At 40.0% G+C, this 110,348-nt stretch overlaps 2 protein-coding genes across 9 annotated transcripts in view; both read right to left on the bottom strand.

The window, feature by feature from the left end:
- The window catches only part of LOC116045660 (hepatocyte growth factor), a 17,486-nt gene extending 2,571 nt beyond the window's left edge, over window positions 1-14,915 (bottom strand). Inside the window, exons 1-16 of one of the 2 annotated variants that reach the window (XM_031293432.2) lie at window positions 14,741-14,915; window positions 13,175-13,334; window positions 12,760-12,872; window positions 12,027-12,141; window positions 10,154-10,317; window positions 8,615-8,735; window positions 7,455-7,573; window positions 5,469-5,634; window positions 5,252-5,385; window positions 4,319-4,412; window positions 2,981-3,111; window positions 1,993-2,022; window positions 1,400-1,505; window positions 788-862; window positions 391-540; window positions 182-288 (exon numbers count right to left, since the gene is read on the bottom strand). In XM_031293432.2, the coding sequence (XP_031149292.1) occupies window positions 182-288; window positions 391-540; window positions 788-862; window positions 1,400-1,505; window positions 1,993-2,022; window positions 2,981-3,111; window positions 4,319-4,412; window positions 5,252-5,385; window positions 5,469-5,634; window positions 7,455-7,573; window positions 8,615-8,735; window positions 10,154-10,317; window positions 12,027-12,141; window positions 12,760-12,872; window positions 13,175-13,334; window positions 14,741-14,789 (1,834 nt within the window). In that variant the 5' untranslated portion in view covers window positions 14,790-14,915. The remainder of the gene's footprint in view (window positions 1-181; window positions 289-390; window positions 541-787; window positions 863-1,399; window positions 1,506-1,992; window positions 2,023-2,980; window positions 3,112-4,318; window positions 4,413-5,251; window positions 5,386-5,468; window positions 5,635-7,454; window positions 7,574-8,614; window positions 8,736-10,153; window positions 10,318-12,026; window positions 12,142-12,759; window positions 12,873-13,174; window positions 13,335-14,740) is intronic. The other variant, XM_031293433.2, reaches the window with a different exon arrangement.
- Window positions 14,916-38,357: 23,442 nt separating this feature from the next.
- On the bottom strand, window positions 38,358-106,227 carry LOC116045663 (voltage-dependent calcium channel subunit alpha-2/delta-1). Of its 7 annotated transcripts, XM_031293441.2 has the most exons (42): window positions 105,947-106,226; window positions 92,678-92,759; window positions 92,362-92,478; window positions 81,199-81,258; window positions 80,564-80,599; window positions 79,545-79,674; window positions 71,737-71,868; window positions 70,715-70,784; window positions 70,163-70,213; window positions 69,849-69,948; window positions 66,029-66,187; window positions 65,154-65,258; window positions 64,389-64,467; window positions 63,184-63,233; window positions 63,003-63,092; window positions 62,252-62,326; window positions 62,067-62,147; window positions 61,640-61,714; window positions 59,070-59,129; window positions 56,064-56,120; window positions 55,260-55,331; window positions 54,477-54,538; window positions 53,938-54,014; window positions 52,998-53,009; window positions 51,667-51,675; window positions 51,284-51,344; window positions 51,099-51,190; window positions 49,925-50,006; window positions 49,323-49,385; window positions 48,623-48,726; window positions 47,983-48,072; window positions 47,814-47,881; window positions 47,665-47,703; window positions 47,460-47,531; window positions 45,896-46,048; window positions 45,536-45,588; window positions 45,064-45,119; window positions 44,366-44,495; window positions 43,516-43,628; window positions 42,596-42,678; window positions 42,192-42,271; window positions 38,358-40,446 (listed from the first exon to the last, which is right to left on the bottom strand). In XM_031293441.2, exons 1-42 carry the CDS (start codon window positions 106,033-106,035, stop codon window positions 40,410-40,412), a joined length of 3,306 nt encoding a protein of 1,101 aa, XP_031149301.1. In that variant the 5' UTR covers window positions 106,036-106,226; the 3' UTR covers window positions 38,358-40,409. The 7 variants fall into 7 exon arrangements, with proteins under 7 accessions (XP_031149301.1, XP_031149305.1, XP_031149306.1 ...); XM_031293445.1 differs by lacking the exon at window positions 52,998-53,009 and having other exon boundaries at window positions 105,947-106,227; XM_031293446.2 differs by lacking the exon at window positions 59,070-59,129 and having other exon boundaries at window positions 56,064-56,135.
- Between the last annotated feature and the right edge of the window lie 4,121 nt (window positions 106,228-110,348).

Here is a 110,348-nt window from a genome sequence, read left to right as displayed (position 1 = left end):
TATGGCTTAAGCTAGACAGTAACCAATTATTTGAGAGAGGACTGTGCAACAATATACTCTGGCACCTCCAGAATCTATAAAATAACCCAGGACTGCTGCAGTAGAAATGCAATATTTATGTATTATAGTGCAGACCTGGAGAGTAGATACAGCAGCTGTAGTGAATATAGAATATCAGTACCTTTGGTCTCCCCCCATCCATACATTTTACATATTGTTCCCTCTGGGATGGAGCACCCAGCCACGGGTAGCTGAAGTGTATGGACGTTGTCTGCAGGAAGAGCAGGCCTAGACGTAGTGTAATGAACACAGAAAGTACAAAGCACGATTAACATCACACACACAAAAGTATATCAATATATCTTTGAGATTATTTTTCCAGGAACTCACTTAGACAGTCTTATGAGTGCTAAACTGGAGCCCTCAGGACCACATATCACATGAGCTATGTTCACTTCCTGTCTCCTGGACCAGTCAGGAGCACCCTCTTGAATATCTGAGACTCCCAGCCACACCCGATACTCACTTAGGTCTGGAACACTGAAGACAGAGTTAATACTTAATAAAAATATTCCATATTTATTACTCTCTACAAACTCAGACTAACCAGGACAGACATGAGCGAGTGAAGAGAGTCAGTTAGGTACTTAATAAAGGGAAATACATACTGAACAAATAAATCTTACATTTAATACACTGAGGGTAAAAAAAGCAAAATGCACTCACAGTTCAAGGTTCAAACGAAAGGAAAGAAATGACATTAACAGACAGCGAGCATTGAAGTTACCATGAGGAGAAGCACTGTCTGTCAGTGAGTACCCAGTCATCTCGTATTAGTGAACCCCCACACCAGTGCTGTGACCTGAAAAAAGCACAAGACACAAATAAGACATCAAGGAAAGCTGTGAAATACCGTAAACAAGTCAAGAAGTTACAGAAATCCAGTTGTTCCCCAAGTATGTCAAATTTGAGGAGAGGAACATCCAGTAGTACAATAAAAACTTAGCAATACAATGTTAGTCCATATGATCTCTATATAATATCTAAAATAACTAAAACATCCAGTGAATGTGGGCTTTGGACAACTCAAAATTCATCTTTAGAACAGGTAATTGGCTTCTTACAATTAGGTGAGTTCTACTGCTCTTTGAAGCTACTGATGAATAAATAAATGTTTGGAATGAAGGAAGCTACTCTATCTAAAAATATTTGCCGCACGTGTTTCTATCTAGGCATGGTGGGAGGGCCTCTGAAACAGCATTTTAACCCTCCACAGAAAACAAAGAGAAAAACTATTCCACTGAATTGTGTTATGAATTCAAAGGTGGTCTGGGTAGGATGACCTACTGTTCTTCAGTGGTAGAGGAAAATGTGTAGAATATGAAATGCACCGCCATACCCTCTCTGTATGCTGACCATCCAGCTGCCGTCTGATATGCCCACCGGACCTCCTCCCACGATCCTTGTTCTTTTATGGATAAAACACACCACAATGGACAGCTCACCTGGAAAAGCAGAGAGACACAAACACACACAAATAGTTATATATATCTCATGTCATATAATACGCATATTATTTAAGACATAAATATGCATTCACAGGCACAGACATACTGTAGTTAGTGGTGAAATATTGTTTACACTGTCACAATAGGAGAGGCACTTGAGCTGCCTAATGATCCGCCATAATCATCATTATATATGAACATAACCAGGCCATTAATTACGGTCATTATTGAAAATGTTCATATAACACATGGGTGTCATTTAAAAACTCTATATGTCAAGAGATTGAGGGGTTCATCCTCTGTTCTTGAGTTATTATGTTCAGAAGAGAAACAGAAGCCACCATGACAACATAATATCCTGCATTCTGTACCTTAATAGCTGGACATAAAAAGGAGGTTTTGAAAACACCACTACTTGCCTAGGCTATCAAATACAGATCAGCAGCTGAGCCACAGGCAAACACAGACAGACATAGACACTCACCCAGTGGAATGGTGTTCTGCAAAGCCTCACCTGCAGAAAGAAGAGGAGACAAACAAGGGATCAGGGAGTATTAACCGATGCAAGATAAGAGGCCACCTCACACAGTGGTGCATACATAACGGTGACCACCAGGACACTTTTGTTTGTCTGCCATGACACGGTCAGCATTGTTTTTGAATCTGGAGGGCTTTAATTGAATGTAACAAGCCTTAACGGACCATGCCACAGTATGTGTTCTTTAATTCCACACCGACAATTGGTTTTCATTCATTTCTGTACAATCTGAATCCATCAATTTAAACATCAAAGTTCCACTAATTTGTTGTCAACGTCATATTATTCTTGCATGTTTATGCAGTTTAAATGACTGTATTGAATGTATTTTGTCCACGCAATATTAGTGGAACTTTGAACAGATGTCTAACAGTAGACAGCATATATTAAAATGTCTTAAACACAGCAGCACTGTTTGCTAAATTAATAGCTGTGATGTAGACGCACACACACACACACACACACACACACACACACACACACACACACACACACACACACACACACACACACACACACACACACACACAGTCATGATGCCTCTGGCTCTTGGTCCATGTGGAAATAGTTAGAAGAAGCCCTCCCCTGTCTTCCTGATGAGTTGTGAATCTCCTCTGACACACACTGACCTGCGAGTGTAGACAGATCTACACACTGCAAATAAAGTGTGTGTGTGTGTGTGTGTGTGTGTGTGTGTGTGTGTGTGTGTATGTGTGTGTGTGTGTGTGTGTATGTAAGTGTGTGTAAGTGTGTGTAAGTGTGTAAGTAAGACAGACAACCAGACAGAGTGCAAACACATCTACACTAGCTCTTAGACCAAGAAGAATGAAAAACTTTCACAATTTCACACAGTCTCACAGATTGTTTTCCCCTAACTGTGTGCCTCTATGTGTGAATGTGTGTGGCTTGTATGTACACACTCTTGTCCACTCACATGGTTTTACATTGCAGTAGTCCCAGGGAATGGCAGTATTGTTGGTGTAACACCAGGGACCATGTTTGTCTTTATCAGGGTTTCTGCAGTAGCTTCCCTCCAGGCCAGCCATCAGCATGCCCCTTTCGCCACTGGACAAACACACACACAAAAGATCCAATAACTTATCTTTCATCAACGTTCCATAAGCCCAAAAGACAATTTTCAAAACAAAAGGAATTTTTTTTCCCCCTTTAAGCAGATAATCCCGCTGTTGATGAAAGTTAAAGGATTTGCTAGTGATTTATAACCATTAGTAAAAGCTGAACAAATTTTGCCAGATAGGATCTGGACAGTCAAACTACACAGCTGTGTAGGCGCTGTCCCTCTGGACAAGATAAGGAGGTGATTTGCAGAGGAATTACTCACTGTGACAGTATGCACCCACCTACACTCACACATCTAATACATGCTCATGCAGACATATCCCACACATCAGGGTATTTTCGTAAGAATTTTAAAACCACGAACAGAACTCTTTCCCACAATGAATTCCTTGACCGATAAGGTGGACAATTGTTAAGGAAAAGGGAGACATAGGAGAGGGATACTGGGTACCAAATCACAGTAATCCAGAGTGTGTTGTGTTTCTAGCAGCTAGCATAACAGCCAGCTCTCACTGGGACTCCCTAACCCTGACTTTTGACCCTTGGGCAGGAGCCAAGCAGTGGAGCTGACTGGCTTTGAAGTGTTGCTACAAAGGAGAGGTTCGGGGTCAAAGCTGAGGAGTGAAGTGTATATCCCCCAGCCAAGTTATCACTCTGAGTCATTCCTGCTGAGTTAGGTCATCTTCAAGGAAACAATTCTCTAGTCGTTAGGAGATGCTGGAGAGGCCAGTCACGGCACCCGCAGGAGCCGTTTTCTCCTCTGAGGAACAAGAGGTCTGACTTGATCCGCTAACAACAATAAGAAGTAACTAGAGGTCAATAATAGAGCACCTCCCCACACTAACCACCACGTCTCAGGTTTGCACACATGGTTCTCGAAAACACAGACACATTTCCCTGCACGCTGAGGCTGTCATGCACAAGTCATTTCTCAAGAATTATTCCACCTGTTGAATGCATCAAATTAGCAAATTTTCTGCTGATAATGATTTCCTTTGATCACATTGAGCTTTTTTTTAAAAAAAAAAAAAAAACTACACTATGTTAGACTACCTGTGTGACCTCTTGATGTCTGTTTTAGGCAGAATCGCTTGTCTGCAGTATAGTGATGGTGCAGGTCTGTTTTGCACATCATTGGAGGAGTTTGGAAAAGTTATTAGGTTAGAAAGTAGCAGGGATCCAGTGGGCTGACCTGTTGTTGTGGTCTCTCCAGGGAGCACAAGGCAGGTTTGATCTAGTCCTTGACTGCTCTCCTTGGTAGTTCTCTCCAAAGCCTTTGTAGCAGTCTGTATTTGCACAAAAGATTAGACAGTCATACTTCATGTCTGTATGAACAAACAGCTTTGAACAAAAAACATGCATAACAGGCAGTGCTCAACATCCCAAAACCACAACAATAGTTTTAGTTTTTGTGCAGTCTTTGTATTGTTGTACTACAAACTATTAAAAAAAAACAAAAAACGAGTAAATTATACGCAGAATAATAAAAACAACCCTGAGTTTCTGAGATATCGTGGTTGTCATTGGATCTAGAATATACAGAGCTGGGAACACAAAAAAAAGTCGTCCACAATGATGCCTAGAAAAACAGTCATAAAAAAGGATTTGAAGCTGTCTGTCACTCTGCATCTCATTTCTATATGGGAACGTATTCAACACTCAAGGGTAGACCACAACACAACCTCAAAGGGGGTTTATATTCCCAATGCAAGGGCACATACTCTAAACGACACGTCCCTAAGATCCCTTGGGAAATTTGCACTTGTGTACTCAGCCATAGATCTACATCTTTTACTTCCAAATCTCTTGCTACCCCAGAAAGACTCCCATTCAGCAATAATCCTTCCACTCCATCTTTCACTGTCCAGTGAGACCTGACAATCCTGAGCTGCTGTCAGAGTTTGTTTATTTGAGGCGAGGTGGTCAGTCCTTCCCACAGTCCTATAGGGCTATAGTACCCCGCAGGGACGGAGAATACGTGGTTACAAGCCAATGTCACAGGGTCTCATGTGAACTCGTCTACAAAATATAAAAATGTAGGCTATTTCTCTGCTTGGGATGTAATGAAGATTTCAGCTTTCTCATTGCTGTTTTGAGTGTGAAATAAAGCTGTTGAGTCTCTCACCACTGACAGGCTTGTTTTGGGAGCCGCACTGGGGGATGTTGGTGCAGAACATTGTGCGGACTCTTGGGTCCGTAGTGAAGCACCACGGGAATTCTTGGCCATCTGGATTCCGACAGTAGTTTTCTCTCAGGTCTCTGGAAAACACAGAGCAAGTCATTCTGTAATCTGATTGGATATACATGCATGCAGGTGGGTGAGTAAGTAGTGTATGACTCACTTGCAGGGGTAGGCTTGAGGTATGAATGTGTGGTTATGGGGATACTGAGAGTCCCAGCGTTGACAGATGAGTCCGTTGGGCATCACGTCTACTGTCCCTCTATAACCCTCTCCTCTGCCCTGGTAACACTCGGTTGTTTCCACCACATTACTTTTAGGAGATGTTTCTGTGAATGTGCAAAATATATGAAGGGGTGGGTGACCGGTCAAGGTAACATACAGCATGTTTATATTCACCCAAATTACTTGTGCGAATATCCAGATGAAGGAAATAGTTTGAATAAGCGTTGAACAACATAAGAGCAAGGTGGACTTCAGATGAACTGTGGCACTGCACTGAAACCTTGATGAACGATAGATTATAGAATAATACCCTGCAAGTATAGCACACCACACATGTTTCTATCTGCCTGCCCTTCTTTTGTTATTTCTCCCACTCACACACAAAATGTAGGAACAGAGTTCCCAACTCTGTTCGTAAAAATCACAAAATGCTGAATTTTGTCTCCCAACTGTTAACACCAATGGTCCAGACTGTAACAATTTGCTCCAGTCCAGAGTGATGCCCAAATGAATTGTCCAAAACATTTCTAGCATGTCCGCACCCTTGGGTTATAAAGTGTTTACATGAGAATGGCAAATACTTCCCTTTATCCGGTTATAATCAAGGTATTGTAGAACAAGTACGAACAATTACAAGCAATGATGAATACTAAATCATTTAGCACTGAGGAAGTGAACTGAGAGTGTGACAGTGCTTTTGACATGATGGATAGCTAAACAGCCTCAATGTCTTGGCCACCTGCTTTCCACAAAACAGCTCACTCTATGGGTTTAAAATACTCACAGTATAATGAGGCTAATATGGCCAAAATAAAAAAAGGCAGGAAATCTTATCTGCTCTACTTTTCTTTATAGAAGGGCTGCTCATTACACAATGAACACAAGTTCATTAGCCTGAACAATGTGCGTCATTGTATCCAACAATGTGCAAAGCTGCAGATCTTCAAGACTCTAAAACAGACATTTTCTGTCCATACAATATGTCTAAAAATAGATATGCACTAGTTGTGACAGTAAACAAAAGAGCAGGTCTTGACAAAAGAACACTTTGTCTCTCTCCTCTCTGCCTTGTTTTGATTAAGACTAACTGGGTCGTAAACTTGGTCTGTTCCCAACAAACTCCCATATCAGAGAGAGAGACAGAGAGAGAGAGAGTGGGGGAACAGTGAATCACTGGGTCCACATGGAGGAGTGCCATCTAGTAAACATGGTGCCAGGAGTGCTGATGATTCTAACAGGCAAACAGGCCAGTCACAGACCCAGGAGAAAGAAGCTAAGCCCAACAATAACACCAGCGCTCTCTCTGTTTTATGTTCTTGAGGACCACAGTGGTGTTCTCAGTGATTATAGGTCAACTACAGTAAGAGTGTGCATTATTTGCTGATGTTCTACTAAGTATAGACACCCAAAACACAAAGTCAGACGTGCACCTAACTCTTACACACCAATTACACTGCTTACGCTAAGTGAGATGTAATGAAAGCAATCTGTGTGTATTGTGTGCGACCCTCGTGTTGTGTCTGTATGTGTAACAGGAGGTTAATGTGGAGAAGTAACTGAGCCCAGTGCAGTTTGACCACCACACATAAGAGCTGGCATAGAACAATAAACAGCAGTCCAGTGGCGCAGGGGAAAAATAAACATTCTGGCTATTAAGGAAGACATAACAGAGAGTCAAACCAAAGAGTGTGTGTGTGTGTGTGTGTGTGTGTGTGTGTGTGTGTGTGTGTGTGTCTTCCATAGTATAAGCCAATGAGAGTGAGAGGAGTGGCAAAATGGAAGGTACAGGAAGTTGTACATTTTGGTGCCGTCAGTTACACTTCATTGGGCCGTACAGAACACACCCACGCACAGACATGCATAGACTTCCACTTAACATGCATGACATTCAACCACGCACAAACAAACATGTATTCATGCTTACCACAAACTTTGATGTTGCAGTACTCCCAGTGCGTGTTTGGGTCCGTGGTAAAGCACCAGGGTCTATGGCGTCCGTCTGGGTTCCTACAATAGTTATCATCCAGGCCCTTGTCAGGGTACCTAATACAAAACATGCAGTACAACAACCTTAGTGTATAGACAAAAGCGATATAAGAGTAAAAAGAAAAGCACAAAACAACTAACATAGTGTTGCATCACCCTTAGCACAATCATATTTAAATTTTCTTCCAAATTCCTTAGGAGAACTGTGTAGAAGTGGAGAGATAATTCACTCTTGCACGCAACTGAAGCATTAATAACTGGAATAGTGCAAGGACTCCATCTGTGAATCTGTTCAGAGCTCAGGGGAGTGAGGAGGATAATAAGCTGCACCACTACAGGTGTTCTACAGTAAGCCATCCCAAATTCCAACATCCCTTCAAGCCTCCAGCCTCCAGGCGTGCAGTATCAGGCTGTGGGACCCTCTCATTACATTAGTGCTATGAGCAGTCTGGGACCTCGTTTACACAAACACTGGGATGATTAAGGATGTGTTAACGAGTCCCCACTAATCCAGACCACCTGCCATCCAACTTGCTGGAACACTCTCCTGACACAGAGGCACACAGCAGACATACACAAACAAGGATCATGTAAGGAATACTAATACAGACTAAAATATATGGCCTCCCTATAATAGGTATAAGCTTATCTCATAGCTGGACACCAGTCTGCTTCTTAATCTATTGAGAGCTTAAAGGAATTTGGGCCAATTAAGTGAGAATGTAGAGTATTCCCAGCATACTGTAGTGCTGCTAAAAACATACAATTACACACTGGATTCTGATGGCATTCCTTCAGGGAAAGGCACACTGGCTGACTCCAAATCACTCCTGAGTTAGTGCACCACAACCATAGGAAATGATTATGTGAACGTGTTATTACATCAAGCATTCTCATGCTTTTTTGCTATAAAATGATGTGTGTCCATGTGTGTGGGCCTAAGTGTGATCGAGCATGCACAATTTAGTGTGATGCTGAGTGATGCAGATGTATGTGTGTGTGTGTGTGTGTGTGCGTGTGTGTGTGTGTGTGTGTGTGTGTGGGTGTGTGTGTGTGTGTGTGTGTGTGTGTGTGTGTGTGTGTGTGTGTGTGTGTTACCTCTTGGGGTGGTACAGGTGTTTGTGTGGATCATCCAGGTCCCAGCGCTGGCATTCCTTTCCACTTTCTGTGTGGTCCATGGGTCCTCTGTAATCTTCCCCATTACAGTTCACACACTCAACTATGCAGCAAAGAAACGCACAGACACACAGACAGACACACACACACACACACACACACACACACACACACACACAACCACAAACATTAACACAAAGAGCAACAACTTAGAGAAACACAAAATCAAAAATTCACTTAAAAAAAAGAATCTCCCAAAATATTTAGAGCATGGAATGAAAGTAAATCATGATACTTTTAGTAATATAGCTGTGAGTTGACAAAGCAATACACATTTTAAGTCATGATATTTTGCTATATCTCCGTTAAGTTCACACGTTATGCACGTACACTTAATGTATGGACGCACATATTATGTATCACACTAACTGCAATGTTCTCTTTGATGTAGAGAAGGCATCATGTTTTGCATGGTGACTAGTACACACTGTCAGTGTAAACAACAGAGAGCGATTCAGATTAGAAACAGATGGTTATGAGTCCACTGCTGTCATGACACTTGTAATACCACTAGCTGCATGAGTATGTGTTTGCACACGTCATGTTTACGTGACTGTGTGTATGTTTCCTATTAGGACAAGCTAATTTGGAGAAACCCTTCCAGTCATTATTTTCTGAATGAACGCAGGCTCTCTATCAAAATAAAAAGTAATTATCTCTGTTGTACAACTTGTGATAACCCAGTGGGACACCATATGTGAGTTGGAGAGCAAGAAGGATTCCCATACTGTCTTATCGAGCCACAGCCTGGTTCCTCATTAAGGTGATCCAGTGTCATACATGCAGAGGAAACAACCTCTCTGACAGCATGACTCCCCAGGGATTAGATAACAGAGGTCATTATCATCCCTTTCTTCAGGGAGACACCAGTGCCTGACAGTAATATTGTGTGATATAACATAGAGGCTGAAACATTGGTGGGAAAGTGTTTTTCTTTCATCACAAGTTTTACTTTTACAGACCTATAACTCAAACTCAGCAGTTACCTTCTACGTGTGCCACAGGGATGGATGAAATAGCTAACAATTTATCTATAGGAGACGACAGGGGATTAAGATCCTCTAACATTCCAACACCATCTTCTTTAGGTACAAACCATTTACAAAAGCTGAACCTGATGGAATGGAGAGGACAGCATAAACTGAACCACACACCTGGAAACGGCTGCAGCTGGCCTCAGCAAATAAATGTCTGTGCCCCATACACATATACACACACATATAAAGTAGAGCACAGTTAGAGCCAGCGTTGCTTAGTCCAAGGCATTATGTGATTGCCTACTTTGCTGCAGCTCATTTAAGACTATCAAGCCTCAATTGGTGAGGCAATTTGCAACGTGGAATGGGCATTACAGTATTTAAGATAAATGTCTGCTAAGATACACACAGACATATACATGTGTGTGTGTGTGTGTGTGTGTGTGTGTGTGTGTGTGTGTGTGTGTGTGTGTGTGTGGCCTACCCTGTGAACACTGTGGTATGCCACACTCCTGGTGTCTGAGGTGTGGCCGAGGGTCGGTGGTAAAGCACCATGGGCCAACAGTGGAGTTGTCTGGGTTGCGACAAAAGTTTTCTCTGAGGTCCTTCTTCCTGAACCTCTTAGACATGAATCTGTTAGGAGCAGAGCTGCAGTTACACAAACAGGCATATGTACTCTATCAAGACCGATTGCCAAATATTTCACTGTCATACAGAGCAACTTCTTTTTGAAAAACACCCAAGGTCACAATTTCTGTTGTCGTTTTATATATCTCTTTGACAGAATGATGAATCCTCTACTAATTTATGAGACAGCTGCTGCTTCACTCTGAGGGCCGAAACCTGCCTGTAAACATGAGCAGTGAAAATTAGAAAGTAATTGATGGCAAAGCTAAAGGGTTAAACCATTGATGACATGATGTTATTAATGAGAGGAATCACATTAATATGTTGAAGCAATGTTAGTTTTCCATGAGGCAGGTTCTGTGTAAACACACAAATGACTCATACCTTCTACATCAGGCAAGCACATGGCTGTGGTCACCAGTTGCGATGTTAGACAAAGTGTAGTCTTTGAGTCAGGCTGTGTTTTTTCACATAATGATGAAAAGATAACGTTCTGAAGCAGTCTTTCTGTCTGCCTTAATGACAGGTACAGAAACGAGAAGGTCTTTGCTGGGCAATCATAAATGAGGAGGAACCTTTCACGGATAAGAATGCAATTTGTTCTTGTGTGTGTGTGTGTATGTGTGTGTGAGAGAGAGAGTTTCCCATGCCTGTAAGCTAACTGATAAAACATACAAAGCGCCTGGGTTTAATTACCCGATCTACAGAGACATTAATAGCAGTCTGATAAAGCAGGTTCACTGGAGGTACAAACGTATACTGCCCTCTTTGATTCGTCTGCTGCAGCGATATCTCACTACAAAGCCTTTCAAAGTCATTTAATACCTCTATGTAGAGGGGAGTGAAGAAGGAAGGAGGTAGCATGTAGTTCAAATATAATAAGACAAGGTGTATGTGTTGTTTCTGTGGTTCTCTGATGGTTATTAAAATATCTGGCAAGTGATAAACTTTGTTCTTATTGTACTTGTATTTTCTCCTCAGTTCTCCTGACTTTTTTTCTAACGTTGTCCTCCCTTGACACAAAATATTGCAGTATTTTTTTATTTTAACAAAGCTGATGGGATGTGTCATATTGTCATGTTTCAGAAACCTAAACTACATCTACATTCGACTGAATATGAGACTGAAAACTTTGTTAGATATTTTGTAAAGAATAAATTCAGTTATCTTGTTTCTTACCAGTTAATTACTAAAGATCAGTGCTCATTTAACTTCCATAATCCTACAGAAGGAATTGCTTCACTTGAATCCTTCTTCTTTAAATTCCACTTAATTGGCCCTTTTTTCTATTGGGAGCTACATTGCATCAGAAAGTATGCCTGCATATTGAACAATTAGCTTTATCTGGGAATTTAGCAGGGGGGTGTGCCTAAAGCTTAACCAGAGGCTGCATATTAGATATGATCCTAATCCCAGTAAAACACACACACACACACACACACACACACACACACACACACACACACACCTAGATAAACAGTAGGGCCATAGCAGGAAATGATCTGTGACTCTGTAACGCGTTACAATGAGGTCAGTTCTGATGAATGACTGCTCCCAGGAGCCTAATCAACCTCTAATATATCATACTCATATATACACACAGACACTTACAGACTAGCCCCTAGCTACTAGCTAATTGCATCACTAACATACCACCAACACTAACACTAAGAAGCAGCTTTAACACTACTTTGTTTGACATTGTGGTAAAAAGTTCATCAGATTCTTACTTGTGTTCATGAGGTATAGGAGAGGCCCAGGCCTGGCACAGGATGCCGCTCACCGTCACCGTCCTCCGCCCCCTGTAGCTCTGACCTGTACCCACAATGCACTCCCTCACATAGTCTAAACGAGAGACAGAGAGAGTAAGGATGAGGAGAGACAGAGAGACAAGATTACAGCAAAAGAGAGTGTGTGAGTGGGATGAGCCAACAAACTGATCACAGTGTTGTGTACACAGAGCCAGTATGGATGATGAAGAAAACAGACAGAAGGATATGTTCAGCTAAAATGCAGAGCTTCACAAAGACGCCAAAAGCCGAATCTGTTTTCCTAATCTTCTGCAAAACATTTGGATCCAGTAAAATAGGTTACACAGCTTGCAAGATCACTGTTGTGGTCAGTCAGAGTCAAGTTGGGTGGGGGTTTCCATCGTTTACACAAACTTAATGACAGAAAATGAACCATAATGTGCTGCGACACAATAAACACGACAATGGTCTTCGCCCTTCCTTGTCTTGCTCATGAGAGATTACAAAGCTACAATCACTCTGAAAATAGGTATTCACAGTTCAGGGTTATAAAACATATATGCATACAAAAAGCATGCATATATAACAACAACAAGGAGTATGCTGCTGATTAGAAGTGAGACTACATGTAGGGACATTTTTTTTCAGATGGAAATGTCTGGTGACTTTAGTATCAGCTGGTTGAATGAAAAGTTGGAACAGTTGAGGGCACCTTTCTTTTGATAGAGTTGGTAGTTGAAGTCCTGTTGGCTCTGAGCTCCTGGTGTGTTCCTGTCGAACGACAGCCACTGGCATTTCCTGTTTTTATGATCATAGAGGAATGCTCTAGAGAATAAGAAGGACAGGAAAGGACCAAGAAAGAACAAGGGAAGAGTGAAGTACATAATGTCAGGGCAATTAACACAGCTGTGACATGAGTATGTAAAGCAGCTAGGAGGCCTACAGTGAACCAGACAGGCAGCATTATACATGTGGAATGCGTTATTCCACCTCACCTCAGGAACCACCACTTTGCTCTTTGTGTGTATTGACAGCCATTCATTCACAGTGTGAGTGAGTTACTTTACCAAGTTACATCAAAAGAAAACCCTGCAGTTAAAAGGATGAAGCCATAAGAGCAGACATACCTGCAGCTGAAGGGGAGTCGTCTGTTGCGGCTGCAGGCTTTGGCACACTTGGCCATGCTCAGCTTCTTGCTTTTGGTCAGGTGGGAGGAATCGGGAGACACGACAACCAGCTGTATACCATCAGTCTTCTGGTAGTCCTGGAGCGCATTTCTTTTGCCCTCTGATAGACAATCACATAACATGACCATTCAGCAGTATTTATGTCTAGTTTGCCATCATCACAAGGCCTATGGCTCTGATGAGAATGTTTACTAGCCTCACCATTGCAACAGTCTGCCTACTTTATGGATTGTTTTATTTAACCTTCATCCCTACTATGCTCTCATATAATGAACATTGAATTGCACTTGAAAGGTAAACAAGCTTAATAAGGCCTATTATTATTATTGTTATTATTATGAATAATTAACATTCACACCAACCAACACACAAGCAAACCCTTCTCTGTGGTCTTGGAAGCAGTGTGGATAATCTGCTAATGAGCCCAGCTAGACTGAGAACACTGTGCAACAGCAAACAATGTGTGAATTAGTCTGATTTAACTGTTATGAATCTGCAGGACCTAATAGGATGCGCAGTCATTTATCACTGCCCCTAATGAAACCAAGGCTGACGCACGCACGCACGCGCGCGCGCACACACACACACACACACACACACACACACACACACACACACACACACACACACACAGTGGGGAAGCGGGGTTGTGTCTGTATGTTGCTTCATTTGTTGGCAGGTTCTCTTTGCAAAATCAGAGAGCCAGTTAGACATTTACATTAATCATGAAAAGCTGCCCGACAATCTTTCGATTCTTGGAATCACGTAAGCAACATGAAGACATCAGAGCTTCAGATTCAGTATTTGGGTGTTTGGGGATGCGGTGAACAACCTGAGGATCGCGGAGGCATATCATGTTAGTCCGATCCTCAACTTGAGTTCACCGTCTCGTTTCTCTGCCTGAGTGCTGGAGCAATGAGCCGCAAAAACGCACTCTGTCAGGACAACAGGATGACTCAAGCACTTATTTGATTTTAATATAGGTCATTTTTTGGGACAATGGGTTGTAGGTATTGGTTCACTTTATCGTAGAATGTATTTATCTCGTGATCCATTCAGATAATGTCTTAATGCGGTGCAATGCGCTCTGGCACGGAGCGGTTGCAATAATAGCCTACTACAGCAAGAGTTTAGATTAAAAAGCCTCTGCTAGATCGTCATTAATGATAAAAAACATCGTTTTCATATTTCTTCCAGGAATTCGCCAACTTAAGAAATGTTCTCATGACTAAGAATCACTTTTACTACTCTATCTTGTTAGAATTAGATCCGAAAATAACTGAAATAGGCATATCACAATTAACAAAACACTAGGCTACACATAATAAAGACAATATAGGGATTGTAGCGATATTCGGCTACAACATAACATAATAAAGTTATATGAATAGGTCTAAAGCATTGGTTAAATGTCTGTTTACACGGAGCGCAAACCAACGCGTTGTGACACCAGCTCCAGCCCAGTGGCAGACGTACGGGAGCAAAATGCTTTTATCCAAAACTTACCCGAACAAGAAATGAAAATGAGTCCGAAAATGAGCTTGTAAATCCACATCGCCGCTTCAAAGAACAAAAGTTTCAGAAACAAATCGGCAAATGCTGCTTGCTGTGCTGTCAGTCTACGACCAGGAGATGTTGCTTCCACCACTGCACAGATGATGCGTCTCCTCTCTAAGTACTTCCTCGCCTCCCTCCTCTCCCTCCCTCTCCGTGCGTGCGTGTGTATGATTTTATCTCTCGCTCCCTCTCTCGCCTTTTTCTCTCTCTCTTTTCAATTAAGTGTCTTTATTGGCCTGAATGTGACACACACTATTGACATGTATGATCTTTACGTCACTGTGTATGTTTATGCGTTTGTGTGTGTGTGTGTGTGTGTGTGTGTGTGTGTGTGTGTGTGTGTCATTAGGCTACTGTGTTACTATAACTTGCCACTCCATACCAAAATACTTTACAAAAACAAAATATATTACATTATAAGCAGATTGTGGTCTTTTCTCTCTTAATTTCTTTGTCTAACCTTTTCCTCCGCCTTAATTTCTTCCTATCTATACTATTCAAACCCTACAGAAAACCTATACAACAGCATGCTGTACAAATTTATTTATAAGGCCTCCTCACAATGTACATACATATATATATATATATATATATATATATATATATATATATATATATATATAGTTCTTCAATGAATTAACAGATATGCATAAAACACAAAAACTTCTGACAGAGGGGCACACTATAAATCTCTGTACAAAAACTGGAGGAATATAATAATAATTGTATTTATTCAACAGATTGTGTCCATCCCTCCCTGTCACACAGCAGCATCCCACTCAATCATCACACAGTGTGCACAATGAAACAGATATTGGCAGGCACTTGTCAGTGTCGGGAAACTCAGTGGGGATGTAAAAGAGGAGGGGGAGGAGTGTGTGGCAATGTTTATGCTACTTTACTTCTTCCCCCTTGTCACAGATAAGAAGTGAAGTTGGGGGGGGTGAGGACAAGACATCCCAATCCATCTCCTGAGTGTCATCTCTATTTTCAGCAATGACAGCATGAGATAGGAGATGTGACACTTAGCTGGCCTTAGCATTTTCTTTAAACATCTCTGATGCAGCAGTCATCAAACAGCGCTCCTGTCCTCCAGTGACAGTCCGATGGGGTGCACACTAAATAAAAAAATCCCATTAGTTATCACAGCGCAGATTGGCACTTAATGCATTGTGGGGATTCCCGGTATTTTCTTTAAACAGAGGAATATATGGATAAATATGTTGGAGGAGACATCTCTATCTCCTCTCTGGTTCAATGAGTAATGCTGCTGTGGCTTCCTGAAAGGACCACAGAGTCATTCGCAATAATAAACAATCAGCCATGAGTCAGATACTTTCACTGGAGTGGAGCACAAGCCTCTCTCTCTCTCTCTCTCTCTCTCTCTCTCTCTCTCTCTCTCTCTCTACCTTCCTTTACGTACATACGCATGCAACGCAACCACACACACTGTCTCTTGCAGAAAAACATGTATTCAGACCCTCTTTCTTCTGTCTTATTCAAAAACACGCATGCTCATACATAATGAGCAGCAGATGAGGGCTCCAACCTTCACCAGTTTGAGCCCTCATCACCACAATCTCATTACTGACTCTCCTAGCAAGAATCCAGTGGGTGTTTTTTCTGAGTCTGAGAGCCACAGCTTCTGCTAAAAGATGGAAATTAGAGAGACCCAGTAGCCCACTACTCGCTCAACCACTCAAGTCCTACTCCTCACATCTGTGGCTAGTTATTGCCAGAAACTTCATATCTTCATGCAGCTTGTAATTGAGGGAGGAAGTTCTGTGAGAGATGGAGATGATATGGAGAATGAAGAAGTTGATACAGAGAGAGTGTAGATGAAGAGCAATGTAAGTAAAATGGATGGACTGTTGCAGGGAGGCACAATACAGACCAGTGTGCTGAAGGCTGGGCTGTCTGAGTGCATATTTGGGGAGTGCGTGGCGTATTAATAGACTTCCTGCAGATTTGTTTGGAAGTTTTTTGTGCATTGAGTCATGTGATGTATACTGTTATTTCTCTGTGCATGTGTATGTATGCATCCACATGTGTTTTCATCTGCAGCAAATTAGTTAGACCTCCTTGTGACCTCTAATCGTTGCAGCCTCTCATCCAGATGTTAGCCATATGACCTTTGGAGTGTGATGTACAATTGAAAGAAGGGATGACAGCGATAGGGGACAGAAGAGTGTGATCATTTGAGTGATACGGGAGAGATAAGGAAAGTGGAAAGGGACTCAGATTCAGGAAGTGTGGGAGTGAGAAACAAAAGCCATTTAGGTGTGTGTGTGTGTGTGTGTGTGTGTGTGTGTATGTGTGTGTGGATTTGTTGGGGTTAGTGATGACAGTGGTAGGACTAGATGCTGTAAACACAGTTACTCTGTCAAGAGGTCCTCCTTTAAACAAACACACACTTCCTGTTGTCAGTGCATGCGATTGTAGTCACTGCTCGTAATTGAGATGTGCTGACATTTACGGCTAACAAAAATAAACTACGCACACGCACTATCTGTCCACACAAACAGTTAAAAATGTGGCTTCTCGGATAAAACGTGTTTAAAAAAAAAAAAAGAAGACTGTTTGGTTTTCTTTTAGCCCGGTTGTCTGCCTTCATGTCACATTTCCATTTGATTTTCCAGAATGGTGAAAAAGGGCTGGAGAGTACAAAACTGGAGTTTTAACACATCAGTTTATTTTCATTCACATTATAGCAGACTCAGTCACCAACACATCACCAAAAATAGCTTTAAAGAGGATCAGAGGACTCTAACAGATATACAGCAAAACACGCAATGTGCCATTGATTTTTCTTCACTCTCTAACAGAGAACTGCTTTTGTCAGTGTCACTGACATACTGAAACTTTGTCTAACAATCACAGAAAGTAGAACACAAAGATTTAGTAATGACTCATGATGTGCTGAATCATTCAATACTGAACAAAGTGGTCATGTCTGCAGATGTGTTTTAAATTTGTTTCGCATTGCACTGGGTTTTCACAGGCAGCTTCTATAGCGTCAAAGCAGAGCGGTTCATTTCATTCCCTATGAGAACAGTGGTATAACGAAATAACGTTCTAAGTGCCCGGATCAGCTCCCTCAGAGAGATTGAGGGAGGGAAGGAGCACCCCCCCTATTTGAATATAAGAAATGGAAATAAAAATAAACAGATGTAGCATTATTAAAATAAGTTTCCTGAAATAAATAAATGTTTACTTATGAAATGAAAGTCCCCTGAAATAAATAAATGTGTACTTATGAAATTACCCAGCGTTAGACTGCAACTTTTTAAACTCAAACTTTAACAAGATAATTGATAATTGAGTCTTAAGACACACTAACCATTTCAACTCAACAGAACATATCCGGTTCACAGGCCACAGTCCTTATTCAGCCTTTTGTCTGTACCTCCTCCTGTGTTTATGGGTGTTGATGTGAACGTTTGAGGCAGAACCTTGGAACAATTCATCAACAACATGGCCTGGTGAGTTTGTATATCCACACAAGCCATAACTGTTTAAATGACACATCCTTTAGCATGGTACACATGAAGTCACATCAACCTCCCACACGCACTCTATTGTGCTGGCCCTTTGACAGTAAATGTCAGTCACTCAAAAGCACCCAACACTGAAACAAACTGGAAAACACACACAAATAGGTCATGTTTACATACCCAAGCTATGTTGTAAAGGAGGGTATTATTTTGTACTATTGTCTATCTTTCAAATACAATTTTTTATTTTTGAAACAACCTTCCTGAACACAGTGGTTTAACCTATACTACCCCTTGGGACCTGGTCATTAGAGCTTAAAATCTGATCAGAATTACTCAAAATAACATCTGTTCCACACAATGAATTGAACTCCATCCAGTGTAACCACCATACAGTAAAGTGTTTGAACATTTTACATTTTTTCTCAACTACCACACGGACACAAAATACAGCCAAGTTAAGAAACCAAACACTGCCTGAGGACAAGTCGAAAAGGGGAGAGGGGGTCTAAAAATAGTGCCCAAACCTGTGTTCCCTCATTTCTTACACATCTGCTAACAGTCAGCTTGTCTTGTCTGCTGCTTACTGCTAATTTACCCCCGCATGACTTAGAACTGAGACACACAGGGGAGGGAGGGTGGTTGGTAAAATTAGAAAAGAACAGAGGGGGAAAAACTGCTCTGGGGCAGCAGGTACATTTCATCCCACATGTGTCGGTGTCAGACCTCATACATGTAATTAACATGTTGATAGTGAACACGGCGTAGGGCAAGCGGGACAGTGTGCAGCCTGGTCTAGAGCCCACCTGAGTGATTCGCCAGGCACTCACACAGGTAACTCGATGCATGACAACGAACAAACATGTTCTGTGGGGTCTTTCGGATCCAGCTGCAAAAGTTTTACCAGTCCACCCACTCATAGTGGAGGGCCGGCACAGCAAAGATGCCGCCCTCCTCTCTCTCTCTCTCTCTCTCTCTCTCTCTCTGTAGATCTATCTTGTTTCCATGTTTATCTAATTTTCTCTTTTGGGAGCAGTCTTGTGAGTACATTTTTGTCGCACATGAAAAAAAAAACAAGACAAACAAGCACTAGTTTCTGGCCCAAGTATCTTTTTTTTATAGCTGAATAATGTCTTTATTAATCAATCAATCAATCAATCAATCAATCAATCAATCAATCAACCAATTTGTATAGCACCTAACCAGTAGGTTAGTGCAATTCAAAGTGCTTTACAGATGACTCACACACTGATATTTACGTTAATTAATATTTTTGTAATACTAATTCAGCAATAAGCCATTACGAGCAACAACATTTGAGTTGAGATTTAGTTGTTGTCAAAGCTTTGGCTGGCGTAATCTTATTCCAGTATAACTTTATCTTTGGAGCCAGCAATTTAACTTGATGAATTATTGTAGTGAAATATCTCGACATCTACTAGAAGGACAGCGACAAAGTTGGGACATTCATTATCCCAAGATGATGAATCTCAATAACTTTGGGGATCCTCTGACTTTTCCTCTAGCACGACCATCATCATCATCATCATCATCATCATCATCATCATCATCATCTTCATTGCTGATCCCATGAAGAGAATGACAAATACTCTTTAACCTTGGTGAATGTGCGTGCCCCCCACAAATCGAACACCTCATGTTACCAGTTAATGTATGTTAGGCGCCACTCTAAACACAGACAAAATCCACAAATCAATCCCCAATCTGGGCTGGAATGGAATGTGTCCCGTGGAAACTGTTCACCTGGACAGAGTTTTCCAGTGTTACGCCTGCTAATCACACAGAGCACACACACTCAGACCCACGTGCAGCATGTTTACAATCTGAGACGAGAGGAGAGAGAAAAACCAAGGTAGTGAGAACAAACAAGTGTGTGGTCATGTTTATGTGTTTGGAAAAAAACCTGTGGCATTTCCTGATAATCCATGCCAAGTGTGTGTTTGGTGTTCTTTCCAACCCTCAGTTTGTCTAACACCAATCTTTCTTGCTCTCCCCATTTTGCAAATATAATTTAAGGGTTTCTTTGGCTTACTTTGTTGCCAGATTGAGTGGGGGTTTGTAAGGTGCCAAAAAATTTGAACAATTGCAGGAAAATATCTGAAGCCTATTTAGGTTCCTTTTCTGTGATTAAGAACTTATTTGACGCCATCTGTATTTTCCTTTTGCGGCAAACAAAACCCATTAAGAGTTCCATAATGGTTAGCAAAAACATTACGATTTATCTACAAATACTTTTTGATCCAAGTCTGGGGAGAAAGAGTGTGTCTCATACAGGAAAACCCACTGTAGATCAGCCAGGGAGCAGTCACTGGCAATACTGAAAGACTTTAATGCACAGTAAAGAATTGGTTTAGGTTTTTTACGGAATGTCAGAGCTACACCGCAGAACCTCAGTGAACCTGATGCCCTTGCCCGGCTGTCTTTTATGGTGATGGAAAAACGGTGACCTCTTTGTTGCTACTTACAGGAAGTGTGTACACTTATTTAAGTATTAGAAAAAGAACAAATGGTGCCAATTAAAAATCTTGCAGCTAGTGTAAACCACACTATATTTACCAGATTGAGGGAAGTTTATACTGACTAGGGTTGATTGGCCTGGGGTGTCATGACCCAGAGGCTGCTGAGAGTGTTGGGACTAAATTTAGGGCTAATGGTGCAATCAAAGTGTCCTTAATCTGCAATACTGTTCCAAAAATAGCCTTCACTGGTAAAACTACGCAGATGGATGTTACTATATTACTATCAAATGAACTTTAGAGGGGTTTATAATGACATGCTGATCCTTGGAGTTCCAGTCACAGGTCATGTTGTTGATGCAGCATCAACCTCATGTGTCACTTCCTGCAATTAGTGGAAAAAACTCAAAAAGCCGCTCTCCGACTTTAACTTCCAGCTTTGAGGGCTTTATATTAGGTGGAATGTTCTGTCTTGGGGAACATAACACTAATGGTGTTCTGCAGAAATGCATGTGTTGGATCAGTGGGTAAACAGAAGCCCATGTGCAGAAAAAAACATCAGGACATCATGTGTTTGAAAAGTGGGACTTTTTCATTGTTCTGTTTTACATCACAACAGTGGAACAGTTGCATCAACATCTTGATTGAAGTCAGAATGGAGTTTTCCAATCAGACAAGTTTTAAACAAAGCCCCAATTTAATACAGTTATCTAAACCATGTATTTGGATAGAAAAATGAGGGTGAACCAAAAGTCCATTAATCATCATGTGCACGTTTGCTATACTGTAAGTACTGTACTGTATGATACATCAAAGGTACACCAGAAAATAAAATGTTTGACAGATAAGGTAATTATTTTAATGTTTAACTTTATTTTCTCCCTAAACAAAATGGTTTAAATACCATGGTAAAAATATGGACTTGTTTTGTGTTTGGCCAGCGGTCTAAGACACATGCCATAACTGCAATCCCACGGATTGATTCTGGCCTGCAAGCTTTATTGCATTTCCCCCCCCCCCCCCCCCCTTGTTCTTTTACCATGACTCCAATCACACTTGACTGTCAACTGTCCAGTAAAGGGAAAATAAGAAGACAGAAAAGAACAGAGAAAAATGGGAAGCTGTTGAATGTCCTAAATTGAGTCAGTTAAGCCGTGATTAGCACAGTCACTTTGGTCCCTTATGTCAGCATTGAAGTTGCTAAGTTGTCGCAATTAAAGTGATCCATGCCATGAGCTACAACAATAAAAAACAAATGCAATCATTCTCTTATTGTGGGTTTTTGACTTTGACTATTCCAAATTCCAAATTGAAAAGAGATGTAGAACTTGCTTTTCCTGCGTCTGTAACTTCTTAAGCCAGGCATGTTAAAGGGTATGACCTCGTCCCCATTTACAAGAGTATCCTGTTACAACCTCCCTTCTAAATAGTGCTATATAGCACACATACGAAGACCTCCCAGTCTGACACATTTCCAAGAAAAACAAACGCCTTTATACTCTCCACTTCAATTGTGGCCATTGATTCTTAGATTACCATCAGATAAACACAAATACCATCAAGTTACAGTTTTTTACAATCACTTTGGCACAAATATCAGAACCTTGACGTCATTTTTCAAATCTCTAGACACAAAACTCACAACCAATGATCAAAATGCACATTTTTCAAAACTCTAACACTTTTTTCAATTGCTTGGATACAATACACATAAACCAAAGATCATTTGTTCATTTAACAAAGATCACCTATTCAATATGACACAACTTAACATCAAAGTACTACTCTTTCAAAAGGCAATTCACACATTACATTTCAGATGATTGTCTATTCATTTCATTACAATGATCTAACTATCAATCGATACAACTACTCAAAATGATAAGTAACTGTTGCATTACTCTTACTGCATAGTTGTATGGAAACAGACAAACAATATTCCATGTTTAGATCATGAAAGTTTCAAGATTCAAGAGATTCATTGTCACCAGTTAGCGTGGAGCATGAACCAATTAGACTACATTATCTATGGATGTAATATTTCATCATCCTTCTTTACTGTAATGTACTACTGTTTACCATACACTGTTTCTATGGTCCCATGTACCACCTTTACTTTAATGCACTACTGTTTATCAGACACTGTTTCTATGGTCCCATGTACCACTTTTCAGACTATTTACAGTATTGACAGCACTGCACTATATGGATGCAGGCCCTTGGAATTGCTTGTCCAATTCTGCCAACTCGTTACTGATGATTGAGATATATAATTTATATATACTATATATATATATATATATATATACTATATATATATATATATATATATATATATATATATATATATATATATATATATATATATATATACTGCTATATACTGCTCAGTGGCCAACAGATCAGACTGTGGTTGTACTGGGCAGCTTCCAGGTACAAATGTGGAACTGTGTCAATGTGATAGGTTGTCGTTGCAAATGAGAATTTGTTCTCAATCGACTTACCTGGATAAATAAAGATTTAATATATAATATATATATATATATTAGGGCTGTCAATCGATTAAAAAAATAATCTAATTAATTACAGACTCTGTGATTAATTAATCAAAATTAATCGCATACATAATTAACGGTGCCTGAACCGATACTTTTTAAGAAAGTAAAAAAAGAAAAGAAAGCAAAGGGTACTAAACAACAGTTGGTGACATTAAAGAACGGCTTGTTTATTGCTAAGGCCATATGGTCAAAATTATATGATTTAATAATAATGTATAACAATGACTTATTTCACTAGTAAATTGCTGTTGAACGACAAAAACAACCACCAAGGACATTTACAATAACTTCAAATGCACCATGAAGCTGTAGTTTACCAGTTTCATTGAACGCACCGTCTGTGTTGTTTTTCCGACGGCAGCTCGGCAGCTGCAGATTGTTACATCCCGCTGTTGAGTCACAGTCCTCTACAGTAAAACACAGTCAAACCAAAGAATTTCTAATATGGGAAGAAGTTCCACTCTCTCGTTACTTCCGGCTTCTGAACTGGTTGCAGTTCCACCAGAGTTCCATATAGGGGGCGCTCACAGGCCAGTGCAGAATGAATGGGACTCTATGGAGCTATACCCCTCAAAATCCACTTTTCTCAGGATATAATTTTTTGTCTAGTAATTTGAATGTTGCATTTGAAAGGAGAGGCTAAGAAAATACACACTGCTGGGTGTTAGATTTTTTTAAAGTGGCTTTTTTGTTCTAAAAAGCCTTTTAAAATGTCAATGACGTCATACACATATACGGCCAGAGATTCTGCTTTACGGCAAGCTCTGAGTCGCTTCCTTTTTTCTCTCGAGGCATCGACAACACAGCTGACAGGTTAGACTCTCCCTGTCAATACACGTGCTAGAAAGAGGTTTGCTAATGTTTTAAAGACCACGCCGAAATATTCACTCTGGCATTCTGGTTCTGCTTCGGATGCCGTCAAGCGGGATCTCCGATCGTAATCTGTCCTTCACTGACCAATCAGCATTCATTAGCAGAATGCTAGCGTGTTATGGGCAACAACGACTCAACCTGTAACAAATCGAAAGGGCATAAGTACTCGTTCATTCAACTTTCGACCTATAATCCATGTTGAACTTGAAAAAACTACAATCAAATCTGAGATTTCTCAACGACAATCAGGCGAAAGAGACAAATTTAGCCGTCTAGCTCCATAGGGTCCCATTCATTTTGCACTGGACCGTGATCACCCCCAGTGGAACTCTGGTGGAACTGCAACCAAAGTAGGTACAATGGGGCTTAATAGGGAGTGGAACGGCTTTCCGTAGACGGGCTTTGGTCAAACGTTACACCGTTCAGCGTTAGCTGTCAGCATTGTAACCGTGTTTAATCCAGCTACTAGCTAGCGGTAGGCTAACGTTAGCTGCTGTCGAGTATAGTGTTAACTAGCGGTGTTTGTGTTGCCTGTCGTCTGTTTCAGAGCACCAGAGAGAAGATTTCGGTAGCTAGGGTTGGCAGGAAGAAGATTTTTACAAGTAAATGTTCCAATTAATGATCCAGGCAGCACATTCTCGTCTCCCTCCTTCATTTTACAGTCCAATGGTGGCTAGAACGGCTCCGCGTCAAACGTCAATATGGAATGGATTAATCTGCGTTAATCTGCGTTATTTTTTTTAACGCGTTATTTTTTCTCAGATTAATTAATCGAAATTAACGCGTTATTTTGACAGACCTAATATATATATATATATTATATACTCGTACCACATTGGTCTGTAGTATTCTCTCTACTACTGCAGTACTTTTACAGGGATGTATTTATATGTAGTACCATAATGAAACATGTATCACCTATTTTGTACTACAATATTTAATGATTGTACGAACAATGACACAGTGAAACTATGGGTAGCTTGTTTGTGGGTGATCTAAAGTAACGTTTCAATGGTATTTCACTATAAATTAGTTTTTTGAACCAATGATTGTGCAAGTGCAATATTTCTTTAAAGATATGAATGCACAATGCAATGTTTTGAACATTGGACAGCCTGTGTTACAAGTGATGATCGTTTTGAGTTTTGTGTCTAGAGTTTTGAAAAATGACATCAAGGTTCTGAAATTAGTAGCAAAGTGATTGTAAAAAACTATAAGCACTTGTAATGTGCAACTGTATCTGTAGTGTTAGCATCTGGCTTTCTACTGCTGCTCTGAGCAGGAGATGGCTGAGTTGTCTCTGTCAATAATGTTGCCAGAGGCGTCACAAAATAAGAAACATGGATAAGACCTCAGTCAGAGCTCACTGGGACAAACGTGTGTGTGTGTGTGTGTGTGTGTGTGTGTGTGTGTGTGTGTGTGTGTGTGTGTGTGTGTGCGTGCGTGCGTGCGTGCGTGCGTGCGTGCTTGCGAGTTTGTATACTCCAGGCTGGAGGAGGAAGAGCTCAGCAAACAGGAAATAACTAATTCATGGATTATTAAAAAAGAGCAATTACAGGGTAGATATTCTCCAGGGTGGCCATTTCTAATGTATATTAATGTGTGTATGTAGTATATGCATGTTCATTTGTGTTTTTATGCTGACATGAATTGTTTTAAATAAGAGGTAACTTAACAACCCCCTGAATATTTTGTTTTTGCCGACTGCCATTGGTTTAACATCTCACCTTCCTGCAGTGACGTAGAAGTGTACTTTAGGGTGTGTTAGTACTCTGTGACATTACTGTTTGTTGGCCTTTAATAATGGCATAAACATAACAATAAGAAAAAAAAGGAAGTTAAATTTATTTGATAATTTATTTAAAAAAAAAAAAATTAGGGCTGTCAGCATTAACGCGTTAATCGCGATGCGATTAAGGACCGAGCATAACTCGTTAATTTTTTTTAATCGCATGCCACCATTTATTAATTTATTTTCACTTCACTCGGCTTTGCATCGTGCCTAACAGGCTACTATTTTGACCCTTTGCTGCACTTTGCCATACTTCCTCGTAACACTTCCTGCTGCTGCAGGCATGATGGAGAAAGACAGCAGCAACGCAATTCTGAATGGCGCTTTTTATTTTCCAAAATTCCTGGACGTGTCGAAAGCCATGTGCATATTGTGTAAAGCTGAATTAAAATATCACTGAAGCACGTCAAGCTTGAGATACCACCTACGAGCTAAGCATAGTAGTACAGTTAACGTGACTCAGGTTGATGCTAGCGGGCTCAGGCAAAGCACTATTTTGAAGAGTGCTACTTGCCGACCTGTGGATGAAACCAAATCCAAAAAAATGACTACCGCTCTTGTCACATCCCGTCCCCACTCTTATTGTGTTTTCTGTTTGTTTCATGGACTTCCTGTTTTATTTTGAAATGTACTGTCTGTCTCTATACCAGTTCACTTGTCTTCCTGTCTTTGTTTCCCGCCTTTTGTGATTACCTGTCTCCGCCCTAATGTGATTCACCTGTGTGTTGTTGTCTTCCCATCTCCGGTGTATATATACTCAACTTGTGTCACTTACCCTTTGCCAGATTGTTGTAGCTTCTCGTGTGTCTCTCTTTCCAGCGTTTCCTTGTGTATGTATCCAGTGTTACCAGACCTACCGCTTGTATTCCTGACCACGTCTTCTGCCTGTTGTTTCTGTACCGTTGCCTGCGTTGTTCGTCGAACAATAAATCCTCTTACCTTTTACCTCTGTATCCTGGGGACAGTAGTTTCACGCATGTATGCCTGTACGACACGGAAAAAGCAGCCCAAATGGAACTGCTGCAAAGTGATGCAAGGTGATCACTGGACATCAGTGAGTAATCAAAATTATTTAGGAGTTATTGCACACTATATTGACTCTAGATTCAAATGTGTGACTAGATTCACACATTTTTCTTTTGTTTACAGTAAATAAATCAATAATAAACAAATACAAACCTTAAAATCAAGTTCATAAAGTCACTTTCTTTGCATTCATTTGATTCTCAATCAAGATACACTGGTAAAAACTACTTTCCATTGTTAATATGTTATTAAAAAACAGTTCTGAAATGCAAAATAATAGAATTTTAATCATGTGATAAAACATGCGATTAATCGTGATTAACTATAGAAATTCAGCGATTAATCGCGATTTAAAAAAAAAAAAAAAAGTTTGATAATTCAACAGTTCCCTAAGGGAACACATGTAAATACAATACAGGAAAGAAATAATTTTGGCTGTAAATCATTCAAACAAATAATTAGTTACATTTTACAAAGGTAAAACCAGTGGTGGAATGTAACAGCTTTAGTTACTAGTGTTGCATTGAGTATTTTTACTTTTAAACTACTGAATGCTAAGCTCTTTGACAATATGTGCATCTTATCAACTTAAGTTTTTACTCACTTGGGCTTCACAGTAGAGTGCAGGCCATCTTTATTTAAATTCAGCAATGAGAGGAGCTGAATTCACAATTTCTTCACACCTGAGTGCAAAGGTGCGCTGCATGAGTTGATGGACAATAATCATGTCCCTTTCTATCAACGCTGCATGAGTTGATGGACAATAATCATGTCCCTTTCTATCAACGCTGCATGAGTTGATGGACAATAATCATGTCCCTTTCTATCAACGCTGCATGAGTTGATGGACAATAATCATGTCCCTTTCTATCAACGTCTTCTTGAACTGCTCCACCATCTCAAGCCTCTGGGTCTCTTGTGTGTCCTTATTTTCACCTTGGGGATAATTGGGAAGGAAGTTGATTTCCCCTATTCTGGGTCTTTTGATGTTGGCCTTGGATGCTACACCCTCTGGATAGGTCCTGCTGCGCTTTCCCGCATTCACAGCCACAACCTTTATGCCAGCCCTGCTCAGTGTTGTCCTGTAGTTGCCCATCTTGAAGTGCAGGCTGTTCTTCCAACCTCCAACATACCCTGTTTCTGAACCTTGCTCTGCGGCCTTGATTATATTTTTAGTACTAGGATATGCTATGCTTATATATTTCAGCAGCCATTCTTTACAGTGTTTTTGATCCCTCGTCAAGCTTACAGTTTTCCCCTCTTTCACAAAGGCAGAGTTGCCCTCTCTTAATTAAAGCAAACTCCACCTTGTATGAGAGTGTTGGAATAACAAAGATCTTTGGCCATCGGCAAAAGCGCTCTGGTGAATCTGTGTTATCAGACAGTAATATTGTGTCGTCTGTGCTGGTTGAACTCAGATCCAGTTCAACAAATCTATCTTAATGTTTGCCTTGGATGGTAGGTCGTCAATGTTGACAAAATTGCAGAGGGCACTGTCAAACTCTTGGTCTTGAAACTGAAGATGAAAGTCATAGGCTAGGTTCAACTTATTTTTGATCTCTAATATGAGTGCATTTACAGTCTCAGGACGAGAGGGCAAAATAAGCCTCTCAGCTTTAACATCATCAAGGATGACCCTTAGTTTCAGGACATCTGTCGCTTCCATTTACACTGTGTTAAGGAAACCTGTAATATGAAACAGACAGAGCTACTCCAGGTGCTGCTGCTATGTTTTTCACTAGCCTCCTAGACCACCCACACATTATCTATCTGAAGCTTAATATACCATACAGCGTGACATTGATAGCAATATAAACGTCAGATTCTCTCAATCATAGTATGGTATAATTGGGATAGCCCAGTCCAAAGTGTATTCTAATTATTACTCAGAGACAAATAACCACCTCATTGCATGTATTTACCTTTGTGATGACACATGGGTCAAAGTGGGAAATAGACATTACCTTTAATTATGTTGTCCAGTCTGCCCATGAAGGTGATTACTGGTGTTCCAGACAGATCTTTAGCCTCTCAGGTCACTGGGAAACAGGCTGGGGATGTGCTGCTCTGTTACTCAGACACTGGAATGAAATGTTTAGTTGTTAGAATTAGCTTACTTGAAACCCTGTAGGCAAACAGTGGCATTTGGTCAGTTAGCTTACATACATATTTCACTTTATGGCCCTTGCTTTTATGATCCGTTAGCTCATACGACTGCAAATGCTGAATATACCAGGCCTCAACCTTTCAGTAGAAAGTCATTTCCGATAAGTAATGTTTCTGATCTCTTTAAACTCAGGCAAGGCATCATGTGCCCCAGTGCAAACAAGCATGCCCACCACATAAGTTGTGCCTTCAATGGTTACCTGTTTTGTGCCATATACATGGTGCTGTCTGTTATGCTAGATATTAATGCATTTATATCAGTAGGCAATGACTCAACAAAGAAAGACTCCACTTTTGAAGTCTGTACTGATGGCTTGAAAAATCTTTGTGATGATAAATCGAATGTCATGTTTTGGTGTCTCTCTGCCAAAGTTTAACATATTTTTGTAGTTATGACTATCACGAGCAACTGTCTTGAAGACTTTGTGCTTCGCCTCAAATCGCATGGTCCACAGATGCCCCAGAGGACCAAAGCACTTAATGAGATGAGGATAATGCTCAATTGAATGATGCTTTGGTCGTAATCGTAAGTTGGGAAAGACTTCCTGAAGCAGCTGCTTGTGATCGGAAATCTTACAGTCCATGTACTGAATGGTATCATCTGTGAAAGTATGACACATAGCAAGCTCAGCTATGTCTTTTACAGGGTATATGCAGAAATCCTGGAGGTAAATTCAAAACCTTTTAATACCATTTTTAATACCTTCTCAGTATTTTTTAAAACCAACACGCCATTGAGTTGCAGGTTTATACGGCAACACGTTTCTAACCATTAAACAGAGTTTGAGATTTATAAAACTACATTCTCTTGGCCAATAGAACAATGCAGCTAGGGAAAGTCAACAGAATAGATTGAGACTCACTGACTTTGGAAACATCTTGCATTTACTCCACCTTTAGAATAAAATGAATAGATGAAATAAAATGATAAATTAAAGCAGTTCAAAGAAACAAGCATTCACTGATGCCATTATAACCAACTAAAACTAAGTGAACCTTCTTCTGTATGTACAGACACCTTATGCACAAATGAGTACACATGGAAAATATTCCATGAGGCAAGTGAAATACAAGAAAACAGTAGTGCTGCAGCTATCGATTATTTTAGTAATTGAGTATTCTACCAATTATTTCATCAATTAATCGAGTAATCAGATAAGAAATACTTTTGCTTTACAGTAAACAGCAATAGCAAATATACAAAAGAGAGGTTTCCTTTTTTCGAAAAAGAAACCTTTTTTATTGCCTAAATTGCATACAATAACAGGGATAGATGCTAATATTTTTAAGCACGGGCTGCATAGGCCACCCCCTTATTCTGTTGGCAAAAATACATTTTTGGTGGCCCAAATGTAAAAAAAACCTTCCTCTTCTTGCCTCTGGCTCTTTGCACTGGATATGCAAAAGAGCTGTTCACTAAGCCCAGGTAAATGTGACTGTACAAAGCTTACAGCAGGCTATTCAACTACACTGTTCAGGGGGACACATTTTAAGAAGGCTAATACTGAGTGAGGAGAAAGAATAAAGAAGGCAGACATCACCGGTGACGTCCTTCATGTGCATATTAAGAAGCCATGCTGGGGGGAGGGGCTGGTTTGTCTCCGGCAGCAGCTATGTTTACAGAAATTTCAAGATTAGTAGCAAACTAATAAACAGTTAGATTACAAACTGGAAGCTTTCATTTAGCTTGTTTCTAAAACATTGCTATTTGCAGAGTAGCATGCTGTAGGCTAGTTGTGTAAAACAGCGCGGTGGACGAGACGAGAGCAGCAGACGTTAGTTAGCCTACCTTGTGTCGGGTTTGTTCCATTCTGTCGTTTTCTCCTGCCTGTCTCTTCTCTTAACCCCTCACTATATTTACTGTCTTCCTTCATTTTGTAATCTGCACCGTCAGTCCCACCCTTCAATAGCATTTATTGGCCAGGCGTCCATGCTTACGCAAGGTAATGTAACCCCATTGGTACAGGTCCTATCCCCTGACCAATCGGCTTAACCACTCGAGGTCAATGCCTAACCCCAACCAATCGGGCTGCTTCGTAGGGCGGGACTTGGCGTAAATTTGCATGCGGCAATGGATGTAATATCACACGAACTTTACAAGATCAACTTAAATAGACATAATAAAACAAATGAACAACTCATAGTTTGCAAAAAAATTATTAAAAAAATGAATACCTTGTAAAATGGCGATTAATACCATTTAATACCTTTTAATGGCCTTCATTTTTACTAATTTGATTTACTACCTTTTAATACTTTTTAAAACCCCACGGACACCCTGTTTTAAGTCCATTAGCACCTTCAAGAATTTGTCCCCTTCAGGGACTCTGAAGCCAATGAGAACAGGTAGCAGTCTAAGCAGAACGTGGTTCTCATGCCCATTCCTGACAATTGTTCCTCGACTGGCAAAACTTTGAGGAATCGGGTGAGGGCGGTTAACCTTATCAGAATGTTGGAAGGGAAAAGACAGTATGGCCCTATTCAGCTCTTCCAAAGTAAAATATTTCCTTGCAATCAAACCTTTCAAAGAATGTACAACTCGACAGGAACCACACCTTCAAACAGGTCATGCAGGATGTCAGGTGGAAATCCTGTGATAGGATGGAAATAAGAGAGATGGTCAGAGAGAACACAACTTTGTTTTACACCGTAATTCTCTTCGTCATTGTGCTGCATTTCTCTAAACGAGGTTATCATGCAGATTTTTGGTTCTCATCTCAAAACTACCAGTTACTGCATTTTATGTTTGCATTTCTGTCTGGGTGGCGAGACAAAATCTGCAGAAAGTAGTAGCCTTGAAACTCTCACTGAGACCAGCTAGCCCGTGGGCAGCAAGGTTATCAGCTGCAACAGAGTAGACTGTGCCTTTGAGACAGTAACCAAAAGTCTCAATGTAGACACCCACTTCTTCAAGAGTTGTTAGGTCACTCAAGAGAGGCGCGAAAACCTTTTCATATCCAAAGTGCAGTACATCATTTGAATTGCACAAAAAGGCCAGTTGAGAAGAGTGGAGGGCTGACCAATACTTTACTGGCAGGTTAGCTAATGTCCAATAAACTGCACATACTTTGTGTATTTTTTTTTTTTTTTACATTCCTAGAGGATTTGCAATTTCAAAATTATCAGCATAAAGAATTGATCATTTCTGACCCTCATCTGAGAGAAGCATATTTTCCTGGAAGTAGGAGCTATCACAGTATGAGGAATACTGTCCAGGCAACTGTGAAGTGGTTTCTTGGACTTTCTCAAGTACATCTCTTTTTTTCAACAACAGCTGCAAAGATGAGCGATAAGAATAGGCATATACATAAAGGTACGCTGTGACGATTCAATAAGGTACTCTACAGGCTTAGCAAACGGAAACTTATGTTCATAATATATTTTTCTCCTCTTTGCTGTTGACAGTGGTCCTTCAGATGTAACAGATTTATACAAAATATTACTCTCTGAAACTGCCTGGACAATCTCACTAACAAGTGTGTCAGTAAGAGGGCAGTTGTGTTTTTCCAGTATCTTGGATATTACGTAATTTTGACGTCACGATGGCGCGCGGCACCTTGGATGCGTCTAGTGTAAAATAGCCTTGATGCGCGACCTCGGCTCGCGCGCTATAAATTTGGGTGCACCGGCAAGATCTACGTCATTTTTACGTCACAATGGCGCGCGCCAGGTTGGGAACGGCCAGTATAATTAACCTTTAACAGACTGCCCTTACAGTTCGGCATGCATGTGAACTGCAGATTATTGCAAATGTAATCATATTAGTGTGAAATACAGTTTAAGTGCTGCTGTTAAGTGAACGGGCCTCAGCAGAGAGGCATGTGTGATGCCTGAAAAACCCTGAATAAATACCGGTAATAACTTCATAATAGAGCTGGGCGATATGGAGAAAATCAAATATCACAATACTTTTGACCAAATACATCGATGACGATAGTGTGGCGATATTGTAGGGTTGACTATTGGTGCTTTCACAAAAATATTTACATAATTATATTTTTTACAAATAATCACCAATAATGTGGCTACAATGACTACATGGGTAAATGCAAAATAATAAAACAGAAAATCTGGTAAGTTCAGAAAATGACATCACTTTACTGTAATGCAGACAACACTTGTATTATTACGATGGTACAATATCCAAAATGTAAGACAATACCTAGCCTCATATATCGATGTAGATATAATATTGATATATTGCCTAGCCCTACTTCATAATACTAACCATTAAACTCCAGATCGACGAGAGAGAGAGAGAGAGAGAGAGAGAGAGAGAGAGAGAGAGAGAGAGAGAGAGAGAGAGAGAGAGAGAGAGAGAGAGAGAGAGAGAGAGAGAGAGAGAGAGAGAGAGAGAGAGAGAGAGAGAGAGAGAGAGAGAGAGAGAGAGAGAGAGAGAGAGAGAGAGAGAGAGAGAGAGAGAGAGAAAAATGTATAGGAAACACTGGATATTCTCTGAAAACTGGTTCTGACAGTGAAAACAATTGATCTGACTGAACCACAAAAGCAGGAAGTGGTGCAAGCTAATGCTAATGTTTGAACAACTCAGTAAGGAAACGTTAGATTAGCTGTAATGTTACCTTAAAGTTAGAATTCAAACAGCAGGACAAACAGAATGCAAACCATCAACGTTAATAAAATAACTGAACAATGTTACCTCTCACATGGAAGACAAGAGTGTCCCATCACCCGTGGGAAATAAATTATGTCAGCAACAAGAAACACACAGACAGCACGCTGGTGCAGGCAGTGCAGGGGGTTGTTGCGAGCTTCTACGTCAAGTGCAGAGTGCAAAGGGATACGAACTGGTCACGTCCTCTCTGTTTAGATCAAAGTGATGTCGAGATAAACTGTTCACTGAGCAGAATGCATCAAACTTGCCCAAATAGGGAGTTTAGGTCTGCAACTAACTGATAAAACCGATAAATCTGCAGATTTTATTATCGATTTATTTTCTGGTCTAAAGACATCAGGAAGTTTCCGAGAGTCCAAAGCGATAGTCCTACCAACACTCCAAAACCAAAACAAATATTGAATTTACTAATGAGTCAAGCAAAAGCAACACATTCTCACATAGAAACTTAAAACATAAAATGATAATCAGTTTTACTTGCAAATGTACTTAACACGCTCTTATGAAAATAGCTTGTATATGACTAACATCAAATATTTACGCTTAAGGGGATCATAAGGAATCATTGGGATTATGATATATGATTTATAAAATGAAATTTAAATGGAAAAATCCTAAACCACACTTGGCAGCAGGGCTTACATTTTTGTAATGATGATATGAAGTAAACTTAGAGAATAGCCTAAATTAATAGAACAAACTTGGAATCATATTACCATACTTAAAATATCCCACAAAGTTAGGGGCACTTAAACCAGTTATTAGTTCAACAATTCATTTTTGAGTGAAGTTAAATGTATGTGTATGAGTCACTCCAAATTCTGGGGAGGATAAAGTTATGTTAACCCTCTGAAACCCAAGCCATTTTTGAGCATTTTGTTCTCCTGTCACATTATTACTCACTCATTTTTCACTATCTGCAAGTTTTGCATCTCAAATTAATATGGTTTGTTTACTTGTCTAAAATGTTTTTACTTACAATCTTAGATGGCTTAAAGTTGTGATAATGAATGATGCAAGTTCATTTTCATAATTTGTGCTTTTGTTTTTTCATGCAGCTCTACCGTGAATTCCACAGGATCACCAATCAAAATCTACCATTTTCCTTCTATGCTGCACTTGACAAATACACCCCTCAGCTGCTGAAGCTCTATAAAAAGAGGAAGACATGAAGTTTTGGTGAGAAGATGGAAGAAGTTTTGATGGCATTTGAGGAACAGGTAAACTATTTTTAAAGCATGAATGCATTACATTTATGTTGAATGTGAACAGAACAGCAGATCCTAATAGTCATGCCTTGTCTTTGTGCAACAGGACAAGAACAACATTACTGCAGCTAGGACAGCAGCCCTGGCCGGCCTACCACTGTACCTAAAGGAGGATTCGTCAGAGGTTTTCAAAACTTGCAAGGTACTTTTGTATTCTTCTTTTCCCGTTTCCATAGCCAAAATCACCATAAACCTGGTGGTTTTATTTTGAAATCCATTTTATTTTGTAAAGTACCCGGCCACCCTGGACATAAAGACAAATTTAACAGATTATCTGATCCCAAATTTGGAACACAAGTTAAAAGTAAAAAAAAAAAAAATAAACATCATAGACCTCCTACTCATTTCTTTTTGTATGTTGTTTGTGCTTTTCTAAACTCAAAGCTTCTACATTAAGTCCAGATCCTCAAATATCGATAGTTAAAAAAAAAAACTTTAAGATGATCAGTTTATCAGTAATTCTGAACTAAACATTGGTAAGTAAAGACCCAGATTAGAACTCTCCACTTTTTATATGGAAGGTTAAGAGGGTATGAATCCACTTAAATAATCTTGCATCTTTTGTCATAGGATCAAGTACAGTAAAACACCAAATTGTTGAAATAATACATGGAACTATGGCACAGCATCTTTTTGGTCAAGCTTACACCTTGGCCTTTTTTGACATTGCTTCTACCTGCATCTAAAACTGCAACTGAAACCAGTGGTGTAATGATGTTTTCTTTTACATCATTAGGCTTTTTGTAACTTAATGATTTAGTTACAGTTAAATTCACACACACTAAACATGTATCTCTTTTTCAGGATGATTTGGAGGCAATCCAGGAGAGAGCAGTGGCTCTTTTGGCAGCGCTCAATGAAGAGGAGGTGCCTGCAGGAATGCCCTTCGAAACTCACCATCAATCATCCTCGAAGATCAGGTTGTAATGACTCACAGATCTTGGACAGATTCACTGGTGATTTTGTTTGTCTCTCCATTTGAGCTATCTGGAGAAGCTAAGTGGCTTCTTTGAATTCATCCAGGTTGTCCTCTTAACCCTTGATGATGGGAGAAAGCAGCTTAAACCTAAGTTACAGGCCTTGAAATGAGCTAGAATAAAGGTGTCACCAGCTTCTGTTGTTAAAAGGGCAGCAGTAATCTGAAAATGATCCATTGGCTTGCATGCCAAAAACTTTTTGATTTTTGGGTTGAAACAGCCACTTGTCTACAACAACTGGGTCAACTGGGTTAGTTGGCTATTTCAGATGTAGTGAGAAACACAAGCACAAATGAATAGTGTTGTAATGCTTTCAGTTTAAAGGTATTTTTGTGCCAGTACAAAAATTATGTACCATTATTGAACAATCAATATTTGACATTTTTACACTACAGAGTGTTTAATGAGTCTAGCTGTGTGTACTGATGTCATAATCTTAGTATTAAAACTTACTTCACACATACAACAAATATACTGTCAAAAGTTTCTCTAAATTTCCTTTAACTGTTGTGAGGTTAATTTCTATTTCTTGTGTTGCCTCACAAATTACAAATTGTTAATTGGTACAACAACTTTGCCAGAACAGTGTAATACAGTTGTTTGAAACATTGTGAGATGGTGTACTGTCATCACTGAGCTAAAATAACTATGATTTTTTTGTTGAACAATCTTGAATTGCAACTTTTTGTTAATGGATATTTCAAACTTTGTAATTTGAAACATATTAGTACAGTATACAGTAGCACACTTGATGTGACATGAACAAACAATACAGTTACAAATAATTAAATAAAACAAATAAACTTGAACCCTATCAAATTATTTGTAACTGTAGATTGATAGATAGATAGATAGATAGATAGATAGATAGATAGATAGATAGATAGATAGATTTTTATTGATCCCAAAAAATCTGCACTGTTTCTGCATTAAATCATGGGAATAACAATATGCAACTCTTATTTTCATAGTTTTTCCAACATATACACTTTCTTACTTTTGAGAGCTGTGGACATTAAATTGTGTTAACATTGATATGTTATATATTTAGTCATGAGTAATCAGCATTCAACTAAATAAATAGTTTAAGTTGTGTCAGTCATGTGTGTTTCTATTATGTCAATGCAACTTAAAAGGTTTAAAGCAGCCATATTATGCTCATTTTCAGGTTCATAATTGTATTTTAAGGTTGTACCAGAATAGGTTTACGTGGTTTAATTTTCAAAAAACACCATATTTTTGTTGTACTGCACCACTCTCTCTCACTGCTGCAGCTCCTCTTTTCAGCTGGTCTCTGTTTTAGCTACAGAGTGAGACCTCTTTTTTTCTTCTTCTTCTTCTTCTGTACTATCTTTGATTGCACTCGCACATGTGCAGTAGCTCAGATGTAGATCATGTCAGCTAGCTAGCTCCATAGACAGTAAAAGAAAGGCTGTTTCTACAACTTCGGTCAGTTACAAGGCAGGATTAGCTGGGAGACTTCTAAATGAGGGCGCACATGTAAGTAGTTCGTGGTGAATTTGTGTGTTGTAGCAGTGCTTTGCTATTGAGAACGAGGTAGCATGCTAGCGTTAGCATTAGGGTTAGCATGCTAACGCTACGAGCTAATGGTTGCGGTTAGCCTGCTCGTTTCGGCTTGTGACGTAGAAAGCCGTGCCGATTTTGAACAGCTCACCCAGAGACTGAAGGCAGGACACAATCAGAAACCGTATCTCACTCTAAACAGCATGGGTGGATTTTTTTCAAAGTTTGTATGTGTGTGGAAGCACCAGAGACACAACATAACACCCCAAATCCCAGAAAAAGTGATTTTTTTCATAATATGGGCACTTTAAGGCAATCGGTTTCCTTAAATGAGTAGCCATAACAGAGTGTAAAGTTGTCACACCTGAAACGTTACAATTTGCTTAAGTGGAAATGAACTGAGTTAATAAAACTTAAGTGGTAATATTTGTGTAAAGAAGATGGATTTAAGTTTGTCTTACTTAAATTAGATAAAATAAATGAACATGGTTGTATTAAGTTTGGAGAAATACAACATTTGAGTGAAAAAGAATGTATAGGTTTAAGTTCAATTAACTGAATGGAATTGATACTAATAACTTTATTTACCTACGTTACCTTAACAATAAGTACTTGAGTTACTTAGACACAAATCAAATACTTCTTTATGCTTAAATTGTTTGAGTTAATAAACTTAAATGGTTCAAGGAAATTGGTTTCCTCAAAGAGCCAAAGCAACTGGCCAGATGTGATAATAAAAACATCTTACATAAAGACATAAAAACATAAACAAAGCATCTCAGGTCATAACAATACAACACTTTTATTGTGAATATATTATATTTACACAATAATCAACACCATATTATAAACGTTTTTCTTTTCTTTCATTTTCTCTTTTATACAGTAAATAGTATTAGTGTACAAATGTATACAAAATGTATTCAGGCTAGTCAAGTTCCACAAAAGAGTAATTCATGTACAGTATTAAAGCACAATCAGATATCAGAGGGGCACACACATGCCTGCACATAGACACGGGACCCCCTTGGTAAAACACAAGTTAACACGCGACTTTGATAGACAGGCATAACCTGAACACTCAACAAGGTCACCATGAAGGCGAGGTGGAGAGAACTCAACAAACTCAACAAACTTTTTAAAATAGCTAAAAAAAGAGGAAAAATTAAACACTTAAGTGTGATTTGTATGACTTATGGTAATGTAAGGCAATGCAAAATTACCACTGGTAGTAGTATATTCTCAAAGTTCTCTCCAACAGGCCCTAATGCTGACCATAGGCATAGACAGCGTTCAAACACAGAACAAGCTCATCCCATGACATTGCAGCGTTTCGACACTGAGCCCTCAGCGTCTGCTTCACAGCACTAAAACAAAGAGGAAACAAGCAAAAGGAGGAGAACAGCAAGAAGAAGAATACAAAGAAACAGTCATTTTGATTTGCTGATCTCATTCACAAGTCATCTTGGCGATCCAGAAAGGGAACAGAAACAGGACTAAAAGAGAGGTGTTGGAACGCAAAGCTCAAGTCTGGTTTAGGTTTGTTTTGACCATGGAGGAACATGATATTCCTCTACTACAATCAAAATCACTGGTTGTTTCTACTGATGTCTTGACCAAATAAATTAGAATAACTGCAGCAGTTTTGGCCTAATTCAAAACATATTACTACTACCCGCTCTGCTATACTGCAGAAAGTATTAGCATACACGCATACAGTACATGGTAAGAATACAACTCTGATTCATTGTTTCATTCAGATAACTACTATGTAGGCACTGGGAATTTGATGCATCAAATTGAAGACAACCAAAGCTGTCAGACCAAGTACAAACATATTTGAAATTGTAATATCCTAATAGATTTTGATTCACATGATGTCACTTATTTCTGAGCGAGGTATCTAAGCTATCCATCTAGCTATCTAGCTAATGTTGTAACTTTAATACTGGAGTACATCCACATGTGAGGAATCACTTAAAATAAACTAGCCTGAAGATTCTCTGTAGTAGGTTTGTATCTGTGGTCCTTGGTACTGTGTAAGCTTTGGTGTCAGAGTACTGGTGTTGTCTTTAGCTCTGTACTGAGCACATGCTGCTACAATACAACACCTAGCTTGTCATGTAATGCTAGTTGATTTTGAGTACAAAAGATTTAAATAGATAGGTACAGTACATTTAAAAAACATTTAAACAAAGGGGATATTCTTCTTAGTTGCACTGGTTGGCAAAAATAAACAATCATTACAGCATAATGATTCATACGCAATAAGTATAATAAGCAACAAACAATATCGACAACTACACAAATCAATGCTGTCAGTGAACATACAGTCTTTGAATGATATTTAGTTGGCATAGTGGGACTCTTCAACCTCCGCTTAATAAATCAGAGAAACAAATGAGGCAGAATTAAAGGGTTTGGTTAGCTCTTACTCTTGCACCATAAGAGAGTATAAAGGAGTATATCATGGAACTGAGTGCAGCTGAGCACAGTAAATGTGTCTCTATTTTTGAAGATGACAAGGAGGAAATGAATGAGCAACCTTTGGCACTGGAAAATGGAAATGCTCATACTGTCATCAGAAAACGAAATGTCTTGTTGCAAATACTTTGCATACAACCTGGATGGCATAACTGGAGTGTCTTCTGGCCTCTTGTTTGATGAGATGATGATCAGTGTGTAAGTGTATGAGTGTGTGTGTGTGTGTTTGTTTGTGTGTGTTTGTGTATGTGTGTGTGTGTCTATGTGTAGGGTCATGAGTGTTGTAAAGATGTGACAAGCCACAGCAGCAGTAGTTGGAGCCCAAGCATTGGCCAAAGACACGGGCTTAGGCAGGTCCCACCTCCACAGTCAGAATCATCCTCCTGTTGGACAAATCAGTTGTCAATCAATCGGATAAACTACATCCAGTAGCTCTACTACGACTACCACCATTATCGCTACTTTTGCTACTAACAATAATGAGCAGTTCATGATTGTATTGTATCTTATCCTATGGTATTCTATCATATCCTGTTGTGTTATATAATTTACCTAAGCCTACCTGTCATTTTAAGGCACAGTTCTACATTTTGAGGAAACATGCTTATTCACTTTCTTGCCAAGAGTTAGATGAGAAGATTGATATTGATCTAACTCTTGACAGGAAAGAAAATTAATTTAAATTTGAATCCTCTGCTGCAGTTATAGAGGTATTCAGGACCTCATTCTGCTATTCATATATGTGTGTGTATGTGCATGCCCCTGCCTATGACAGTGTGTGGCTTTTTTTTCGTATTTGATGGGAGTATTCAGGATATCCGTGCATGCCAAAGGCCTAGGGGAAGGAGGTGGGAGCCTTCTGTATTCAAAGGGCAGGAAAGCCACATGGAGCTTCCTCTGTTTACTCCAGTTACAAAATGGACTGGACTCAGACTGTCTTCCTATGAGGAGCTGAGCCAAAAGTAAAGGGACAGATGGAAAGAGGAAAAGGGACGCGGCCTACTTTTACTCTGTTCATCTACTTCCTCAGCCATTCCTCCCCTTGCCTTCGCTTCCAAGTACAGCCTCTCCACAATATAAACATGCAGGCACATGAATAAATGTCCCGTTATGTGTGTGATCTACGCCTTTAGAACACAATGAAAGGCTGAGTTCTCAAAGATATGGGAAATAATTTTTCCAAATATTTTGACGTCTTGTAAACTGTTCAAAGTTGGGTGGTGATGCAATGAGCTCACACAGGAGTTATCCACCTTCCTCCTTTGTTTTAATGATTTACCTCAAATGGTACAATACATGAACTTCCATCCAATCTCTGCAAGGGAATCTACTTACATGTAAACACATCTGCTACTGTATCAGGTCTAAATATTGCATTGCAATCCCTAAAACCCGAAGACTTCTCAGTTTGAGGCAAAATACATCAAAATGTACTTACATATTTGGTTGACAACGCATTTAACAGTGCTAAATAAAAGGATTATGGTTGCAGGTATATTTATACATAGTTTTGTGCTGCTATTATTGATTGGTGGTGGTGTAATGCTATATTAAATTGATGTAACACTTTTAATGTAACTGCCAAGATTCAATCTGCTCTCCATCCAAACTGAAAAAAACTAAAGAAAAACAAGAAGCCAAAGAAAAATGTAGCATTCTGTTAGGGATATAAGCATGCAACAAAGAAATGAATACCAGCTGCTTGTTATTACAGTGGGTTGTTCACTTAATTCTAGTGGGCCATTTCCATCTCAAATTATTTTAATGTGTATGAAAAAAATGGTAAAATGCATAGAAATAATGTGTAAATGTAAAAAAAATCGATGTGTTTGAGAGAGTTATTCAGGTGAATCAGTCTGAATAAACAAACATAACATCATCATTTTTTAGGTTGGTAAGAGTCTGTTGTTACTTGGATGGGGGGTGCTTGAATGTTCGTAAAATTAGTTAAATGAGTAATGATGACCCAGCAAATTTAAAAGAAATATTAATAAATAAATAAAATGTACATTACATTAAACAAACCATTGTAGTGCCTGATTTACCCTTGCCAAGCACATTGCGATGGCCGGAAAAAAAAAAATCCTTGTGTTAATAAGTCTGCATGGAGCTGTGTGAGGACACTGACCCTGAACTCAGCGCCAGAAACAATAAGAGAGGTGTGGGGCTCAATGTAGAACCTCTGCTGATTGGACACAAGGGCTCATCCTACCAGACAAGAGCAGCAGCCATTGGGATGCAGAATAATAAAACAAAAATGACAGATGATGAGTGAAAAGGTCATTCAAAGCAAAATAAATAAAAACAATTTAGTGACAATTGCATGCAAAATTCATGAAATAAAAATAGTGAATATAAAAAAAATAAACTGAATGAATAAATAAAGTAGTTAAAGATCAAGCAGTGCTTCGAATCTCTGCAGAACGCTGATGAAAACCAGACAGAATTGACAGAGGCCAACTGTGAAGCCTCACTAATAGAGCTGTTTCCAGCAATGTTCTCTGCACGGAGGCATGTGTGGTTGTCTCTTACGTTTTCATTGTTGTCGAAACACACGTCCGGCCCTTTGCGGTATCTGGGATTCTGAGCCAGTTCGCATGGATCTGGACCTTCAGCTGCACAGACACTCTCAGGAAAAAGTGATTTACTTTCAACAGTGCACATTTAATACTTTAAACAGCAACTATTAAATGATGTGCTGGCTTAATTTGCCTGCCAAAAAGCCTTATGTAGTTATAATTCATCAGCTTTGCCTGGCGATGCCCTGATTTCTTTTCTTTTTTTACTTATCTTCTATTAACATCTAAGAGAGATCAAATTAAAGGAATTCAGAAAGGCAGTCCTAGAAATAATTATACATGATACTTGTGGTCAAGCAGATTGCAATGCTGTATTCTTATGAAGACATTTAAATGAATCTTCATCATTAAACCATGCATGCCGTATGTTCAGTATGTGTGTATATATAGTGTGCTACAGCAGCATGTGTCATGCGCATATATGTTAGTGATTGAGCGGGTTGAGTGGTGTCCTTATTAGCAACTGGAGGCCCTTGTTGTGACCCTATGGTAGTGACCTCTGATGATGACATCTGTATTGTAAGAAGCTACACATCTGTCAAACAGATCCTGAGTATATATATACTGTACATGTATATAAACACACTTCTGCTCTTAACCTTAAATCATCCTGATGGCAGCATGCAGCCCAGATGAATTAAAACTACGACATCTAATCTGGGAGTAATGTGAGACAAGCTTTCATATGCTGTGCATCTGGTTTACTGTTCACCCGTGAACATTCAGGAGGGACCTACTGCAAACTCCTTAGGTGTGTGTCCTTGTATTGAGATTTTAAAGCCCCCCTGTCATAAGCGTGATGGATGGAGGGCTGGAGAGTAAAAAGGAAGTGTAACTCTATGTTCGATTTTTATGAGTTGAGTGAAAGGATACAGGGTTGTTCAGCCTGTCGAAGCGGCCTTGGGTCACACGACAAACACGTTGCCTTGGCATCAGTGATCAGGAACACTAGGTTGGTGTTTGGCAGCTTCTCGGCACGATACATCCTAGAAAGCACACATAGCCATAAGAACAAACTGGTAAACAGTGTATACAGTATTCATACACTAATATACCTGTGGTGTAAGGATATCATGCATCTCCAATTTACATGCAATAACAATCTACAATATATTACATTTGCATATATAGTATACAGTATATACTGCATGCACACAGGTATATGTGCAGTTGTGCACATATATACACATTCATACCTCTTCTCTCCTCTTGGGATTGAGTCTTTATGGTGGTCATGAAAGTTTCTGTGTCTACAGTCGTTAACATCGGGGGGTAAAGCACCAGACACGTGGGACACTAATTATAGCCATATTTAACCCCAACTGACAAAAACGCAGGTTAAAGCAAAGTGGATGTGCAGTGGTCCGTGAATGTGTGTATTAGTGAGTTTGAAGTATAGCCAGAGAGCTAAGGAAGAAAAACAGATAAAAGAGCTTTTGTGCTTCCCTCTGCAATTCCGGTCACTGACAGATCAAGGTAATCTGTGTCTGGTCAGAACTCATCAGAAAACAGCTGCCTGAAATCAGGCTGGAAAACAGAAAAAGGCCAGGAAACGAACAGTATTCTGGACCCATCCCTGCAGACCATTAAACACAAGCATGTCCAGGAAGAGAGGTGGAAAATCCTAAATAAAGTAAACCTTTTGCAGTATGAGTGGACAGAGCCATGGGAATGGAAGCACATGCAGATTTGTACACATATGAAGAAACACCCATACCCATACCTGGAACAGTTTCCACAGTCCAGGACACCTGAGTAGGATCTTTCATCATTGTCAAAGAAGTACTGAGTCTGCTCTGTGATGCAGCTTTCCTTAAACATGGCATCTGGTATGTCATCATCTGCTGACTCCGCTGGAAAAAAGAGACAAGTTTAATAAAGAAAAACACACTGGGAAGGATTAGTGAGAAAGCAGTGGAATTAAAATCTTTCAAATGAAAGCAATAGGTTGCCCAATATTGTTTTCTCAATTAAATAAGGCTGATGGTTACAATGAATGAATGAATGATTTTTTTATTTCCGTGTCTGCCTGCTTACACGACCTATCCATTATAGGATTAATCAGACACATTTTAAATAAACACTTTCCTAGTGCTGAGACTAACAAAATATATACATAAAGGTTACAGGTATAAAACAAAACAAACAAACAAACAAACAAACAGATAATACAGGTAGGGTATTAACATAAAGTTAACATTTCAACATAAAACCCTTTCAGACCAAAATAAATTATAGTAGAAGTTAGGGCTGCACAATATATCGTGTTATGTTTTTTTTTGTGTGTTTATTTTTTAAATTAATTTTTTATATCATCGTCGAAAATATCAACTGGCGCACCAAACACATTGCGAAAGCTGCGACACACTGCAACATTTTTACACAATCACATTTTACACAATCACAGCTTTTGTTGCTCACCTGCCTCTAGAAGGTTGGGGAACATGAGACCAAAGAAGAGCTGCTGGAGTATCGACCTAGACACAGAATGGAAAACAAAACAAAAATGATTCACATGAATGAGTCAATAGGCCATCTTTAACTTATTTACATACAACAACATAACACTGTTTAATAACAGCCACACATCTGTTCAAGGCCAGAGTCTCTGGTGATGAGAATGTCAAGGAAAGTATCATTCATCAGTCATTCTAACTTAAAAAGCTGGTTGTATTGCAGTTGGACAGTCATAAAGATATTTATGCAGTATAATGTTGTGTAACTGCCCTTGTCCTACACTGACCCAGCCAGCTGCATCCCCCAACACCAACAAGCCCACTCTCATACAAACTTCTACCCTAAAGTACAAATGTACTCCCACTCTAAAACGCACATGCAAACAAACACAAAAAGTGCAAGACACAAAACACAAACACACAACCTGTACACTCACCAGGCAGCACTGGAGGCCCACCAGCCAATACTGAGCAGGTCTGCAATGGTAGGCTGGACAGGTAAAAAGTCATGTAGAGTAAATTCCAAAATGAGGCAAATAGTAATGGTAAAAAATACAATTGAGTTAGGAACCCTAATTTCTTTCATTTGGCCATTTTTATATTACTATTAGAAATCTAAAAATCAAAAAAACAAATGTATAGCAATCACAATATTTGAAACTATAAGAATCAAGAGTCAACAGTTTTGCCCTACCAGCATGTAGTATAAAGACAACATTACTGCCTAAATGTGTAAATGATAGTTATATGAAAGAGAGTGACTGCTGTCTGACAGCTTGTGTGAGTGAGTATCTAACCACATAGACGGAGCGGGGTCCTGCTGCGGCCTTGCTGTCTTTCTCTGGGTCGCAGACAGACTGGTAGTCATAGGTCTTGTTGAAGGAGTACAGGGAGGTGTTGACCAGGTTGATCATCAGCACAGGGTCCACCTCGCCAAAGAACTGACCTATCTAGACGAGTTCACACACACACACACACACACACACACACACACACACACACACACACACAAACAAAAACAACAGTCAATAAAAGCAGTGTAAGACTGCTTGTACAAACAGGAAATACAGCTGTGTACTATCTCCTCTGAAGGGGCTTTGTAGTCTTAGCCATTCACCGCTTCGCATCAGTGCACTGAAAATTTACATTTATCTGCTTAGCCAATTAGGATGAGCCCATTCAAAGGTTCTGTGGCAGCCCAGATAAACAGACGGCAGTCAACCTGTCACTCTTCCACTTTGCTTCTACAGTACTGCCATGCCCTTTCAACCTCTGATAAAGCAGTCTGCATAGGTGGAGCGTGGCAGTGTGCTCCAGTGTCACTGTTACATGTGTTGATGTTATTTTGCTGTCAGTGTCACAGCAGGTTTTGAGCAACAGTGGTTAGACTTTGCTCGCTGAACCAAAAGACCAGTTTAAAGGTGAAGCCTCTGTAACATCGAATGAAGGTTGCATATTTATAATCCTATGATTACAGTCAGAACAAGTAACTCTGTAATTTCATAAGTAGCTGAACACCTGTTGGATGACCAATCGGGTGATTGGTCTTTTGGTCTTTTTTTTATAGTAGCATCCTTCATTGGGATGAAGAAGCATATATATCACTGATAAAAGGGCTCTAGAACTATGGTTACTATACGTAACTGTTGTTCTACAACGGCACAAAGACAGTCAAAAAAGTCAGCATGATCCCAACGGACACCAAATGTATCACAAGATGTGAAAAAGAGATAGGAGGGTGCTTATTCTAATGCTGACGACCATGAACTGTATGCCAGACATTGTGATGGTAGAATGGATCAAAGACAGCAGATGTCCTGTCTTTACTGACATGTAATGTTTCCAGACCCACTGCATGTCCTACTACTAATACACAGGGGCCTATAGCAGCCTGAAAGGAGTGGAGTTAACACAGCAGAGCTGACTTCTTGCATACACAGGGGACTCTACTATAGCGTCCATGATTGACTAAAACCCATCAGAACCTTCCCTTTGATCCTCCTCCAGTGGCTAGTGCTTTCCTGTCCTGGAGACATGAATGTACTGCTGTCCTACAGAAGCTTTCAAACAGCTCACAGGCTATTCTCATAACTGAGTTATAAGCCATTTATCTGATCTCTATATGAGATTGATGGATCCCTGGGACAAAGAGGAGCTAGGTATGTAGAAAGTAGTGAAACGTAAGAAATATGAATGTTGGCAAAGTCTTTGATTTCAACTTTTCTGACTACATGTACATATGTGACTACATATGCTTTATTGTGTGATGGTTTAACGTACTGATCATCTGGAGAAAGACAGCCGATGAGTGAAGGATACATGGTCATGATAACGTAAAGAAAACAGTTGCCAGTAACTCACCAGAGAGATATACTCATCCTGGTTGGACATGAGAAGAAATCCCCCATCATCCAGGATCACACAGTCTACATGCTGTAGGGCAAAAAGATAAAAAGTTATATAGTGTGTAGTTTCTGTCTCCCCCATGAGGAATTCTAAGTAATGACAACAAAACTGTCGGCGCATCCACATGATACAAGCCTTCCATGATCACGCATTGCTGTACCTTGTCATTCCTCAGACAGCCACAGATCTCATCCTTGCACTAAAAGGTAAAACAAAATGAGCCAGACAAGAAATTAGTATTGTACACCAATAGATAGACGTGTCACAGATTGTATATACAACACAATGAAACTTATTTACACGACTTACATTCAGTTTCATTGTAGCATTCATGAAACTGTTCATCCAGAATGAAATATTGAGTTTCACTCCCACCACTACAGAACAAACCACAAAACAGGCAGATGCACAACTATTGAGTGTTTTCATTTGTGTTGCATCACAAGAAGCAATCAATCCTTGGATTAGCAAGACTGACCAGCTGGTTTGAGCGTGACTTCGTCAATCGTGATGTCCACTGCTTTGCTCACTAGAATACCTGAGTCAGAAACAGGGTCCCTGCTTTCTGCTGCAATTGAGAAGGGATAATCAAAGAAAAGGGAGAAAAAAATGAATGATGGCAGTTTAACTTAAATCATGTCCAAAAAATCTTGGCAGAGAACATTTCAGGATGGCAATCACAGTAAAATGGGAATAATCGCTATCCATTGTGGGAAATTCCATACATTTTTAGCTGCTCGTAATTTATGTGAGTGGAGTGGAGACTGTGAGGCCTGTACATGTGTTAATCCAGTCAAGTGTAGCTGAAAGCGCAGCTACATTACACTGACGTTTGCCTGTCCTGATGTCTGTTAGAGAGATCAGTGGAGATAACAGGAAGTATACAGGGTGGGAGGGAGGGAGGGAGGGGATGAGTGTTGAAAGACACTGCGGGAAAAGGAGAAGGATAAAGAGAGTGATATCAGAGGCCTAAGAGTGTGATCTTTGACCATAGGATTGGGATCACGTCCAAAGGCAGAGAGCAGTATGGGCTCAGTGCCAGACCACACTGAAGATCCTCATACATACAAAAGTGCACACTCACACACATATATATTTGAACCTTTCAGAAAACTTACGGTTGAAAGACGGAGCTGTGAAAATATAAATTTCATTGTCCAGGGTCCTTTTGTAGAAGCTGGACTCATATGTCTCAGGATTCTCAGTCCACTCTTCCCCAGCACTGAAAACATTAATATAGTCACATAATAATTTACAGTAAATGGACCATTATATCCATAAAACACCAAATACGTTTGAGCTATCTGGACAATTTATATTTTAATCTATAGCCAAATGTTAGTTATTGGAGTAAGAATCACAACCAATGCACTTGATATATGTCAAGGCCATGATCCAGTAAAAGCAATATCTGATTGTATTTCATGTTTTATAGGATTCATTCATCTTTAGTTGGAATATTTTCTGACCAAGTGGAGCCCCCAAATTTAGTTCAGACAAAAGTAGCAGCAAGGAAATTGAAGAAAATGAGCTGCGTTTGGCTGCTGGATGTGTGGATTTGACCCATGTCCTGTACTGGCTTGGCAAGCTCTGGGAGTTCAGCTGAAAGTGTCTAATCCTCTATGTTCTGGAAAACAACCCAGTGGCGCAGGTGAGTAAAGCAGCCAAAAACGCTCAACCTAAGAGCATTACAGTCTGTATCCATTTTCATCTCACACATTTACACCACCAGACATTTGGACAAAGCTTGCCGTGCTGTTTCGCAACGCCAGCGCTAACGCTAGAAGTGAAACTGAGTAGAGAGAAGGGAGAGAGTACCTTCTTGGATAGACTCTTGTGATTCCTCCATCTGTGGCTACAAACCTGGCCACTATCCCATCCCTGAGAACATGGAAACAACAGCTATCAGAGCCAATCACACTGACGAATATTAATATATAGTATAGTATAGTATTTGTGATCTGTGAGACCAAGCTGCAGACATGACACAAATTGTTTTATGTACACATTCGCTTGCCTATATATGTCCTAATGTTAAACAGATACCCTGCAGTGTGTAAGTGTGTGTTCAGATTATTTCAGACAAGTGGGCAAACCATGAAAGAAAACACAATGATGTAATTATTTTATTTTCCGCTGAAAACAGCATGTCTTGGCAGAACTTAGTACAGTTGGGTGTGATATGCATTTTGTGCTTTGCTTTCATCATGTTTCACTAGTGATCAAAGAGTAGAGTTGAAATAAATACAATTCTGGCTTGGTTAGTCAGTAAATTGTGCATGAAATAAGCATCAGCTATGCCAGTACAGAGCAATAGTGTGCACATGCAACAGAGGTTTCCTTATAGAAAGACATACTTATTTTTAACAAGCACAGATACATATTGCAAGGTAAAAAGAGCAAAAAGTTTTGGTACTCACACTGTCTGCTCGTTCCAAAGTTTAACCAGTTCAGCTGTCAGACCTGCATCCAGGATTAGTCGATTCACCAGGGAAACATTACCTGTGGATTAAAGACAAGATACATTTTACATATTGCGGACATTACAGCACCATAGTAACAGTGCAGGGGAAATACAGCAATGGAAGCAAGGCCAGCCTATTGTGAACAAATCTTGGCAGGGAAGAAGAATATGTTATGCTTTTGGCTCGCACAATAGTCACTACTGATGTACCACTGAGCGATACTCTTAGTCCAGCATTTTTTTCAGCAGATCTGTTTCACTGTTTAGCAGTAAGAATACTGAAGAGACAAGTGATGTAGTGTCTCAAGGCGAAAGTCAGGCGCAAAAATAGGTGTGTTCAGCAAAAACCTCTCCCCGGATAAATGAGGGATACATCATTGATCTCATGTCACTTGTTAGGAAATCATCCAACAGGTAGACATGTTATCGTAGGTCTTCTAGACTCTGAGTGACTATTAGACCGTCAGACAGCAGGAATTACTTTGTGAAGGATTGGCTGTTCCAGCTTTAGGAGAGAGATGATGCCATGGTATTGAGTTTGAACCCCATTGACAAGAAAAATTACGTTTGAAAGAAATGTAAGCACACAGTTTCAAGACAGCTTCCCCGAGTGTTGTTTAAATCATGTCTATAACTTTCTTTCTTCCGTCTTTTTATAAAGACTTAAGACTCAAGAACCTTGACCTTTGGTTAAAATGGATCAAGGATACCAAGATCCATTAGCTGGATGATGGTGCTAAGCGAAGGAGATCCATTAGATGATGACAAATCAAACATCATGAGTCAGTGAGTAGCATGACAACATCAGGCTTCTAGGAAACTCAGTCGATGGAGCTGATGTCACTCTGCTTAGACCATACTAATCTAATGACCAAAGTAATGCTCTGACCATCGTGATATCAGAGTGGAAAATCCCGCAGTGACTAATGGTAACACATACCATGCACGTATACATTCACACAAACACCATCTCTCATTATTGAAAATGGCGATGCGACACACTGTATATTGATTTCGGTGACATTGTGTGGGTCAGTGGTATTATAATACTCATATGAATACAAACAGGGCAGCAGACTGACATCACAACCTGTGCAAATGTGTCAAGTGAAAAACATTGCATGACTCACATGCTTCTGGAGTGTTCCTATCAATGTACTGGCTGAAGTCGAGGAGAAACTGGGTGTTGTTGAGTGACAACTTCAGCTCTTTGCAGTATGCCCTGAAGGAACAGTATTGATCAGTTTCAATATCAGCCCTTTGTTTGTTCCTGTACAGTGAAAGCAGGTTGTACGACAGTGTTGGGATTTCTCACCTTGGAGCGATGTAGGTGTAACCAAACTCATCAAACTTTTCCTGCTGTATGGTTTCCATGGCTTTAAAAAAAAAAGACTTAGTTTAGGTTGATAAGATTGTGAATATTAGATTAGGTCCTTAAAAGTGTGATCTCTATTTATGAAATGATTTAAAAGCACTGGTATTTGTGCTGTGAGATGACTACATGAATCCAGGAACACTTGACAAATAGATGGTCATATCACATGTTAGGAAATGGACACAGTAGTGAACACACGTGCTTACACACACGCAAAGACACATACAATATTGGACAGATATGAGGTGATGGATTAAGGTACAGAGTGTGGATGGAGGTGCAGTGGGGGGGCATGAAAGAATAACTGAGTGAAAAACACTTGCCTTCTTGCCCTGTAGTGACCCCAGAGAGACAGAGATGAGGAGAGGAGACAGTAGGGAAGACAAAGGGTTATACAAATGCATTCATCATTTAACGTCATAAAACAATATGCTGCAGTGAAAGAAGAGTAGCTATAATAGACAAACTTCACATAGATTAGGTGCACTTTCAAGAAATGCAGAGCAGGAAATGATCGAATGGGGGACTGCAGCATGGGCTTTCTATGGGGACAACATGTAAACACACAGTAGTAATAAAGAAAATTCCTTCCACTCTATGCTTTGTCTGCCCTGCCTCTGGATTTCATTTAAAATAGTGTCTGGTAATTCTTATCTCATAAATGACATGACAGGCATGGATGGCCATCATTCACTAGTCTCTTAAAATGAAGACATTTTGGACATTGCCTTTAAAATATATGAAGTCGTGTGGTGCAGTCTGCTAAAAAAATTACTGAGCGCTGAGTTTCCTCGGGGTCATGGAAATCTGGTGCAGGATGAAACAATGTCCTTCACATAAAACATAACGGGCAGATTCATTTTCCCTCTGTCTCTATAGACTGGGCAGGGTGTCTCTATGTCCAATTGCTTTCCACACCATACATTATTTCTCTTCTTTCTTGCTTTTTACTTCTCTGTCACCATCTCTTCAACCCCAGTATTAGGTCATTTATTCAATGCATGCAGCATTTCTGCTACATAGATGCAAAAAAATATATCCATCATACCCTTGACTAGAGACTCTCCATAAATGTATTAGGAGGACAAGTGGCTGCAGGAGCACCTACTGCAGGAACGTGGTATGATGGATTGAGGTATTGGTGGTCTGGCTCCAGTGTGAAACTCTATATGACTGTACAGAGTCCCAAACTCCCTATCGGAGTAGTCTGTGGCAGCAAGGCATGGTGTGTTACTTGCTTTAACAGGCCTGTAAACGTTCTGGCAGTCTTTATGGCACAGTGACAGACTTGTTATGGCAGAGAGGGAGTGATACAGAGGCCGATATACTCAGTCAAAATCTCATCTGTTGGAATAACTGCACCATTAGCCGTTTATGCATTGTGGTGTCACATCAAAGTTATGAAAAATCCACTAAAGCCAGATGGTTATGTGCTGATTCCGTTGTTTTTTTCTTCATATTATATCCCTTGATCAAAGCGACTATTCACCCATGCATCTAAAAAATCATAATAAAGCATTTATACTTCAGAGTCCATCCATCCATCTATTCATCCATCCATATGTAATCATGCACATATATAGAAGACAAACATGCTTATGCAGTGTAAGCGCATCACATGGCAAGAGGAAGACACAGGATAAGGAGTACTTGCCCCAAGAAGAAGCTGTACGATTCCAGTGTGAAAGCAGGACAGGGGAGAATAACTTGGATCAGAATCAAAATGCAAAGAATTGTACAAAGAGTGACGGTTGCACAGTATGTGTGTATATGAAAGAGTTTTGTCCTTGTGATTATTAGCTATGTTCTGAGCTGTTAGGAGAAGCAGCCAGAGTGTGTCATACAGCGAGACAGCCTTGAGAGCACAAACACAGCAAAAAAAATAAGCCAAAGTAAAATAAAAATGAGCGGAGGGGAGAGGGATAGTAGGGGGAATAAAGAGAACGAGGTGAGGACAGGTTTACAGATAGAGAGAGAGACAGGAAAACAGAGACAGAAAGAGAAAATGATCCAGAGTAAAGTCTGACTATTTGTGTAGTCTGTAACCCCATGAAACATATAGGAAAGAAAAGACAGACTTAATGAGAGGGAGATAAAAAGATGTAATTGACCACTGAAACATTGCGTAAAGGGTGGAGTGCAAAAGAAGGGAAAAAAAGTTTGGTAGGAGACGTGATAATGAGCAGAGTGAGGAGGTGAGGGAGGTTTCGTCTTCTCCTAAGCCAGAACGAGGGCCAGAAGAGGGGAAATGAAGAAGAGAAGAGCAAAATGTAGACAAGATCAAAAGAGTTAGTTCTTGAGCAGGGTGTGGGAGAAGAAAAGCATGTGGATGAGTGTGTGTGGGAGTGCGGGGCGACTGACCAGTGGGTTACACTACAAAAGAAATGCACCGTGGGGATCCGCTGATCTGAGCAGCAAATACAAAGGAGTGGTTGTGGTTCCAGCTAGGAGCGAGTTATACAAAGCAAGAGGAGATACTCAAGAGTACGGACCAAAGAAAGTATACACGGGAGTTGGTTGTGAGGCACCAGCTAAATTAAATCTGATTGATTTGTTTGCACGCTGTTTATCATGAGGGTGTATGCTATACTTACACATAGCTTTTTTCATGTTGTCCCCCAGTTTAGCTTGAATGAAGTGTTCACTGTATGGAGGCAGAGCAAGAGCCAGGCTGCAGAAAAGACAATCAGTCACACTGATGATGGCATTCAGTGGTTGGAGGTTATTTGAGTGAGTAATTTGTTTTAGGAAGCTGAAACTAAAAGGTCATTCAAGGCATGACAATGTTTTTCAAAATGCTCTTTGAAGTGCTTTTACATACCCATTAGCATGTGGTTATAGGGAATTTATATCAATCGAGGGAAACAATACACAGCTAATTAGGTTAACATGTCTTTCAAGACAAGCACGCTTTTCTGCATGTTCAGTTAAAAGCAAAAAACAATCTCCTAAATGTACTTCCCATTAACCAAGCAGAGCCTACTGTTAGAAACAAGACAGTGACCCCTGTTGGCTTACGTAGTGTCCTCCATCAGCTGGAGTGCTCTCAGTAGTTAGTGGCAGTGAATTGTCTTACATAGAGACAGCTCAGTGAACCATAAAGAAATATTACAAAATTGCTGAGATGGCTCACCTGTAATCTGTTCCATTGACCGGGGCAAACGTGTAGGTCCTGACTCCTCTATCGATGTACCTCTGCCAAAGATGATATGCACAGGAACTGGCACTCAGAATTGCTTTGTAATGGTGATGTATGAAGTAGTGCTCATTTTTGTATTGTTTATTGTTCAAAAAACATATGAAGACATAATCTTTTTTTTTTATTTAAAAAAAATGCAAATATGTGAAAACATTTGTATAAAATCCAGGTAAAAATGAGATTATAAAAAGACAATTTTCAACTCAAACAAGGAAGTCTGGCACATACATGGGCAACTCCTTTGTTTTTTATCTGTTAATTACTGCAAACAACAGTGAACAATGTATTATTGTAGGAAACATGACATCTATGAATATGTGGGTGCATAAAATACAAGTGGAAAGTATAAGCTTTGCATTTTCTTTTTTAAATGTCTGTGAAAAAAAATCTGATACTACATATTCAAACAAACTGCTGCTTCATTATGTTAATGAAATAGCGGAATTACTTATAGTGCTGACAACATTTTATTTATATACTGTAACAGATGTTTTTTCCTTTGTGCAATGGAAAATACTGCACTGAAAATATATTGTTATTCAGCCCCAGTTTGTCGATTTTACAATGTCTGAGAACATCTCTGCAGCATTACTACAGAATATGAAGCTTCATAGCATAGCATGATGAGAAACCTCTACAAAAGCATCCAAACAACTTTAAAGTTCCCCAACATACTCCTGTGTAACATGTTAAGCACTTCCCAGTATTTTCTCTTACCTCATCCTGAGTTTTAACCAGAGTGTTAATGGTGCGTTCGCCTGTCTCACCATCGATCATCATTCTTCTGATCTATAGGGAGAGACGAAGAAACAGACAGTACACATGTAGTTCAAGCCTTACTGGACCTGATTCACTGAGTATCAGCTGATTTGAAAACATTCTGTCTCCTAACCTCATGCTAACGAGTTAGGGACACTAAGTAAATCACTTGCAGCGACTGGTCATGATAGCTTTATGAGGAGGTACCTAAATATCTGCCTGGATGTATATCCACCTCTGTACCTTTGAGTGTGTATGTGTGTGTGTGTGTGTGTGTGTGTGTGTGTGTGTGTGTGTGTATGTGTGTGTGTGCGTGCGTGCGTGCGTGTGTATGTGTGTGTGGGCTTGTTTAACTATATTCGTGGGGTCCAAAAACCGGGAGTCCAGTATACTTGTGGGGTCCCGACAGCTTTGTGGAGCCAAAATGCTGGACCTCACAAGTTTAAAGGGCTGTTTGAGGGTTAAGACTTGGTTGTAGGATTATGTATATAATTAGGTTATGGTTAGGGTGAGGGTAAGGGTTAAGGTTAGGCATTTAGTTGTAATGGTTAAGGTTATGGGTTAGGGAATGCATTATGTCAATGACAGGTCCCCACAAAGATAGTACCACAAACCTGTGTGTGTGTGTGTGTGTGTGTGTGTGTGTGTGCGTGCGTGCGTGCGTGCGTGCGTGCGTGTGTGTGTGTGTGTGTGTGTGTGTGTGTGTGTGTGTGTGTGTGTGTGTGTATGGCGGGCAGATTTCTATGTATCTGCACACTCTACCTCCACTTTGATGTCATTCTCCAGCTCAGCATCCAGGAAGTCTAGGGTAACAGGTTCCTGGAATTTAGGATTCTGTGGAAAGGATAATATTTCAGTCTGAAGTGTGACAATTTAAGAATCCTACACACAAAGAAACCTAATGACAGACTTACAGTATTGATGTGAACAAGAACCCTTTACTTTAGGCTTATCCTGAGTCATTTGGCTGAAAGAAAAGTTGATTATGTAATAACCTACTTTCATATAACTTTATCTAAAGTCTGCTGAGTTGGAAGAGTAAAATGTCATAAAATTAAGTGGACCATTTTACAATTGTTATTCAGAGACTGGTTCTTACTATGGCAATCAGCCACAGAGAGGACAATATTGCTGCATCTCCATACTGTCACCGAATAGAATAATATATAGTCAACTTTAATTATTAGAGCCACAATGTTCTTTTGTATTCAATTCAGGAGCAATGCCAATCATTTACACAAACACATGAATCCAATCAAATCCATGGTATAAAAAATAAAGGGTACCATGTGGCAGCATTTTGACAACATATCTGTGACACCAGAGACAGCTGAATCAGATTTGATACAAAGTGACACTGGACCCTATTAATGTCCCCTCTTAAAAACCCTATACGTCTGAGTGGCTTTATGGTGGTATAAAATGGTAGTAGTAATCTAGTGCTTCTCTATAAAACAGCAGTACATGGAATCTGATCCCAGTCTGTCCTCCACAGCGTTTGTTCACTCCATGACCCAAAATGTGGGGTGATGCGGTGAGAGCATATTAGTGTTTTGTGTAGTTTCTTGTTTTTTATCTTGACCTGCAGTAAGTCCACAAATCCACAAATATGCATTTCAACTTTAAAGGAAGGAAGATAATTAGTAATAGACATTTAATGTAAAAATACAATAAAGTGTGAATCAGTACATGGACAAGAAGAGCAAAATGCAAAATACTCAAGCAATTAAAAAGCATGAGTTGGGTTCCTTACTTTTGATGGTACAGACAGTTAAATGAAATGAAGCAGCAAAGGAAGATGAAGCATCTCAACATGAAAATGAGAAAAGAAAAAATAAAAGATCAAGAGGTACAACACTGGGCGGTGCTAAATGAAACATCAAACATACACAAGAAAAACAGGAGAGAATATTAAAAGAGCAACATTGGAAACACTGGATGGTGTGAACAGCAAAGTGTGAAAGATCAAATGAGAAATAATGAGTAAGAAGAGAAGAACAACAAGATTAAAAACAAAGAATGAGAGAGTGAGAGAATACTGTATGTCAGCGAAAGATTAGTTGAGGTGAGCTCCGGTGTGAGATCAAAATGAAAACGCTACTGCAACTGGGGATATTTGTGTAATGAATATGAAATATGTACACACATAATCAAATACAGAAAGTGCCACTGCTGCGAAAGAGAGAGAGAGACAAGGGAAATGTTCAAAGGGCCGAAGGTCATCATCACTATTCAATGAGACAGTGAGTGATTGACAGGCAGTCCTCTCAGCCTTACACACACACGGACACACGCACATCACACGCAGGGACACACGCACAGACACACGCACGGACACACAGTACAAAGGGTTGATGCGAAAAAAATAACAATGCTACAAGGCAAAAGGACAAGATTTTGGTATCACAAGCGTTCTGGTTTCCATTTGTAGTCCGAGTAGTATTGACCAATCATGTTTGAGCAGGCTTTGTTTGCATGTAGGTAAACAGTTCATATGAATGCGGATATCTGTTTATAGAGATTAGTCACCCCTTAACTCCAGCTTGATTCTCGCGTCTCAAGTTTCTAATTGGACCTGGCCCACGGAAGAGAGGCTAAATCGTCATCAGAGCGATGTGTTCTGAGATTAGTGATATCAGCTACAACGCATGATCTCAATACAATCTGGTAACAACCCTGTCCTCTTTCAACTAGTGATAAGAAGACAGGTTCCTTTTAGTAACCCAGTTTTTGTCGTTCACCTGCCACTAGCGAACCAACTATTGCACAACTCTTTTGGTTAACCTACAACCCCCCCTTTCCTCCGGCGGTGAGATGTGCTCAAGCAGAGAGTTCGCTTGTTCCACAAACTCTCTTTGCTTTTTTAGTCCACTGTAATAAATAAACAACTCCGTGACATGCCACAATTATATAAACATGAGCAAAATAGAGGTCAACCTGACGCAGACGTTTGGCTCAGTGTGTCTCTCAGTCTCAGTGTCTTCACAGCTCAGTTTGTGTTTGTATTCGTGAATGACTCGTTCACTCCTGCTAGCGAATCGAGGTAACTCGTTCCTCTTTAAGATTTATTCAAAAAGAACGATTTGTTTGTGAATCTAACATCACATCTTCACATTGTATTTTCAGTTGTACCCACATATGCAAGCTGCACTTCTAAAATCACAGTGCAACAAGGAATGTGAACATGGAAATAAGCGAAAGCTAAGCTAAAATAGCCAACACCTGTAGAACTATAGCATAACAACTTTTGTGGAAAATAGTGGAAAAGCTGTTGATTTGACAAAAAAGTTGTAAACCTGCAAAACTAAAACTCAAAACAAGTACTTTTTTTAGGTTAGTCAAATCTTTTGTATTAAATTAAACAACCATTTCTGTTTTAATTATGATTAATTATTTTGTTAAATTAGTTAATGCTGAATCATCCAGTGTCCATTAATATCATTTAGGTATGAGGTGACTATAAACTTAATTTCTCTCACACAAATGCATTTGCACAATTACAAAACATACCTACGCTTTTGTAAAATGTTTCCATGACCAGAGCGATCATTACAAGCAAAAGAATTATGTACCAATACTTCAGTTTGGGGAAATTCAGACATAGGGTTTTAGATCACATAATATATGACAATATCTAGCAAAATGTAATTATTAATGACTGCTACTAAATATTGAAAAAACTATCTATGGGACTACAACACAGAAAACTCTACAGTGCTACGTTTAGGAACTTATTCTGCAATCTACATTACTTCTACTTTGTCTCACCTCATGAAAAGTGACAGCATACTTATTATTTAGCCTGAGCTTCCTGTTACGAATTCTTTCCTAGGAAAGTTATAAAAAAGATACACAGTGATGCATTTTGGTGTATCAAAAATGTCACTGTGGGGGTTTCAAAGTCTGTCAAAAACAAACATACATTGTATCACTCCCCGGTGCAACTTAGTAACCATTTTGAGAAGTTCTTCATACACAAACGCACGCACGCACACACGCACACACACACACACACACACACACACACACACACACACACACACACACACACACACACACACACACACACACAAACACACACACACACACACACACAGAGCTTTGACCAGCGTTACATGTTTCACTCTGGGTGAAAAGATTGTGAGGGGACAAAAAAGAAGAGAGAAATTCCTGTTATTCAAGAGAGAGAGAGAGAGAGAGAGAGAGAGAGAGAGAAAGAAAGAATATGCTGCTATGCAATATTTCTTACCACTGCATTAAAAAGGTAAACCAGAAGGACGTAAACATATAGACATTTATATATATCCTGCATGCCTATTTGCCATAAACTACTTAACAATACCAACACCTTACTTTTAGTAACATCTCTTTTCATTTAACTACCAAGAGCATAGTTGTAGTTATACAGTATATTACAGTAATACTTGGTTTACAGTAATGTGCTTTGACAGCATACGAATGACCATGGCAACAAAGGTAAACCCTGAATTATAATAATTGGATCCATAAGTGTTTGTCTTGATGAATTAGATTGTGGAGGGTTGTGGATTGATCGATGGGATGTAAGTATGACCCCCTAAGGATCCACTGTTTCAGAACCAGGAAGGGGCCGCTCTGAACATCATGACCCCAAACACAGAACTCAGTCCTGGGCAGCACATGGCCACTGTGCAGCCTGTCAGAACCTGCGTGCCCTGGGGTGAAGGTGGGTTTGAACCTCTTGTGGGGTCATGGCTAAATTTTACCGGGTCGTATAATAGTACCTGCCATTGGCTATCCAATGTGCCCTCGAGGCATTTGAGCAGCGTCCATTGGTGACACCCCTTTGGAAATGAACTGTCAATGAACCTTTCCCAGACCCACTCTCAGTTACAACTGAGAAGGGTCTGGTGTCAACCAGGCTAGAATATTGCCTTTATATTTCAACTTTGAGCCTTGTTGTAAACATACTTAAAATTGTTATAAAAACAAAAATGCTTAATAAATTGAATTGGTAAAAGTAAGTTAGTACAGTAAAGGCTCCACTACAAAAACATCTTACTCTTTTTATCTTACAAAACTTAATACAGTAAATAAGAAAATACAAACAGCAGTAGCATAATATATATGGGAATATATAATGCTACTGCTGTTTGTATTTTCTTATTTACTGTATGGTGGAGCATATTAAATTATATTCTGGGGTGTACTACTTTCACTTTAAAACACAATGGCTCTCATTTATGAAACGTGCGTACGACCAAAAACAGGCGTAGGATGGGCGTACGCCGATTCCTACGCAAAGCAAGGGATTTATCAATTTGAACGTGAGATAAAATCTCACGTCTGGTCTGAACTTGTGTACGCAAGTTTTCGAGTCAGTGTGGACTTGCGGTGCAGCATATAATCAGTTTAACAGGAGAAGGAGAAGTCATCAGTTGATCACTTATCAGCAATGGCAGATCTGGCTCTTTTAAAAGACCTCTATTCACCGGTACAACAGTGCACACGTACGCGCACGGGCCACGGTGGAGCGCCCCATCGGATTGATTAAGGGCAGATGGCTCATGGTCTTGCATCAGCGGGGGGACCCTACTACACGATGCCCAGAGAGCAGTGTCCATCACAGCCCCAACTGGGGCAATACGAATGAGACAGGATATTATTCCTCGCTTTTAAAAGGTATAGTGTTATGTTTGGCATGACAGCCTACTCAATACAGGAAACATGACGATGCACAACATTTTTATTTATTCTTCAGGTTTTCGTTTCTCTTTTAAAGTGTCGTTAATGGCCACAAGTGAACGATTTATTTCTGCTATTGACCGAGTTATTTCGGCTTGTTTTTCTAGCCCCTCTGCTGTCAGGAGACAGGGTTGGGGTGGTGGTTTAAATTAACGTTTAATGAATCACACGTGAAGCCTGTCGTAAGAGGATTTCTGCGCTCATATCTGCGCTGGTTTCTACGTAGGGGTTGATAAATGAGGGCCATTAGCTCTACTATATGCTACACAGCCTCTCTTCATCCTTAATTCTTAAACATATATGCCAGTTCGCTGCCAAGTCTAAATATCTATTTTATCTCACATGGTAATGAGTGACCTTCTAGCCGACATCTGAGGACTGATAATATGAAGTAATACTCTAACTGGGGAATTAATTCTTTTATGAAGATTGATGAAGTGCCGGCACATGGAAAAGTTTGAAAAGAACCTTCACCATCTGCTAGCCTGCATATTATTCACACAGCGCAAGCAGTTATTGTGTAACCATGTGGAATAGCCAGATATGTAATGCAATGCTTCAAGACATGGACCTGCTGAGCCACATGAAGTGATGCATAGGGCTAGATGCCATACCTTTGGCTGGAGATTGGGGTGCAGCAGGACGTATCCATTGGGATCAATGGCAAAGTAGTATCCATTTGGACCAATCTGAAGCAAAAAATGACAGAGGAGAGGGAAATTAAATATTTGTGTCCAGAAAACCAAATGGTGACTGTACATATTATGTAGAGTGTAATGGAAAAACAACTGGTAATGGCTGTTTAAAGAGGGGGCCTCAGTTGTCCCCAAAAACAGGAGTAAAACATGCAACATAGGGGCTGTAATTAACGACAAGGACATTTTTTATTTGCGATGATTCTATATAGAAGCTCGAAAAGAACAACGCATCTAATGCAATCACATCACTCACACATTGCAACAGAGGGAAAAGTCTCAAGAGTTTTGGTTTGATAAATGTATTTGTCGCATGCATGTGATCACATATGGGTGTTAAACTCACTGTGAAGCGTGGTGTGAGCTTCTTGATGTCATCCAGAGACACGTCAATCCCCATCACGCCAAGAATCAACTGATTCTGGTGCTGAGAGACAGTATGAGAGAAAAGAAAATGAGGAAACCTTTATTCATCAGGACCTGCTACTACTGTCTCCACTCATCATGTGTTCAAGCATTTATTTACTGCACCTCGCCATTCCTGTCATCTTTGGTCTTCGTTTTATTGAAGACAGGTAGTGTCCCAGTGATGACCAGACCCAGTTGCTGATGGAGAGACAAGCAAACACACTATTCAACTCAGGAACTTTATCACATTACAATTAACATGGCAGGAACAATATTTCTGTAATTGTGAATAGGGCTGCACAATATATTGTTTTCGTCATCACGATATCAACTGGTGCAATAAAAACATTGCGAAAGGCTGTGACATATCGCGAAAGACACTATGAGATTTTGTGTTCGTTGAAAGAAAATATCAGTAGAAAACTGCACTTTAAAATGTAACTGTCATTCTTTTTTTTGTGGTGCCTTTTATACTCAATTCAATGTTCACTTTGTTCAATAAAATAATGTTGGAAATAATTTCCTTTCATTTGTTTTAAATTCAACAAGCAATTTGTAGTATTTTAGCAGGATACTGAAAGCAGAACTGTGCACATTTAATATCTGTTTATTTATCGCAAGTTATATCGTTATCGCGATGTAACAATGTCATCGCACATCACATATTTTCCTCATATTACTACATTACATGTCATTTAGCTGACGCTTTTATCCAAAGTGACAATTGCTATATATGTCAGAGGTTGCACGCCTCTGGAGCAACTAGGGGTTAAGTGTCTTGCTTGTGGGAATCAAACCCAAATCTCCCACCTCAAAGGCATGCGCCAACCCCCATATCATGCAGTAGAAATATAGGACACAAAAAGTGTCATACCAAAGCATCAAGGTAAACATTAGTCCACTGGACTTGTTTGGCCTGCTTGTCTGCCAAAACCATTGGTCTGCCTAGGACATCCAGGTACTCCTAAATTGGACAAACAACACATTTTCCAAATGAATGCTTTCATGAAGGTTAACACTTAATAAATGTGACAAACAATATATCATGGTCTAACCTGTGTGTTTATTCTGATGGCTCCGATGGAAGGAATCTCATAGAAGTAACCTGGATAAATGATCAGACACAATCATTTAACCAAAACTTAAAGGAACACGCCGACTTATTGGGACTTCAGCTTATTCACGTATCCCCCAGAGTTAGATAAGTCCATACATACCCTTCTCATCTCCGTGCGTGTCGTGACTGTGTCTGGGCCTAATTTAGCACAGATCCTGGAGGTAACCAGCTCCAACTAGCCTACTGCTCCCAATAAGTGACAAAATAACGCCAACATGTTCCTATTTACATGTTGTGATTTGTATAGTCACAGCGTCTACAAATAACAAGGTCACATGAGACACAGCCATCTTCTAACCGTATACAAACTGGGAACTATATTCTCAGAAGGCGAAGCACTGCTACTTGGGCTCGCAACACACGAGAAGCCCCGTGGTGAGGAGCAGAGAGTAACAACGGTGCTTTTCAGGTGTTGCGCTAATCACTCCACCCAAAGCTTCGCCTTCTGAGAATATAGTTCCCAGTTTGTATACGGTTAGAAGATGGCTGTGTCTCATATGACCTTGTTATTTGTACACGCTGTGACTATACAAATCACAACATGTAAATAGGAAAATGTTGCCGTTATTTTGTCACTTATTGGGAGCAGTAGGCTAGATGGAGCCGGTTACCTCCAGGATCTGTGCTAAACTGGGTGGGTGCGCCAGACAGAGTTACAACACGCACGGAGATGAGAAGGGTATGTATGGACTTATCTAACTCTGGGGGATACGGTGAATAAGCTAAAGTCCCAATAAATCGGCGTGTTTCTTTAATGCCACGATCACACATAGCAACAGGAGGAAATAGACGGCAACTGCACATCACAAAAACCTCAAGTGGTCTACTGCATTATGACACATGACACACAACAAAGTAAATTAGCATCCAGACTTTTTGCTTCAGTGTTGTGTAAGGAATTATTTACTGTTTCACGTATAAAGAAAGTCTATCCAGTTGCATTGAGGTTCTTTGCATTGAGTTGCCCATGAAGGTTCTTTTATTTCTAAAATGATGTTACTTATCACTTCACCACCCGTTTTCTTTAAAAAAATCGCTACCAAAATCTAGTCTTCTGTTTAGTACAACCTAATCTAATGCAAGGATTGTAATGAACTAATCACAATATTCAGTATGGATGTGTGTGAATAATCTGTGATATACCTTTGTTGGAACAGGCCATCCACTGAATGGGTCCTTTATCATAGTTGTGCTGTCCTACTGAGAAGGTGAAGATCCTCACCTGATGCACAAGATTCAGTTCAACCATATTTATCATAACATAACCTCTTATAATGTAAAGCATATTCTTTATCATGTTGGTCAGTTAACTGATATGCTTTTGTCATTCCTCTTCATTAAATGTACTGTAAATCTTTAATTTAATTGATGATTGTCTTGTCTTACAATGTTATTATATTCAACAGACAGGTCCATTTACTGTAAATGTATTCAATTATGATTCACATAAAAATATAAAAAAACTATATAGAAAACAATCTATTTCCTTACACAATATTCTAACATGTTTTAACATATTGTGGTGCCCTAATAATATTTCAGATCAATTCGAATTAATATTCACACGATTTTCAGTCTAAAAAAAGCATGTTCAACTGTATGTGCTGTTTTGACGGTGAAGTTGAAATATGTGTGCAACCTGCTCACATGTGTGGGTGTTCATGTTCATAAGTGTGACTGCGAGTAGGTCTTTACACAATATGCAGAAAAACTCATCTTCCGTTTGCATAAACCTTTGGGTAGGAAGGATATGCACACGGAAGTCTCGACCCAAAGGGAGCTCCAAAAAGCTGAGTCTAATAAAAACTACAACAAGAGCAAATTCACATAGATAAAAGCAAACAATTCACAGTGCGGTATCATACTCTCCAGTCTGTGTGTGTGTGTGTGTGTGTGTCACCGGTGTACCTTTTTGTCAGCATTGTACTTCTCCAGTATGGCCTGAGCTCTTTCCTCTCCTCCGTCAGTAAACAGCATGATGATCTTGTTGCAGTTTGCTCTACTCACATTGGTCTATTTAAAAAAAAGAAAAGTGAAGATTTTGTAATTAATAATTTATTTATACCCAGGTAGTGGCCAGGTTTTCACTTATCAATACCCAATGTATCTAAAAAAATAATGATTCACAGCAATATTTTACTGTGAACATGCATGGTCCCTAGAGGATAAAGCCAATAATATTTGCTGACCTCCAGACCTTTGCTTTTTTATCTTGAACACATTCACCCTCTCAAGGAATACAACCTTTCAATTTGGATGAGCCAATGTTCTTTCTTCTAGTGCCTCCCTTGTTTGTTCAATCCAAAACAATTAAACTTTGGGGTGTTATGAATGTTGCAGATCTTAGGAACTGCTGACAAAGGCCTCAGATTTGTTAACAGTTCTTATCAAACCATAACATAATGTAATGAATACACATATCTTAATGTATCAGTATAATTGTGCGGAAGACCAAGTTCAGAGTTTATAAAAAATATTAGTCTTAGCAGTTTTGTTATATAACTCAACGTGAGGATAGTGCTTTGCCATTCCAGCGTTGTCATGCATCTGTAACAATATATGTTTCCTTCCTTGTCTGGACAGTTGAGTTGAGGTAACATTTCCAACCAGCAGATGGCAGTGAGAGACAATGCTCTGCTGCTGCTGTAAATATGGAGGCATCAGACATAACATTCATTCAAAACTTGTTATAAGCCTCTCATCTTCTTAGTTACACTTCAGTAAGACAAAATGACATCTTTGTCTATGTCTTTTTAAACAAAAAGAGTTCAAAAAAATCTTACTGTTGAGAGCTGCTCAAAAGCAAACTCAAAGCCCTTTGTGTAGTTTGTAATTCCTTTAGCTGTGATGTTCTGAACAGCATCCTTCAGCAGCTTCTTGTTCCTCACATTGGCTTGAACCAGATGGTCGAAACACGCCGTCTTCTTCACCCTGGTGTTAAACTGGGAAAAAGAGGCAAGGAGTTACGACCTACAAAGTAATCATACAATTACAACATATGTGAAAAACAATACAAATGCAGTGCACACACACACACACACACACACACACACACACACACACACACACACAAACACACACACACACACACACACACACACACACACACACACACACACACACACACACACACACACACACACACACACACACACACACACACACAAACACTTCCACCTGGCCTTGGCTGTTATCAGGCAGTGGTAAACAGACACATTCATCAAGCCGCACTAATTGCTTCACATCCTTGGAGCTCAAAGATTTGGTACCCATGGAAACAAGATTCTGCTATATAAGAACAAGGTTAGGCAGTAACACCATCTTTTTTTAAAGGTGAGACCTTCTCATTTCCACCCCACAGCACACATATGCACACACACTGCACCCAACATGAACCAAACGCTAGTCTCCTTCTGTACTGAACTGTGCTCCAAGTGTAACTGGTGGTCCATATTTTCATTGTTAAATACTGTATGAGTATGTGATATAAGTGTGTGTGTGTGTGTGTGTGTGTGTGTGTGTGTGTGTGTGTGTGTGTGTGTGTGTTGTCAATGAGCCTGACAGCATTGAAGTTAATTTTAGATTGACAATAAAATACATACACATCTCCACTGAACTGAAAGGCAATACCACAGCGGCTGGGGTTTGACAAAAAGACTGAATCAAGGCGACAGCACATAAACACTGGAAACACGCACGCAAACACAATGGAAGTTCACATAATTGCCCCATAGAGCAGGAAGGGACCGTTTATCACATAATCTATTAAAAGGAGAAGTGAGGAAGGTGAGGACATAAAAATAGAAGGGGGAGGGTGTGACTACAGGATTTAGAAGCAGTTAAGTGAGATGGTGTTTCTCTTATAAAAAACAATGAGCTCACATAGTGTATGTGAGGCATCAATCATAGGCTGATTAGAACTATTTTTGTTTTACCTTTTATACATTCTAGGGTAATTACTAAAACACACATTCTTGCTTTGTAAGATAGTGTTATTGGCTTGCACAAAATGTGAATACAATCTTCTACGAATTCCACTGTTCCCTTGTGATCCTATTACAACAGCTCTTGTGTGTTGTTGTGATATGTCTAAGACATGTATAATGTGTAGTGCACAGCGCGGAGTTATACGTGAATAAGTCGTCATGTGATGCCTGTACCGGTGTTGAGACACTAAAGTAAAGATTCAGTTCTACTCTACGCTGTCTGCATTGTATGCAATACTTTGTGTGTGTGTTATGGTGCAGGCCATAGGAATGGATTAGTGATGACCCAAGAGAGAAGGCTAATCTTCAAGCCCTAATCCCGCTGGACTGTCTGCTACTCTGGTTTGGTACTCTGGCTTGCCCACTGTACTGACACTGGCTAACAGTACTGACACTGGCTAACATGGCTGAACAGGCTGGATGAAAGTGACGGGGGCTCAGTGAGGTGGGAGGGTGAGGGAAAGTGAGAACACAAGTGCGAAAAATAAATAAATAGAGAGGATGAGGGCAGAAAGGGAAAGAATGAGCAGAAAGGAACAGCCATCAGCATTCTCCTGACCTACCGCAGCTGTTGAGGAAGTGTGTGAGCATCTTCCATGACCAAATGCCAATTTAGTCCCTGGGCTACTGTTACTGAGCAGAAATGTATGGGTAATATCAGAGATTAATGATTTAGTGTCAGGTTACATCACCCTCAGGGCCAGACATAGGGCGCTGAGTGTGTGTGTGTGTGTGTGTGTGTGTGTGTGTGTGTGTGTGTGTGTGTGTTTCTGTGAGTAAGTGAGTCATTGACAGAAAGTAACAGATAAAAAGAGAGAAGGTGACAGAGAGAAAGAATATTGAGTTTTGGCAAATCAATTAAGGATGATTCTGGTTTATTATAACTTATTGTCTTATTTTTGTAGCTTTGGAAATCCTTCCTACTGGTAATAATAACATTGTACTCACCATGTTACATTTCTGGGATCTGAAAATGTGCCAACACTGTTAACAAAGAGTTCCAAGATGGAACTAGAATCAAAAGCGATCACTTGATCATACAGGTTGTAAAAAGACATCCCAGGATCAATTTTGACCTAATGTACTTGCCGTAGTTGTGCAAACCTAGTTTTATTGTGCAGTAACGGATTAGTACCAACATTTCAGGTGCACTCGCTTAAAAAAGTGGTTTGGATAATATGGCTAAACTGTTGGCATGAGCAAAACCTATGTGATAGTTTGACTGCTCATGTTTTTTACTCTGTTGAACTTCATTGCAGCAAGGTCTACGTATTCCCAGATTTCATAAATTACTTTGGTAACGACAATGTTACTGTAAACCATCATTACACTAAATCATCCTTTAGTGCTTTCAAGACATCCATGGGTGCCTTGCATCGTCCTCGGACCACTGACAGAAGTGGGTGTGATGCAGTTTTAGAGGATAGTAGGAAAACAATTTAAAAACAAAGTTCTAAGTCAAAACCGAGTTGGACTCTTTGATCTAATCTCTCTCATTCTGTCTCACTTTCTAAGACACACACAGATGAACACCAACACACACACTGGGCTCCCCGACAGATTCCGATAATTGCAAATCTTTGCAGAATCACAAGTTCGCCGTGAAACTGAATACATTGTGTTCAAGACAAAGGGTCCCCAGAGAGAGGAAACAGAGTCTGATTGGCTGTCTGTGTGCGAGGAGAAAGAAGACAGCTTCAATCTCTATAAAGACACATCTCAATAAACACCTCCACAGGAACCCATCTAAGCATCACACGGCCTTCTGATTGGCTCTTTCTGAGTGTAATCACAAGCCTGGAAGGCCTAGAATAAATTGTCAAAGAATGAAAAGGTGGAGGGGGAGAAATATGGAAGTGATTGTTTGGTGAGAAAACTAAAAATGAAGGGAAAAAAGTGGAGGGAGTAAAGGGAAGAAAGTTGGGGTATTGTACATAGAAGAGGAGGAGCATACAGTGTATGGGGATCATTCATTGACATAAAGAGATATACCTGGAGCTATACTGTATGGTAAAATGCTGAGAGGAATTGCATGACTCAATGATGAAAGGAAAGAGTGATGGAGAGATCAAGAGGGTGATGAATGAGTGTTTCCTGGGGTTCACTCCTGTCAGAGGTGTGGCTTTAATTCCTTAGAAGCGGGAATGTGCACACACACACAAGCATACACGCGCGCACACGCACGCACGCACGCACACACACACACACACACACACACACACACACACACAAACACACGTAAGGAGGTTGGGCGGTGACATGTAGTGCAGTTTTAATCCTGTACACCAAATAGACCAGTGGGTATTTCATTAAAGGTCTGTTTCAGGGTGGCCAGACCTGAGAGAAATCCATATTTCATTACACTTCATCCATCTCTCTGTCTCCCTTGTGTTGTGTATGTGTGTGTATGTATGGGGATGTGTAGTTTATGTGTATGGACATGTGCACAATGTCTTCATGTGTGTATCTCCACTCAAATGTACATAAGCTTATTCATGTGCACGCTCTGAATCTGTGTGTGACTCTGCCCCTTTTCTCAGCATGCAACGCACTCCCCGCCGCCTCGCACAAACAGACCACCCAACATTCTGCAAGTGATGGGTTTAATAATACTCACATAAACTACGTTGACATAGTCGTCATCAGACAGAGTCTCCAGCATCTCACTAACGGAGGTCCTGATCAGTTTGAGAGTCAAGCCAGACACACTCCCGCTTCTGCAACAACAACAAAATACCCGACAGCTTCTTGCTGCAATCTGTCTGCTCGGTTCTTGTACTGTGATATTTGACTCAATATAATTAGAAATGCTTCTGCCTTGGGAAATGCATTACATTATGAGGCAAATCTAAGAAGGCATGTATTATAATCAGGGGAAATCATGACTGATGTGAGGAGGTTATGGCTCAATGAGGTTATAAGGTAACTCACGCATCCACAAGGATTAGCATATCTTTGGGTGAGGCAGCTCCTTGAATGTACCTAGATGGACATTAATGAATGAAAAACAAACTGGTCTGAGACACACATACACACACACACTCTGAGCTGTTTGCAAATATGTTGAAGGCCAAAAAGGTATAATTTATAACAATTTACTTTGAACACAATATTACTTTAATACTTTGAGTCATATGAGATTTACATATATTTAGGACTAGGGAATATTGCCGAAATGAATATTACAAAGTTAATAAGAATACTTTTCAGATATTGATAGATATTATGATATATATATATATTGGGATTATATTGTCACAATGCAATTACACTGAAAGCAAATAGACAATAATGTTTAATTATCACCCAGCTTTCATATAAAGCCATATTTATTCATAGGATCCTACAACCAAACAACCATACAAGCAAAGTAAACAATTATATATAAACCTGAATATGTACAATATGAAATGTTAGGCTTGAATTCTGACCAACATTAAATAAATGTTATGCTTATTGTAGTTTTTCTGGCAGTTTTCTTACCATGGCCTCCTGCGGACATCATACAGGTCAATTTTACTTGGGGTCTTGCGAGCATCCATCCAGGGAGAAGCTTTGCAGAGAAGATTAGATATGTGTTATATTCCGATTTCTGACACCTCTGTCAGACGAAAGTGTGTATCTGCAAATATCTGGCAATATGCAGTGTCATATTCAGCCCAACAGGATCTAGTTGCTGTCAGTCATATTTGAAGTATATAAAAAAAGCTTACATTTTTGCCGTAATGACAGTTGGCTTGTTGGATGGAATCCCACATTTTGACACTATCTACATTATGACATATTTTATGCTCTGTAAAATTGTTCTTCGAGAGATAAACAGCAGGGGAATATTCATCTATTCATCTGAGATGCAAAGCACAAGAGCACTGGATTCACTTACTTTGACACTAATCAGCTGCTTTCTATGTGTATGCTATTAGTGAGGAGCACAATGAAAACAAGCCAGTAAGAGAGTGTGTGGCTGCCTATCATGCATGATAAGAGGTACAAAATGGAACAAAGAGCAATAAATTCAGGGCCAGTGAAAATTCATGAATATTAGACATAAACTGTTCCCATAAAGCTATATAGTGTCTATGATGACAGGGAATCTCATGAATAGAAATAGCTTGGCAGAGAAAACACTCACGATAGCGACCAGCACTACACTAATGCAGTTAATGATATGGCACCACATATAAAATTAATGTAAATTGAAATATGGGGATTATTTATTGAGTTTATTTGTTCAGTGATGTGTGAACAAAAGCAAACTCATGAGTATGTTCCCTGGCTGTTTGTAGTTATGATTCAAAGCCAGATGCTGCATCTTATTGTAGGTCAACCAAATAATAATTGGCTGATAAGTGCACCTCAGCTCACCTTTGATATGGAAGGAAAACACACACACACACACACACACACAAACACACAAACAATTTAGGAGGCTAAATAATCTACCAGGTTTTTTTGTCAATGTTAAATGTCAGGCAAAGACAATCACTTTTTTTTTTTTTTTTTACCTGGATAGTAGCGAGCCAGGCCCGTAGCGCTACCATACACCTGCCAGAGAAGGGTCGGGTCATCCTCTCTGTTCTTTCTAAACACGTCCTCCAGTGCCTCCGACCAGTTCAGTTCATTCAGCACAATGGTGGCTAGAAATCCACACACATACACAAACACATAGATTTCAAATAACAGCATAAATACTAGAAAGACAGACATACTGGCACAAAGAATACATTATTGTAATCAGATTTTTTGTGCATGTCTGTGTGTGTATTCTGAAATAATGATCCATCGACATAGCGATCCAAGTGAGCAGGCCAGTGTAGACTGTCCAAGACATGTGGACATCTCAGATTAACACATTCATTAAGATTCACACACACAGGCCAACTCAGTGTCTGCCCACTCGCCCAGCATGATGTATGAACAAATATTAGGCCAGCACATCCAGCCAGTCCCGGTATTTAGTAACAGCTACTGAGGAGTGGTTTTCTGGCAAAAATGGGTTTGCAGTGAACTTTATTTAATTTTACCTGAAATACTCGATAACCGGTGTGTGTGTGTGTGTGTGTGTGTGTGTGTGTGTGTGTGTGTGTGTGTGTGTGTGTGTGTTTGTATGTGTGTTTGCAAGCATGTGATTGAGTGTGTGTTGTGAAGGCAACAGGCATTATGGATGTAATGACACAGCTGTGACACAACACATCCTGCCCTAACTCTATATTTGCTCTGTCTGTCTCTCTATTGCTCTTCTTTTTTCCTTCATTCCTTCCTTTCTCTTTTTTATACTATTATAGTACTGCACATATGCTCTGTACATCTATATGTGTGTGTGTGTGTGTGTGTGTGTGTGTGTGTGTGTGTGTGTGTGTGCATGCATGCGTGTGTTTGTGTGTGTGTGTGTGTGTGTGCATGTGTAAGCGTGCATGTGTGTGAGATAGATTGGTATCCTGTATTGAGTGTGACGTGGCTCATTGATGTGCAAAGCAAACACTGTTCATTTGCATGCATACCTCTAGAGGGGAGAGTTAATGAAGCCTTGGTTGCCAGGAGTGCATGTTTTTTATTATAGAAAGAGAGAGACAGAGAGAGACAGAGAGAGAGAGAGAGAGTATGCAGTGTGTGTGTGTGTGTGTGTGTGTGTGTGTGTGTGTGTGTGTGTGTGTGTGTGTGTGTGCTCAGTAATGTATTTCCCTCATTAAGGGTAGAATTTTAAAAGGGAAAGGGATAGAAATACCACAGCCCTTGTTAGATAATGAGAAATTTACAAAATTTGTCATTTTTGAGTGAAGTGAACTGATAATGACAAAGAGTTTGGTAGATAGCTATCAATACACAGGCCTGCTCATAGCTCTTTAGATAGCAAATAGCAAATAGCTGGATAGTTAGATACACATGCAGAGGATATACACATACATACACCTCTATGCAAACAAACCAAAATACAGTCCTAAAAAAGCAACCAAAACATCTAACCTAGTGATAATATCCTGCTTTTTAATGTTTCCATTGGTTTTGAGTACTCCTGAGTTAGTATAATTTTTAATAAGCTAAACTCCACTGCTGCTTCATAAGTGATACAGTATCCTCTAGTTGCCCATATTGCCACTGACACTAATGAATTCCCTGGCTGCATTTTGCATGGCTTTGATGTCACACTGAATCTGCACCCTATAATGACTTCATCTCAACGGGATATCAGGGGTGCAATAAACTTCACTAACATAACATGGATTAGTTTATTTTGAACATTAAAGAGTACATTATTTCTCACTGCTTTAAACAAGGTAGTCCATCCCTACACTCATCATATACTTTATGTCTAGAAAAGAATGCTAACTCCACTAAAGAAAAACTCACTTTGATACAGTACTGTGTTTCATCCCGTTGTGGGTTCAATAGCGTGTCAGTTACTAGATCATCAACATGTCATACACGTTTAAAGGAATAGCTTGACATTTTGGGAAATACCTTTTTCTGGAGAGTTAGATGAGATACCACTCTTATGTCTGTACACAAACTCGAGACAGCGCCTGTTAGCTTAGCTTAGCACAAAGACTGTAAACAGGGGGAAACAGGTAGCCTGGCTCTGTCCAAACATAACAAAATCCGCCAGACAGCACCTATTAAATTCACAGTTAATATGTTATATGTTGTTTGTTTAATGTTTACAAAGACTGAAGTTTAACCTGACTGTGATGGGAAGATCACAATGGGAAACCAAAGAGGAGTGGAGCCTGGGCAGGGTGATGTTGCAGGCAAGGCAGTGGCGTTTATAAAAGTTTTATAAATGGTATCCACAGCACTGTGGAATAAGGTCTGGCTACACCACAGATATATTCTATAATAGGAGAAAAAACGCTACGGGTTGTTTGGATTTTATTTTAAACCAATAACATTTGTCTTGGGCGGCGCTAAGTTCCAGAAGTAGCGATGGTGCCTCTGCAAAATGGTCTCAGGAAGGAACTTCTTTTGGTGGAACATTTGCACCCCGCAAAAGAAAACGACACGTAAAATATTAAATGAAGTTAACTGTTCACATAATACAGTAACGTGAGCTATAAATTACCTAAATGCAACCATAAACCTCCATAAACACATATACTACGCACATACACATAAATGTAATTTGCTCTTACCAGTGTATCGCTGTTATGACCTTACTTCGTCCATAGCAATCGCGGCCAAATGCCGTAAACATAGTCCATCTTTACAATGGTTCACCAAAAGAACAGGCCTGCCTTATTGCACTTTTTAGAAACTTTCTAGCGTGTGGCTTGCTAGCTCGAAGGTTGTTGTTTCCCGTATAGAAGAGATTTTGAAAACCGCAACACACAGAGAGCAGAAGCGGAGGTGCGTTGATCCAGACTATAAAAATTGTAACTATTTGGGAATTAACATACTGTATCAGCCTGAATAAAATACTATAATATTTATTCTGTGAATTTGAAAAACTGGGGATCTTGCTACATCACATAAAGGTCATTATGCATTTAATACTCTTTGTATCTGTCTATCTCTTTTCCTGTCTCTCTCAGTTGAGTGAATGTTGCTGTATTTTTTGTCCACTGTTTTGTTCTGTTCTTCTGAAAAAGAAAAACATCATGCTATCCTGATGTTAATCATATATACTCCTCACAATGTTGTCATATAGATTAAAATGAAATTAAATGTTGTTTTTTTAACTAGCCCTGGAGTATCATATAAATTGTATGCATACATTTTCAGCAAAAGCAACACCATTTCCTTTTCTTCTCTGTCACACGTGACCATGTCCTTCACTGGACAAAACAGATCTTTCTGTCAACCGAACGTCTGCTTCCTAACCTACACTCGTCTCACACACGTGACATGCTGCTGCCTATAGAAGGTGATTTCATAAACTTGCCTCCCACTTTACCCAGAAAATCTAATTTACTCCAGCTGAGCAAAAGCTATTCCTGGAACATTTATAGGGTGGAGATCAAATTTGAGAGTTGAAACCTCAATAACGTAGGGATCCTCTGTTTCTTTTCAGGCATACAAAATACTCCTGCATGTGTGCCCATATCTGACACAGTATATGAGGTAGTGCACACTCAAAGACACATAATTATCTTGCTATTAATGTGGCGACTCTTCTAATACCATTCATTCCCTATCGCATTTTCATCAGCACTACATGCTCAAACTTAACCCTTATTCTAACTCTAGCCTAATCCTTAAACCTTGCCTCAACCTTAAAATAAATTTATAGGGACTGAAAAGCCAGTCGCCATAACAAAGATTGTTCCCCACTGTAAGTGTGCTATCAGCTTTGGGTCCCTACACACACATATAGTTTTTTTACCTCGCTAAGATCAGACTTCAGCTCTGGATAGGTCCCAGCAGCTCAGCGTATCTATGCATACTCATTACAGGCTAGCAATAAACAGCATCCTTGAGAGAAAATCAGTGTGAGGAATCATGGCACCCAGCCCAGATTATGACCAGAGAGGCGTCTCAGGAAAAAAAATGACAAAGTCACAATGAGTTGAAAAGCATGCTAATAAACCAGGCTTGCACTTTCACAGATAACACACACTGACAACAGTGTGTGCCCATCCCTATCCCTCATTTATGCCCCTGTGTTTGGGGTCAGCAGAAAGGTGAAGTGTTTAACCTTGGGGCCAGACGGTTCCCCAGCAGGCTGAGGGCCATGCTGGGGAAGTCACTCCATTCTGCTTTCCCTCCCAGTCACTGCTGACGCACCACATTCCACTGTACACTAATTACTGAACATCTAAACACATACATACACACAGATACTCAGTGTCACACAGCCACAGATAAAAAATACACAAACAAAGCAGCAACCAGTGCAACCTGATGGTTAGAGAAACTATCCTGTAATTGGACTCATGTTCAAACTTACGTGAACTAGGGCTGCATAATTAATTACAATTTTATAGAAATTGCAATATGGACTAGTGCAATATCCAGGGCGCAGCATTTGTTAAAGGCAAAATATGTGTCAAACCATTCTAAATTGAGTATTGTGATGCTGCAGAGACGTCCAGGCCTACAAATCGTATCCTACAGACTAAAGAAAATATGTTTGTTACGTAGGTACAGATCCTCGCAGGAATCACACGTTAATCATTTACATTTTTTTTAATTTTAATATTTTTCAATGAAAATGAGAATAATGATACAACATGATCATTCCCTCCAATATCGTGAATCATATCGCCATCGCAATATCAGTCAAAAACAGTTAGATATTTTCTTCATATCGTGCAGCCCTAACGTAGTATCCTTGAGCAAGGATCAGAACGCTTTATTGCTCATTGAAAGTCACACTAATAAGAGCACCACCCAAGTGCTTAAAATGTAAAAATAGAAAGGAAAAAAAAAACTGTTCAAATATAATACATAAATTAGTCCAAAGTTAAGATATTCAACAGAGCATCCTTAAGTCATTGACTTTCAACTTGAGCTGTGCTAATGTCACAGAGACTCTAGAGAATCAAATTACTGCAAACCACTGAAGGTAAATGTCGCCACATGATGATGAAATGATCAGAAATGTACTTTTTTGACAAACAGGGCAAATGCACTCTGTAACAGATGCACATATGTTTCATTATAATCTTAAATTGTTTTGCAGACATGAACTTCAATGCCAGACAGTCCAAATACAACTGACAACATAAAGCATACACAAGGCAATCAAACAGATACTGGCCCATGATTTACAGTACAGAGAAATGATCCTTTCTTGTCTTTAACAGTGCTAATAGAGCTAACACACTGATTGCTTTCAGCATTGATATTACTGTTTTATAATGACAACTAAGGATGTAGTGCAGGGAACACGTTTTTTTTTATTTTATGTTAGGTAAAAAATACTTAATTATCATACGGTGAAGAAAGACACATTTCCAAATAAAACTTATCCGGTATCGGGTCGCGGGGGTAGCAGCTCCAGCAGGGCACCCCAAACTTCCCTTTCCCGAACCACATTAACCAGCTCCGACTGGGGGATCCCAAGGTGTTCCCAGGCCATGTTGGAGATATAATCCCTCCACCTAGTCCTGGGTCTTCCCCGAGGCCTCCTCCCAGCTGGACATGCCTGGAACACCTCTCTAGGGAGGCGCCCAGGGGGCATCCTTACCAGATGCCCGAACCACCTCAACTGGCTCCTTTCCTCATCCTATCTCTAAGGGAGACGCCAGCCACCCTCCTGAGGAAACCCATTTTGGCCGCTTGTACCCTGGATCTTGTTCTTTCGGTCATGACCCAGCCTTCATGGCCATAGGTGAGGGTAGGAACGAAAACTGACCGGCAGATTGAGAGCTTTGCCTTCTGGCTCAGCTCTCTTTTCGTCACAACGGTGCGATAAATTGAATGTAATACCACACCCGCTGCACCAATTCTCCGACCAATCTCCCGCTCCATTGTCCCCTCACTCGCGAACAAGACCCCAAGGTACTTGAACTCCTTCACTTGGGGTAAGGACTCATTCCCTACCTGGAGAAGGTCCTCCATTGGTTTCCTGCTGAGAACCATGGCCTCCGATTTAGAGGTGCTGATCCTCATCCCAGCCACTTCACACTCGGCTGCGAACCGATCCAGTGAGTACTGAAGGTCACAGGCCGATGATGCCATCAGGACCACATCATCTGCAAAAAGCAGCGATGAGATCCCCAGCCCACCGAACTGCAACCCCTCTCCACCCTGACTATGCCTCGATATCCTGTCCATAAATACTACAAACAGGATTGGTGACAAAGCGCAGCCCTGGCGGAGGCCAACTCTCACCTGAAACGAGTCCAACTTACTGCCGAGAACCGGGACACAGCTCTCGCATTGGTCGTACAGAGATTGGATGGCCCTGAGAAGGGACTCCCTCACCCCATACTCCCGCAGCACCTCCCACATTATCTCCCGGGGGACCCGGTCATACGCCTTCTCCAGATCCACAAAGCACATGTAGACCGGTTGGGCATACTACCAGGCTCCCTCCAGGATCCTTGCGAGAGTAAAGATCTGGTCCATTGTTCCACGACCAGGTCGGAATCCGCATTGTTCCTCTTCAACCCAAGGTCCAACTACCGGCCAAACCCTCCTTTCCAGCACCTTGGAGTAGACTTTAGGAGGCTGAGAAGTGTGATACCCCTGTAATTGGCACACACCCTCTGGTCCCCCTTTTTAAACAGGGGAACCACCACCCCGGTCTGCCACTCCTTAGGCACAGTCCCAGACTTCCACGCAATGCTGAAGAGGCGTGTCAACCAACACAACCCCTCCACACCCAGAGCTTTAAGCATTTCTGGACGGATCTCATCAATCCCTGGGGCTTTGCCACTGTGGAGTTGTTTAACTATCTCAACGACTTCCACCAGGGAAATTGACGACAATCCCCCATCCTCCTCCAGCTCTGCCTCTACCATAGAGGGCGTATTAGTCGGATTTAGGAGTTCCTCAAAGTGCTCCTTCCACCGCCCTACTACCTCCTCAGTTGAGGTCAACAGCATCCTATCCTTACTGTACACAGCTTGGATGGTTCCCCGCTTCCCCCTCCTGAGGTGGCAAGCGGTTTTCCAGTAGCGCCTTGGTGCCGACCGAAAGTCCTTCTCCATGTCTTCTCCGAACTACTCCCACACCCGCTGCTTTGCCTCTTTCACGGCAGAGGCTGCAGCCCTTCGGGCCCTTCGGTACCTTGCAACTGCCGCCAGAGTCCTCCGGGATAACATATCCCGGAAAGACTCCTTCAGTCGGACGGCTTCCCTGACCACCGGTGTCCACCACAGTGTTCGAGGGTTACCGCCCCTTGAGGCACCTAAGACCCTAAGACCACAGCTCCCCGCCGCAGCTTCCATAAAACCTTCCACTATGGGAAAATATAGAAAACTGACAGGATTATGTAGATAATATATGTTTAGTACAAATGAAGTTGGATCGCTGGCTAGAATTCATATCAATCAAACCTTTTATTTACGAATATGCTTCAAAGCTAATAATGTAAAGCCTGAACAGGTTGAATAAAAATACTTATTACCAAAACCTTGATAGGTTTTTCTCGGACAAAGGCCAAAAAGCATCAGTTCATTTCATTCAGAGGATCCTCTATTCATTTATATCCCAAGGACACATAGCTTAGCCACGAGGCAGAAGAGTACAGGAGAAGATCCTGTTGTGCTGTATTAGTTTTTTTTTTTAAACTATCATGTAACCATGGGCAAATTTGCCAGGGGTACAATCTGTAAATAACATTTCCTAATGGGTTGGTGTGTCACTTGTATCCATGGTTACCACTTGTGTGTGTGTGTGTGTGTGTGTGTGTGTGTGTGTGTGTACTCACAGCCATCATAGATGTCAGTGGGGATGTGGACAGCCGTGTGGTTGTGATCAGTCAAACGTTTAAATGATGGATCCTCTATAAAGTCTGGTCGAATCCTGTTTTTTCTTCCCTCTGTCTCATTTGCATCCAGCTGAGGGGGGAAAAGAAAATCAAGATGCAGACAGTAATGCTGACCGTAGGTTTAAGATATCATACAAAGCCTCATTATTCTATTTGCTGAAGCATCTTTGCATGTTTGTGGGTTTATTAAAAGCACAAGACTGATTATACATCCTTATCAATGTCGTTGCAGCACTTTTCACACCATCCCAGCTCATTTATGAATAGTTATCATCATCGACTGTATTCTTAATGATATCCTGCATTTTCGCCTTATAATCATATTTACTTGGGAGGAGTAGCAGGAGACAGCCAGATTGTCTAGGCCCCTTGTGGAGCTTTATAACTCAGTGTGTGCATTCACCAATTTACATCAATGAGAGCTGTACAGACAGGGAGATATATGAAGAAAAGCATGATGAGATATGAAGGAAAGAATGCAGAGTAGAGAGGGAGTGAGGTGGTGAGGTGGAGGGAGAGAGAAAAAGCAAGAGGGGGGAGGGAGAGTGCGAGCAGTTGCTTCCTAATAAAGCAACAGTGTAGCCAGCTCATACATCTCATCTGTCAATTAGAGGAGAAACATGGCAGAAACCTCTGCACCTGAGAGAGGGTGGAGGGAGGATGGGGAGGAAGCGACACGGGAAGAAAAGCCTGGAGAAGAGACAAAAAAGGGAGGGCTTGCAGTAAAAGGCTGAGGCAATGATATAAAGTGAGGTAGAAAAAATATGATATGGATGTGGTGAAAAGGAGAAGCAAAACGGATGAGAGCAGGGACGATGAGGAGGAGAAAGGGAGGACAAGAGAGAAAAAGTGGGTGCTGTGTAGTAAAACTATATTACTGGCCCATGTCCGAGTGTGACCCGTGTGTTTGCCGGGGAAGGACAGCAAATAGGCGGAAGGAAAACAAAAAGCACACTCACATTGTCCTTTGCATTGTAGTAGGAGATTTCATCACCCTGTAAACAAGTCACACAGAAGCACAAATATCACATTGTGGCTGCTTTAGGGTGTTGTACAAAGAAGAGTAACATTTATGCAATCATGAAATGCTTAATCCATTTCTAAACAGTTCTTTATTTTGTTGGTAGCAAACTCCATTAGTAAATTCTCCAGTTTTATGTTAATGAATTCACTAGTCTGTGCTACCAATCAAATGAATACTTTATGAGTTAAGCTGAGTGTTCCTCTTTTTACATCTGTGTCTGTGTGCCTACAGCCATTTGCAAAGCTTCAGGGAAGCATATTCCTGCCATTGAGAATGCAATATGGTCATTCACAGATTACACACATCTTTATCTGTCTCTGTGACAAGTATTTTTTCCTGACTACTGCTTTATAATTGTGTGCCATTGTGGTTCTTATAAAGCAGAGTATCTGTCATCTGAAATGAGGGGCATCACGCGTCATAACACAGTGTATAATGTGCAATAAACCAATTTAGTAATGGACACACTACAGTATATAATACACACATTAAACTTGCACATATGTAATATACTTATGCAGGTATTCCTGTATGTGTGTGTGTGTCTGTATTTTTGTGTCCCTCCGTTACCTCAAACTCGTCTTTCCAGTTATGCTGCATCTGGAAATTCTCAGCAGCTGTGGCCAGTTTCTGGGGAGTGAAATATGACAGGGATTTAGATTTGAAACTGCACAAGGTATGCCTCCTTCACAGCGTCAGTCTAATTATAGAAAACCTGAGCAAAAGAGAGTATGTTAAAAAGCATGATGGAGACCATCCCGGAGACTGTGAAGTAATGATCGGTCTTACTGCACTGTCCGCTAAGGCCACACCACAGAGTGTAGTACTGGCAGAATGAAAAGGTTGTACTGTTGCAAGAGAGTAGTGTTTGTGTGTGTATGTGCGAGTAAGAGAAAGAGAGCATGAAAGAAAATATAGAGAAAAGGGGGGTCAGCAGTGTAAGAAACATCAGATCACTGAATAAAGTCAAGTGCAAATGGATTACCAACAGAGAGGCTGTCAATCAATTTACATTCTACTAAATAACAGGGGGATATAAATGTAATTAACCTCACCTTTGCTCTCCACATCTCTCTAACATGCACACACACTCACACTGAGAAGTATAGTGGTAAGAGTAATATATTTATCGCACAAACATTTCTTACACAGTGCAGGCAATAAAAAGGGTAAGCACAAACTAAACAGTGCGTATTTATCACACTGGGAACCAATGACTGCCTTAAGTGCTATGTAGACATCCAGGGTAGTATTTGTTCATAAATGAACATCAGTGAACAATGGAATTGCATTTAAAAACAGTTTCCAATGACAGCTTTTAAGATGGTTCTGTGTTAACAAACCATCTGGCGCCTCAGGTTACTAGCAGTTCAAAGTTTGGACATATACTTTGAACTATTTAAACATATACTGCATGGATTGGGACTACATTTGGTATCTTGTACTTGGGGACATTCATGGCCCCCAGAGGATACATTTCAATTAATTTATTGTTTCCCTAAATTTCCCCCTAGTGCCATCAGCTGGCCAAACCTTTTACTTATCTACTGAACATCTCAACATCTACTAACTACGTAGATGGACTGGGACAAAATCTGGTACAGACATCTATGATCCCCAGACGATTCATGTCATTGTACTTTGGTGATTTTCGTCTAACACCATAAGGTCAAAATTTCAATTCACTTCAATGTTCACCGAGGCAAATCCACACAGATCAAACCTTAGCCTGGCCCTTGCCTGCCCTTCTCCTACAAAGTAATGACAACCCTGTGGAGGAAATCCTTTAAATGAACCCCCCTGTCTGACACACTGACTTCCTTCACAACAGCAAAGTTACCATAGCCTCAGAGAAACTCCACTCAGGGATGTGTTTTTAATTAATCAATGCAATTAGAATGGATGACGTTAAAGTGTATTTATAGCTGAATCTCCGTCTGATACCCATCTGTTGAACTGCGCAAGTAAGGAAGTATAAAAAAGGCCATGTCAGATCTGTCCATGAGCAATAACTGGATGAGATGCTTATAGTATATGTCATTCTGTGCTTTTACTGTGTGGGTCTGAATGTGTATATGTGTGTCTATTGCCATGTGTCTGCTGTAGGCAATGATTCCATTCTTGATCAACAGTCCCATCCCTTTGGCCTCCAGTCCTGGGCTCTGTTCCAGACCTGTCTCCTCCACTGCTGCTGTCAGCAGCTAAATATACACCCCATTCGAGCCATAACACACACATACACATACCAACACAAAATAGTGATCATTAGGTTATTACGCTCCAAAAAAGTTCCGTCACTGCATTAATCATCTGTTTTCCATTTATAAATTGCATCAATCATATGCTTGACAATGACACTTGCTTTAGGGGACATTAGAGGAGTTTAGACTATTTTAGTGATTTCTTCTGGAGATTTACATCTGTATCAACAGCTCTAATTAAAGTAAAACAATTTAATGAGTAGTATGAAAACACGTCTGATTCAGACTCGTATAATGCTAACAGATATTTAGTGTCTCGTTATCCACTCTAAGAATCTGTACATGATACCAGAGCAGTAGATTCTACTTGAAATCATGTGCTGGTCATAAAAGCCACTGTGCGGCTGGTGACTTTGCATGAACAAGATCTAACTCACTGCCTACTTACTGCTTTACCAGTGCTTACTGTGAATTCAGAGGTAAGGAAACCCCAGGTAGAACTGGGTGGTCATATAAAATCCCATTTGTTTCTCATTAATAGTTAAATTCAGTGACACCTACGCTGCAAATTCAAAAACGCAAAAACGTTCAAAACAAAAAACCTGGTTCCTTATATTTTCATTCCATAAGTGTTTCATTAGAAAAAAAAAGGAAAAAGATTTAAGACTGTATTAATGTGCCACCTGAGGGAAAGTGGGAGCATCAGTTCATATCCATGCTGAAAATGCCAAATGCAGAAGGTCTTGTCATTAGGTTAATGTCAGCTAATGTCAATGTAACGTGACATCACGTTAATGTCACACCATTGAACTAACTGCGTGTTATCACTTGTGCAGAAACCCAGACCATCTTTCAAAATATGTTCAATTTGCTAAATGTATAAAGTACCGTACCACCGTAAATGCCTGCAGAAACACACACACATACAGCCATGCATGGACATATGGATGTTGATTACAAATCTCTCCATGATGATGTATGTGATATGAGACAGGAGTATAAGCCCTTGATACATAATGCGTGATGCTGTAGCAATTTGTTAGACATTAATGGAGCATATAGGACTACAAGGATTTTGGGTCAACATACCCTTTTCCCTTACACATTTACTGTATATGAACATGCACATGCAAATGCACACACACACACACACACACACACACACACCGCCTAAGAGTGCAGACCGACAGGGTTGTTAAAAATTCATGACGGGGCTTTGACGAGGCTCCTCTCCCCTCTGGGAGATATGGAGGAGGGTGAGGAGGGTGTGTGTAAGGAAAGATGCCTAATTACCCTTCTCTTTTTTCTCTATTTTTCTCTGTATCCCTTTATATCTCTCTCTTTGTCAAACACGTTACTACCCAAAGAAAGCAACACCATAATCAAATCCACTCTAAACTACAGAGCCTTCATTTAATGAGACCACTCCCTGAGTGACAGCTAACCTCTCTAAACTGGCATAACAGTTCATTACAGAGCCACTGTAAGTTGCCCTCTCTGACAATTGATTAGATGCCAGAGTTTCTCAATTGAAACAACAAATTTAGCACTACAACGGTTTAGTTAATGAGAGTGCATAACACAATCCCCATGCTTGATCGAACCGCTCATTAGTCTCTCTCTCTCTTATTGTGGTATAGATATCCCAGTTCCACACCATAATAAGTCAACTCTGTCACTGGATGACCACTGGACCCCTGAGGGTAGCCACCACTTCCCTGCAGCCTTAATGAAGGGGGGGGGAGGGGAAGAATAGATGGATGCGAAGAGACTGGGAATTGGATCAATGGTGATGGTAAGTGGAGTGGTTTAAGGAATGAGGTGCTTCAGTGAGAAACAGGGAACTTATAAGAATCATGTTATCTAATACTAGGAGGAAGAAACGTCCAATACTATCTGCAGGCAGAATTGCTGATACGTGTTGGTTGGCTATATCTTACTCCCATTTGAACATGAGCACGGTCTAATGATGGCTGCAACAACAGTTGTGCCTATCAATATTACAGCCAAATAGGGCCCATAATATAATATTTCTCATTTCATGCAACTTTCATCGTTCAAGCACACTGATGTATGAGATTATTACACATCAGCCATAGAGAGCACAGAAATATTTGGAGCTGGCACAAGTGTTGGATGGCTATTGGACTCGAACCTGCTAGCCCCACAGAGAGATATTCCTGCCCGGCTCTCACCAGTCTTAGTTGTCATTCTGCCAGGGCAGCCCAGTAGCCCACCATGCATTTAGTGAGAAAGCAGAGCACAGCTTAAAGGATAGACAGGGAAGATGAGACAGGCTCTGCTAAACCTCACAGAGCCTCCCAGACTCCCTGTGTGTGTGTGTGTGTGTGTGTGTGTGTGTGTGTGTGTGTGTGTGTGTGTGTGTGTGTGTGTGTGTGTGTGTGTGTGTGTGTGTGTGTGTGTGTGTGTGTGTGTGTGTGTGTGTGTGTGTTCGTGCATGTGTGTCTAAAGTCTCCACACGACTAAAATCAATGGACCATTCAGAGCACACTGCCTTCTCCCCTAGACAACAAAGCAATACTCACAAGAGTAGTAACGGTCTAAAAGATCATTAACACCCACATCCAGTCTCATCTTTCCCATCCTTGTTTCTGACAACGTGTCCACATTCATGAACGCTGGTTATCTATTCGCCATAATGAGTCCCAACTCAAAGGATGACATGAAAGTCAAAATGTGGGAGATGTGAAGGGTCAGTATGAGAAGCAGACAAGAAAGGAGTCTGAAAAGGGAAGAGGAAAATACATAAATTATGAGCAGATGGATTAACGGAAAGGACAGTCCAGAGAGAGAAAAACAATACTCTGACTCAGCATGATCACAGTGTTCACACTTCTCATTAAAATGTAGCTTATAAGAATGAACAGTGGGATGATGACGATAGATATATACAAGGGTAGGTGGGGGTTGTTTAGTAAAGAATGATGGGACCTTTATCCAGCAATGCATTAGTTTGTTTCCTGGGAAAATGCATGTATGTAAGGAGTTATGACAGATTGAGAGTGGGAGATAAAAAAGAGTAAGAAACAACAGGAGACTTGGGAGAAACAAGAAATGTAGAATAGGGGAGATGGACAAACAGAGTCAAATGGAGAAACAGATGACACAGGAAGTGTAAGAGAGGAGGGATACAAAAGGGGAGTTGAAGGGAGAGGGAAGAGACATGCAGTAGGAGAAAGGAGGGAGCATGAGAATAGAGAGACAGAGGTCAGAAGAGATAAAGAAGGTTGATTTTAAATTCCAGTTTGACAGAGAACTGTGGCAAAAGGCCAGGAGCTGGACACAGGAGAGATACAGTAGACTGGAGAAGGAGGGCGACAGAAAGAGAGGGGTACAAGGATCGAAGGAAAAGGAAGGGAGATGAGAAAAGGGAGAAAGGGAGCGTGAGACAGAGAGAAAGAGCAGATGAATCTGCAGCTGTGAGAGCCCATGGGGAGTGCCGTACTGCTTCACATGACTTCTCTCAGAGGCCAAAGCCTCCAATGGGAACAGTAAATCCACAGCTGCTTCAAGTCTTATTCGCTCTCTTTGGCTCTTTTGCTCTCATCTCTGTGTATCTCTACTGTCCACTTCAGATATTGTATATTGTTTGTTCCCTGATAATATTTCACAGGGAATATGTTGGATTTCTTTACAACACAAACCGTGTTATGAAGCTATAAATGTTGGTAATTCATTGATCAGTGCTTATTTTTTTTATTTTTTTTTTAACCTTTGACATTTTTCTATCTATGAATCATTATTAAAACCATTAGTAATAACGTATAACTCATTTACTTGGGTGCCCTTTCAGAAAGTGGCATGAAGACACAAAGAGGACAAAAGCAAAACTAATCAAATCTAAAAAGCTGCAATTTCCTGCAAGGCAAAAGGTAAAAAAACAAATGTGGAAAGGCATGATGGAAATGTAACATCAACAGTGTCAGAAAGCAACAACGTTCATGTGGATTGTGATTGAGAAACAGTATCTCAAACTGGTGGAAGACAAAGGCCACTAATTATCTCATCACATCTCGATTACTGTAATTACAACCAAGTATCACAATATTGATTCTGAAAAAACTACGTCACATTAATTAATGTAGATTATTATTAGATATGAAACAACTGCATCTCTTGACAGTGAAAGATTGAAACTGTCTCAAGTATTCCATTGTTATCTTTAGCATGTTGTGAGCCACCAACACAGTTTGGATCGCTTCGCGAAGAATGTATTAGATACTTGTCCCTGGCCTACCATAAGTCTAGTTAGAATTCTCCATCTGCACTGCTCCCTCCCACTCTCTCTCTCTCTCTCTCTCTCTCTCTCTTCCTGTCCATCACACACACATAAACAGGAATGCAAGCACACAGACAGACACATGCAGACACCTCTTGTCTGCTTAATATGATCAGCGCAGAGCGGAGATGGGAGGTTGAGTAACATCTGCTCAGGAGACTGGAATATCTCTGATCGTATCATGGTCTCTGTTCATTACTGCGTTACGTTGGCACACACATACACACACATGAAAACCGCCTAATGTCACATCTTGTGCTCATTATTATAACACTGTGACAGCAGGCAACAGATTAATAAAAATATGGTCCAACACCTGGGGCCCAAAGACTCTATCAAACACACCAAACACTTAACTCACTGATAACTGAACTGCACAATGTAGACATCAAGGTGAAATCAGGAAGGGAAAGCTACTTTGTACAATCCAATTTGGCAAAACAATGGAACAAATGCTTTGTTTTTGAAGAGCTTTTTGATGACTATGACACTTAAAAGACATAGCTTGTGGGCGCCTGGTTAGCTCACCTGGTAGAGCGGCCGCCCATATATAGGGGTTTACTCCTCAACGCAGCGGTCGCGGCTACGACTCGGACCTGCTGCCCTTTGCTGCACGTCATTCCCCTTCTCTCTCCCCTTTCAAGTCTAAACTGTCCTATACAAATAAAGGCCTGAAAAAATGCCCCAAAAAATAATCTTAAAAAAAAAATAAAAAAAGATAAAAGAAAGACATAGTTTGCAAGATCCAGTAAGCCTAAATTATTTACACAAAATGTTTAATGGCGCTGAGGAGAGAACATATTTCAGAAAATGAAATATGATCAAATTGTTAAAGTTGTAAAATTAAATGTTAACAGTTGAAAGTTATCACACAGAATTAAGTATGCCAAACATACTGACCTTTTAAATAGCATAGAAATTGACATTAACATGTAAATTGAAAGAAATATTCAATGTACAAGGGAAATATGCTGTGTCTATGGTATTATTGTGGAATATCCTATAGTGGCACCTGAAGCCTTTTAGAAATGTAAAAAAGCGTATCATTTTAAAGAACATGTGGCTGAACTAGACACTGCAGCAAAAGCCTGGATATTGTGGGTTGGACAAGTGAGACAAGGGGCCTTGTCTGAGCGTAAAAATGTACCAGTGCAATGTTTAAATATGCTTCCTTTGATTTCAACAAAAGCAGAGAAGTGGATTCTTGGATCTTGGTCAGGTTTGAGAATTTCAATGGACATTTTGAAATATTTATCCTGCAGTGAAAATGGATCATCCTTGGAGGCAACTGTAGCTGGATTCTGAATTCAAGCTGACCACAATGCAAACTGGTAAGGTACATATTTAACAGTAACAATTGCCAAAAAGATACCTATTACTAACGTCTGGCATATTTAATAATAGTAATCACAGTCACAGTCTATTTCTAATATGCAGATGATTGCATCCAGTAAAAATGTTCCTCGTTCATAAATGATAACTTTACTGAAGCCCATCATTCCAAGGGTTTTCAATAATGAACGTAACTTGCATGCCAGCAATCATGATGCTGTCATTGGAAAATAAAGATTTAATTTTTTTGTAAACACAAACATTAACCTACACACATATACAAGTTCACTCACTCACTCTCACACACACACACACACACACACACACACACACACACACACACACACACACACACACACACACACACACACACACACACACACACACTGGGCCACCTGTGTCCTGTAGAGTTTTAGTGGTGCTGGTTGAGGTATTACTCTAAGTAATGTTGTAGACTGGCTCATTAGTCACTGGACAGAGCCCTTCACCCCAGGAGAAGAGTGGAAATTGAACTCACACACACAGACACACACACAAGCACACACACACACACACACACACACACACACACACACACACACACACACACACACACACACACACACTCACTCACCTGATGCAGATTGTTCAAACAAAAGCAAACACCATACGGCTGCTGGTTGTTAGTAAGAGAGAGAGATGGACTGTCGACAATACCTTGATGTGTGTGTGAGCGTGTGTGGATGTCTGTCTTCAGTGTTTTATCAGTTTGCCTTTTGCCATAACAGTTCTTCACCATCAATTATTAAGTGTTTACAATAATTGCAGTGTACTTAGACAGCAAGACCAAGAGAGAACAGGCTGTGGATGTGGGTAAATTAAGTAAATGGATCTGGCCTCCAGCACATCACACATTTTCACTATGTGGTCAATTGCTTTTTACAAACCTTTTTAGAGTTCTCTTTGCTTTTTACAAACCTTTTTAGAGTTCCCTCTCTTAGCTTACCACAAGGGAAACATGTGACAGGTGATTATAATGTTCATTATTTGGTGAGAAAATGCAAGCCAGAAAGGGAAAAGGGGAATTGGCTTGAGCCACTATAGCTACTATGCATACACATCCTAGTAGGTGTGTGAGTGCTCCCTGTTGCGATCAAGCCCCGGTATACATTGTAAAATCTTTGATAAAGGAATCTCTCCTAACAGTTTGCAGCCAAGTACTCATTCATAATGCATGTTACACTCTGCCACACACCTATTTATGGAAGCATGTGTGGACACACATACACACACACCTGTGGCTCGGTAAACTGTGGCCTTTCAGAGGTCATCCATCATGCAGAGTTAGAGATCAGAGACGGAAAGACAGAGAGGACGAGAGAGAAAGAGAGACAGAGAGAAAGAGGGAGAGAGAGAGAGAGAGAGCGAGAGAGAGAGAGCGAGAGAGAGAGAGAGAGAGAGAGAGAGAGTGAGAGAGAGAGCGAGAGAGAGACAGAGAGAGAGAGAGAGAGAGAGAGAGACAGAGAGAGAGAGGGAGGGAGAGAGAGAGAGAGAGAGAGAGAGAGAGAGAGAGAAAGAAGGAGAGGCAAAAGGAGGATTAAAGTTTTAAAGCAGTCAACAACTAAGTGAAAGTGGCTCAAGTGCCTTGGGCTATCTCCAATTATATTGACATTGAGAGTCACTCCCAACTTCATATCAAAGGCACTCAACAAGAAAGGATCTCCCAACTGCAATAAAGATTCTCTTCCTGTATTCTGTCTGATAAACAGCCAAATTTCTTCATTTAACTAAGATGATGATTGGTCATCAAAAATCACGTCAAAGCACTAGTATAAAATCTACAGGGACAGTGTATGTAGTTCAAGTTTGAGTTTGCTGGTGTTTAGCGTCACTACTATGTGTTGTACCCTATAAGTCTTAAAAAGACCCCAAATAAATAGACTGTGCAATCAATCTATTAATCACTCTATGTATTCGTCACGTTCATGCATTTGCTCTTCTTTCACATCATCCCTTTATCCATTTATCTCCCCATCCATACATCTCAGGACAGATAATGTAATATCAGTGTGCCTTGAGGTTACTCTTAGGAGAGGATGAGACACAAAGAAACAATAAAGAGTAACAAGTTATGGATCTCCGGAGGTTGGATGGACTGTTGGCATCAGACGAGATGACCCACCACCTACAATGTACCCTAACACACACACACACACACACACACACACACACCTGACCTATCACATGGATAATGTGCTGTAGCCAATTTTCTCCTTGCTGCTTACGCATCTTATGGCACCAGTACTCGGAAAAATGATAAGAACACCAGGGTGTTTACTTAACATACACAAGACAGACACTTGGCAGGAGATGTGTTTATGGACATTCATAAATACTCCCTCTCCATTACTAATAAGACAACAATGGTGATGCCTTATAAAGGCAGAATAAGGGGTGCTGTGAACTCTCTCTGAATGTATAAAAAGAGTTCAAACTCCTGATATATATTAGAATCTCTGACCCACTTCTATGTTTAAAAAAGGGGAGGGAAAAGAGGGGGAGAAAGAGAGAACACCTCAGGGTCAAAGCTCTCAGTATCACATTGGATACTGTAGAAGAAAGATCTCAGTCTTCGCTCTTTTATCTTTTGTGTGCATGCTTCACCCACCGTTGTTATCATCCAAAAAGTCACACAATTAAGTGATCTGTTCTACACATATCACCTCACCACTGAAATATTAGTGTGCTTTTACAAAATAACCACAACGTTGGGACAAAGTAACGGCCTCCAGAATTGTGAAGGTTGTTGAGTGATTTCTTCCTAATATTTGTTTCACTCACAGCAAGCCTTTCGATATGGAAAAGGACCAAGGATCTTGTTGTCTGGTGATTATTACAGTAACATGTTTTGATTGTGACTTCCTCAATTTAAAGGATCATTTCAACCAAACCCACAGCAATCCCACTTGGAAAACTAGTGTGAAACCAGCCAGATAAATAATCAATTAAATAAATACATCGCCGGATGGTGGTGTAACTGCAATGGAATGCTTTGTGTTTTGAGCAATATTTTATAATCAGATTATTTAAAATCTAAATGTATTGCTTACATCATTTCACTATTAGGATTATAAACAATCATTTCCATTTACAACGATTATTCAATTTGGCCAAAAGGGGGATAATGTAGGCCTATAATGTATGCCCCAAATATGAATTTTTTGTTGATGCACGAGCTTCAAAGATCATTAAATATCCAACAGATATTCAACTTCAACATTCATATCTGAATATAGCAATGATTAGTCCAAAGGTGTGGTAAATTTGCCTTTCAAGTGCAAAATATAAAAAGACAAAAATAAAAAATAGAGGTATGAAATTTAAAAGATGTATTCAATCCTAATGCTTTGACTAGATTTCAGGATTACAACATTTCTCCCGTTAAATCTTCTCCAACACTAAACTATCACAGTTGTGGTTCTCTGCAGCTGAAGCCCTCAGGCCCTGTGTTGTAGTTTCATACCAGGTCTGTCCTTGTTTGAAGCCAAACTGCCATGAAGGCACATTTTCCATTGGAAAGTTTGAGCAATTAAATATCTTTTCTTAGTCTGTCCAGGAGTCTGGTAGGTGTCTGTCGGTCCACCAAAATTCACATGTAAATGCACTTAACTTGTTCATTTAAATAAGAATAACAATTAATTAATTAATTAATTCAATTATTACATGATGGATGAAACACTAGTTTGATCCACTTTTTTCTTTGGTTATTGAATATACTAGTCTACAATGTCTTTAAAAGCAGCAGATGGAAAACTTATTTTCGTCGCCATGGTTAATTAAGATCTCATCCTGTATACAGCTTTATAACCAAAGTAAAATTGCAAACTGACAGTTGGTTCCTCTAAGTGGAGTGAGTCTTACCTCCAAGGCAGCAGATCTCTTCCGCAGCAGCTGTTCAATTTTCGTGGCTGCTCTGGCCACCAGCTCCTCTGCGTCGTTTTGCTCAACACTGTACAGGTGCTGGTTTTTCAGAAAAATCTAGACACAAAGAGTAAAATCACGTACGTAATTGATGATTTACCAAATACCCATGTGTCAGAAATGTTTTTGTTTTATTCAACAAAAGAAGAATATAACTTTTAAACAAAAAATAGTGCAACTTCTGTGATGCTATGGTATATGTGGTAGGTCCATAGCTCTCTCTTAATGCATGTGTGTGCAGCGTGTGGGTGTTTACCTGAGTGAGGCTCTTCCCAGCTGTGGCTGTGTCTGCCAGGGTGACAAGCTCTTTCTGTATCTGATCAACCCATTCTTTAATCCTATTTGACAAAGCAATGCACACAACCAATCTTAAGGTAACTCAGATGTAACCGGTCTAGAAGAGACATCACAAACATTTCACAGTGCAATTAAACTGTCCATCATGTTACCTTACATCTATCATCTAACAAGACCATCTGGACAGACAGTGTAAACACAAACAAGGCCCAAGAGAATCACTCTGATAGGTCAAGCAAAATGTCAACCAATCAAACTTCAATCACCGGGAACAAATACAATGTCATCTAATCAAACATGTGTCATTGAGTGTCAGCCAATACGATTACTTTCTAAGAGTTCAAACATTAAGTCAACCAATCAGATAAGTGTCAGCCAGTGTTGTGACCGGTTACAGTGATGTGAGTGGACAGGCAAGAGGTGGGAGGTGGCTAGGAGTCAGGTGACGTGCTCCTCTGTATAGCAAAGAGCTCTGGAGCCATCCGGCCCAGCCTGCTGGTGCCACACATTGTTTTACCTTCCTCTCATCCTCCTCCAATCATGTTGTCAAACCATAATAAACTCACAGCATGCATTATAATTAGGGATGCACCGAATCCAGATTTTTGGGGTTCGGCCAAATACCGAATCCACTGGTTAAGATGCCGAATCACGTCTACATTACACAGAGATGGGGCTCACGTAATAGGAGCTGAAAAATAAATAAAAAGATTTGTGCCGTAATGTGTAATGTTGTAATTTATTTTTGTTTTATAAAATTGGTCTCGAAAAAAGAATTGTTTAGGAACCGGTATCGGAGTCACAGTATTGGTATGGTTACCGGTATCAACATTTTTTGAACGATACCGAGCCCTAAGCGCACCTGGTACAAGAGGCTTGCAGGAGCAAAATACTTTTGTGCATGTGGATGCATTACTGTAATTCACCATGTATATTGCAATGCGTGCACACGCACACAGGCACATTGAGACAGTTCCATTAAAATTGTATGAGAATGATCACAGGTTGGACATTGCTATGCATTCATACTAACACAGATTCAGTTGCGATCCTCCCCAATGGCAAATAGACATATTATACTCACATATACACACTGAGATAAACATAGAAAACAGATATGCATACCCACAAAACATTCCCTCAAAAATTGGTATTGCAGCAGTGTAATAAGTGTCATGCAAGTTACAATATGTGTGCAAAACATCAACGCTCAATACAGCTGAGGAAGGTGATAAGATGCAAACAAAGAAAGGTGCAAAAGATCAAGAAGTCATACGAGATGTAGGAAAGATGCATCAGGGACACAAAATCCACAGTGTATATGGAAAAATATGAGCAGGCACGCTTGTGGAGAAACAGGAAACACTTTGCAAGAGCGAGAAAACTATTGGGGATAGCGTAGTTTAAAACTGTTTAGGAAGAGAGAGGGTAGGTGGAGATATTAGAGCAGGGTCAGCCATAATTCATGCTATACCTTAATTACCAAAGTCAGATGGTTTAGCGGTTGTGGACAACACTGTAGACTGAGGCTTGGCAGAGCTGTATGGCTATGTGAAGGAAAACTGACATATATGTACAGCTACTGTACTCTATGTTAGGGTGATTTAGAGCCACCAACTGGTGTTTGGGTAATCATGTTTCCAGTCATCTGCAAACAGGTTCAAAGGGATCAGTGGTGCTGGATGTAACAACAAATCCTTCAAACAATATGACCATATAGGTTGTTTATTGCTACTACTGTATCTAATATGACCCATAAGAGTGTGTTGTAAATGGTGATGTCCATTATGGAAAATGATATCTGCTGATAAAGATTGTGATATGATTAAAACCACTACTAAACAGACCTTGTGGTGAGATTGTTTTTTCATATTTATATATATATATAAACCTGTATATTAACCCAATGCATAATCTGCTTAATATGCTTAAAATGATTTTATTTACTTTTTTTCTTATTCTACTGGGGATGCAGGTACTGTATGTGCATTTGAGAGCAACACAGCCAGTCAGATTCCTTATATGTGAACATAGTTATAATTAGTGAGTTAGAGTTGTACATTATATGTGTATATATGTCTGTGTGTGTGTGTGTGTGTGTGTGTGTGTATATATATGTCTGTGTGTGTGTGTGTGTGTGTGTGTGTGTGTATATATATATGTATGTGTGTGTGTGTGTGTGTGTGTGTGTGTGATTCCAGCGACTTGACATTGAGAGAAGAGGGCCTTTTCTCCAGAGTTTAGCTTCTGTGAAATCTACTGCTACCAGTGCAAATCTCTATAACAAAAACTCCCAGGTGCTGACAAATGGATGAGACAACCCATGCTATGGTGCAGTATGTGGGCAATGTGTTTTTCTGCACATCCAATATGGATGACATAGACATTTTTTTATCTCCAAGATATATTTCGAATATTTTGGCTTCATGAGAGTGTGATGCAGAATAGCTCATCCCCATTAGCACAATATTGAATCACTTGTATGTGCATTTGCTTTGTCTGTGTGTGTGTGTGTGTGTGTGTGTGCGTAAATACCAAACACTGCAATGTGCAGACAAAGAAGTCTTGACTGCAAAGCACTCACTTGGCTCATTATATACAGTAATGGACCATAAAATAAAAGCCGTACGCCTGTTGCTTTATATGAATATTCACAGTCAAATCCCTTGTTAAATTGGCCTTAAATTGTCAGATGTATTATCTTTAGGCTTGCAATTCCAACCATCCCTTGAGGTTAAATGGTGACGCTTCATAAATGCCATAAGGGGAGGCTTGCTCCCAGCCTGTCATGGTTGGTCTACTGTATGTGATGTCACATCACCTGCTTCATGTAATGTATCTCATTTCACCTTTTTCCATACGTACACAAATAGGGGAAGTTCAACAATTATTATTTTATCATCATCACACTGTTATCACACGTATAATGTAAGCGGTTTTCAATGACTAAAATAACACAGTGATTCAGTAATGAAGTCATTGTTATTGAGCTGAGGTAGCTAATTTTTTTCTGCTCTGGTTGCTGGGCTCTGATTACTGCAGCCTCTGGTACAACGCTGGATAATTAAACACACACACACAAATGTACATGCAAATGGCAACTAGGTCAGACACTGCCCTACATTGTTTTTCAGACACAGGAAGAGCAAATGAGAGCCAAACACAAAGAGAGGCAGAGAGAAAATACAAGAAAAAGAGAGACAGATGATGCCATCACTTTGGCACTAGATAGAGTAATGAGCTGGCCAGTAGTGTGTATTTGAGTGGGCCGCTGTGTTAAACTACAATCTAATTACACATCATTACAGAGGCTTGGACCGAAGTCCAGACAGGAAAGCGGAATGAGGCATGGAAACACCAACTGTGATGCACCAACACAACCTTTGGTGCTCTGCTCACGCTCTAAGCCTATTCTGTACACTCACACCCAAGTGGCCAATTTAGACATTCTTCAGCCTAAAAAGTACTTTGTTTTGAAGTGGAAGGTTTTTGGATCAAGGTCTGACCAGACCAGCACCCTTTGTCTTTTTTCACAACAATTATCATCTTAGAATTGTAATTTTACTAGGCTTGGTGATCCGATTCTGAAATATTCCTGGCACAGCCAACACGAGTTGCAGTTTGCAAACCCCTTTTGCATTATGAATATTTTTCTGTCCATCCATGTGTTCAGTATGATCCAGAAGAATGCGCTTGATGAAAGCCACTTTATTTTAATTGCTTTTGGCTCATTTTGTCTATGCTCAAACACTCTATTGTATCTAATCATCATCATGCCGTGCAGATAGACATGCATGGTCAGTAACTTACAGTTACAATCATGTATACTTTCTGATTACATTTATATACAGTATACTTACTTATAATTGCTTCTTATTTCACATTGATGTGCTTGTGAGGCAAGAAGCATTATCTTTTATCTTATTATCTTTATTTTGGACTGCAATAATTATGAAAAAAGGACTTCAGTGTTTCTCGATTGGGGGTACGCATACCACAAGGAGTACTTTGGAATACTACAGGGGGTACTTTTTTAAAATGTTAATTTAAAAAATATCATTCATGCATGGTTTCTAAAATACTTACACACTATAATAATGAATGAATGTAGTAATTCTAAACACTTCAAATGTAGCATTTAAGTGTTTTTTAGTTACAATATTGTTGTTTTGTACATCGGACACTGATAGCGAAGCGTTGTATTGTGCCTAGGGCTGAACGATTAATTGCATTGCACACGATTGTGATGTTAAAACGCGATTTCCTAATCGCAAAGGCTGCGATTTGGTCACATGACTCGCGAGAGCAAATCAGTCTGCACTCCGCAGAGAAAGCATCAACTTAGCATGCTAACGCTACACTGTACCTTGTACCTGAAAGCTGATTTCTGTCATTCAAACAACTCTGAGTTGTAGTTTAAAACTTTTACAGCCATTTTAATAAAATGAAGGGTTTTATTCTGGTTCGAGTCCATACGTGCAGTTAATGGATACAGACACGCAGAACTGAAGGCTCGGTTGGCAACTAGCTCTGATTAGCGGTTAGCTCCGTTATAAAGATATGGAGTGGAGGAGCTGCCACTGAGAGGGGTAACAATCAGACTCTGATAAATGACGTTCGGGGAGCTTTCACAGCAGCGTGGCCGCGGTGTTTCAACAGTTTTATTAGTACAGTTAATCCCACGGCAAGAACACCAGCAACTAGCTAACGCAACGATAGCCTCTCTGAACAAGTGCACACGGCAGCACGCAACTTCACGAGGGGGAGGGGCTGGAGGCAGCTCCTCTCTGTGCACTGTAAAAAATTACACTGTTGTGTGTGTGTGTGTATATACTATATTTTTACTTTTTTAACTGTCTAGTGTGTAATTGTGTGTTGTTCATACTATAAAATGATGTATTGTTTGTCTTTGTTGAATAATACAGAAGACAAAGAGCTTAAAAAAATAATCGAATCGAAAACGCAATATTTGGAAAAAAAATCGCAATTAGATTATTTTCAAAAATCGTTCAGCCCTAATTGTGCCTCTTTATATATAGGCTTTTTTCTACCAAACATGTTTTGTGCTGGTCAGGAGGTACTTATGTAAGATATAAAACAGTATTTCAAAGTGGGTACATTATTGAACAAGTTTGAGAACCACTGTAGATGAATCAGGCTGCACATTTTCCTCTGCAAATGTTTTAAAAGAGGAACCCTCCACAACCTCCAATAGAAATGAAATTCAGCAACCATTCAAAAAACAGTGAAGGCCATAGAAATATAAAAACAGTCCTACTGAATGTTCACCATCACCATAGCAAACTCAAGGCAGACTGTCAGCTTCCAGTGTAATTTTAGAATGGATGCTGGGGGAGCCTGCAAGTTTTTTTAGCACTTGAATCCACAATATGCATTTGAGGTCTCCATGCTACAACCTGGAGAACATGACATTAGACATGAGCAATGTAGGTGAAAGGAACAGTCAAATGGTGTTTTGTGAACCAATTTAACCTGCAAGATGATGGAGGCCTTTTGTAAATACAAAGCACCGAACAGAATTAACTTTAAAACATATTCATACACGTACTCACTCACTTATTCACAAATTCACAATGAGCAGCCAGCAGATTGAGACTGTTGTGTAGTTGAGTCCAATCTGCAGCGGTAGCTCTTTGACTTGAATTGGTGACATGTAGTCTCGCTCAGGGTTCGAATTACATGGGAGCTGAGCTCCCATCCCATGAAAGCAGTAAAATCATACACCTGTGGGGGTCTCTAAAAATCATCAGCACCATTATTTAAATTGCAAATAAAGCACTTTTCCCAAACACACAGAGATCTGAAGCAGACCTGTGCGTCGCTTGGTGTCCACTCTCGCTGTAAAAATAGAGATGAGCAGCGCGCCTTCCGTCCGTAGTCTGTGCAGCTTCAGGTTTATAATGGACGCACTCTGCTGTCGACATGCTGCGGCAGATGTGTCCCGTTTGTGCTCCGTGTATTTCTGTCGTAGATTTGGTTTTCAACCTCTGATGTAGAGCAGCGTACAGCCACTTCCCTAAACTTTGTCTCATTCAGAGACCAGAGTCTCAAACGGGGCTCTGAGTCTGTCAGAAGGTCTGAGATCTACCGTATCAGCAGAGCAATCACGTAATGCACAGCAGGCTATGGTGCAGGTAGATTATTTTCTGAAATATAATGACTTTATTCTTGTAATAGCTTATTATCACTTTATTTTTCTCAAAATATCACAACTCCTCCAAATCACAGAGAGCACAGATTAAATATATTTTGAATGTGCACAAAGTTTTGAACATGAGCAGTAATCTTGCTCAAACACATCTGAAATATTACAGTCCAGGGCTTTATTAATCCATTAAAATGAATTCATGTATCATTGAGGTGAATAATTGTCATATGCACATTTAAGCAGTGTTGTATAAAGTACTAGAAAGCAATACTTGAGTAAAAGTACAAGTATCGTACTAGAAAAAGACTTTGGTAGAAGTGAAAGTTACCTTTTAGAATATTACTTAAGTAAAAGTCTTAAAGTATCTGATATATACTGTACTTAAGTATCAAAAGTAATTTTCTGATATTTAATGTACTTAAGTATTTGAAGTAAAAGTAAAAAGTTTTTTTTTTTTTTTTTTTTTTTTTTAAAAAGCAAGCGGTTAGAACTTTTATTGTGAACTCTATTGTGGCTTTCTTATAGTAAAGCATAAAGCATATTCAGGATTCCCATGTCTTCTTAATCATCCGGTAGGAAGAATCTTTCATTCCAATGTACAGAAACTTTTCTTGCAAATACGGCCACGGGTGTATGACGTTATCTTCCCCACTACCCTGTTCACCGAGTTCACCACTATCGTCGGGGTGGTCGTCTACGATAACGGGAGGTCCTCCAGTAGGTGCTCGTGCTTCCATGGCGGTTTCAGTTGTGCGTCCTCCTCCTCCTTTAGCAACAAACAAGCGCTGAAATAGAGCGTGCGGCGTGCAATCTAGGAGCAGTGATTCGCCAAACCTCCCTTATTGCAATCGCACACATTTCTTCTAATTTTATTTTTTTAGTAACGAGTAACGAAGATGCTTAGTGGAAATATAACGGAGTAAAAGTATACATTTTATCTAGGAAATGTAGTGGAGTAAAAGTGAAAGTTGACATAAATTTAAATAGCGAAGTAAAGTACAGATACGTGAAATTTCTACTTAAGTACAGTAACGAAGTATTTGTACTCCGTTACATTACAACAATGCATTTAAGGAGGTTACTTCCTCAACAAAAGACGCAAAAGAGGAGGGAAGAGTAAATGATGCCTCTAGGCTACATGTATGCTGACTCAGATATAATTAGAAAAGTCGATCTACAGGAGAATAAATAGCAATACAGAATGTCTGAGAGCCTTATTGTAATATATTCCATTATGTTTTTATATTTGGATTGTAATCTATGTTTCCCTTTACATAAAGATATTTCCAGCATACATTGATTCAGAAAAAGGTAAATAGGTGCATACAAATTCACCAGAATGCAGGAAATGAAATGTTTAATGCTCAAAATATGCTGCTCATAGACTACTTTTTTTTTTTTTTAAAGAGACCCCCACAACGATGAAATCATAATTCGAACCCTGGTCTCGCTTTGCCAGACCATCCACATGCTGCGGAGCAGAGCAGGGTCTGGCTAGTCCACATAGCATTTCGTGATGGGAGAAAAACGTGCTCTGGTTTATTGGCATTTCTTTAACCCAATCACAATCGTCTTGGGTGGCACTAAGCTCCGCACGGACTGCTGTAAAATAGTTGTGCGAGAGAAAACTCAGATTGGACAGCTAGTCTAGCTAGCTGTCTCAATTTACCATGCAGAGATCTGAGGAGCAGTTAACCTTAGTCCTCATACTATGGAGTTTAAAATTCTAACACAAAAAAAGTAGAAGGAAACAGACATCGGCGAAAAGACTTGCATCCGGCGGAATTTCCTGCGGCACCGGAGCAATCCCGGAAGTGGAACATCAAAGATATAGACTTGTACATGTAACTTCGGAGTTCGAATATCAGCAAAAGTGCTGGTGCTGTTGAATCGTATTGCATTATACTAAGAGGCTTTTCTAATATTTAGTCTACCTTGATATAAATGACAGTACATTCGAAATGTCTGACATTCGAAATGTCTGACATTCCAATGTCCGGGTCTGGTCTGGTGACCAAACTTTTAATTCAAGTAAAAATCTAAGCAAAGCTGTGGCCGGGTTCGATTCGATGGGTAGAGCAGGCGCACATATAATTAGAGGTTTATGCCTCAACGCAGAGGTCCAGGGTTCGAATCCGACCTGTGACGATTTCCTGCATGTCTTCCCCCTCTCTCTCCCCTTTCTCACCTAACTGTCCTGCTGAATAAAGGTGGAAAAGCCCAAAAAAAAAATCTAGGTAAAGCGACTAACAGGTATAAATGTGATAACATGCAGACTTAGTAGGTAACTGAATAAATATGTGAGTATTTTCACTATTTCATTCTACGCTGCCACTTTGGGTATGTCTTTCTTGTAAAAGGGATAATGTATCTTAAGTAATGTCCTGGCTAGATAAATAAAAATAAAACAACTATTTATTTACTCCTACCTGATGTCATCACTGGTCTCATCTCTACTTGATGCCATCGCCGACCTCATGTCTGTCTCATTCACTCCTTGCCTGTGTTCTTCTCCAAGACATATTGTCAAACAAACATTATGTAATAGATTTTCTATATTAGTTGTTCCATATTAATAACATTAAGAAATGAATCTGTTGGTATCAAGTGGCTCCCCCTACACTTCCACCTAATGTTAGACCTACCTGTTGCCGTCCCGTTTTTCCTGATCCACCATCCTCACACCTGAATGAAATGAACTCACTGTTAAGTATAGCAGCCTAAATCCAATTCTTAAATCAGCCTAGTGATGGAATCAGATAAGACAACTATTATGCAGTAAGGTTGTGCTGCTGTTGGAATTACATTCACATTTTGGATTTTAAAAGGTACGAATACGGAGAACCACTTAGCACAGACCTTTAAAGAGAAAGAGAGAGAGAGATGTGACCCTGTAATTACAGCTTCCATGTCACCCAACAGATGTAACTATAGTCTGTATGTCTGACAGCAAAGCTAACATGAACAGCTAATGGTAAAACAAAATATATTAATGATTCCATGGTAAACCAGAGCTATTGCATAAGTTATGTTTTCCAGCTTCTTGTCATTTATTGTGCATGCTACCTTATATTTACCAGTTGTTATTTTACATTAATAAAATTGAGATATGTCATGCATGGGATTAGTACCATAGGGTTTAACCAAAATCTAAATGTAGCTATCAGCAACATTGGTTTGCATTAAGCTAGCCGTAAACCCCACTTTAGCTGCTAGTGTTAGCAAATACTAGCTAGTCTGAATATTTGCAAGCCTCCAAGTTTGGTAGCAAATCTATGCATGATTCCATGGTAAACCAGAGTTATTGCATTAGTTATGTTTTCCAGATTATTGTCATTTATTGTACATGCTACCTTATATTTTCCAGTTTTCAGCTCAGCAACCTCGGTTTTACACATAACCTTGGTTTTTTATATTCTAAGCTAGCCGTAAATCCCCATTTGGCTGCTACGTTCCCAGTGTTAGCAAACGCTAGCTAGTCTGTTAACATGAATATTTGCAAGCCTCCAAGCACAGACGTCACACTTTAAATCCTACCTGTTGCCTTTCACCATCCACTTATTTAACTGCTGTCACATTCCTTGACATGCCATCTCCTTTTCCCTCTTTCTTTTTATATTTTTAGCTCCTGACAGCTTTTTTGCTTTATCCATCTTTTTCCATAGACGACAACTTACTACTCGTACCTGCTCGTTCAGCGCTCACTGCGCCCCCCAACCCACCCCCGCTCCCTCTTCTATGTCAAAATTCTATGATGGAATCTTATGAGATATGGCGCCTACTCTAGCCTGTTAGTCCTCTAAAATGTTATATAACATGGAGGGAATGCAGAAATGATTTAGAAACGCACAACAGCAGCTACATAAAAAAATATTTTTTATTTTTTTTAACATTGCTTTGGCGCCCCCATAATGTGGCGCCCCTATGCACCGCATATAGCGCATACCCACTTGTTGCGCCACTGGTAGGAGAGACAGCGGAACGCGACGGAGAAAGACGCCGCTGAGCTGGCCTGCCCTGTGCAAGCCAGCCTTCTTTGAGAATTATTTATCAATCTTATTTATCCCTTTGTAGAATTTCTTTTTTTACTTCAAAGATAGGCTACCTAAGTAATACTTATAACGTCGTATAACGTCATCTGGCTACTTTAGGTGACTTTTGGAGCTGGTGCTAGGTACTACTAAGAGTTGGCATTCTATTTAACATAACAGGCACAGTTTTAAACACATAATTAATGTTGTGAAATGGAACAAGTTTTGGCAACAAAAATACTTAGGTTTAGGAAATCATCAGGGATTGGCATAAAATTAGTCACGTAAAACTACTAAAATGAGGACGTAACTCCGCCATGGAGGTCACTGCTGTTGGTTGCCTTTTAGTTTTACATAGAACATGAACCCCGGACTCCTGAGTGAAAGTCCTGTGTTTACTTGTTTGCCACTCTGATGGTACGTGTCCACATAGGCATTTTTTGACAACAATGATCGCCCAGCTTTCAAGTAGTGGATGCCTGGGGGTTAGCAGTTATCAATTTCTATAAAACAGACTACACTCTCTGGACGACCTGATTGGGCTGTCTGCTCCCGGATTTCAAAACAGACCACCATGGTGGCTCGTTTAGATTTTCTCTTATTTTACAAAGATTGTTCACCCAAGTGTGTTTCTGAAAACATTTTATGTGAGAAATAGGCTATGCAGTTACTAAATCTGTCTTAATTTTAGATCGACAATGCTCAGTTTAAAAGATTTTCGTGAGTTTCGGAGAGGCGGTGAGTCGAGCTGGACGCTTGCCAGTGGACACATACCACAACACTTAGTCATCTAACTTACTTCTTTGCCCCCGTGATAATTACTACGGCCGTGAGATGTTGCCACCTAACAGAAAACGTAAATATGGGTCGTTGCTTGTACAATCGACCTATAGACCCTTTGCATGTGACGTCACGCTCCACTCGCGCAAATTATGAACGCCATAACGGATGGCGGAAGAGTTATGCTGTAGGTGGCAAGCTAAACGCGTACGTTTTCGTTCGTGTTTGTGTTCCCACATTCACAATCTGCAGAGTAATCATCACCAACACAAGCATGTGTATGTATTGCCTTTCTGTTTTAAATGAGTGATAAATAAAATGATCCTCAACCAGCTAGCTAGCTGCCGTGCTAACCAGCTGTTCCTGCTAACAGGTCCAACCCGATGATGACCCACATAACTAACATCGGTTATTCACTGACCTAGCTACATATCCAAAAAAGAAACCCGTTCCCTTGATCTTTTAACTTAACACACATACAAAAAATATCGGAAACTAGCTTCAAAAAGGCCAAAAAAACGGAGCTCCTACCCCTGCTATAGCTGCAACTAGGTTTGGACTGCTCGCTAGCTGCTGCCCATCACGTCGTAATATCCACCGGTCAAATCTTAACATAGGCTACAGCGAATATAATCACAGATAAGAAGATGGCTAGATGTTACAATTATGTGTGGCTACTACTGATCATAGACACTCCATGATTTACTGCATGGATTAACATGTGATAGATAATTCATAACTGCACTTCCCAGAGTTGGGATGCGTTCAGGCATCCATTAGGAAGTTGCATTGGCACACCCAGTGAACAACAGTATGTGGGTAGCCACAACCGACCATGTCCTCTAAAAACATGGGCTACATGTTATATAAATCTTTACTTAAGTAAAGAATATATATATTAATACAAAATAAACCCTAGATTGATGTCTTATCTTTGCCATTATGAGGTACCTCCCCCCGCCGTTAGCGTAGCATTGCGTACCTGTAACCCAGCCAGCTACAAAGAACTGGTAAGCATCCAGACTTTTAAAAGCTTTGAGATCAGCACCAGTATATGGGGATACCTCGTTTACCACATAGTCTTACAGAACATGTGGACTGAAGTCGGGCAGACTCTGTGATTTAATGAGGTCAATGAAAACGGAGGGAGGAAGAATTATCCTGTTATCTCCAACTTCTCAAAATACTGCTCTTTGTGAGCACCTCCCAGATGCCCTACCTCGACCGATAACGGCACAACAACTTGTTGTTCAATAGAAGAAGCCATAAAGCCATAAATACAGTTTATTTAGTGTTATGTATTTCAAACTGATTGAAACTATGAAACTTTCCGCTCGTCTACTACACTGTTTAGCTTGTTATTGCCAGTGCTTTTGCCGTCCATCATGGCGTGGTCACGTGGTCGTGGTCACGTGTTTGCAAAGGGATACTGTCGTTTTCTGGGTGAGGACGGCCTGCAAATAACAGTTAAATATATTATGATGTTGTTAAAGTTTATAGTTGTAAACACAAGATGCTAATTTTCCATCTGACCCAAACTCTTGAATTAAATGTGAATATACCTTTAATTTATACTGTTAAAAAAATGCTGTGCTGTTGGGTGGCTCTTAGCCTACTGTAAAAAGGTTCAGGTGAATAATGCAGACATCCTAAATGTGAACTGGATTTTAAGATAACTTTGAATGGAATTACCTGTCTGAATGTAATTGGGAACATATACACGTCCAATAACTCTGATTTTGCAAATGAATAATAGGATTGTTCTGTCGAATTTGGGAGGAACATTGTTTTATTATTACAGGGGAAATAATAAACCAAGACTTGACAAGATCGTTTCAACCAGTCTGGGTAAGGGCCACAGACAAGGGCCAACTTTTGTCATTTTACATAAAGGAACAGGACCCGAAGGCAACTCCTCAACTTCATAGAGGAGCTGTCACGGAGCTCCGTGGCCACAGACATCCACCGGCGACAAAACCGATTACGGTAACCAAAATGAATCACCGCCTGGAGGCGAGCAGTCAGGAAGGCTGAAATATTGTATAGGCTACCTTCAAGATGACCACTGGTGCACGAATGAAATGACTTGCCCAGCCCTCTCTCACACCCCTAAGCGTCAATACACCGTGAGTGGCTCATTAATGTAGCCCAATACTTGTCTCCAAACGACGAGCACTTGAAACAAGGAGTCTGCAAACCAGAACATTAACTGCTCGAAATAGGATTATAGAGGCTATAGCCTACTTACATGAGCTGTGTGGGAAACTGCGATGCCAAAGTCCCGTTCTGCCATAATAAGACCAGAAACACCCAGGCATGTACCCTGCAGGTATTCATTGTAAAAGAGGGGGGAAATTCCCCGACGCGCGTCAACACCAAATGTGCTCCGCTCCCCTTCGCCGCCGATGAATGGGAGCGGTGTGCAAGAAGCAGTGTGAGTGGCAGTCTGTCTCTCCCTCACAGATTAACGAACCCTGACACCTCTAATCTGAGCACCCGGCCATCCCGCGCTCTAACAGGTACTGGTACAGATATCCAGTCTCTCTCTCTCTCTCTCTCTCTCTCTCTCTCTCTCTCTCTCTCTCTCTCTCTCTCTCACACACACACACACACACACACACCCGCCCCCCCTCCTTTTCTTTTTCAAAACAGTGAAAAAATTCACATATGATCCTTTTATCTTGCTATATGACTTTTGTCAGTGATACTCGTTAGTGACATGACCTAATGCAATTAAGACTATCCCCATATTATAAAAACCTAATAATGGCAGTGTTAATAAATATAGCCTTACCACAACATTACTGTAAAATGTAATTAAATGTATTACATTTTAAATAGATTTGTTTTGATCCAAAAAGCATCACTCTAAATTAGTTATCCTTCCTTCAAGGTGTAGGCTACATCATTCCTTATTAGGAGCCACACATTTTTTTCTTACCTCCCTATAAAGAAACACTTGCTAAAAGGAGGGTCTGACCACAGGTACCACACACACACAAGGGCATGCACACTGAATACAGATGCAGGTTTGGCTCTAATGCCCTACAACCTTTCAATTCCTACAACCTGAAGGGATGGGAGAATACGGGCTTTGATAGCACAATCTTTGCCAGTTGCTATCAGTCATCCTGGTAGCATGAGTGGCAGCGAGCAGAGAAACTGCCCCACATGGGAATCAGTGCTAGGGTGACATATCTATTGATTTCACACATAGTGTAAAATCTTATCTGCCAAGTACAGTAAGAGCCCAATAAATCTTAGTGCCATCAATCATACCTATTTTATAAGATTGAATTTGCAGCTATGTGCTGCACATCCAAACGGGAATGTATAAATTATAGAATATATAGAATATATACAAGCTCCTGCACCACTGTAGGATATAAAATCACAGTTTCTGTCATGATTTGGAATTAAGAGCATCAAGACTTTGATTGAATAAAACCTACTGTGTGTGTGTGTGTGTGTGTGTGTGTGTGTGTGTGTGTGTGTGTGTGTGCATGAATGTGTGTGTGTGCTTGTGTGTGTGTGTGCTTGTGTGTGTGGGTAAGTAATTCAGGCCTGGAGGGAGGGCAGGGCAGCACAAGCAAGATGCTTGGGGATTTGGTTATCAATCGTTGCTTGGCAACCACACCATCTCTCGTGTCTTCTCACCCTCCCCTCCTTCCTTTCCCCCATTTCACTCTTTGTTTCTCCCATCCCCACTTCTCCCCCTGCTCTCACTGTACTGCACTGTTGCTCTTCCACGCTCACTTTCTCCACTATTCTCATCCCTTCACTCACTGTCACATCACCCTTTCCACATTCTCTCTCGCTACACCTTTATCACACTCATTTCCCCAAGCAGCGGAACAGAAGCACCTGCTGATGGGATGGAATAAAGTAAGTGAATAGTGAGGATGAGGAACATAATAGCAAAGAGCAGTATGGAGAGGATAGAGGCCTCCTCTGCAGACATCCCCATTCAATGTTTTTTTTAAATCAATTGGGAAAAAAATCTCACACTCCCGAATAGGAAGAGGTGTAAGAAATGCCTGTGCTGCTACACCTTTCCTTATGTATAATCTAAGATATGGATATAAGTAAAAGACCAAAATAAAAACTACTGACATCTGGAAGACAGACCCTGGTAGACTGTGTATCTCTGTCTAAAGCCTGAGACACTTGACAACACCAATATATTCCATAGTCTTCATAGGTTACATGACCCTATTATAAAATTAATTTCACTTGTATAAAAACAATTTCATAATGCAACAGTTTCGATTTACATATAAGACTAATAACCTGGTTTGCCTTATACTCTTACATTTGTCACTCCACACAAACTGGGAATTCCCAAATAATATAAACATAACTATTAAAAAACAAACAAACAAACAAAAAAACATATGAATGGGCCCAAAAATAATGAGCACATAATATAATTTTTAATATCAGCCAAATGGGCTAATAGCGAAAACCACCTGTAGCAATGAATTTGAAATATCTGGTAACGATATTGATGTTAAAAATAAAACACTGGTTAAGGATCAGTTCTACTGTACAGTGAAGGTTGGGGTTATTTGATAGAGGATACTGCCATCTGCAGGTAATTCATTAGAATCACAAGAATCAGTTTCTGTTCAAAAATTATGATTTACATAAACTAGTTGCACTATGACCGTAACCTGGAATATAATAGTTTTACCTTTATGTTCAAGTTGTTTGTTCTGTTTTCTCTCTCTCTCTCTCTCTCTCTCTCTCTCTCTCTCTCTCTCTCTCTCTCTCTCTCTCTTTACAGTAACAATTAGAACAGTCAGTTCAGAGTAGAGCAGTCAGTCCTTCTCCTAGCAGGTGGGCCAGTTTATCAGAGTCTTTAAGGGAGCTAAAATTTTGAATTTTGTTTGAGAATTGTAAAAAAATATCCTTTTCTTATCTGTTCAAACTTTGGACAGTATAGGAGAAAGTGCATCTCTGTCTAAACCTCACCAGTCGAACAGTGACCACAGATCCGCTGCTCTTTTGGAAGCCATGCTTTTTTGTACCGGCCTTTCTCTATGGGAATCCCATTATTCCCGATATTTTTTCTTACTTTGATTCATAATTTGTTTTATTTTGATCTGATTTTGGAAAGCAGTGCTGGTCTGAGATTGATGGGTTAGTGTATTAGTTAACTTCAGAACCAACTGACAGAGGGGACTGGTTTCAGGGCTGACCTCTTGGGTTTTGATTGCTTGAAACTTTATGGTATTTTCTGCACTGGATTTCAGATGTATCCAGAATTTTAATGATCTTTTTTGTACATTTAAAGCCAATGGGAATCTGCCTAATTATGTCGTGCATGCATTTGTGGGTGTTTTCCTTTGGACCCTGAGAATATTTCTAATAAATTCTGCATGCAGGGATTCTATGGGGTGTTTATCCCATCTAGTGTAGTCGAGCTTACTGAGTGGACCCCATATCTCACATCCATACAGTGCAATTAGCATGATGACACTGTCAAATATTTTGCACCAGATGTTAATTGGAATTTGTATTCCTTTTGATGGCATAGAGAGCTCTGCAATCTTTCTCTTTTAGCACATTCACTGCAAGGTCAAAGCTTCCTGAGGCACTGAGTTTCAGGCCTAGGTAATTGTAAAATTGTGAATGCTCTAGAACCGTGTTTCCTAGAGTGAAAAGGTGTCTGGTTGCCTGGGATCTGGCTTTCTTTTGGAAGATTACAATCTTGGTTTTTGCCAAGATCTCTCTCTCTCTCTCTCTCTCTCTCTCTCTCTCTCTCTCTCTCTCTCTACATATATATATATATATATATATATATATACATACTCTTTTGAATCTCTCAAACCCCACCCACATGAGTCTTATTTGGAAACCCTTGTAAGCATGACCCACTATTGTAAACCGTGTTTCTGTTCCTTCAGTTCCTCTGTTGATTCAACTATTATACAAATATAAATCAAAGAGTCTAAAAGAACAGCATCTATAGCCACCTTTAGATATCAAAGCCAGAAAAAAATATATAATTTAAAATCAGAAATTACTTAACACCCGTGTGTTTATTGCTCTGCATTTATTTAAATATCATAGTGTAGTTGGGTGCCTTTACATAAAACATGTAATAATGAAGCACATTGAAAGATGTCCAATATTTGATAGCAGAAAAGCAGGGTGTCCAGATGCAGGGTGTCCATATTAATTGGTGTGATCATTATAACAGATGATATACCATGGGCGAGCATATCTGAATTCACTAAAAATTCAGCCAAGTATTGAGCTGTCAGTGGCCAACCCAACATACAGTATGAGCAGGAGAGGAGACATCCTTATAGACACACTGAGCTTTTTAGAACAGTGGCAGTGGCTAACCCCAAACCAGAAATAATCACCTTTAAATATGAGACTATGATACAATGTGTGGAAATAATAAAGGAAAGCAACCTGGAGCAAACTCTTTGTAGACTAAAGCCAAAAAGCAAATACTAGAAACTCTCCCTAAAAAAGTGCTTAATAACCTTTGTGAAACCCCTGCTGCAATGTTGCATGCAGTTTTTCTGTTTTCCCAAAGTTCCTCATTCAGAAATTAAAAATGCCACCATATCTGACCAGCTTACCACGATTCCATGATGTTGATGTTAACATATTATTGGGATTCTGTCATTGTG

This window comes from Sander lucioperca, chromosome 7 (genome assembly GCF_008315115.2).
Source record: "Sander lucioperca isolate FBNREF2018 chromosome 7, SLUC_FBN_1.2, whole genome shotgun sequence".
NCBI lineage: Eukaryota > Metazoa > Chordata > Actinopteri > Perciformes > Percidae > Sander > Sander lucioperca.
Note: the sequence above shows the minus strand (reverse complement) of the source record. Positions and strands in the feature narration are given on the sequence as shown.

What these genes read in the sequence shown, in the direction of transcription:
- LOC116045663 (XM_031293441.2), bottom strand. Translation starts at nt 106,035, where the DNA reads ATGAATACCTGCAGGGTACATGCCTGGGTGTTTCTGGTCTTATTATGG. An exon ending in GACCCCGCTCCGTCTATGTG is followed by an intron (nt 45,589 to 45,895) that starts GTTAGATACTCA and finishes TTACCTGTCCAG; the next exon opens with CCTACCATTGCAGACCTGCT. An exon ending in GACTGTGGAAACTGTTCCAG is followed by an intron (nt 43,629 to 44,365) that starts GTATGGGTATGG and finishes TGTGCTTTCTAG; the next exon opens with GATGTATCGTGCCGAGAAGC.